The following is a 142,930-nucleotide window of genomic DNA, read 5'->3' on the forward strand; positions in this document are numbered from 1 at the left end:
TGTGTATGAGAGTATGTGCACGTGTTTGTGTCCATGTGTGTGGAGGCCTGAGGCTGTACTGAGAATCTTCCCCTGTCACTCTCCACCTTATTCATTGAGGCAGGGTCTCTCACTTGACCCCAGAACTTGCCCATAAGGCTAGTCTTACTCTGAGTACCCTCTGTCTCCACCTTCTGAGCCGTCATACCCATCTGATATTCACATGGGTTCTGGGGATCTGAACTCTGGTTCTCAAGCTTGAATAGCAGATGCTTTATCCACTGAGCCAGCACCCAAGGAACTGCCTGTTAGCAGAAATGGCAAGATCATTGCAACAGAGAAAAGCCCCTGTTGCTCCTGTTCCAGACCAGCTGCCAAAGAGCAAGAACCTCACCACAGGCAGCCAAGAGGCCAGCCATGTGCCCCACTGCCAGACTGGCATGGACAGAGGCCACTTACAAAGGAGGTCTGCCATCTGGTATTGTGGGGTTCACCATGCACAATAACAAGACACTGAAGGGAGGAGACGGAGGGAGTGAGGGCCCCTGGGGAGGAAGGGACCTCCCTCAAGAGCAAGGCACTACAGGAGTGGGGGCAAAGAGACCTGAGAACTTAGGGGAAGGCTGAAGTGGTGCACATCCACCTTGTTGTTTTAATGTCACTAGTCAGCATAGTGGCCGCGTCTTAACCTACTGCTATTTCAGTGCAACTCTGCATTTACAGACCTGGCCGCTCAGACTGCAGCCTGATGGGAATCCTGTTCCTGAAAGTACCAACTCTGTTGCACCACTAAAGATATCTTTAACTAAATCTCTATCATTCTATTTACAAATAAGACTCAAGATTCAAAGGCTGGGGTGAAAACCTGCTAGCTCAGAGATGATGAGTAGCAACTAGCTGACCTTCCCTCCTTGCTGGTGTCTCCAAAAGACCTATGCTTCTGCTTTGCCGAACCAGAAAAGGCCATGCTGCTCCAAACCCCACCCTACTACTTCCCATGATGTCTCTCTATCTCTCCCGGATGCCCTCTGATGCTCTTTCTATCAACTAGTTGCTAACACAGCCTCCAAGGTTAATTTTATGTAATTAACACAAATGCAAACTCGGGTTCACAGTATGATTGAATATCCCCCAACACCATCTACAACACATGAAGAATGAGTCTGAGGAACTAAGAGGCGTCCTTGCTCCCAAGAACTGCAGCGACCAGAGGCTGAGAGAAGTGTGGTGTATCTAAGAAACAGCCTTGCGTGGAGTTTCAGGCCTTCCAAAATGTGCAGGGTCACATCCCTGCCACTATCAAATGAATGACAGCAGGACTAGCTAGAAGACTCCTCCAGTGCCAGGTTATGAGGCGGCTGTTCTCTGGTGGGAACAGGTGACCTCCCAACAATCATAAAAACCTACGGCAACTCAGCCTTACAGGAGGGAGGCACCTCCTGCCATTCCTAATACACATGCCGGCTTCCCCTGTGCTCAGGTCCCGTCCTGCTGCAGGATGAGTCCAGCTCCTTCCTCCGAGCATTTGAAGCCAGAGGCAACTGAGGCTTCACAGAGGCTGAGGCCTGGCTCAGCTGGGGTCAGTGAAGACCGAGCTCCCCCTTCTGAAGGGAAATGGGGTGAACACCTTTCTCTGCTGACCCTTCACACAGAATATCCACAGTTTTGTGTGTGAAAATTAACAAACACAATGTGACTGTGGGGCTGGAGAGCTAGCTCTGTTAGTAATAGTGCACACTGCTCTTGCAGAGGATCAGAGTTCAGTCCTCAGCACACATGCCAGGCAGCTCATGACCAAACTACTTGTAACTTCCGTTCCAGGGAATTCTGATGCCCTCTCCTGGCCTCTATGGACACTCCTGTGGCAGACACTCGCATAGACACAGAAATAAAAGTAAATATTTTAAAAATGTGACCATCAACAGACAGGGTTTCTTTGTGTAGCTTTGGTGCCTTTCCTGGAACTCACTCTGTAGCCCAGGCTGGCGTCAAACTCACAGGGATCCGCCTGCCTCTGCCACCCAAGTGCTGGGGTTAAAGGTGTATGCCAACAGCGCCCAGCTGGATTTTCTTTTTAAGAACAACATTCATAAATGAAGTGGACAATCCCTTGAGGCAAACTGATGAGGCCGAAGATGCTAGGGTCAAATGCATGATCCTGCGTGCAAGGACTGAGCCCCGCAGCAAATGATACAGTAAAGGACAAGCCAGGAAAACCGATGACCCGACATTTAGGGTCCCCAGGCTAGAGCACACAGAGGGGAAAGGCAGAAAAGTGGGGAAGAAACTGAAATTCATACACTAACACCAGGCACTCTGAAGGGTTGGAAGGACAGGAGAAAGTGTGGGGAGAATGGCTGAGTCCATGTCACAGCTGGAAGGGAGCATTTGGGGGAGAATGGCTGAGTCCATGGCTAAGGCCATGACACCGAGAGATCTTCCTAAACAGCCAGAGTTAAGATGGACACCATCAGTAGGGAATCGTGATTTAAAAGTAGCGAATTTGTTACTGGAATCATGGGAGACATAAGCACAAAGGCCCTCCTCCTTTCTGTTTCTCTTTCTTGTGTGTGTTTTATTTTATTGAGAGAGAGAGAAAGAGAGAGAGACAGAGAGGGAGAGAGGTGTCACCATTTGTGTGTGGAGATCAGAGGACACTGCTCTCCTACTCTGTGAGTCCCAGGGATCAAGCTCATGTCCTCAGGCTTGGAGTTGCCTTTATCTGCTGAGCCATCTTACATACTTTATCTTTTCTCTTTTTCTTCTTTTTTCTTTTCTTTTCTTTCTTTCTTTCTTTCTTTCTTTCTTTCTTTCTTTCTTTGTGTGTGTGTGTGTGTGTGTGTGTGTGTGTGTGTGTGTGTGTGTTTTGGTTTTTCAAGACAGGGTTTCTCTGTGTAGTTTTGGTGCCTGTCCTGGATCTCGCTCTGTAGAGCAGGCTGGCCTCGAACTCACCAAGATTTGCTTGGCTCTGCCTCCCGAGTGCTGAGATTAAAGGCCACCACCACCCAGCTCATCTTATGTATTTTTAATCATTGCGTATGTGCACAGGTGTGTGTGTGTGCATGTGAGAATGTGTGCATGTAAGAATGTGGGCACAAGTCAACCACAGCACATGTGTGGTCAGAAGTCAGCATCGGTGTTCTTTGTCACTTTCTCCCTTAATGTATGCAGAATAGCGGCAACATTAGAAACAGATGAGGAAAAGGAGCACATGGATGAATAAGGTTTCCATATTTTACAAGAACTGGTAAAATGATGGTGCCTATAGACTAAGCTGTGTATATTCAATGTTGTTCTGGACCAAAAAAACCAAAACCACAAAAATGATAAAAAGCAAGAAAATTCCCAACGGGGCTCTTTCTGAAGTCACTCAGAACCCAGAAGCCCGGACAAGGTGCTCAGCGATAGTAACCACTGGGGAAGCATGCCACACTCCCAAGGAGGGTGGAGGACCCGCTCAGTGCTCAGTGTAGAGGGCATAGTCAGGCCTCCTGCCTCCTGCCTCTTGCTTTGCATGTGCAAAGCCTCGGGTCCCTTCCCAGCACCTTCGGGGAGGGGGGGGAACAGAAGAGTCCCAAGACCTGACTCTGCACTCACAGTGGTCCCCAGATGGTGTATGAGCTGCTGGCGGGAACGTACAAAGTGCAAAGTCGGAGGAAAGATTCCCCGGTTCTTAAAATAGTAGAGGTTGGATCATAAGCTGACCCAGCAGCTGCCCTTCTGGGGCTCCAACAGAGATACCCACCCTCCATATGTAACCCGGAGTGCTGGCACACTTCCATAATGCCAACACTCAGAAAGTGGAGGCAGGAGGATGGGAGTTAAAGGTTATCCTCAACTGCATAGGGAGATAGAGGCCATCCTGGGCTAAATAAGAGCCTGTCTCAAAAACACACAACCAAGCAGGCCCCGGCAGCTGTCACTGCAAAGGGAAGACCCACCCACAGGTGACGGAGCGCTATCTCATTTCAACTCCCACCACCCTCCAATTCTGGAAGAGGCTGCAAACCACGGTCACTCGAGTCCATTTGTGGGTCGCGGCAGCGTGGTCTGTCCCAAAGCGTCTGAACTGGGGTGACAGTGCTGAGGCCTTCAGCCCCACCCGGCCTTTGCCCCGTTTCCCACGTTGAGTCCAGAGTGCCTAGCATGGTGCAGGTCTGCGGGGGTGGGGGTGAGGGGACAGGCTCTGGGGCCCCTTCCCTGCTCCTTGTCCCGGACTCTGCGGCCCAGGAGGCGCGGCCGGGGCGGTTCCGCGTGGCTCCTCCCAGCCCCTCGGGGCTTTAGGTCCCTTGCCCGCCGCTGAGGGGCAGTCGGGCCGCCCGGTCTCCCGGCGATCGCGCGGATGGCGGCGCTGGCGGCGCTGGCCAAGAAGGTGTGGAGCGCGCGGCGCCTGCTGGTGCTGCTGCTGGTGCCGCTGGCTCTGCTGCCCCTGCTCTTCGCCCTGCCGCCCAAGGTACGGTGGCCCCGGGCCGAGACCCTCCCCGCTTGAGCCTGCCTCCCACTAGGAGCTCCTCTTCTCCCTTCCTTGCCTCTCCAACTCTTCCCACTTCTAAAGGAATTCTAGATTTTGAGCTCTCACCGCTTGCTTGGTGCTACTGGGGCATCTCCCTCCACAGTCTTTCTGAAGGACAACTGTGCGACCTGCCGCCAGTCACTTAACCTCTCTGAACTTTGGCTTGCTTACACCTGCCTAAAAAGTGGGGATGTGATAACGCAACACCGGCTCACGGTGAATATGAAGGAGTCAGTGTATGTCGGTGTCTTAGAACTAGTCTGGTATGTAGTAAGCACCTAATGCGTGCCAGCTGCTTTTGCTCTGTCCCAAGTTACTCAATGATTGGAGACTGACACCTTCCTGAGCTCTTCCTAGAGGAGGCGCCACCCGACCTGCGACCTGCGACCTGCAGACCTGGGTCACCTCTGAAAAATCCCTTTAGAAGTCCGGCTCAAGCTGGAACAACTAAGGCTTGGAGACAGCAAGGGGCACTCTTAGGGTGACTCCAAGTGAGCACCCGAATGCTGAGCACCCAGGGCCTTTGCTGTTTCCAGAGTTCAGTGTGATCTCAGAGGGAAGACTGGGGTGAGCTCAGGGCTCACAGCAGTTCCTAGGGGTTCAGGCACCGATACCCAGAGGGTACTAGGCGGTCATACTAAGTCACCTGTTCCAGAAGGTACTTGGCTACCTAAGTAGCAAATGAACTAGTCAATGTTCATAAAATAAAGGAAAGCTGAAGGTGTCATTTAATATGTGACACCCAAGAGCAAGCAGCTGAGCCCCAGGAGCTGCCTGAAGAAGGCCTCCTGCATGCCCGACAAGGAACCGTGACCCCAGGCTGGCTGTGTACAGGGAGTTCTTTAGTGCTCGCTTCTTCAGCCCATCAGACCCTGTTGACATTGAAGAGAGTAAATAAATGACCTCAGAAGGAGTGGGTCACCGTACATCCTACGGGGCCCTGGGTTAACCGCTGGCCTGTGGGTTCCCGAGCCTCCTTCTTTCTCTGGCTCTCATTTTCTTTGGCTTTAAAATGGGGTGATCTTCTCTTTGCCTTTGGGGACCAATGTGAGGCTGGTTAAAGCTGGCACAACTGGTGTGGGAAAGGTGGAAGGTCAAGCCGGGATGCTGGTCTCAGCGCCAGCAGAGGTCTGGACAGAGGCGGCGGACATATAGGGGCTGTATCCCTGAAGGGTTCCAGGGTTGCTGTCCGCTCTGCTCCAGAAGCGAAACTGTAAACGCAGGGGCAGATCCACCAGCATGAGTCTTGGAGGAGGTCTCACCAAGAGAAAGGACATTCCCTCCCTGGCTGTAATTGAGTGCATCAGCCACAGCCGCCTGAGCTTGTGTTGGATGAGTGGACAGCAGAGAGTATGGCGGCGGACCGGCCAGCTTGATGAGGAAGTGTCTCAGGCCAGGCTCCGCATCAGTCTCCTATATTGTCCACTCATCCAGGGAGGTGCCTGGGATTGCCTTCACACTGGACCAGTGAGGAAGTAAAGGCTCACCAAGGCTGGGTAACCTGCCCAATGTGGCCCAACACAAATTTCAAACTTACTTGAAGCGTCATGAGATTTATTTTATTTTATTTTTTGGATAACTCAATGGTGGGTTCTCAAGTGTTTGTAGATGACATCGTGTGGCAGTTTCAGAAGGTCACACATACCTAGTGGGACTATGCACATTGGATCGGTGCCTTAGTTATCCAGGAAGGACCTTGGTGGTGGTGGCTCCCTGGTGAGAACTCTTTATGTGGCCCTACCTAGATGCCACTGCCTCTAAGTGACTGACAGGCCAGGGCCTCCTCTTGGGAGGCAGATGGGTCAGCTTGGGCGAGGAGGGTTGGCTCCTGTGCATTCAGGGTGATTTACATAGTTCTCCTCAAGCCCCTGGCTGGTAAGAGCTGGCCTGTTCTCCTCTTCATTGGAGGTGAACCGTAATTCCACAGAGGCCCTCTCTTTTTATTGTTAATGCTGGGTTTGTTGCTTGCAGGCAGTGTAGACCCGGCCTCGCCAAGGCTGGTGGGCCAATCTGAAAATGCTAACTGCAGCTCAGAGCATCTGTAGTGTCTGCCCCCTTTCCCTTGTCACATGCAGGTGGCATTGGACAAACATGGCCTGGAGTGCTTGAGAGTGACAGGTATTAGACAAGGGAGGAAAGTCAGGGGCCCGGGCCTCTGCCATTTGATGTGTTGTGGAATAATGGAGGCTGCCTCAGCTCAGCCCTGCGATTCAACCTCTATGATTCCTCTGGGTCACATGTCTCTGATGTGCTAGGAGTCACTGGTCCAGATGGAGCTGGTCCACTGTGGGAAGCTGGGGTCGGGAACGGAGAGCCTCCTGGCATTATGTCTTATACTGGGGTGTGAGGTCTGAGCCAAGGGGAATGGAGCAAGCCTAGAATCCCCAGTACCTGGGGCAGGGTGGGGTGGGGTGGCTATCAACTCTGGAAGTCGAGAGCCTGCCATGTTTTCCACTGATCGCCATCTCAGAAGAGGGAAGTGTCCAGGTAGCCCTGGATAACTAGCGAGTGTGGCTGGGATGCTTTCGGATCAAGGTCAGCCTGTCGGCTAGCAGGGTAGCTTCCTTCCCTCTGGTCCTCACAAGGAACAAGCAGCTGCTCTGGCCCTCTGGCCACTGTGAGCTCTGCACCAGTGGATGACCTGAGGATCGTCAGAATACTCAGGAAGGATGGCTGGGGACTTTCCAGGCAAGGCAGCTACAGAACGCTGCATATCGGGTGCACTGAGCAAGCTGCAATCCAGGCTAAACTGAGCCTTGAGGCACAGCTGGATGCCCCTGGGACCCCACCCTTTAGCCCCTTTCCCCCCAACCCACTGCACCACTACAGTTTTTAATTTGCCCATAGGTATGTCTCTGGAGAGGCTTGACCTGGGGTGGTGGCCTTCTTAGGGGGTGGTAGTTCATCTACCAGTTCAGAAGTATTTCTTTCCTTTGGCTCCTTCTTAATACCAGCGGGTGGCCACAGAAGGCTTTTCCTTCCCTGTTTGTGGGATTTAAAATCAGGCCTGGATTCTCATGCCACAGGCCCTCTCAGGTCACTGGCTCCTCTGCACCTCCCTTTCAACATGGTTGCTTATCCTTCGGGCCCCATGACATAACAACTGTGGAAGCATGGGACTTCGTGACTTTTCAATTCAAGAATGTTAGCACTCCCATTTTCAGATAAGGAAAACTGAGGCTCTGAGAAGATCAAGGGATAAAAGAATAGAGACTCTGGGGGTTGGGGCTTTAGCTTAGTGGTAGAGTGCTTGCCTAGCAAGCACAAGGCCCTGAGTTCGGTCCTCAACTTTGGCAAAAAAAAAAAAAAAAAAAAAAAAAAAAAAGGAATAAAAAAAAAATAGAGACTCTGAAATGAAGGCATAGAGGGAGATGCCTCCTGGCTCCAAGCCTGAGTTCCTGAGCCCTGGTTTCCTCCTTGATGGTCAAAGGGCTCCCCATCTCAATGGGCTGTGAGCAGAATTCAGGCAAGGCACAGAGGCAATACAGGCTACGCACAAATGTGGCGTCCATTGTCATAACCATGCCAGCACATTGCCCCTTCCCACCTGAGCTTTATTAGCACAGTGCAGTTCATTCCCTCCCACGGGGGTCTTAAGAAGGGAGTATGATGATCATCGTCATCTTCACAGACAAGGAGATGACAGGGAAGTTGAGTCACATTCCTGACTTTACACAGCGACTGAGCACCATCCCAGTGCCTGTCCCTTGTCTCTAGGCCCTGGGCATTTGAAGACAAGGTGACCAGACTGTGCAAGGCCCTGGTGGGGATTCCTGGGACAACCATAGGAGTCCAGTCCTGCAGGTCAACACCTTCTTTGTCCGGCCCCTGCTACACTTAGAGCATTTCACTGAAGCCCAGAGAGGGCTGGGCGTAGCGGGTGGGCCAGACAGCTCAGATTGTAAAGCTTTCACCTTGGAATCATGGGGACCTAAGTTCAATCCCTAGAACGCATGAGAAAATGTGGACATGACTGTGTGCACTTGTGGTCCCTCACTGTGGGAGGCAGAGATGGGTGATTCCCTGGGACTCACTGGCCAGCCCGGCAAGCCTAATTGGTGAGCTCCAGGCCACTGAGAGATTATCTCAAGGAGGTGGCCAGCCTTCCTAAGGATAACACCTAAGGTTGTCCTCTAGCCTCCAGATGAGCAGACATAGACACGTGTGCACCTGCTTATACATGAACACACACACACACAGAAAGCTAGGAACAGGGTTTGACTTTACCTCCTGCTGTAAATAACACCACAGTGGTCAGTGGTCCCTCATGACTCTGATATTTATTCGATCACATTCCTCCTGTTTATTTTTTAGAACACAGTCCCAGACTGCCCCTCGACCCTGTCACTCCTTTCTAGAAGACTTAACACCCCTACTTACAGGGGAGCCTTTATGAGGGTCCGTGTATGAAAGCCCAGGATCTCGATGACTGTACAAACAGAGATAATGCACACGCAGACTCCGGGGCCTGGAGATCTAGGCCATGTGGTGCCTCCCTGAAACCCAGGGCCTGAGAGGGGTCTCTCCAGCTGCCAAGTCATTAGGAGAGGTGGCAGCGTGCACCAGCACTAGGCCCAGGCTTGGTTTCAGAAGACAGGAGGGAAGAAAGGGGTGGTGTGGGGATAGCCTGTCAGCCTTCAAGCCTCTGTGTCCCATCCAGTCTCTGTGCTGACCTTTTGTACCTCATCTTCCCTGCTGGGTGGCTTGTGAGAGTGCTGGGGGCCCCAGCTGCTCCCTGCCCTCCCATGAGAATGCAGGGACCACTCACGTGATGGTTGGTGGCTCTAAAGTTCAGGAAGTCTCTGAATAGTGGTCACCAAAGATGGTGGGGCCCAAAGTCCTTGTGTGTCATGTGGGAAAGGGACTTCATGGAGATGATCCGCTGAAGGGAAGACCCTTGCCCATTATCTAGGTGAGTCATCTATATGTGAGTCGGATAGGATGGACCAGGTGGGATTGGAGCTGGAAGGTGGCATGATGGCAGACACTAAGGAGAAGAAGGAGACCTCAGAACTGGCTCTCATCCCCAGGGACTTTGCAGCGTGTTTCCCTCTGTCTGAACCACTGCTTCCTGAGGAGTCTTCGAGGTTGACTTCCTCAGTTCACCCATGTGCCTTCATCCAAGGCCTTCATCGCCCCTGCCTTCAGGTCCTGTCTGAAAGAGAAAATGGAAGATCTGAGCACCTTGCTCTGTTCTCTGCCCCCTCCCCTCGCAACGTTTATCATCAGATGTATCTGCCGGCATGCCATCTACAATCCCCCGAGGGAGGCCAACCCCACGAGGGCAGGGTTCCCTGTCCCTGTCCACGGTGTCTTCAGCCCAGCATAGGGCCCGGCATGTAGTAGACACTCAGCAAACACAAGTTGCATAAGAGAACAAAGGAATGCTGGTCACCAGCCAAGCGCACTTCTCACAAATCCTCCGGTGACCCTAGAGAGGAGCTCCTGAGCTCCCGTGGTCCTCTCTGCTCCCCCCCCCCCCCCGCCCCGTGCAGATCCTGGGGCCTGGCTCTGTGAGTGCCCGCTGGCTGGTGACTGCTGTAGGGTGCCTCCCAGGCTGAGCCAAAGTCTTGTTTGTCCCCCAGGCCTTTTGCCTTATGTACCAAGGTGCTGGGGTGACAGGGACAAACTGGGAAGCTTTTACCTTGGGTCAGGCTGGCAAGCTGGAAAACGTCTGTCCTGTTGATTGTTCCTGGCCTGGATGGAGTAGGGGCAGGGAGGAGGAGGAGGGCAGGACAATGATGGGAAAGGCAGGGAAGAGGGCCTCTGTCTGTCCCACACTAGGCTTCAGGGTACCTTGACCCCAGAGAGTAGGAACTGGCAGAAGCCACACTGGCCGATCACCTACTCTGAGTCTGGCTGAGAGCCCACTATGTGCGTGGCACATTGTATTCCACGGAACCAATCCTATGACATCAGAAAAGGCGGCCCCCAGGGCTCAAGGCAGTAGAGCAACATGAACATTAGCAGAAGTCTTGAGTCACTTTCCGGTCCTGCCCTGCACCAGGCTGTCGCCTACCTGTCACCTCTCCCCATGGTGTCAGGATTTATCAGGGAGCTCCCAGACACAGGGTGACTGTCATGGGAGAAGAAGTTTGTCACACTCATGGGTGCCTAGAAACAGGAGCAGGTCACCATGCTGCCAAGGGTATCCAGGAAGCCCAGGGCCTGCAGAAGGCAGAGGGGGCAGGGAGGAAGGGCGTGGGGAGACTCTTTCATGGGAATAAAAGCCGAGGCAGGGCTGCAGGTCTAGCTTGGCCGCTGTGAGGACCTCACTGGGCTCTGGGACACAGGGCTGTCCCCAGGTGGTGTTTGGCCCTGGAGAGATTTGTGGGGGTGAACAGCAGCCTGGTGTGTGAGTCCCTTTGAGCAGGCGAGTGGATTGTGGGCTCTGCAGGGGTTACTTTGTAGTGTGAGCAATGCTGTGTGCTTCTTTTCTCTGGGAACCCATGCATCTTGGGTGGTACAGTCCCTCCAGGTGTCAGACCACCAGGGGCAGAAACTAGAAAACATGATCAGAACTCTCTCCTGCCCTTGCTGCTTTTCTTACTATCTGCTGGCCACTTATAAGCCTGCCCAGCTGTGCCACACACCTGCCCAGCTGTGTCTGCCTCAGGACTTTGGTACTCACTCTGCCCTGGAACTCTCTTGCCCCAATCTGCTGCAGCTGGATGCCTGTGGTTATAAGGTCTTAGGCACAAGGGCACCACCTCCAGGGAGTCCTCCTGCATGGCCACTTTGAAAGATCTTGGCCCACTCACCCCGCAGAAGCTCTCCAGAGCTACTCCACTTCATTGTCTGCACAGAGTCCCATATGGGACTGTTGCTTTGTCCGGTGTCCTCTCACCCTGCGTTGTGGGCAGCGTCCAAGCAAAACCTCATCTGTTACAGTTCCCTCTGTGTCTCTAAGGCCTAGAACTTTACCTGACACATGGAGGACACTTGTCAACAGTAGAGTGGGCAAGCTTGGATTTAAACACATGACCTGGTTTCAGAGTGTATATGCCTCTTAAAACCCCTGCCCACATCTGGATTGTGGCACATTTGAACTGAAAACCACAGTTTTCTGCTTCTTCAGCTGGGAGACTGGGGTCAGGGGACAGAAGGAAGCATTCCTGGGCTCCCCAGTGGGGAACCCCAGAGCCTCCTAGGAGTCCTCCCAGCTAGGTGGCCAGCCCCCTCCCCTTGTGGGCACCCCTAGCTCTGGGCCTCAGCCGTAGTCCTCTGAGGCCTGGCCAGCTTTCCGCTTCTCCATACTTCTGCCAGGTGTGTAAACAGGCCTGCATGGTTCTTGATGGCACGGCAGGGGGCTAGATCAAGTGTCCTGACCCAGCCCCACAGGATGGTGCTCTCTGTACTGATGGGCCAAGAGCTCTGTTACCCCCCAGACCCTGAAGACACAGTCAGCATGCCTGTGCCATGCGGCTGCCCCCCAGTGCAGGTACACCAGGGGCTTGGAAAGAGACACACGTGGCTGTGCAGCCTCCCGATTAGATGTTTCCCTCCCCAGATCCCAGCCTCAACTTCCTCCCCTTCAGAGTGGCTCAGTGAAACCCACTTGCCAGGAAAAGGGAAATGTCTGGTGACAACAGGTGCCTAGGAAAGGCTGGCTGTCACTGCCTGCAAGACAAGGGAGCCAGCATCTGTTTGTGTCTCTGAAACCCACGCCAGGTGTGGCAGCAGCCCAAAGGATGCAGACACTGGAGAAGGCCTCCAGGCTAGCATGCCTCTGCCACCCAGCCCAGTGGGGACCCACAGTTTCCCGAGGATTCCTTAAGTTGTAGGCTGGACTGAGAGGGGACTTGGGGTTCAATGTGCCATGCTCTTCTGCAGGGAAATGCTGGAACCCAGGAGGCTGCAGGGAGGGACCTCTCCCCTTTCCCCAGAAGCCCTTTAAGAACCACAGCTCAAGATTCACATGCCAGCTCAGGGATGTTCAGCTTCACATGTGAGAGTGTGAAGCAATTGGTATAGAACAGTTCAGGCATTTCATTGAGCTGCACTGCAGTTGTTTCATAGCAAATTATAACTGCTTTGAGATGGTCCCTCACCCCAGTCACAATGATTTTCAACAAGAAATGTGACAACATGGGAGCTGAAGAGATGCCTCAATGGTTAAGAGCACTTACTACTATTACAGAAATAAATAAGTGTTACAAATAGTAAAGAAATCTGACAAAATATTGGAGAGGATAGGGAGAAAGAGGAACATTTATTTACTGCTGGTGGGTGTACAAGTTCATAGGACCATCATGGAAACATGTTTGGAGGTTCCTCAAAACACTTTAAATAGAACTAACATGAGCTAGCTAGTCTGCTCCTGGGATATACCCACAAAACCCCATGTCCTATCATTTGCTTTTGCTGATTTAGGGAGATTGAAGACTTTTAAAATTAGGGATTGGCTATTTGTGTTTCTTTCTTTTTGAAAACTGCCTATTCATTTCATTTGCCCACTTGCTGATTGGCAATTTCATTGCCTTGATAGTTAACTTCTGCAATTCTCTGTAAATTCTGCCATTAGCCCCTGTCTGAAGTGGAGCTGGTAAAGATTGCCTGCCGCCCATTCCGCGAACCTCTCATGCTGATCGTTAACTCTACCAGCTGTTCCCTTCTCCATATGCTGACTTTTTATTTCCAGAGTTCCAGCTGTTGGTACTTGGGGCTGGCTCCCAGGCTCTAGGTGCTCTGGTCAGGAAGTCCTTGCTTCCTTGAGGAGTATTCCTTTGGCTATTGTCTAGAACTCCACATCTTGAATTTTAAAAGTGAGGTCTTCAATCCATATCAAACTGATTTTTGGGCAAGGTGAAAGCTGGGAACCAGATTTCCATCTTCCGTAGGTGGACATCAAGTTTTATCAGCACTGGCCGAACAAGCTGTCCTTTCTCCAATGTGCGTTTCTGCCTCCTTTGTCGAAACCTAGGCGGCCATTGCTTTGTCAGTTTATTTCCAGGTTCCCATTCTGTTCGGGTCTCCCTGTCTGTTCTTATGCATCACCAGGCTGTCTTTGTCACTATAGCTCTGTAGTATAATTTGAGGTCAGGTGTGATGATCCGTCCAACTGTTTCTACCCCTTAGGGTTTCTTGGCTATGTGTGCCTCCATGTGAATTTTTGTGTTTTTTTTCCCCTAGATCAGTGAGGTGTGGCATCAGAATTTTGATAGGTATTGCATTAAACCCACACATTCATTAATAGCCATCTCCTCAATATTAATCCTGCCAATCCAGGAGCATGGTGGTCTTCCCATCCTTTAGTGTCATCTGTGGTTTCTTTTACTTGACGTTTCATTGTGGAGGCCTTTCTCTTCTTTGGTTTAGTGTATTCGCAGGTACTTAATTTTGGGGAATCTATTTTGAATGGGATATTTTTCCTAGTTTCTTTCTTGGAAAGCACAGAAGAAAATAAGGTACGGGGGTATGGCCCCACCGTGACTGCATGTAACACAGGCGGCACTTCTCCCTCAGCCTTGTCACCTCAGTGCCACACGACCTGTACCAGGCACTGGTCTATGGACTCCTTCATTAAAGCTCCCCCTACAGTTTCCATTCACAGAAGCTCAGCATGAATGAGTCACTGTCTCCCTGGAGAAAGGTGGATGGAACGACGAGGTCACTGTCTTTCGAGGACCACCACATGCCAGCCCCCAAGCTACACTTTAGCTGTGCATTGGCTCCCTCACTCATCACAGCAACTCTGTTTAGAAATGGGTGAACGGAGGCATGGGGCAAGTTCAGCAACTCCTCTGTCCACAGGTACAGTTAACACAAGGTAAAGCCGTGTTCCGTACCCTCGAGCCTCAAACCTCTGCAGTGGGTTCAGGTGCCCTGTGTGTAGTACCGGGTTAAGCTATTCACGGTCTTTGACTCCTCACACCAGAAGGTTCTGGCAGGAGAAATGAACAGATGACCCACAGCAGAATGGCTTCTATGCATGCTTCCACTTCCTCCCTGGGTGGTTTAGCTTGGAGGGTCAGCAGAGCTGAATGCAGGTTCCTTCTTGCTGAAAGGAGAGACTGAGGCAGAGAGGGCTAGGCTAGAAGCACACTCAGGGTTCATGGTTGAGAAGTGTGTCTGAGTCATCCTGTTATACAACAGATGGTGGGTCTCTACTATTCTCCCTGGACCCAACCACTCCGTGGTTCAAACCCCAGAAGTCATTGACAGTGGGTAGTGGCTCAGGAGCCCACCAGGCCTCTGTGTCTCTCTTGAGTGCCCTGCTCAGTGCATGAGAGATTTTCCTGGCTGATTCTGGCTCCACATGGGGCAAAAAGGCATTAAAGGGGGCAGAGAAAGATTCCCTCCCACTTCCCCTTACCCCAATTCCCCTGAACCAACAGTTTTCAGTGAAGATAGAGAGACGGAAACAGACAGAGACACAGAGACAGACAGAGACACAGAGACAGACAGAGACACAGAGACAGACACAAACACTTAGGGCACAGCTGGGTGGTGGAAGGTGGAACAAGGCTTTCTTTTGTTATCTCCTCTGCTTCAAGGAAGGCGCCATCTAGCTCCCAGGAGCCCAGAAGACAGAGGGGGCTTGAGCCTGGAGATGACCAGTGCAAGGAGAGCCAGGATGACCCCACTTCCCAGCCCTTACCTTCCTATGACCCTCTGAGACCAGGCAATACTCAAGGCTTGCTGGCCCCACTGTGGCCCAGCTTTGCTAAGGACAAAGCCAGACTTGTAGGGAGACCAAAGAACTGACATGTGTGAGACAGGACTGCTTCCCCAGGGCACCTGGCAGGCACTGGGGCCACCTTGTACTCATCAGATGATAGGACTGACTGAAGCACAGACAGGCTCAACGTTACGCAGCTGGCTGAAAAAACAGGACTTCAAGCCAACAGCCAAGCCTACACTCTCTTCCCCACCTTTGGCTCAACTGCCTATGTCCATTCCAATCTCCATAAAATCTGTCCTCTGGAGAGCCCCAGACGCTTCCAGAGTCCCAGTTTAGCATGTAATTGACCCATCCATCATCCAGCCAGGTAGCCTTCTTCAACATCCCACCCTGTCTAGCACAAATTCCCCTTTCACTGTACCTCTCAGTACAGCTGAGCAGTGGAGCAGCCATCAAGAGCTGGCCTGAAGCCACACCTCCAGGTGATAGATAAGCAACACTGATGGGTTGCTGCCTGCTCTGAGCCTCAGCTTGCCCTTCCACACAATGGGCCCATCTTTCCAGGAATCACACAGCGGAACTGAGGACAAACTCCAGAGCCACAGGCTGGGGTTGAAACCAGCTCATCTACTTGACTGAGCTGCCGAGGCTGAGACAATCACCCTGAGTGTGCTTCTGGCCTAGCTCTCCCTGCCTCAGTCTCCTCTTCCAGCAAGAGGGAACCTATAGATAGCTCTGCCCACCCTCCACGCTGAGCCGCCCAGGGAGGAAGTGAAGCGCACATAGAACCTTTCTGCTGAGGGTCTTGCATTGTGGACTGAGCAGGGGCCTGCCTCCCCCGAGCTGGTGCATCCTGCAGAATCACTTCCGGGTGGGGTTTGGACTCTAGCAGCAGGTGGGATAGTGGCTCGACCAGTCTTGTTCTTCCACTTCCTGGCTGTTTGAACTTGGGAAAGTTACTCAGCTTCTCTACACTGCAGTTTCCACCTCTATAAAAACAAGACACTGATAAGCAGTGGGCAGGGATGTGGGGGAGACTGGCTTGTGTATCTAAGAAACAGAAGGAGCGAGGCCCGTGAGAGGTGCTTGGGCAGCCCTCTGCAATATGAGGACTAGAGTGGACTTTTGCATTACAGTGAGCCTGTGGCTGGTGGCTTTGATGGGACATGGGGCTCATCCCTGCACCCTTCTGGCCTTCCCCATTCTTGGAGCCCCCCCCCTTTTCCCCCTCTAAGCTGAACAGCCTGATCTGCCCTGGTGGGTTGCTTGGAAGGTCAAAGGAGATAGTGTCCATGTGGAGAAAAGCCTCAGTGGCCACTCTCTTGTCCTTCTATCTTTGGCTCAAAGCCCAGAGCCCTGGATGGGGGGGGGGGCTGTGAGTAGTAGAGGCTTCCTGTCAAAGGGGGGTTGGAGAGTCAGTCCCAGGGCCAGGCCTGGGAGCACATGACCAGGTTCCTGGGTAGGTCACTAAGTGGGGAAAGTGGCACCATGCCAGGAAGCCATGGACACAAGACCCACAAAGCATCTGGGCTGGGCTAAGAGTGCCCCACTTGGAGCAGAAGCCAGGCACCACCCCACCAACCTCACTCTCCTCGCCACACTTGTCTTTGCACAGACACAAGGCACAATGGACCCATCCATTATGCTCAGCCGTGCACCCAGCACCAGCACACAGGTGCCTCAAATACACGTTCTGAATACAAAGTCAACATTCTTTTGTTTTGTTTTTGAAACAGGGTCTCATATAGCCCAGGATAGCCTCGAACTCTCCATGAAGCTGAGGATGACTTTGAATGTCTAGCCTCTCTGCCTCCAATTCTTTGGGATCCTGGTCACAGAATGGAACAGCCTAGATGGGCTTTGAAGTTCATCCCTCCAGGGATGGGTTCCAACCAAGCCAGAGAAGGTGGACCTCCTGACTCAACCAGGCCACTAAGGGTAGAATGAGTCTCCTGGTTGATGAGATTGTGGGACAGTTGGGGAAACGGAGGCACAGACAGGGGAGGAGCTGCTCAAGGTCATACAGTGAGTCAGCTTCTTTTCCCAGAGGGACACGGTTGAGTGTTGAGTCAGGCTGCTGAGGCTCCTGATCTGGGGCCATTCCTGACTGGTGCCGGCCTGCCTGCTGGTTTGTGAATGATTAGTGAGGCCTGGGCTGTCAGAGTGTGAGCTGCCCCCTGAGGAACACTTTTAATGAATGGCTCCAGAAGCTTGAACTTGTCAGGACATCTGCTAATGAGTCCAGGGGTCAGCACTGCGCTGGGTGGGGGCAGGGGCAGCATTCCCCTAACCCTCCAATCCCTCCTAACTCCCCTGTTGAGAGCCCAGTGGGGCTTAGCTGCTTTCTCGGGTGTTTTCTAAGACAGACAGACAGGAAACCTAAGAGGCAGACTTACAGATTCCTGGTACTCCAAGAGCAGCCTCCCATATACCTCACTTACAGGGAGGCAACACTTGTCCCAAAGCTCTTGACATCTGGAGCTGTGGCAGAGTCTGCCCTGAGGACTGAATAGACGCCTCCTGGCCTGTCTCTGGGTGTCTGAGGTCTTCACAGGTCCCTTGTTTCCTACTGGGAGCCTCTGCCTAGGATACTTCTCAGCTTTGTGGACCAGCCGTGTTTCTCTTTGGTCTTGTTTGTATTGTCAGGCCAGGGTCTGTCCCCAGACCAGTGGTCTGTGCTCCAGTCACCCTTCCCTTTAGCGTCTGTGTCTAAATGGTACCACGGCCATCACCTTCACCCTGCAGAAAAGACATCAAGTCCCCTGCAGATGTCGGAAGGAAAGTCTGAGGCCTGCCTCCTTTTGTTTGGTTTGGGTTGAGACAGGAATCTTGCTATGTAGCCTAGGCTGGCCTCAAATTTTCAATCTCCCTGCTTCAGCTTTCAGAGTGTTAGCCCACCAGGTAGGACAAACCTAAAAGGCAAGTCATGTTCACAAAGTGACAGCCGTCTGCAGGAGGTGGCCCCATATTGGTGGCTGACTCTGCGCCATGCTTGGCTGCCGGTTGTAGAGGACCCTCAGAACAGCAGTGCTAGGACATTGAAATTCTTTTGAAAAGAGTTAAGAGATAGAATCAGGATTCCAACCCAGGCACCATGGCACTGGACACCACCTCTTAAGTCACAGGTTCCTATGGGTTCAGGTTTTTACCTCCTTTTCAGTTCCCTATCTACTGCTGTCCCGTGGGTCCTAAACCTGCTTTGTTGGGGACTACATGTCTTCCAGATGCCAGACATATCTATGGTGGTAATAGGATGCCATTGTTCCCACACTATCTGAGAAGGGGGTGGCTTGATCAAGCTCACACACCACAGTCTGAACCCGTAAGCCTGATAGTTCCAGGCCTGCTTGGCCTCTTCCATGCTGGAGCCCCAGGTTCAGACCCTCACAGTAGCTGTGCATTCCTGAGGTCTTCACAAGCCTCAAGGAGGCAGCAGGTCCCAACCACTACGGGCATCTGGTCCCCTTCCTGATCCCCCAAGGGTTTCCTGGCTCTCTACCATCATCCTGGTTGCTGCCCCCACACACCCTGACAAAGGTCCCAGGAAAGCCGGTGAGAGAGAGAGAGAGATGGTAGTGTGGATTTGGTGTCTGGTGAGCCCCTGCCCTTGGCCATTTCCTTCTCTTCCCCTCATGGGCAAAGGGGCCAGCCTGGAGCAAGGGGGAAAAGTCACCTGGGCTGCCTGGAAATCATTTCTCAGCTCAAAAATTAACTTTCTGACAGGGCATTTTCTCTCCCTCCCCCTGCATGCTCTGTGTAAAGACTTTAATCCCTGTGGCGAGGTTCGCCCTAAGCACCGCATCTGGGTCTTCTTTGGTGGAGGGATTACAATGCTTCCTGTGAGAAGGCCAGGCTCTAGCCAGTGTGTCGGGGTAGCCTTGGCATGACTTTGGCTGAATCCAGGATGGTAACCAGCTGCCAACTCTGCCCTTGCTCCTAACCAGGTTAGGACAAGAGCGAGGCCAGGGCACCCCACAGAACAGGTCGGAAAAGGGGCTCCTTGTCAGGGGAAGGTACAAATTCTGTGCTCTAGGACACAGTGGTGCATGCCTAGAATCCCAGCACCCAGGAAGTAGAAGAAGGGGGATTCAAGGCCAACAATGGCTACATAGTAAATTTGGGGCCAGCTGGGCTACCTAAGACCCTTGACTAAAAATCTCAACTGATCTACCAACAGAACCAGAGCAAAGGTCTGTCCCAGGGCTTAGGTCAGGAAGAGAGTGGAGGCTGACTGAGAAGGGGCAGCTCTGACAGGCCTGCTCCGTCCTGAGTGAGCCCCTCCTCGGGTCCTCGTCACTCAGTCTCACTTCACAGTCCTCTCTCTAGAGAGATTACCTTCACTCATGTATTGTGGGCTCTTGGTGGGATTCTCTCAGGCTAGGCCTCTTCTCACTAGCTGGAGTTGACTGCTGGTCTATGGTCCATAATCTCTCCTCCCTCTTGCCCCAGGCTCCATGCAGACAGGGCTTTGCTCATCCCCATGCTCAGATCACTGGATACCAGCTACAGAGAGGAAGAAATGGTACAAACCAGGCCATGTGGGCTTGAAGGCAGGGCACAGCAGAGTAAGCAGGGGGAAAAGGCACAGCCCTTGCATGGATCAGACATGCTTTTCTGACAGTATTGTAGGTGAAGAAAGAAAGTTCTTTACAGGGGGCAATGGCCCACCAGAGGGTAACTTAGAACCAGGGCTGGACTTCAGTGTCTCAAGGGCCACAGGGAGGGGTGGGGTGGTAAAGTGGGGTGCAGGCTCCTAGGTCAGAGAGTACTGCTCTCAGCTCTGTGCTGTTCAGTGTGGATGTGTGCTCCACTGTGCCCAAGTGCACCTGAATTCCCGAGAGATGCTTCAAACTGCTTTTTGGTGGAATTTCATAGTATTAAAAAAATCTGCTCATCAAAAAGACCCTGTGGACCAGAAAACAAACAAGAGAGAACCTGCCTCTTCCAGATTTTTTGTTTGTTTGTTTGCTTGCTTGTTTGAGACAGTGTCTCATTATGTATCTCAGGCTGGTCCTCTGTCTTCCTGCTTCAGCCATCCTGAGTACTGGGATAACAGACATGTATCACTATGCCCAGTCTGAAATGGTTTAAATTGGTGGTCAGAGATACCTCTGGTAATGATTGGACATGCTGAGGGAGTGCTCACACCTTCAGTACTGAAGGTAATATCAATATACAGATGGACTGTAAGGGATCCCAGGACCCTGTGCTAAAAAGGCCTGCTCTGTCTTAAAATCCCCAACTTACAGATGTAAAAGCTGAGGCCCAAAAAGGCTGGGGGGGGGGGATTTCAGGACCATGGAGAGCACCCACAACCATCCTGGCCACCAAAGGAATAGTGGGCAGAGATAGAGTCACATGGGGTCACAATTTCACTGCACCTCACAGCAGATCAATTGCACTTGTCTCTGGGCCCCTTGTTTCCTGAGCCCAGGCCAACTGCATGACCACACCACCATCTGCCAGCCACATCTGTGAAGTACTGGCTTCCCTTCACCCCTCAAGGCAGGTTGTGGGAGCAGCTGTAGGTCACATGGTCCCTAGTATAGTTCCTTTGACTTTGCTCAGAGGTCATTGAGGAGGCACCTGATCTTCCTAGCTTCCTTCCTAGGTTGCTCTGGTAACTCCTTTGCCTTCTTGCACTGGTTCTGCCCAGAGATTCTGCCTCTGGAGGGGGAGTTTGCTGAAGGACCAGAGGACTCAAACAAAACAAAACAAAACACTGATGGCAGAGGACCCAGAGAATCAGGCCTGGAGAAGATGGCAGTCTGAGAGTCTAGTGCCACAGCAAGAAAGATGTCCCAGGCCAAAGCTAGGAAGAAGTTGATACAGATGAGACCCGGGAAGCAGCCAAAGTAGGAAGCGGTCTCCAGCACAGGAAGAAAAGAGGCTTCTACTGCATCCCATCCAAACACCACAGTCCCATGTCACAAGCTTAAATTAAAGAAGTGAAATTCCAGTTTCTCAGTGGCACTCGCCACACTTCAAGTGTTCACTTGGAAGACAACGAAAGTTGTAGTGAGTACAGTTACTGTCAAGGGTCTGGAGGCCTGGAATGAGGATGGGGTGCTGCAGAATCCCCTGGACAAGCCACCAAATACCCTGTGCCTCGATTTGTCCCTCTGCAAATTGAGATGTCTACTTCCCATTGGAGCCTGAGGGGATAAAAGCCTGAAAATGGGGTCTTTAGAGGTGGCTCAGAGGTTAAGATAAACTCATATAAAAAAAACTTTACTTATTCATTGCTTTATAATCTCCATAGCTAGAGTGTGTGTGTGTGTGTGTGTGTGTGTGTGTGTGTGTGTGTGTGTGTGTGTGTAGATACATGGTATATGTACTTGTTAGTGTGGAGTGTGTACACAAGCATTTATTTGAGATGGGTTCTAACTATGTGGTCCAGGCTGGACTTGAACTCACTGTGATTCTCCTGCCTCTGCCTCTCAGGTGCTCAGGTTGCAGGTGTGCACCATTCATCATGTCTGACTCTCACTTTGTGGGGTCCTCTTGCCTTTGGTATCTTTTTTTGTTTGTTTGTTTTTGTTTTTGTTTTTGTTTTTGTTTTTTGAAACAGGGTTTCTCTGTAGCTTTGGAGGCTGTCCTAGACTAGCTCTGTAGACCAGGCTGGTCTCGAACTCACAGAGATCTGCCTGCCTCTGCCTCCCGAGTGCTGGGATTACAGGTGTGCGCCACCCCCGCCCGGCTGCTTTGGTATCTTTTGACTCCTCCCCTTACTCCTTGTCTCTCACAGGCTGGCTTTATGTCGCCACTTCCTGCTGAGCCCTGGTTTTCACCACCCTCTATTGAATGTTTATTTTTAGTCCCACTTACCTCTTTATTTTCATGGTGTCTTTATTTCTTTTTGAGACAGGGTCCCACCAGGCTGTCCTGAAGCTTGTAGCATAGCCCAGACTGACTAATTCTAATCCTCCTGCCTCAGCCTGCTCAGCACTGGGATGACAAGCCTGTGGCACCCTGTCTGGGCCTCCCGTTTATTTAGAGACTGATTTTTGGGAGACCATCGCTTCTGCTTTGGCCTTTCACAGAGGAGCATTTGCTCTCAGGCACCTGCTCTGGAGCACCCTTCTTCCTGTGTTTGGATCCTTTCCCACACCGTCCTCTGTCTCCTTATTTCTCACAGCAGCCTTGTGCAGGTGCCTCACTGGCTGCTCACCACAGACTTGGGGCTATTCTTTTAGAAACAAGCCTTGGAGGAAAGTGTGGGACCAGGGGCCATCTCAGGACCCTTTCTCATCAGTACTGTCCCTGGATTCCTCTCCTCTAGGCAGGCTGGAGCCCAGTGTGAAGAATACCACATGCCTGGGTGAGGTTCTAGCTTTTTTGTCTTCTAGAATGCACACACCACCAGGCAGGGCACAATAACATACTCCTATCATCCCAATATTCAAAAGACTGAGGCAACATGGGATGCAGAGTTAAAGATCAGCCTGGGATATGTAGTGGTTGTGAGCCCTGTTTTTCACTGCAAAACCTCAAAACAAGTAAAATCAGTGACTGCCAGAACATTGAGTGTAAGAGACCATCTCTGACCTGTCGAAGGGTTCTTGGCAGGAACAATGAGGAATGAACCAGTATTAGATAGAAATATGGATGGAGATGATGAGAAAAAGACACAGAATAGCTTTGGGAGGGCCCTGGGTCAGTACCCAGCCATCTCGACTTTATTCATGATGGGCTTTTTATATATCAGCAAGGAGAAAAGCAGAATATCTCCCCCTTTGAAGATCGAGGTATAAGGTATCAACAAGTGTAGACCCTCAAATCACCTGGTAAACAGGCCCCTAGCCAAATCATCCTATTATGCAGCTCTGCTGGATAAATGAAGCTCAGACTTTCTGAACTTGAGTAAGGCCTTACTAGGGAGCCTCTGTGGGCCCCCACAATGGAGCCATCAGTCACAATGCTGATAGGACCATCACTGCCCTACACCTGCCACTCAGACAACCTGTTTCTTGTCAAGGGTTCTGGAGTCTCTACAGTCAGCTAACATGGACTCTGTACTGTCAGGATGCTCCCTCCCCAGGTGCCTGAGTGGTAAAGAAAGAGGATGTATCTGCTGATACACAGTTCCACCTGATGCTAAATTCTAATCCTACTTTGCTGCCAGCTCTTCTTCATGCCTGGGGGAGGGGGGCTTTGCTCTTTTCTTTCATCATCAAAGGTGGCATCTCATTCCACTCTTTGGGGCTGATCCCTGATTGCTCCAGCAAGGTTACCACAGTAGAAAAGGCTTTACATTGTTAGCTCGTGTTCATGTACTAATTCTGCTATCTCTAAGTGTTCAAGAGCTTTGCTCTGAGTCAGTTCTGTCTTCCAGGCCCAGCTGGGTCAGGACGAGATAAGGGACAGTGGCCCTTATCAATTCCCTGGCAAATACGAACCCATTTGCACTTAGGATACTCAGCTGTGGAAGGGAAGATAATTGGGGTCACCCATGCCGTTCCAATTGCTAACCAGAAAAATAATGAAACCTGGTCTTGTACTGCCCAAGCCCTTCTTCGTTTCGAGCTTCCTGCCAGGATCTTTGCCTGGAGAGGAGATGGAGTCTGTAGGAGAGAAGAGATGGGAAATCAAGACTCCTGGCCAGACTCAGCAGCCCAGTAAATGTGGCCTTGGCTTTCTGGGCATGACTGAAATTGGTGACTTTCTCCTCTGAAAAGAGAGGGAGGTAATAGTGGCCTCACAGAAGTTTCTGGGGCATTCTCCTGGGGCATTCATGGAGTAGCCTGGGACTTAGGAAATATTCAGGAAATGTCGCTGGTTGTCATTACTACTGTCATGACACATTGACCTCCTGACATGAATCAGGTTAGAGAAGGAAACAGGGCTCAGCCACTCAGATTGACATTTCCAGGTAGTTTTGTGCACCCTGCTCTCTACTATTCGATTCTACTTTCTTTTCTATAACGCCCTCGTCAAGGCAGCACCAGGTTATACTGAGCCCATGGACTGAAACAGGAAGTGCTCCTCTTTGGTCTCAAAGAATTGTGTGCAAGACACAAACCCTGCCAATGCCATTTCTGTTCAGCAGTCATGCCTGAAACCGGCAGGGCAGGGGGAGGGGGGAGAAGGCTAGGGGGTGGTTTTAATGTCTGATTTGGTTTCCTAAGGAGATGTTAGAGCTACATTTTTCAAGATGTTTGTTTCTCTTAAGTTGTGGGCATGATGTTGTTCAGTTTCTCTTCATTGTCCCTTTGACACTCTCGTCCTATGGCACCTCTTCTTGGTTTCTGTCTGACGAGTCTCAACCTGAATGTCAACTAGCCAGGAAGCCACATTGTTGCCTGAAAGTTTTAGGTTGGGTGTTGTATGTGAGCTCCTCCAACACTCTCCACCCCCAAACTTCTGATGCATCAGAGGCTCCTATTTGCAAGAGTCCTCTACTGCCCCACAGGTCACGTCTGGGATCTGAGGGGACAGAGAGAAACAAATATTCAAAGGCTTGAGGACAGCAGAGGGCCTGACCTTCGGACTCTGTGGAAGTGTGCATCTTCTGAAACAGAGCTGAGAGCTCCTGAAAGGTCATCCTGATTTCCCTGTTTGGCTTGGAGCTAATTATTCCTCTGCAATCTCCTACAAGACCTAGGGCTACTCTTGCCACTAAGTAAGCTGCTTTGTGCTGCAGCCAGGAGCCTGCCACCATTGACTCTGTAGCCACATGTCCCACTGCAGCTTGGAGGGCAGATGTTCACTTGCCTACCTCTGTATTCTGAAGCTCCAACTTCTAGGGCCTAGCCTAGAGTACCCACCCACACATCCATCTTCCTACCCATCCATCCACTCATCCATTCATCAATACATATATTCTATCCATACATCTATCCAATACATCTATCTATCCATTCATCTCTCCACCTGCTCATTCATACATTTATTTCCCCATTCTCCTCTAACAGTACCAAGAATAAGTATGTAGGGGACTGTGCTAGGTTCTGGAACATAGAAAAGAATGAGACACAACAAACAGGGATTCCTCTTCTCGTGGAATTTTGATCCTAACTGGGGAGACAGCATAAGGCACTCTTGTTGAATGCTGGAATCTCCCCAGGTTACATATAGTCAGGTCGGTTTCCTAACTATTTCCATCGAGTACAAGATGGGCAGATTTAAGGAGTATTTTAATCTTTGGATGAATGCATCTTGAGAAACTGCATTAAACAGATGCAGATACGGTTCTGTAACTTGTCATCTTTCAATGCATCTGCCATGGAATTTAGTGGATGCCAAGGGGAACAGTAGTTTGAAACTTCTCTGGCCTCAGAACCCTCCTTGGGAATATCTTACATGGCCTGAGATGATGTGCCTGGGCTTCTGATAAGGGGATTACATGAGGTCTGATCGGCCCCTAGCAAATCCTCCTTTACAGTGCTTCTGCCCATGTGGAATGCACTACTCACTTTCTGAGTGAGGTGTGAAACTCCTTTCTTTCTGAACCACACTGGTGTCCCTACTCAAGAACAGTGACTGGGGCAGCCAATGGCTCAGCTGCTGAATTGCTTGCCTTGCAACTGTGAGGACCTGAGTTTAATTTCCAGAATGCACACAGAGAGCTGGGCATTGAGGCCTCTGCTCATAACCCAGGACTGGGGATGCAAGAGAGGAAGGCTCCAGAGTGCACTGCATTGGCCAACCAGTCTAGCCTAATGGATGAACTCCAGCCAATGCTGCAAAAGAGGTAGGCCACATCACTAATGAATCCTGAGGTTAGCCTCTAGCCTCTACACACACATCCATAAGCACATGCACACACTCATCCACATGCATGCATTTTAAAGAAGAAAACATATTTCCCACCAGATGTGGTGACTCAGGCCTGTAAATCCCAGACACTTGGGAAGCTGAGACAGAAGGAGTTGAAATTAAAGGCCAGCTTGAGCTCTGACATGTTCAAGGCCAACACGGACAACTAATGAAATCCTGTCTTAAAATCTACAGAGGTAAGAAGAGGGCTGGAGACAGAGCTCAGAGTTAGAAGTTTTTCCAACACGTGCAAGGCCCTAGGTTCAGTCCCTAGTACTTGACAAAATCAAAAGCCATATCACAACAGAACAACCCATGTTCCCATCTGCCTGCCTCAGAACATTACAGATGGATTCTGGGTAAACAATGCTAGCCCTTGTTAACTAGGTTTGGCTTAGACAGGCTCTGGGTCCAGCTGGAGAACATGACTCCTTTTGGATTCACACACAAAAGAAGTTTCCAACACAGGCAGAAGGTATCCCTTCTCCTTCCCCATGCCAAATACCTCTCTACCCCAGTTCAGAAAGCTGCTGCTGTCTCCTGGAAGGCTTTGTTCTTTAAATGGTTCTTCAAAGGACTTGGAGCCGGGATATGAAATTGAGGTGTGACAGTGACCCAAGATGAAGAGCTTAGGGAAAGGATGATGGCATCTCACTAGGAAGCTTGGGTGATGGTGTTTAATATGCCTCCGTCATCTTGCTTGAAAAGCCACCAAACATCCTAGTGGGAAATGGTCCCAGAATGTTGTTCCCCTGGAAGTCTTAGCCAAGTGTGCATCTAAAGCCAGAAGAAGCTCAAGGTATCTCGGCTGTGAACAGGAGTGACAATGCAAAACTGAGCAGAAGGATGTCTCAGTCCATTTGAGCTTCTGTAACAAAATGCCTTAGCTTGGGTACTTTATAAACAATGCAGGTTTATTGCTCATAGTCCTGAAGGCTGGAAACCTCCATGATTCTGGTTAGTAGCCCTGCAAATGTCCAAGATGGAGATGCTGGCTGATTGGGTGCCTAGTAAAGGCAGCACTCAGCCTCAGAGAGGTGCCTTGCTTTGGAGTCCTCCCAGAGCTGAAGAAAAAACCTGAGGCCTCTCACAAGGGTACGGGTCCCACTTCTAAGGGTCCCACCATAGTAGAGACTGGGTGTCAACAGAGGAAGAAGAGGGGCACTAGAGTTCAGATTCTAGCATCTGCCTTTTTCACACTCAGCTGCCACTCTCTCTATTCCCACGGCTCATCAGACCCAACCTTACCTCCCTGGAGGTGACTGCCATGCCTAGATGTTCTCTCCTGGAGAAGTGGATCTGGGGGTAGCAAGGCACCATGTCCAAGCAGCATGTTGGAGGGTCTGTGACTGTCTAGCAGTCTGAATGTCTTGCATCGGACCCAAGATAAGGGTGAAGGACCTTATACGTGTGTTTTTCTCCCAAATGCAAAGGTGTAAGGTGACTCAAGAGTCACTGACATTGCACCCAGGCATCCCAGGACCCACCTTTCCCAAACCTGAGACTCACATCAGGTGGTGTACAGAGCAGGGTAAATGGCACAGAACAGCTCAATGAGTGTAGGCTCTTTCATTCCATATCAAGAGTGTGCTTGCACTGGGCACTGCTGAGGGTCCTGTAGGGATGGCAGTTGCCATCACTGCTGGCCAATCCCACTCAACACCAGAGGCATCTGCCTGCCTCCATGGTGAGCTTCTCTGGCTGGAGGGGCATGCTCAGTCTGCCCCTGGGGGAGTCCATGCTCCTAGAAGCAGTCCTCAATCAGGGATGACAGGCAATCAGCTGTGAAATACCCCACTGTCCTATATCTCAGAGAACAGCTCAAGACATGTTCTATTGTGTAGAGCCGGCAAGGATAGCCATCAGTGCAGTCCTATGCAAATTTTCTCAACTTATTTAAAACACTGAGAGATGGTTTCTCCTCTTCCTCCTTCTCCTCTTCCTCCTCCTTCTCCTCCTTCTCTTCTTCCTCTTCCTTCTTCTTCTTCCTTTGTAACCGGACTATGTGGCTTTCAAGCACGACCTTTGTAGATAGCATCTTTTCCTAACATCAAAAGATTGGACACATCTGCTGCACCACTCTCTTAGTTAGGATTTCTATCATTGTGACCAAACACATGTGACCATAACCAAAAAGCAAGTTAGGGAGGAAAGGGTTATGTGACTTACTCTTCCATATCATCATAGTTCGTGATTGGATGAAGTCAGGACAGGAACTCAAGCATGGCTGGAACCTGGAGGCAGGCGCTGATGCAGAGGCCATTAAGGGGTGCTGCTTACTGGCTTGCTCAGCCTGCTTTCTTACAGAACCCAGGACCACCAGCCTAGGGATGGCACCACCCACAGTGGGCTGGGCCCTCCCTCATTGGTGACTAATTGAGAAAATGCCTTACAGCTGGATCTCATGGAGGCATTTCCTCAACTGAGGCTTTTTTCCTCTCTGATGACTCTATCTTGTGTCAAGTTGACACATAAAACCAGGATTCCCACCAGGATCATGCTCCAGGTGTCCCTGGGGGAACCTTTTAAGTACTCTCTATTGGTTTCCTTCTGTTTCACCTCCCACTTCCTGGGCTTCTGTAAAAGTAAATTGTGAACATTCTCTTCTTCAGGGTTTTCCACAGAGATAATGGCGGTGTTTTCATGTATCTCCAACAGTATCTGTGGTGCATAGAGACAGCTTCCCCATTCTGTAGTTGAGCAAGATGATGCTGTCCACTGCTTCCCTGAGCACAAGTCTTGGTGTGCCCCCCACTGCCCTGACACCTCTAGCCTGATGCAGGAGCCACTGACCAAGTCTTCATCTCCTGCCCCCCACAGGAAGGCCGCTGCCTGTATGTCATCCTGCTCATGGCCGTGTACTGGTGCACAGAGGCCCTGCCCCTGTCAGTGACAGCTCTTCTGCCCATCATCCTCTTCCCCTTCATGGGCATTCTGCCTTCCAGCAAGGTCTGCCCCCAGTACTTCCTTGACACCAACTTCCTCTTCCTCAGCGGCCTGATCATGGCCAGTGCCATCGAGGAATGGAACTTGCACCGTAGAATCGCCCTCAAGGTCCTCATGCTGGTTGGGGTCCAGCCTGCCAGGTAAGGCCTCAGGGCAGCCTGTGGTGTGTGTGGGGGGGGGGGCGGGCAAACAAGCTCTTCCTGTTGGGCCAAGAAGCTATCTTTTCCCACATGTTTTGGTTTATTAGTTCCTTGACAATTTGGTGGGTTCCTCGTATGTGCAATGTACAATTGATTTGGTGACAATGCCCCTTTATCTGCTTAAAAGTCATCTAAAGCCAGCCATGGTCATGCACACCTTTAATCCTAGCACTCAGGAGGTAGAAGCAGGCAGGTCTCCATGAGTCTGAGGTCAGCTTGGTCTACAGAGTGAGTTCCAGGACAGCCAGAGCTACATAGTGAGATCCTGTCTCAAAAAAGCAATAAAATAAAATACATTCTCACCGGAGATGGAGTTGGACTCCTGGTTCCTCAGTCTTGTGCACAGGATTTTAGAATAGTGTGATCAGGCACCTTGGACTGAGGCCAAGGTCCTCTGTCTCAAAAAGAAAAATGTTTTTTTTAAATATATGTAGATGGACATATTATTGTTTTCCCATGAACCCCTGTGACTCTCAGTCTCCCTAAAAGGTTGTAAATTGCATGATGCACAACTCATGGGATTTAAAATAACAATCCAGGCCTGTGAGATGGCCTATCCCGACAATATGGCTTAATCTATGGCAAAGCCTCCACTTACCTCCTGCTTAACACTGTGTATTACGTTAGCTCCAGGTGGAAAAGCCCATGACACAGATTCTGCTGGGGGGGGGGGGTGGACAAATCAGAGACTGGGAACAGAAGCAGCCAGGTGGGCTTTGTGCTGGCAAGAAGCCCAGCTACATGAGCAGCAGGTGCAGACAGGAGTGGATCCGAACAGGGAGAGACCAAAGGGCAGATTCTAGTGCTGGGTCACTATGTTCTGGAATGGGCATCATTAAGGACCTGGGGGCAAGGTAGGGAAACCCTAGGCTTGGACTGACTTTATGGCCAGGCCCCTTTAAGCACAAGAAACCCAGTTTTCCTTGGATCTAAAACAAGCTAAGAGCAGGCAAAATGGTTCAGTGGGTAAAGGCATTTGCTGCGCCAGCTTGGTGGCCTGAGTTAGATCTCTACAAGCCACCTAAAGTGGAAAGAGAGAACTGAGCATGCTCCATGACACACACACCCCAAATCAAATAAGGTAAGCCTGGCAGTTGCTCGCCTATTTGCTACCCCTCTGCCTTTCTGGACCCCAACTTCTCTACTGTAAAACCAGTCTCTTAGACACCCCAGGGTCAGGAAACTAGACCATATCCCCTCTTTGACCCCATGTTCTAGATCCAATCTTAACTCTTTCTGCCACCCAGGCTCATTCTGGGGATGATGGTGACCACTTCATTCCTGTCTATGTGGCTGAGCAACACGGCCTCCACCGCCATGATGCTGCCCATTGCCAATGCCATCCTCAAAAGCCTTTTTGGCCACCGGGAAGCTCGGAAGGACCTTCATCGGGAAGGTGACGAGAGCACAGGTGAGCTGGAGGGTTGCCAGGGCCATACCATTGCTGAGGAGATGAGCAAGGTCCACAGGCCACTGTGGGAGGCCAAGGGCACACACATGTGCTGACACATACTGTGGGCTAAGTGTTTTGATGGTGACAGTTAATTGAGAATCAGATATGCCAAACCATGGCACCCTGGAGTTTTAAGACTTGCATTTATTGTATACTAAGCAACGGTGAAGCACTCTTCCTGTACATTTGGAAGCAGGTGCTGCAGTTAACTTTGTCTGTAAGCATTTGAACAGGTGCCCATAGACCCCGAGACCCAGAGGAGCACCCAGGGGAACAAGGAGGCTGGTAAACATCAGATGGGCAACTGCCCATACCAGTGGGAACAAGGGCTGTGCAAATTCTCAGGCAGCCAATGCTGGACAAAGCATGGTCCAGGCTAGCCCTTCTTGAGGGCATTCTGTGAGAATTTAATGAAGCTACACAAATGTTTGCAGTTTCTTTCCCAGATGCAAATGCTCAAAGAATTCTCCAGCCAACTGTAAAGAGAGCAACACTATGCTGTTTCTGCAGGAGCTCCCATGATGGGAGGGGGAGGCAGGGAGTAAGGGTGACTCACTTCTAAAATCCCAACACTCAGGAGGCAGAGACAGGCTGATCCCCGTGAGTTTCAGGCCAGCTCAGCCCAGTCTACATAGTGAGCTCCAGGCCAGCCAGGGCTAAATAGTGAGACTCTATCTACTCAGAGTAGAGGCTGGCAGGAGGGGCAATATTGACGTAAGGACGCCTGTCACAGATCACACTGACCTGAGGGGTCTGGCCTCTCCACTCTCTGACACTGGGCTCTTAACATCTGTTGTGTTTTCAGATGTGTGTGTGTGGCAGGGTGTGTGTGTGTGTGTGTGTGTGTGTGTGTGTGTGTGTGTGTGTGCATGCGGAGGGTGGGGGCTGCTCAGGTGGAAGTGGCTACCACAGATCACACAGAGAAGGTGGCTGAGCCTGACTTTGTACCCAGGCAGTGTGGCCAGAAAAGGGCTACATCAGTGAGAATTCTTTTGGCAGCAATAGGAAGCACATCTGCTTTCCAGTGGTTTAAAACATAGGGAGTTATTTTGTTCAAACATGACAAAATCAGAGGAAGGCATTATGGGTCACTTTGGAGGCACAAGGATGCAGGACTTTTCATTGGCAACCCTGTGATCTGTGATCCTCTCTCTCTCTCTCTCTCTCTCTCTCTCTCTCTCTCTCTCTCTCTCTCTCTCTCTGTGTGTGTGTGTGTGTGTGTGTGTGTGTGTGTGTGTGTGTGTGTATCTCATGGTGAAAAAGTGACTGCCACATCACCTCTGCTTTAAAATGTCTTACTTTTTATTGATGTCTTTAAGAGGGGCCTAAAATCCATCCACACACCGGCTGAGATTGCCTGCTCATCTCCAGCATTGTCTCTTCCTTGATCACAGAGCCTTCACACCGCACACGCCATGCTGAGGAAGGCTTAATTTCCAACCTTCCTTTGCATCTTAGGTGGCCAGGTGTCTAAGTTTGGTCCATGAACATTCATGGAAATATGGGGTTCTTACAGTTCTGCCTTTCCAGTGTCTGCCTCCTGTTGAGTGGGTGTGACTGGATGGTGAGAGTGAGAGACACTGCGTGGGATGACGGATGGAAGCTCTACTTTGACAAAAATGCCTGATCATTCCCACACAGGTGCCATTTGTTGTTGGTTGTTCTTTTACTATTAGCTCTTTTGAGGAGTCCGCCTGCCCGGTCCCAAAATAAATCACACTTGGAGGCGTATTCTTAATTATAAATGCTTGGCCTTAGCTTGGCTTGTTGCTAGCCAGCTTTACTTAAATTATCCCATCTAGCTTTTGCCTTTGGGCTTTGGCTTTTCTCTATTTCTGTATGCCTTTTCTTTCCTTCTTACTCCATGTCTGGTTGGGTGGCTGGCCCCTGGAGTCCTCTTTCCTCTCTTTTTCTTTCTTCTCTCCTCCCAGATTTCTCCATCTATATATTCTGCCTGCCAGCCCCGCCTATCCTTTCTCCTGCCTTGCTATTGGCCATTCAGTCCTTTATTAGACAATCAGGTGTTTTAGACAGGCACAGTAACAGCTTCTAAGAGTTAAAAAATAGAAACAAAAGTAACACACCTAAAATAATATTCTACAATAGTCATTCATGCCAATAAATGCAGCAAGCTTTATCCATGAAACCATGCTAGCTGTGTTCTTTGCAAACATGAATTAATATGTTAACAAGCCCAGAATGGAATTGTCCCACAAGTGTGAAGACCTGAGTTCTATCCTCAGAGCCTGTGTTAAAAGTCAGGTGAGGCGGCACATGCTTATAATCCCAGCACTGAGGAGGTGAACACAGGTGGATCCCTGGGACTTGCTGACCAGTCAGCCTGGCCAAACCGGTGATTCCCAGGTCAGTGAGAGACCCTGTACCCCCAAAAACAAGATGCCATACGTGGTACATGCCTTTGACCTTAACACTCAGATGGCAGCTCATCTCTGTGAGTTCAAGGTCATCCTGGTCTACATAAGGAGTTCCAGTCCACTCAGCACTACATGTGAGACTATCTCAAAAAAAAAAAAAAAAAAAGGATGACTCCTGAAAAACAGTACCTGAGGTTTACTTCTTGCTTCCACATTCACAGACATTCATGGCACACGTGTACATATGCACATTATGTATACTGCATACATATACATGTACACATGCATACACGCATACCTGCAGGCACATGTATATTGCATTAACACACACATTCATATGCACACCTGCACATACATGTACTCTGCATACACATGTACACACATTTACACTGCATACATATGCACACTTGCACACCTGCACACACTGTACACATGCACACTGCACACACATGTGCACTGCATACAGACACACACACACATTCATACACAAATTGCATTGATCCATACGCCATCCACAGACTGCCCATGTCTGACAATGTGTGTTATTTACATCATGCACAGCCCTGAAAGCTGGAAGGACTTAGAAGCACTTTACAGATGGGCTTGGGAAGGCCGAGTGATGCACCCAGAATGTCACTGTTGATGAGACAGCAGAGACGGATTGTCACAAGGCCAGAGTCTTCCAGGTAACATGGGAGATTTGCCAGGTAGTGGGGTTGGCAGTGGCTCCCCGTAAATAACCAGACAGCAAACATTTTAGGCTCGTGGGCCACTCTGTTGCAATTTCCCAGCTCTGCCTTTGAAGAAGGTGGCAGAGTGCCAAGGGCTGACTATATGCCAAGAAAAAGTCACGTACAGGAGCCAAAATTAAGATTTCCTATAATGTTGTCATCCCCCAATGGTCTTTTTCTGTGGATCTTGTGTGTTTCTGTGTGTATTATACATGTTCACATGCATTTGAGGGGGTGCACATGAGGCATATATTTTGAGACAGGGTGTTCCAATGAACCTGGAACTCAACAATTCAGCTACACTGGCTGGTCAGCCCGCCCCAGGATTAATCCCATCTCCACCTCCCCAGCTCTGGGATTACAGACACGTGCCACACTTGGCTTTTATTGGGTACTTGGGATGAAACTCAGGTCCTCATGCTTGTACAGCAAGCATTTTGCTGACTGAGCCATCTCCCAAGCTCTGGATATTTTGAACTATTAAAAAATGTGGGGTTGGGGATTCAGCTCAGTGGTAGAGTACTTGCCTAGCAAGCACAAGGCCCTGGGTTCGATCCTCAGCTCCAAAATAAAATAAAATAAAATAAAATGTAAGATATGTTCTTACATGACAGGTCATACCAAGACAAGGGTGAGCCAGATTCAGGCTACAGAACTGGGGCTACTGACCCCCCTCTATGGTGCTGGCTTACTGGTCTTCAAACTGTTCCCTCCCAAGTTGTGGGGCTCAGAGAGGATGGCCTCACGGTCACCCTGGGGTGGCATCAGACAGTTGACACTACCCCTTCACTCATTTCAACCCCAGCTGAGCCTATCCCATTATACCTGTTGTATATGCAGAAGAACCATGCCCACTGAGTACTTACTGTATTGTGGGGCCAAGGGTCTGTGTCTGAATGGAGTGGGCTCCAGTGTCCTCATTTTGATAAATGGGATTTGAGGAAGAAATAAGGAGAGGGTGAGGAAGACCCCAGGGGTCACCATGGCAGGATGACCTGCGGCACTAAGTGTTTGAACTGGGCTGGCTGACTGTGGGCTGCATTCCTTTTATCCCATCCCCCTGCCTCCCACAGGATGGCCACACAAATGTTTGGATGTCTCAGTCCCTTATAACAAAACCAAAACCTCTAAGACCTTGAAAAGAGAGGGGACTCCCCCGAGGTCACATACAGTGATGATTATGAAAAGAAACCCATAGCCTCTCTTCCTACTCTGCAGGCCATGGGGAGGTCGAGGCCCTGGAGTCCGGGCCAGACATCTGCCTGCAGGTTTCTGGATCAGAGGCCTAGAAGTTAATGAACAGCCTTGGAGGCTCAGGGCGGTGCTGACTCCAGGGTAAAGAGAAAGGCCACTTCCACTCAGTCTCTGTGCTGTAGACAGGTGGGAGGACACTAGTGGACTCTTTGAACAGGGAGTTTCTCAGAGGCTCCAAGTTCGCGAGGGTCACCAGGTCAACCACAATGTCAACACAAACTGTCCTTTCCTGAAGATCCGAATGTCAACTTGGCTCAAGGTCTCATTATCTTGTGTGATGTTTATGGTCTGTACATGAAGAGGTGGAGACTCACAGAAGGGAGAAGATGCTGGTGTAGGGTGGAGGTCCTCCACCTTGCAGGGGGTCCCTGCCACCCCTCCTTCCCATTTTGCTGCTGCTAAATGTTCCGTGGCATTTTGTCATTGCCCTTTTCGCCTGTAGGGGGCGCTGTTCTAACCCCGGCTTCAGTCAAGGAGATTCCCCTCAGCCAGCAAGGGGTTTTTGAACCTCAACTCTTCTGCCTTTTCCCTGCCTGGAAGAGGCTACCCATATGTGTCACTCATATGGCTGTAGTTACAGCAACCATTCAGGTTGAGGTCATCGGCTCCCTCCCCCACTCTTCACTTACCAGTTGCCTCCTGGGTCTCTCTAATCTAGAAAGTCAGGACTTGTCTATCTTGTGTGTGGCCTGTGACATGCATGAAACAGGAGCCTGTGACAGAGGAAGGGGCTAATTTGGGGCCGCTGTGATGGCTCACACCTGTAATCCCAGCATTTAGAAGGCCGAGAAAGATGTCACATTCAAAGGCAGCCAGGGCTGTTTGCAAGATCCTCTCTCAAAACAAAACAACAAAACCAAACCAGGGTGGAGAGATGGTTCTGTTGGTGAAGTACTTGCTGTACAAGGTGGAGGACACACGTGTGGATCCACAGAACTCAGGTGAAAAGTAGACAGAGTGGTCCATACCTATAATCCCCTCACTGGGGAGGTGGAGACAGACAGCAAGTTCTCTGGAGTTTCGTGGCCAGGCTAGCCAGAGCTCTAGGTTCAGGGAGAGACTCTGTCTCAAAGAACCAAGGTGGAGAGCAGAAGAGAAAGACACCCAACATTGACTTCTAGTCTCTAAACCTGTGCACACATGCGAACATGTGTGCAGAACTCGAAGACATCAACAATAAAAGCACATTCTACAAGCTGGCAGGATAGGAGGTAAGGCCCTCTCTGCCTTTCAACATGTTTCCTTCCCATCCTGGGAGAAGGGCCATGTGATCATCTGCCTTCAGTCTGTGGCTATCTCCAAGCCCAGGAAAGTTTGAGTCAATCCTACTCATTTTGTGAATGACATTTATTGGTGCTGGGATATAGTAGGTGCTCAATAAATGCACATAGGTAATTAGTAAGCAAATGAACAGGCCAGTTAGCATCTATGCTATTCCTCAGTTTCTCTCTTCATCCTATGAAGTTAACAGTATTTACCTTTAGGCTACTGGGTGTGCTGAATGAATTGTGTACATTAAACTACCTAATGTGGGGTGTTTGACCCTCCATGGGGTCATTTTTACCTAACTCAACAGGCTAGCTCTTTCCTGAGGCAAATTTAAGAGACTGGACCGGGAAATTGGAATACTCTTTAGTTCTGTGTCAGACCTACTAGGTGCCGGGGCGAGTGCCCTAGACATGGGGTGAGAGTTATGGAGGTGTGTGAGAGAGAGGGGGTTGGCAGTTCTGGGTTAATCATCAGTCCTAGGTACAGTAAAGGCCTGGCTCTGCCACTAACCCACTGGGTCCCCATGTCCCCAACCTTGACCTGCCTCTCCAGGCCTCATTTCCAAATTCAGAGGACTGTAGCAGCCCAGCTCCATGGCTGCTGGGTGCTGTGCAATGGCAAGCATGCAGGTCCCAGCCCTCCCACACAGTGTACACTCAAGGTTTGTTACCTGTGCAGCCCTTACGTGAGCGCCAAGCTCTGGGCTGACCTGCATCTTTAGGACCCAGCAAAAGGCTCCCTAGAGACTTTGCCCCACAGAGCTGTTTCCATTCAGTCTCTAAGGCCACTTGGGTCACAGGAGTGCCGTGGGACAGCCAGAGTAAAAGGCAAGCAAGGAACACTTGCTTTGGCTTCCCTGCTTTTTCAACTTCTCCTTCATCTTCATCACCGTCATCAAAACTAGTGCCCAGTAGAGATCATTCTGACATCAGTGCGGACCCCACCCCCACCCACAGGTGCACACACCAAGCCTTTTATGTCTGGTGGAATCACACAAGTCTCATATGGAGCTCCCCAACTCTGATGTAGGCAGTCAGCAGCCAGGCTCCACATGGTACCCACTGGGGTGTACATGCCCACCACCAGGGCCTGGGCAGACATTGCAGGTCTGTTTCCCTTCTGTGGCTACAGAACTCTTGGTTTCAACCCCGGCTACACAAAAGAATCTCCTGCCATCATTGTCAAAACTGCCAAGGCCCTGCTCACTGCAGAGTCCCTCCAGACCCTCTGGGTGGGACCCACACCTGAGGGAGTCCCCAGGGCTGGGGGGCTCTGCCCCAGGTACCAGCAAGCTCTGCCAGTGTCTGACGCTTCCCGCAGATACGTGGAGCCCAGTGGGAAAGATACAAGGCAAACTAGAGATGGTGAGGGCCAGGGGTCACTGGGTCAGAGGCCATCCTCTGGGGATGGACACCTCCACTCCCCTACTCCACTCCACCCCCACATCTGTGTGTTATTAACAACCCTTTCCTTCTGCTTCAGTGCCTTGGGCCCTGGCCTCACGTACTGCATGTGGACATGTGTCCCCTTGCCCTACCTGTGAGCTGTTCAGCAGTCTAGCGGGAGTGGACCTGGCCTTTCACCTGAAACCCCTGCTGTGCTCAGCAGGGAGGGGGCACCCCAGGACACAGCAGAAATGATGCCATCAGCCACCACAGAGTCTTGTTCTCCTTTGGTGCCAGCAAGACTATGGAGCAAGAAAGGGTGTCCCCAGGCTGGTGGGTGACACAGAGAGGCCAAGGCAAGAGCCCAGACTTTTCCTCCCAGGGCACGGGGCTGACTGTGTGCCCTTCCTTCCAGTAAACAGGGCTGACTGTGTGCCCTTCCTTCCAGTAAACAGGGCTGACTGTGTGCCCTTCCTCCAAGGGCACAGGGCTGACTGTGTGCCCTTCCTCCCAGTAAACAGGGCTGACTGAGTAACCTATGTCTAGAAGGAAATTCCTATGTGGAAAAAAAAATCAAATGGTGAGTGTGTATGTGTATGTGTATGTGTGTGTGTACGCGTGCGCACATGAGAGAGTCAGAGCCTCCAGTCCCACTGTCCCTTTTTGACACGTTAGCACCTTCCTGCCTCAGGACCTTTGTGTTCCCTCTTCACCACCCTTGGAATTTGCACCACTTGTCCTGTCCCCACCTCCAGCACACCTCTGAGAGATGACAGATGTCCTTCCCATATGTCAGCCAGACTCCTGAAGATGATGTCTCATTCCCTCCCCTGTGGTATTTCCTGTGACACCCACCCACATTACATGTCCTGCCTATTTACCTTGTGCTGGAAGGCAATACCCCTGTGAAGAAGAAGTGGTACCCCTGTGAAGAAGAAGGCGGTACCCCTGTAAAGAAGAAGGCGGTACCCCTGTGAAGAAGAAGGCGGTACCCCTGTGACCAGCCTCTTCATGTCTCATCATTCACTGCTGGGCACACAAGAGACACAGGAGATTTTGTGCTCGGCCCATTTTGTAAAATTTGTGTACTTGAATCCCAGCCCTTGTACCTGCTAGCAGTGAGGTCTTGATTTCAAAAGAAGAGAAACACACACACACAGCTTGCACAACCTCAGTGTCTGTGACCACTGGTGTCGCGGCCACTATCCTCTGACTTACCCTGGACAGCCAGCTCCCTGCAGTCCATCCAAACCTAGAGAAACCTGGAAAATATAACTACACATCTTCCTTCTCAGGCCCCTCATCCTACGGGGCCTTCTGTCACCTTTGACTTTCCATCACTGTCCCAGGATGCCAGGTGCTGTGGAGCCATCTTTTTGTACACTGTGAATATGTGTTGCTGTCATTGGTTTAATAAAGAGCTTACTAGTCAATAGCTAGGCAAGAAGCTAAGCGGGAGAGCCAGACTGAGAGAATGCTGGGAAGAAGAAGGGCAGAGTCGCCAGCCAGCTGCAGAGGAAGCAGGACATGTAGAAGATGAGGTAACAAGCCATGAACTATATGGCAGCACATAAACTCATAAATATGGGTTAACTTAAGATGTAAGAGCTAGTTAGGAACAAGCCTAAGCTGTAGGTCAAATATTTATAGTTAAAAACAAGTCACCCTGTTGTTTATTGGGGAGCTGGTGGTCCTGATGAAAAACCCCACCTATAGCCAGGCTTGCCCAGCTCTGCCAGCTTTTCCCACCACAGGGCCTTTGCACTTGATATTCCTGTTTCCTGTAGCCTTTTCCCATGGAGCTTCACAGGACTGGCCACTGTCATCCTGTAGGCATCATCGAATGTCATCAGCTCATAGTGACGTGGCACTTGACTGTCACGTTCTCTTCCTACCCTGGTTTATTTCTTTGATAACATTCATCACTGCCTGAAATCATCATCATTATTTTCTCTATCTCTTCTTCCTTCCCTCCTTCTTCCCTCTCCACGGCTGTCTCTTGATCTGCCTCACTGTTTTCTTCAGTGAATAGCACACCGTCTTGGCAGTGAAATCTCGTTCCTGATTGGCTGCACAGGAGTTGGAAGCTTCCAGTTAGTCTCCTTGGGAGTCACTAACGTGTCTGCTCTTTTCTCCCAGCTGCTGTACGGGGAAATGGACTTCGAACAGTGCCCACGGAGATGCAGTTTCTCGCCAGCTCAGAAGGGTAAGCTCTGACCACACTCCTGGGAAATCCCAAGCCCAATTCAAGGGGCGATTGACAAGGCCTGGGTTCCACACCAGCCCCAAGTTCTCTCCAGTTAGTCCAGGGTCCAGGTTCTGCCCTTCACTGCTGTGGCTGAGGTAAGGCTCTGCTTTTTACAAAGCAACCAGTAGCCAGATGTAGAAACACACCACACACACACACACACACACACACACACACACACACACACACACCTGTAATTACAGCCCTTTGGAGACTGAGGAAGGATGAAGAGTTGAAGGCTAGCCTGAGCTACATAGCAAGACACTATCTCAAAACTTCTAATTATATCTAACTAGAAGGCAGCCATGAGGCTAGAGAGGTAGCTGTCAAACACAAAGATGAGTTTGAGCCCAGAATTCACATAGAAAAAAAGAAAGAGAGAGAGAGAGAGAGAGAGAGAGAGAGAGACAGAGAGAGAGAGACAGAGAGACAGAGAGACAGAGAGAGAGACAGAGAGAGACAGAGAGAGACAGAGAGAAAGGAAGGAAGGAAGGAAGGAAGGAAGGAAGGAAGGAAGGAAGGAAGGAAGGAAGGAAGGAAGAAAATGCCAACCAAGCACAGTGGCCACAAGGAGAATCCTAGGCTAGATTCCAGTGAGTCTAGCCTCCTTGGTGAGCTCAGACCAATGAGAGATGCCACTCAAAAATGCTAGACACCTGGAGATGATGCTCAAGGTTGACTTCTGACCTCCACAGGCATGCATGCATATATGGGTACACGTGCATGTACAGGAACAGAAAAGTGCACATACAGGCAAGCATGTACATACAGGCACACTCATGGTCTACCCTCCTGGGTCCTTCCTTTCCAGGGGCAAGCAACAAGCCCTGCAGCCTTGGAGTTAGCCTCCTGCCCATTGGTTGCCTCTGTATGTCTGTGTGTTCACAACCACAGCACACATGTGGAGGTCAGAGGTCAACTTGCAGGCCTCAGTTCTTTCCTACCACCATGTGGGTTCGAGTGATCAAACTCAGGTCCTCTTGCAATTGATCAATTTTACTTTTGAAAATAAAGTTTCAAATATATGTTTTAAAAATTGCTTGGGCAATTACCTTGCCTTCATTCTAGTGTTAGAGCTCACACCCAGGCCAGAGCACATTAGGCAAGCCTGTTGAACTCTACAATTTCTCTAAGTCTTTATTCCTTTTTCTTTTCCTGACTAATTGACAGACGGCATGATGTTTTGAGACACGTACATGTGGTGAATTGATTGCTTTAGTCAAGATGGCCAGCATACCCTGCCCCCCACCTCAGACCCTGTACATGCAATTCCTAATTCTAGCCATATATAAGCACTTTATAGCATCCCTAGAAAGAGAGCAGCCCCCTTCAGGGATGAGAGGTAGCTCAGTCTATAAAGGGCTTTTCATATAAGCCTGAGGATCTGAGTTCAAATAAAATAAATAAAAGCCAGGCATGGCAGTGCACACCTATCAACCCAGAACTGGAGAATGGAGGCAAGATAACCCTTGAGGCTAACTGGTGATCCAGTCCAGCTGTATCCAGGTCTCCAATTTTGTGACAGGGGGTTCTCACTGTGTAACCCAAGCTGACCTCAAACTCAGGATCCTCCAGCCTCAGCCTCTAGAGCACTGGAATCACAGGCCATTCCACCTCTGGCTTCCTAGTCTCTCAAAGAAACCATTAGTAACTTTGTTTCATTCTTTCCCAAAACTGTCTCAGGGAAACAATACAGAAAATTCAAAGAAGAAATAAAAGTGGGGGAACACCATAATTCCATTCCCTAGGAAGGAAACAAAAGAGGATTGTGTATACCATTGGAGACTAGAATACTTGCACATCCACAAGGCACAGTATTCCATGAATATTTGTACAGCAAAAGTCTGGGCAATGATGTGAGCTGCCACTCCTGTGATTCCTGATGCAGACACTTATCTTAACAGATACTTCAAGTCACCCATTTAATTTCATTTTTAAATTTTCATTTTGTCTGAGTTTGTGTGCATGTATGCATGAGTGTGCATGCCACACACAAGTGTGGAGGCCAGAGAACATCTTGTAGGAGTCAGTTCTGTGCTTTCACCATGTAAACCCCAGGGGCCTTTACCTGCTGAGCCATCTCACTGGCCCTGAAATGATACATTGTAACAGCTGTATCCCATCCAGAAAGAGACTCTGCAAGTAGCCAATTCCCCTTGGATGGATATTTAATGCTGTGGTGCACCTTGCTACCAACTGAGATGCTTATCTCATTGTTTCTTTGGGGTAAATTCTTTGAGCAGAATATATGAGCTCAAGGCTTTCAGGGTCCATGGCAGTTTTGACTTGAGGAAGAATCCTGAAGTAGCAAGCAGGGCATCAATGGTTGGCTCCCTCTGGGGCCAGAGCTCCTGACCGCTCCGAATGGCCTCTCTCTGCACTTCCCCACAGAGGCCACCCTGAGGAGGCAGAGGCCCCACTGGAGCTGCCCGTTGACTCCAAAGAAGAAGAACACCGCAAAAACATCTGGAAGGGCTTCCTCATCTCCATCCCCTACTCAGCCAGTATCGGGGGCACTGCCACCCTCACAGGCACAGCCCCCAACCTCATCCTGCTTGGCCAGCTCAAGAGGTAAGTGTGGGACTGAGATGGCTTAGTGGGCAAAGTGTTTGCTCTGCAACATGAGGACCTGAATTTGGATCCCCAGAACCCACTTAAAAGTGAGGCGTGGTGGTACATGCCTGTAATCCATCTCTGGGGAGGTAGAGACAGATCCCTGGGGATTCACTGGCCAGCCAGTATAGTTGAGTCAATGAGCTCCAGGTTCATTGAGAGGTCCTTGTAGCAGGAATCTTAAAAGTTCTTATTAATAAAGTCAAACCTGAGGCCAGTTATTGGGGTGAATGCTGGAAGATCAGAGAAGCAGAGCAAGCCACAGCCACCTCGCTTTGCCAATTCCTCAGCTGATCCTGTTTCCTCAGACTGATGCCTCTGAGTTCTCATCCAAATGGCTCTCAGCTGAACTGTGCTGCTCAAAGCCTAAAAGCTTAACCAGCCAAATGCTTCTAGTTTCTGGTCCTCACGCCTTATATACCTTTCTACTTTCTGCCGGCACTCCCTGGGATTAAAAGCTCACTTCTTGGGATTAAAGGCGTGTGTCACCGTGCTTGGCTGATTCCAATGTAGCCTTGAACTCACAGAGATCCAGAGGGATTTCTGCCTCTGGAATGCTGGAATTAAAGGCATGAGTGCCACCATTTTCTAGCCTCTGTATCTAGTGGCTGCTCTGTTTTCTGTTCTCTGACTCCAGGTAAGTGTATTAGGGTGCACAATATTTTGGGAACACAATACCACCACAGGTCCTACCTTAAAAAGTAAGGAGAAGAGTGATTGAGGAGGACACTCACCATTGACGTCAGACCTCCACATGCACACACACACACACACACACACACTCACTCACACAACACACATACACACATGCACACACACATGCACACACACACACAGAGAGAGAGAGAGAGAGAGAGAGAGAGAGAGAGAGAGAGAGAGAGAGTTCGTTCTCTGTGGGCTAAGGGTTTGCCCCTTTCTCCTTCTCCTTACTTACTTATTTCACAGCCAAGGATGGTGATCAAGTCCCCCTTGGCCTAGCTCTGGGGACACAGAAACACCTAGTATCATCAAATCTCTGTCTTTGGGGAACCTCCATTCTGGGAAAAAGACAGGCAATGGGCAAAGAGCAAAAGAATGCTGGATGGCATGGCTTGTCTTCTAATACTCAGGAATTAGAGACAGGGTGGTCAGAGGTTGAAGGTCACCCTAATAGGGTTTGAGGTCAGCCTGGGCTACTTGGGACCCTGTCTCAAAAACACAAAACAAAAAGCGAATTATTGTATGCTGCACATGGTGGGAAATCAAATGAACAGTTGGGAGTACAGAAGTGACAAGATCGGAGCCCTGTGGTGACAGGTCAGTCAGGAACATCTGTTTGCTGACATGACATCTGGAAAGAGCTCTAGAGAAAATGGCTCCTGCCTTGCCCTGGTGCTGGGACAGAGACGCATTAGGGACCATTGAGCTCAGGGAGGACTTGGCTGGGCATCTTCCCTGTCCTACCAAAGATACCTTTTTCCTTCTAGTACACAGGCTACCTCCCAAAGCTGTCTGCCTATCTAATGCATGTTTCCCATGTGATAAAAACATGCAGGCTTCAGTGAATTCAAATTCAAGGAGTGGTTTGGCCATTGCTTCCTATGTGCCTTAAGACTCCATTCTTCACTCTGAAATAAATACCCTGCTAGCTGCTGCTTCTAGACTCGGAGAGTCTGTCTTTCCACCTCTGTGCACCCCCTTTCCATGTCTGGCCATGCCTCTCTCTGTGTGTACCCCTCCTGGAGTACCTGTCACTTTCTGTGTGTGTTTGTCAGTCTGTTTATATGGCTGTTTCTCTGTGACTCTCCCATTGTTTTTACTTTTAGACGGGTCCTCTCTTTTATGTAGCGCTGTGCGATGGTCCTTCTGTATGCTGTGGATGTGTGTTGCTCTCATTGGTTGATAAGGCTGTTTTGGCCTATGGCAAGGCAGGGTAAGGTTAGATGGAAGAATCAAACTGAGGACTGGAAGGAAGAGGGGAGAGTCAAGACAGACATGAGCCAACTGCCCAAGGAACAAGATGCCAGAGGATTGGTAAGCCACGGGTCATGTGGTGTAGGGGACTATGGGGGTCCAGTCCCTCGATAGCCCCCTCCCAGGGTCCGGGAAGAATCTACAACCAGCTGATAATTAATCTTTGAAGAAAGGAAATGAATCCATGTACACGAAACTCCTTAGTTCATACACTTTATTATTCTGTGTCGGTTCTCTCTCTACAAGTTTATACTCTGCTCTCATTTTTAGCTCCTTTCTTGCCCAATTTCTCCTTACATTTATCTGTTGTCCCCTCCAGGTTCTATCTTAATTCCTTCATCTAATTCTGTCCCTTCTAGGTTCTCATCCATCTAGTTCTTTCCCATATCAGCTCCTCCTAAGAAAGCATTGCAGAAGTCACAGAGGCTCTGAGGTGTGACTGCTCTTGGGAGTCTTAGGGAACAGTAAGACCAGGGAGAGTGGGAGGGGACACCCCTGTAGGCGGAGGCTGGAGGATCATTGTAGCTCTCAAGTTAGACACTAGCAAGACATCATCTCAAAAACAAACAAGCAAACAATTTTTTTACAGAAAGGGAGGGGAGGGTTTCACAAGCAGAGCATGTGAACCCCAGTGTTCAGCTTCCTGAGAAGTAAAACAGTGAGACCCTGAGAGACCAGGGCAGGAGTGACAGACAGGATGTAAAACTCAGATCCTAGCTCAAGGCTTTGGCCCGAGGCGAATGAACCCGGAGAGGCTTCCAGCTCTGAGCCAGCTCCTGGTGGGGGGGGGGGGGGTCCTGCCAAGCAGATAGGGTATCTAGACACTGCCTGATGGCTCTTCCCAGACCTGAGAATGGGAGATAAGGGCTTCCCAGTGCTTGGCTTTACTCTGATAGCCCAGGCTGTGATTTGTAAATCTTATTTCAAGATTCTCTCTGCTGGGCGGTGGTGGCACACGCCTTTAATCCCAGCATGAGGGAAGCAGAGCCAGGCAGATCTCTGTGAGTCCGAGGCCAGCCTGGTCTACAAAGTGAGATCCAGGACAGGTACCAAAACTACACAGAGAAACCCTGTCTCGAAAAACCAAACCAAAAAAACCAAAAAACCAAAAAAAAAAAAAAAAAAAAAAAAAAAAACCACAAACACACACACACACACACACACACACACACACACACACACACACACACTTCTCTCTGATTTTCAGATCCCAGGATTCTGAGCACTTACCTTGACCCACTGACTTTGGCACAAACTCTAGACGTCTGTCCATCTCTCTGACTGGTCCTAGGCCTGGCTGTGCCTCATGCTTTCTGTCAGCAACCAGCATCCTGAAGCTAAGATGGTCCTGCTTCAGGTCTGGGGTGATCTGGACTTAGCCTTTCAGTTCTTACTTTCCCACTGGGTGTTTGGTACTGGGGACGGGTCTATGGGGACCCTTCTTAGAGACAGATGGGAGCCATGGACTCTGAGCTGCTGTCAGGGCCTGAGTTGGGCAGTGAGGAATAAGAAGGGATGGATGATATCTAGGGCTTTCAGCTGTGACTCCTGAGCAGGTCTGGGCTCCAGCCTGAAAAGAGAAAGCAGAGAGGAAGCAGTGGGGCTTCCTCACGATGACTGACTACCAGTCACACTGACTTTAGTAAAACACGTGGACCTTCAGGAAGGAGGAAGGACGGGGAGGATTTTGTAAAAGGTCATTGGGGTTGGCCCAGCATGAGGACCCGAGTTAGACCCTCAGCACTGGGTAAAAATCCAGATGTGGTGCACATCTGTCATCCCAGCACTGGGAGGCAGAGACGGGGACTTCCTCAGGCTCAATGATCCCACACCGGAACTGGGAGTCTGGCGTGGCTATGGTAAGACAGCTGCTCTTTGCACAAACACATTTACTGGTTTATTCTGGTGACAAAATGAAACCCGACACTGTAAACTCTTAGAAAATACAGAAAAATTCAAAATCTGAAATACCTTCAATGCTGCTGACAGAAAGCTTCCTTCCAGTGTTTTCTATGAGTGTGTCCTTATCATACATTCTATTTAATACTGTTTCTGTCATGCTGTTTGTGCACTTTTATAGCCTGATTTTATCATAAAATGTTACAGAAAATATACATTCTGAAGGCTAGAAATGATCCATCTTGGGTATTATACTTAATCAATTATGGACATTTTGATTACTTTCCTTGTAGTGTTATTTTGATATTAGGAATTTATACAACTTACCCCATATCCACTAATATGTTAATTTATTTTAATTATTATGCTCTTTCTTCAGACATATATTTCTTCAGATAAGACATATATTTTTATTATAGAAAATCAGATAAAGAAAACCAAGGATGAAATCCTCCCAGGATTTCACTCTTCAGATTATTGATATTTTTGTTTATTTGCTAGACAATAACTTCTCATTTTTTGTTCCATCTTGCTTATTTATTTATTGCACGCTGCTGGTAGTTATGAGTCCATATTCTTTTATTCAAAGCATTTTAAAACATTTTTTCCTTTCCAATATAATACCATATTTTTTGTTTGTCTGTTTTTCATTTTTATTTGTGACAGGGTCTCACTGTGTAGCTCTGGCTGGCCAGGAGCTCACTATATAGACCTTGCTGGCCTTGAACTCATAGATCTCCACCTGCCTCTGCCTCCCAGTCCTGCCCAAGATGTGGTGTGCTTGCTGTCAGGTTCACAGCAAACATTTGAAAGAGATGCCAGTGCTTAACCACAGCGTAAAAACAAGTGACGCTCGGATTTGGGCTGGGTGTGGGGTCTCATGAATGGTGACTTTGAGTTTGTCATGGTGCCACCTGCCCACTTCCCTGTCTGGCCCCCAGGGACACACAGGGCACTGTGGTTCCACTGAGTCGGATCTTGTTCTTCCCCATCTGGCTCTTCCTCATCTTCCATCTCATTCCTCTAGTCCTCTCTTCTAGCCCTTCAATCTAGTTCTTCCCCATCTCAGTTCGTTCCTCTCAAGTTCTTACCCACCTAGTTCTTCCATTCTCTTTTCTCTTCTCTGTCGTCCAGTGTCCTGGAAGTCCCGGTATATACACTTACAAGCAGTAATCCCTTGGCAGTGCAAAGCCAGGCTTCTAGGGTCAAAAGGAGGGGTGATAAGACTCACACAGAGGGGTAATAATCATTAATTATCATTTGCAACCCCAAAGGGAAGTGACTAATGGGGAAATGAATTAACTAAAGGCTAAATTTGGGTAATATCTAAGAAGAGGGATCTTATGTGCTCCACTATTGGTAGAAATGTTAAGAATCTATAAGTTGCTAGGTCAATGGGAGAAAATAAAACTGCCTTCTTTTTTCCTGTGGCTCCTATCTGTCCAAGCTATCTGCCGTTTTTTCTGCAGGGTGGGGGAAGGTGTGTTCAGTTGCTAGGCAACCTGTGTACAGCTAAATGCCTCTGGTGATAATTGAAGGGAGATCTGGAACTAGAGGTAAGATTTGGGAAAGGAGGAAGTTAAGCTTAATTGGCACATCCGTCAGGCCTTCTCAAACAGGTAGTCTGGATGCTTAAGTCTGTTCTTAGGGAGTACAGAGGTATCTCTGATAAGGTACTTTCCTCTATCTGGGGATGGACCTGGCTGGATGCTGCCAATGATGATAATTACAGGGAGGCTTGAACTGGGGTTCTGGCTAAGCATAGCTGTCAGCACAGAAAGTTATCTAACTATTCCTAGAAGTGGTTAGGTGAGGAGTTAGAGGTCTATAAAGTTAGCAAGGTTATAAGAAAGGAGGGTCCGAGCTAAATTGTGTAAAGCTATTACTTAACGTCCACCTGACCTAGGCGATGTCTTCTTGTGGAATTTATCTTAAATCAGGAGACTTGCATGTGGACTGTTATTACTGTTAGTCCTTAAAAGTGGCCAAGGGAGATATCTGATTCCAGAGGAAGCCTTTCCTGAGGCTGTTCTCCAAATACCTTAAATGTGTGTGTCCAGAGAGTGATCAGTCCACAGTTAGCCCTTCTTAGGGAAAAATCAATTGGGAAAACTATGAAGGCACACATGATTTTCATAACAGAATACAGTTGATATATAACAAACCAAATAACACCAAAAGCTCCTTGGAATTTGGCTTCCTCTGGAGGAATTTCTTTATCCCTCCAGATAGTGACTTTGCCATAACCAGCTGAGTTCTTATGATATATTCCTGTGGCCCACAGCAATGTGGCAATAAATAAATTAATAAAATGGGTTAATTTAAATGTAAGAGCTAGTTAGTAACAAGTTTGAACCATCAGCCAAGCATTTATAATTAATATAAGCTTCTGTATGTTTATTTGGGAACAGGCGGTCAGAACAGAAAGGCTCTGCCTCCATTTACAATGTAGTTCTGTCTATCCTGGAACTCTTTATGTAGATCAGACTGGTCTTGAACTCAAAGAGATCTGTCTGCCTCTGCCTCCTGAGTGCAAGGATTAAAAGTGTATTCCTGGCTTGTCCCTCTTTTCTGCTTTTTCTGTCTTTCTTTGGCTCTCTTTCTGTCTGTCTGGATTTTCTGTAGGACCTTGGCCAATTCTCCTTAACAATGGTAGAAGCCTTTGGGAACCCTGAGCAGACGGGAATCCCTTCCACCCTGGGGCACCGTCTCGCACTCTGGGCTTCGAGTGAATGGCCCCTCTCAGCTCCTGTCTGAGCCCAGGATGATGAGCATGCTTACATCTCTGCACCACAGGTTTGCTGAACAGGCCGTTTTCGTCTTGTTCTGTGCATTTGCCATCCTTCTCTTCTCCCGGGACCCGAAGTTCATCCCTGGCTGGGCCAGCCTCTTCGCCCCTGGGTGAGATTCTGCAGACCCTCAGGCAGGGCTTGGTGGGAGGATTCTGGAGTGGGCCATGTGGAGCTGGAGGTGCAGAAGTACCTTCCAACAGAGGTCAAGAGGGTAACTGTAACTGTGGGTACTCAGGCTACCAGCACTCAGACAAGACTGGGTAGAATCCTAGCTCAGCCTTTATGAGCGATGTGACTCAGTGTGCCACTGGTTCCATTAGTCACTCTCTGATGGAGAGTATGTCACATGCTACGCATGGGGCAGGTGCCATGGGCATAGCCAAGATCGGGTTCTAGACAGTCAAGTGATTGATTGCAGCTTGGACTGGGTGTGTTGAAAAAGGGAGTGGGCTGTACTATAAAACAATGGAGTGGGGCATTGTTATACTCATAAAACACTGAGTGGTTCTGGAAAGAACTCAAGACTGGGAAAGGGATGGCCTCTGAAACTGAAGCCTGAGAGACTCAACTGTTTGCGCTGCTGGGAAGGAAGGACAGACACTGTGGTGGGAAGGGTGGACAAGCACCTGTCTCCAGGCCCTTCTCAGATGTGCTAACCATACTCTTTCCCTGAGAGTGGTGGGCAGTTAGTGGAGGGTGCATATGCAAGTCTGATGATTTCTTGAGGATAAATGTCTAGAGATAGAATGCTGGGTAGAGGAGTGGTCATATGTAATAGTGGGAAACAGGCTACTGACCACCCTCCCCATTTAACCCCACACATCATCTCATTACTTATATGTCCCATCACCCTCACCAGGCTTGTCCCCTGTGAAGGTGGCAGAAAAGTGGTTCCACACAGGATGTGTGGTTAGCTCCGCCCCTCCATCTTCTTGGCAATTTCAAGTAGTCTTGTTTGGTGTGAGCCGCAGGAGTTAACAATGGGCACTGGGCTTCTTTGAACTAAGAGCTGGGAAAATCAGGGTTTAAGGCTTATTCCCTCCATAGGTCATGGCCTGGTCTTAAGCAGGTCATTTTTGCTTCCTGAACCCCCCAAAGCCTGCCCCGAAGGCCTCGTGTTTACCAAGACCCACAAAGATATAGCATGAGACCTTAAAAATGTGGACACTGTGTCTGGAGGAGCCATGAGGCTGGTGGGCCTGGGCTTGGCTGGTGTGGATGGCTGTCTCTCCAGTGGTGGGTTGCCTGTGCCAGGAGGAACCCAAGCAAAAGCTAGACACACACACATACAGGGTTCTCTTGGGGTTCAAGTTTAGGTGATTTATATGTGCTCTCTGGAAAGTCCCTGTTCTAGGTCCTTAGATCAGGAGGGCAAGACAAGAGCAAAATACCCTAGGGCATCCTGGGTAATGGCTTGGTGTTGTTGGGTTTTTATTTATTTTTTTAAATTCTTTACCCCTTAGTTCTTTTGGGGGAGGCACACCCAGATCCCAAATAATCACACACAGAGACTTTTTCTTACTTATAAATGCCCAGCCTTAGCTTGGCTTGTTTCTTGCCAGTTTTTCTTAAATTATCCTATCTTTTGCTTCTGGGCTTTTCCTTTCCTTCCTTCCTTCCTTCCTTCCTTTCTTTCTTTCTTTCTTTCTTTCTTTCTTTCTTTCTTTCTTTCTTTCTTACTCTATTGCTGGTTGTGTAGCTGGGAGGCTGGCCCCTGGAGTCCTCCTCTCCTTCTCCATTTGCTCCCTGATCTCCTCCTCCCAGATTTTGCCTCCTATTTATTCTCTCTGCCTGCCAGCCCCGCCTATCCTTTCTCCTGCCTTGCTATTGGCTGTTTAACTCCTTATTAGACCAATCAGGTGTTTTAGACAGGCACAGTAACACAGCTTCACAGAGTTTAACAAAATGCAACATAAAAGAATGCAACACATCTTTGTATCATTATGCATAAACAAATGTAACATCTTCAACTAATATTCCACAACAGCTTAGGCCTACCTGGGTAGTCACATCTGCCCTGGGCAGGATGCAGGATGGTGGTCCCACAGGCCTCAGTATCCCATCTGCAGATCCTTTGGCGAGTCTGCTAACCCATGGCCTGTCGGGAGCCAGAGTGACCTGCTGTGGCTGTCTCTCTGCAGGTTTGTTTCGGATGCCGTCACTGGTGTGGCTATTGTCATCATCCTGTTCTTCTTCCCGTCCCAGAAGCCTTCCCTCAAGTGGTGGTTTGACTTCAAAGGTAAGATGGTCACAGCCGGAGTCATGGACCTAATGAGGACTGCTGAGGGGCTTGGGGATCGGGGAGCAGCTCTACAGCCACCCACAAGGTCAGTGCACTACCTGCCTGAGGACTTAGGACTGCCCGGTGACCTGTCAGAACAGGTATTAACAGCTACAGTCCCTGGGCAAGATCCAGCAGCGACATGTTTTTGCTTTGTTGTGTCTTCACCACAACTCATGAGCTAAATGTAACTCATGTCACATTTTCAAATGGTTGGAAAAAGCCAGAAGAAAACTATGTCCTGACATATGACTGTTCCACACGCTTCAGCTTCCAGGGCCTGTTCAAAAGGCTTTGCATTTCCTCAGAAGATCTTGGAAGTTGTATGTGTTTAGCTACATGAGGATAAAGACAATGGCAATTTGATCTCTCAGCCCACAAAGCCAACTCTACTCCTTTCAAGTATTTTATAGAAAACTTCTCCTCAAGGTAGGAGCTGTAACTCAGATGCCTGAAGAACCAGACAAACCTGAGCTGGGCTAAAACTGAATGTCCACAGGGAGGCAAACTGCTTAAAGACATCCAGTGAGGTTTTTAAAAAGTTATGAAGTATTCCCTCAGTGTCTCCCTCCCATTAGGGTCTCCCTCCCCCTTGGTCTCCCTTCCCTCAAGTCCCCTCCCCTCAAGGTCTCCCTCCCCCCTGGTCTCCCTCCCCTCTGGTCTCCCTCCCCTCAGGGTCTCCCTCCCCTCAGGGTCTCCCTCCCCTCTGGTCTCCCTCCCCCCTGGTCTCCCTCCCCTCTGGTCTCCCTCCCCTCTGGTCTCCCTCCCCTCAAGGTCTCCCTCCCCCCTGGTCTCCCTCCCCTCAGGGTCTCCCTCCCCTCTGGTCTCCCTCCCCTCAGGGTCTCCCTCCCCTCTGGTCTCCCTCCCCTCTGGTCTCCCTCCCCTCTGGTCTCCCTCCCCTCTGGTCTCCCTCCCCTCTGGTCTCCCTCCCCTCTGGTCTCCCCCCCCCCTGGTCTCCCTCCCCTCTGGTCTCCCTCCCCTCTGGTCTCCCTCCCCCCTGGTCTCCCTCCCCTCTGGTCTCCCTCCCCTCAGGGTCTCCCTCCCCTCTGGTCTCCCTTCTCCCTGGTCCCTCCCTTGTCTCCCCCCCCTCAGGGTCGCCCTTCTCTCAGAATTTCTTTCCTCTGAGTCTATGTCTTGTGTCTCTGTTTTGAAGCCTCAGCCTCCTCCCTGTGTCTCCTTCCTGGACGCACCTGCTCTTCTCCAGCGGCCCACCTTTGCATTCCGTGCAAAAATCTTCCACATTGTGTCTTTGTGGATTCCAGCCTACTCCTTCCCCACCTGTAGCACACAGCCACTTGAGTTCCCGCAGTCTTGACTCCCCCACAGTGGCGGGCTGTGACCTGGAATCGTGAGCTGAGCAACCCCTTTCCCCTCAGATGTTTTCTGTCAGGGTGTTCCATCACAGCAACACAATGAAACTAGATTGTTTCGTCCCATTTGAGGGGAAACAGTTGGGCAAGGCATGGAACACGTGGTGGCAGAATCTGCAGGTGGCTGGTCACGTCAAATCCTCAGTCAGGAAGCCGAGATAAAGATGGTGCTCAGCTCGCTTCTCCTTCAGATTCAATCTGGAACCCCACCTCATGGGATGGTGCTGCCATACTCAGTGTGGGTCTTATGAGAATAGCACCACTCACATTCAGGGCGGGTCTTATATGGAATGGCATGCCCACATTCAGGGCGGGTCTTATATAGGATGGCACTGCCCACATTCAGTGTGGGTCTTATGTGAATGGCACTGCCCACATTCAGGGCAGATCTTATATGGAATGGCACGCCAACATTCAGTGTGGGTCTTATATAGGATGGCACTGCCCACATTCAGGGCAGGTCTTAGATGGGATGGCACCACCCACATTCAGGACAGGTCTTTCCTCTTCAGTTAAACCTCTCTGGAAACAACTCACAGACATACCCTAAGGTGTGTTGTCATGGTGATCCTGAAGCCAGTCAAGCTGGACCTCCGGCCCTGAGCACATCAAGGTCTGTTGACACTCACTCCTGACAATTCCATTTTCCGAGGAAGATGTCACTGTTTTTACTGCTTGTCACCATACCCAAAAAGTGAACTGGTTTCCATCTGATCTCCTGAGAATCAAGAACCTAGATTTCTGCATGAAATCTCCCTAGTTTTAGATATGGCCAAATAATTCAAACTGCAAAGCCAGCACATGGGGCCATAACAGTAGCATGAAGTCACTTAGTGTGATCGGTCAGGTAGATGAAGTTGCCATGTCCCCTCTGCAGAGGGCTGTCAGTCTGGAGTTTTGGGAATTAGTGTGTGGCAGGGATGGGAACTCCAAGCATAGCCATCCTTGGGCTACCAGTTGGTTCACACAGATGTGACTGAGACAACATTTTGTAGTGTTTCTCTATGGAGCAGGATCTCCATGGAGCCTTGGCAAGGGGTCACTGGGTTTCCATGGGAAGAAGTCACCTGATAAAGATCACAGACCTAGTTAAAAAGAGATAAGCTATAGAAACCGGGCCATGTGGGTATCCTTATCACACCAACTGCCTTCCCTTCATGGGTCTCAGTGGCACTTATGCATATCTCCTTAATGGTCAGTCAGTATTGGCCTTAGTCAATCAGTATTGGCCTAAGGCCTCAGTAGCTAGGTACTGTGCTGTGGTGGATAGGCAGATGATGATGGCAATGGTGATTATGATGATGGTGTTGATGATGTTGATGGCAGTGATGATGGTGGTGATGATGTTGATGATGGTATTGATGATGGTGATGATGGTGTTGATGATGGTGATAGTGATGAATGATGGTGATGATGGTGTTGATGATGATGTTGATGATGGTAACGGTGATAGCAATGATGATGGTGCTTATGGTGAGGACAATGGCGATGATGGCAATGATGATGACCAGCATATAGCTCTTGTTTCTTCCCTGCCCAACCAGCTCTTCCTCCAGATGTCTGCCTGGCTTACTCAACTACATCATTCAGAGCTCTGCCCAGATGCCACCTCTCCAGAGAAACACCTCCTTCCTGTCTCTCTGTTCTATTACTTATTTGATTATTCCTTACAACACATAATACTTTCCATCTTTGATATGTATTTATTTATTATCTGTCTTCCCTGGGGTATGTCTGTTCTCCAAGGAAAGAGTTGGTCTCCATACACTTTTTGTGTCAAGAAGAGCATTAAGTACATGGTGGGCATGTGGGATGCATTGATCAGATGAAGAACCAGGGCTTGTTGTGGGCTAAGCCCCTCACACTCCTGAGTTCTTGAAGGAAGTGTTGCCATCCCGTCTTGCAGATGAGGAAATCAAGGCTCAGAGAGGTGGAGTTACTGGCCCAAGGCACCCAGCTTTATGAAGGGGATGGTAACTTGGTGTCCCAAGGCTGGCTGTTACCTGCCTTTCCTTCAGCACTGCAGTTTCCTCCCAATCCCAGGTCGGGCCTACAGAGCACAGCCCAGCTCCCTCCAACCCCAGAGCCAGTTGTTTGCTGCCCACCTACCCCTCTGTAGCCTCTGCTGCCCAGTGCCACTTTCCAGGAAATAGTAGTCACCCCACAATGCCATTGGCTCGAGGACCCTGAGGTTTATTTTTCTCAATTTCCTTCCTCTTTTTGCCCTTTGTTTTTTAGAAAGGGCATTCTAAACCAAAAGACCAAAATCCAGCACTTCTGGGTCCACAGTCCCCACAGCCCTCCTGGGCTGCAGTCTGGACACAGAAGGCTGTCCAGAGACCTCCTCTCTTCTTAGAGAATGGGCATTCAGGACCAAGAGTCAAACCACCTCTCCTGGCCTCACAGTCCCCACATTCAAACACAGAGAAAAGCTTTTTCTCTTGTAAATGAGGACAAAAATAGCCCTTTGCCAGAAAGGCTGGTGAGACATTTAAACCAGGCATGTGGAGAGCCTGGGTCCAGAATATCCTTAACTATAGGAAGCTTGAAAATGATTTCCATTCTGATTGGAGTGAGGGCTGAGGTTTCTCCCTAAAGCCCCAAAGCAGATGTTAGAAGCAGGCTTAGCTTCCTGGGGTCCCTGAAAGTCCCCATGAAAATGAGGGTTCAGGGCTGCCATCCCTCCCCACAGCCAAGCAGCCCTGAGCCAGAGCCAGACTGGATCCCTCTCTCTTCCTAGCTCCCAACTCAGAGACTGAGCCCCTGCTGAGCTGGAAGAAAGCCCAGGAGACAGTGCCCTGGAATATCATCCTTCTCCTGGGAGGTGGCTTCGCCATGGCCAAAGGCTGTGAGGTAAGAGCTGGGGTGATGTGGGGGTACTGGACTAGAGGAGGGAGGGTTATGGACTGGGAGGAGCAGGGGACTGCAGGGAGGGAGGGGCTGCTGGCCAGGGAGGAGTAGGCACTATGAAGTGAAAGCCTGGAGGAGCTGCTGTAGACACCAGAGGAATAGAGGCTTCGCCAGGGAAGAGGGGCCACTGTGGCAAGGGAGGAGCCAGAGAAGAATGGAGGCTGTGGGCTTCAGAGGAATGGGACCGTGGAAGAGAAGGGTGAGGGCTGTAGCCCAGGAGGCATGCGTGCTGCAGGCCCAGGATCTGTGGGCAACTGTGGACCCAGGAGAAGTGGTGTTCTGTTGAGTAGGGCCTGGAGCTGTGGGGCTGGAAAGTGTGACCAGCCTCCAACTGTAGCTCCAGGGAACAAGTGAAGAGACAGCCGGGTCTGTCACCCAGATTAGGACAATTCTTGACTCTAGCCTGTGGGTCTACCCTCATGCCTGGTGGTGGAGAAAGGGGGTGAATAGGTCTGGTACAGCCCCTGGGATTTCTTAATAAACATGTACCCAGGCTAGTACTAGTATGCGTCACCTCACTTCTGACATATGGCCCTAGGGAGACCTCCCCACAAATCTCTGAGGCAGATGCTGCTGTTACCCCATGTAGTGCAACAAAGTCAGAACACAGAGAGGGAAAGTAAGTTGCCTAAAGTCACACAGCAGCTGTGGAGTTGGGATTGAAATCCAGGCAGTCTGACTCTAAAGTCTGCCCTTGATGCTAGTGACATGAAGCCTAGATATCGATGGAGACTAACACATGTCATTCTGAATGCCATTCTCTTAAATCTGAATATGTGAGGAGAAAGGCCAATTCCACAAGTGTCAGGATTTCAGAGAGCAGCCCCTCACTGCCTTTTTGAGGTCCTTATATGGGGAATGGGAGTCATACATCCGGGGATAGGTGGTCATGGGTATTGACCAAGGTATCTTGAAAACATACTTTCATAAGGCAAAGGACAGTCATACATTATGGGTTCATGCATTCAGTGCAGAATGAATGTTTTGCAGGGTTGCTCAGGTTTGGGAAACAGAAACATATTCCTGGAAGGTACAAAGACTTAACAATGTATATATAGCAATGTATAACAAGGCGACGCCTTAACAACAATGTGGCTCCTGATCTGGTTTCATGATTCCTGACACTCTGAGCTCAGAGGCAGGCTGGGACTGGGGGAGGCTAGTTGAGCTCACAGGTGCAGTTTCAAGCTTCAGCCTCGTGCTTGTTCACCTGTGAGGTCAGGTGAGCCAACCCTGACCCCAGCAGTGCAGCCAAGGCATCATCTCATTTAATCCTGACCTCTGGCCCTGAGATGGACATGAAGTCTCTATCCCCATTTTCTAGGTAGGGAAAGTGAGGCAGGAGATAATTAAGTCTCCAGGAGCTCTACATAGGAGCAGGGGCCAAAACAGAACTTGGTTCTGAAGTTGAGAAGCCTCACTGTACCCTTGAGAGAACTTGGATGCTGAGCTGGGGTGGTTCCCAAGTAGTGACTTATCTTCAGACCACCCTCCCCCCCACACAGACAGACTATTCACTGCTGCTGTCCCATCCCACCCCATCCCACCCCATCCCACCCCATCCCACCCCATCCCACCCCATCCTGCTGAGACAGGGTCTCATGTAGCCAAGTCTGTCATCAACATTGCTACATAGCCAAGGTTAACTTTGAACCTTCCACCTCCACCTCCCAAATTCTGGGACAGCGGGGGCATGTACCACCATGTCTGCCTTATGTAATCCTAGGGATCAAACCCAGGACGTTGTGCATCTGAGGTATGTCCTCAGCTGCTGTCCCCATTTTAAAGCCAGAAGACAAAGACAGAAAGAAGAGGCCAGTTGCTCCCCATTTGCTCAGCCAGGGGAGGGCAGCGTACAAGGGATTCCAGGCCAAGCCCTTAAGGATTCGATCCACCTCAGGCATTCAAAACCACTGGCAGCTAAGGCTGTCTCTGAAATAAGGACGGCTGAAATGCCTTCTTACATGGTGTGGCCTTGTTGGAGGAAGTGTGTCACTGTGGGGGCAAGCCTTGAGGTCTCTTTTCTCAAGCTTCCCTCAGTGTGACAGTCAGTCAACTTCCTGTGGCCTGCAAGATGTAACGCTCTCTGCTCCAACACCATGTCTGTCTGCATGCTGCCATGCTCCCCTTCATGATCATAATGGACTGAACTCCAAAACTGTAAGTGAGCCACCCTCAATTAAACTCTTTATAAGAGTTGCTGTGATGGGGTTGGGGATTTAGCTCAGTGGTAGAGCACTTGCCTAGTAAGCGCAAGGCCCTGGGTTCGATCCTCAGCTCCACAAAAAAAAAAAAAAAAAAAAAAAAAAAAGAAGAAGAAAAGAAAAAGAGTTGCTGTGATCATGGTGTCTCTTTACAGCAATAGAAACCCTAACTTAAGACACATGGTGTATCTGGGAAGGCTTCCTGGAGGAAGTAGCATATTGTTCAGATTTGGAGGGTCAGGCCACACAGTGGAACCAGACTGTCTCCATTAGAATCACAGATTTTTTGTGTGTGTGTGTGTGACCTTGGTTGAGTTGTTAAATCTTCTGGGTCTCAGTTTTCTTGTCTATAAAATGGGAATGACCAGGCAGCCACCTGCAAGAGTTGTCACATAGTGTTATAAAATGAGACAATACTTGGGACACAGCCTGACGTAGCTGGCTATTTGGAGTGGACATTACAGAAAGGGCCAGTGGAGGGTAATGGGGCAGCTCAGGCTGCACAATTCAGTGGTTAAAGCGCCTTTTGCTACAGGAACTGGGTGCAGCCTGGCCCTGGGGCTGGGGTTGCTGGAGAACCTGCACCCTAGAGGCTTCACCAAGCTGGGGGATTGGTCATGGGGCACTGCCTCTGGGGCTGGGATGCAGGGCCATGTGCATGCTGGGAGGCCAGTGCTGGGCAGTGGGCCAGGGCTTCCATTCAGTGGGGCCTTTGTCTACCAGCTGCCCCTCACCCCAGCCTCTGTCCTCAGGCGGCAAAATCTGGCCCAGGAGCCACCAAGATGCTTGTGATACCTCTTGCTTCTGGACCCTGTCCAGGGCCTTCACCAGGCTGCAGTTACCAGTCTGAGGCTTGAGGATCCCTGGCTGGAGCATAGGTGGGCCTGGACATGTGGATTACCCAGAAGCCATAGCAGCACTTCCTCAGGCCACCTGCTGCAGTGTGTACCCTAGATGCCCCGTATACTTCCACACTGGTCTAAAGGCTTCCCTTACCCTACACACCCAGGCCCTGCCTCCCTCCCCCCCCCCCACTGTTGTACCCACCTCCCTCTCCCTTCTCACGGCAGTCCACTGGCCCCATTGCTCTTCTCCAGCCCCGTCAGACTCATTTCCACCCCCGGCCTTTCTCTAATGAGCTATCCCTGCTCTCTGAGTTCTCAGTCCTCAGGTCTTGACTCCTCAGAGACTGGGGTCCTGGTCCCTAAAGTCTGCTCCCTGACCCTCTTGCTCTTAGCACCCGGTCACTCCCAAGTAACCCTGTTTGCCTTCTTGGTGCCCGCTCCCTCTGGAAACTGTGAAGCCACCTGTCCCCACCACTGGTCTGGACAACCGGGAGTGGCCTGACGCTTAATGGTGCTTGTCTCAGTCAGTGCCTCAGTACTGTGACAGATGACCCAGCAAAGGCCACTGCAGGAAGAATTTGCTTTGCCTCGTGGTTCGAGGTCGCAGTCCATGATGGCAGCTGGGAGGACACGGTGGCAGGAACCTGAGGCAGCTGGTCACATGGTGTCCATAGTCAGGAAGCAGAGAGGGAAAGGTATTCAGCTCACTTTCCTCCTGTTCAGTCAGGATCCCAGCCCATGGAATGGGTCTTTTCCGTGAAATTTTTCTAGAACTAGCCTCACAGACACTCCCAGAGGAGTGTTTCCATGGTGATTTCAAGTCCAGTTGAGTTGTCTTGAAGGTCAGCCATCCCAGTGTTCAGAAGGGCCATGTTGAGGCAGGGACTAGTTTGAGCATGCTAACACCCTGAAAGAGAGTGGATCCCTGCCATTGCCAGGAGCACACGCAACCTTGCAGCTGCCATAGCTGCTGGCAGGTGAGCGTCTTGTGTCTGGTCTTGCTCTGGTGACTTTGTGTGTGTGTAAATTGTGTAAGTCACATCCACCACCTAACCTCTGGGAGCTTGAGGTTAAGTCAGAGGCAGTGAATCCCAGGGGCACACAGAGACATGTGCTCCTCTATCAGCCACTCTTCCCTGGAAATCCGAGTTGGTTCTTACGTGTGACTGTTAGCCCTGGCAATGGTGGTACAAGCCTAAGAGCATGGCTGAGGTTCCACATCTGGGCTCAGAACATGTCTTTTAGCTTCGTCCAAGTCAGGGTCACTATTGCTGTGATGAAACACCATGACCCAAGCAACTTGGGGAGGAAGGGTTTATTTCAGCTTACACTTCCAGGAAATAATCCACCACCAAGGGAACTCAGGACAGGAGCCCTCACAGAGCAGGATCCTGGAGGCAACTGACACAGAGGCCATGGAGGGGTGTTGTTTGCTGGCTTGCTCCCCCTGCCTTCCTCAACCTGCTTTCTTACAAAACCCAGGACTACCTGCCCAGGGATGGCACCATCCACCATGAACTAGACCCTCATCACTAATTAAGAAAATGCCTTTCAGCATGGAGGCATTTTCTCAATTGCGGTTCCCTCCTTTCAGATAATTCTAGCATGTATTAAGATGACATAAAACCAGCCAGCACAAGCTCCTTGTGCCTCAGTTTCTTCAACAATGAAATGGGAATGGTTGCACCACCTTCTTCATGCATGGCCATGGAAATTAAATTAACAAAGCACTTGGGAACATGTCCAGCATCAAGGAAAACACTCCATTGCTTATCAGATTACTTAACAAATAAATCCTTTTTGGTGCTTACAGACAGGGGTGGCCATTTTCCCATGCATCCATTTAATCCTCATAGTCATTTAAAGAAATGGAGGAGCAGAGACGTTAAGTAACTTATCTAAGGTCACAGAGCTCTTAAGTGCTGCAACGGTTAAATGCTCACACATACACAGCAGCTTTCTCTTTACTCTAACTTGCTTTGTCTCTTCTAAGAATTAGTGTGCAGAGCTGGGTCTACTGTGTTTTATGAGAGATTTCCCAGGGCCCCAGTGTTACATTCTTGGGGCCTTGATTGGGTTCATTTTCTTTGCCACTTAAAGAATTAAAAGGCAAGGAAAGAATTGAGCACAAGAAGCAGCAGGGAAAATCTCAGACACTGATGAGGGCGGCAGAAAGAAACAGCCAGTAAAAGAAGGCTTTTATTAGGGGCAAGGGAACACGCACCATGAGCGCATGCATGCCCACACGTGCAGAGAGAGAGATAGAGGCAGAGACAGAGACACAGAGAGAGAGGGAAACCCCTGCAGAGCAAGAGCATAGCTCTGGGACTTGGGAGGCTAAACTCCAGTCTCTCCTGAGGACTAGGGTTTTAAAGGTCTTTAAGGAGTCCCCCCTCCCCCACTGAGGGTTGGTCTGTTTGAACAAAGACAGAGAGGCTGGCGGGCCCACCATTTGGGGGTAAACATATCCTGGTCTAGCCTTGAATTTGTCAGACTGGTCCATGGGCAAGGTAGGGCGACTCTCAGGAGGAAAAGCCCACCAGACCTTTGTTTTAAGCCATGGGCTTTTGTCTCAGGTCAGGAGGGTGAGTAAGAGGTGGAAGCTTGTCCTTCTTGTTATCTGTGGCCCCTCTTTCTGCCTGCCTGTCTGTCCAGCTCCTAGTCCCTCACTGGGAGACGTTGGATTTTGAACCCTGGACTTCAGCCTTCCTTAAGAAACATGTCTGCATTGTGTAGTGAGGGGAGCGAAGAGAGGGGATCTAGCTGAAGAAAAAACGGGGGAGAGAGGCTGGCCTGGTAGCTCAGTCTCCCTCCAGCTACATCTGCAAAGTGGCCTTGGGTCTGCTGGTCACCTTTGGGTCTCTACTAATCAGTCAGTTCCGAGATCCCCCATAGGCACCTCGTGACGGCTAATGGCAGCCGGTCACATAGCACTCACAGTGTCCAGACACTTTACTACGTACTTTAGATCAGCTGCTTTTCTCCCTGTGACCTCTGACTTACAGACAAGGAAACTGAGGCACAGGGAAGGGAGTTAACCCAGAAGGACACAGCAGGAGGGGGTCAGTTGGGAAGCACACTTGACCCAGCTAAGCACCTCTCCTTAGCTCTACCCATGCTGCCTCTGGCTGCTGCTGGTCTCTGGCCTCCCTGGGAATTCTGGGGGCTGTGTTTCCAAGGAAACCAAACCTGCTGTTCCTCAGGGAATTGAAAGGGGCTGGGGGAAATCCCTTTAGTGTCCCCAGCAGAACCGTAGGGAACTTAGAGGAAAAAGAGTCTCTTCATTGAGGAGCCCAAGTCCAGGCACTGGGTGCCGGCAAGAGACCTCTCACTCAGAGGCCGGCCACAGGAAGCTCTTGATTGGCCACTCGCCTGGTCATTAACAGTCTCTGTCAGCAGTGCCTCTCTGGTTAATTGTGCCGTCTCTTTGTGTGTGTTGTGCCAGGCCATGGCTTGAGGGAACACCAGCTGCCCTGCATTCCCTGGAGCAGGGGGGGGGCTGGCCCAGCCTCTCACAGAACGCTGCAGGTTGCAGAAAGTGCCTGAGCTCTACAAGGACTTTCCTGGAGTGAAAAAATGCCTAAGCTGTCATTTGTTTTTGTTTTGATTTTGCTTCTTTGGTTTTAAGTTTGTTTAGACAGGGACTCTTGCAGCCCAGGCTGGCCTTGAATTCCCAATCATCCTCTTTCCTACTCCCCAAGTGCTGGGATTAAAAGTATGAGCCACCACACATAGCTTCTTAAGCTCTTATTGCTCAGGCCCTGAAAATAATTTCTAAGGTAAATCGGAGAAGCTAATGTGTTGCTCTGTCTAGATAGCTGCTGTGACCCAGAATCAATGGAGAAATGTCAGGTTCTGAAGCCAGATATGGTGACCCAGGCATGCAATCCCAGCTTTTCAGGAGACTGAGGTAGGAAGATCAAAAGTTGAAGTCTAGCCTGGCTGCAGAGTGAGTTCAAGGCTAGCCTGGGCAACTTAGTCTCAAAGTAAAAAGGAAAGTCTGACCTTCAGGTAGAGCTCAGTGGTGGAGCACCTGCCTCACCTGCATGAAGTCTGGGTTCTGTGTCCAGCATTGCAAAAGTAAATAAATCAATAATAAATATAACTTCAGAATGAGCAGGGAATGTTCACTCAACACAGAGCAGGCACCAATCAACTCTCATGGATGATGTGCCCAGGACCTGAGGGTGCCAGGTGTTACCAGGCAATGGTAGGAAGGCATTTAATTCTCAGTGTTTGGGCCTCATTCAGCTCTGCCTTGGATTGGCTCCTGAACCTACAGCTCTGTTAACTTTCTCAGAAAAAGCCCTAAGGTAGGGCTGGGGGTCCCTGCTGGCAGCACTGTTGTCCAGACCTTGCTGAGTGCCACCAGCAGGGGGCAGCAAGGAGCTTGAGGGGCAGGCAGCTTTGAGGTCTTAAGGAAGCTGGCCTGGATATATCTAATGGTGGAAGAGTGTGCGTGATACATTGTTAACCAAGATAGTTCCTAGAGAGGTCAGTAGAGAGTAGCCTGACATTTGTGTAGCATTGGTTAGAGAGAGAAGGGGCGGGGCTTCTTGACCTTCCATGCCCAGAAACCACAGTCCACTTTGGACATTGTGCTTCCTTTGTTTCATTTTGCTTTGATTTACTTGTTTGTTCAGCTTGAAGATAGTACCAAGCTGGCCTGGTACTCTCTATGTTGCCAAGGGATCCTCCTGCCTCCACCTCCCAAGTACTGACATTATAGGTGTGCGCTATCACACCCAGGAGGGCATTGCTCCTAATTAAGAGTCAAGTGACAGACCAGCTCCTCCAGAGGAAGATGGAAATGGTAGGGACTTTCTAGAAGCTTATACAGGTATCTCAGTCACTGCTACTGGGCCATGGGCAAGTCACAAGGACTTTTCCTCTTCAGTAAAATAAGGACAGGATGGTAGGGAGGAGCCAGCAGGTGCCAGCAGGTACCAGCAGGTGCCAGTAGGTGCCTAGCCTAGATAACGGTGATTCTTAGGATGGTGACTAACGATACCATGTTAATGTTGGTTTCTATGTTATTGTCATTGTGATAAAAATCCTTCGGGCTGCTCAGAAGTCTATCGTTAATCACATTGTATCATATTTGATATATTAGACACATGCTGTCTTTGTTCCCTTTCCTGTTGATGTGATTTAAAAAAAAAATACCTTGACAAAAGCAACTTAAGGGAGAATGGGTTTATTTCTATTCACAATTACATTGTAGCCCACCATAGTAGAGAAGTCAAACAGGAGCTTAAGGGAGCTGGCCCCATTTTGCCATCGTCAGAAGAACGCAATAAATGTATGCGTACTTGTGCTCAGCTTGCTCTTCCTACTCTTGCATAGCCCAGGACCCAAGCCCAGGGAATAGCACTGCCCAAAATGGGCTGTTTCTTCCCACATCAATTGACATAATTAAAACAATCCCCTACACACTTGCCTACAGGCCAGCCTGATCTAGACAATCCTTAGTAAGACCCTTCTCAGGTGGTTCCAGAGTAGTGGTTCTCAACCTGGGGGATGAGACCCCTTTGGGGTTGAACAACCCTTTCACAAGGTCGCCTAAGACCATCAGAAAGCACAGATATTTACAATATGATTCATAACAGTAGCAAGATTACAGCTATGAAATGGCAATGAAAACAATTTTATGGTTGGGGCCAGCACAACATGAGGAACTATATTAAAGTATCACAGCATTAGGAAGGTTGAGAACCACTGTTCTGGAGTGCATCAAGTTGACAATTAAAACTAACCATTATATATGTTTTTATTATGAATAGTATATGGGATATAATATTTTATATATATATTTATATATATGTATACATATATATATATATGTGTGTGTGTGTGTGTGTGTGCCACTATGTACTAACAATAGTTAATCTTTTATGGAAGGAATAGCAATCATTTTAAGTGGTGACTGTCACTGGAGAAATGAGAATTAGCCGTAAAGATCTATCTGGTTCCCTCCCCCATTCAAGCTGTAACTTTAGGCACTGAACCCAACTGGAACTTGCTTTCTAGCCGAATGGATCATGGGATTGCAGGGGTCTGGGCTATGGCCCGTGGAGCATGTGGCAGAGGAGTTTGCACTAGTGGCTGTCGTCTGTGAAGGGTGGTACTGGGTGGACCGAGACTGAAGGCATGTCTGCCCACAGGAGTCCGGGCTGTCAGCGTGGATCGGTGGGCAGCTACACCCGCTGGAACATGTGCCCCCGGTGCTGGCCGTTCTGCTCATCACTGTGGTCATCGCCTTCTTCACAGAGTTTGCCAGTAACACGGCCACCATTATCATCTTCCTGCCTGTCCTAGCAGAGCTGGTGAGGATCCCCGTGGGGCAGGGTGAAGGGACACCTCTGGCCCAACTCCCCACTTAGAGTCCCCTGCAATGGAGCCTCCCCATGCAGCTCTAAATAAGTTTGTTTGTTTGTTTGTTTTGTTTTTGGGTTTGGGTTGTTTGTTTGTTTGTTTGTTTTTTGCCTGCACCCTGGTAAAACACAGTGTGGCCCTGTCGTCACTGGCCTTAAGAAGGTTCTTCTGTTTCTCTAAGAGTGCGTGTCCTGCGTTTGTGTCTGGCTACATTTCTCTGTGTCTGGCCCTCTCCTCATGTGCCTCTACTGTTCTCTGTCACTCTGACCATCTCTACGCCTTTGACACTCTCTCCAACAGTCTCAGTTTCTAACTGTGACTTCTTTGGGCCAGGCTATCCGGCTGCATGTGCACCCCTTGTACCTGATGATCCCTGGCACAGTCGGCTGCTCCTATGCCTTCATGCTGCCGGTCTCCACACCCCCCAACTCCATTGCCTTCGCCAGTGGACACTTGCTGGTCAAAGACATGGTAAGTGTGGGCCTTCCCGGCAGTGGCCTGGCAAGAGGAGGGCTGAGTGGAGGGCCAGTCTATTCCAGGCCTCTGTTGGATGCTGAAACATCTGAAACCGAAACCTTATTCTTCCTCCTCCTCACCTCCGCCTCTCCATTCTCTTCTTCCTCTATTCTCCTTTTTCTCTGAATTTTTCTTCCTCCTCTTCCTCTGTCCTCAGCCACCACCACCCCATGCATCCTCAGTTCACACAGCTGAGGTCAGCCTACCGAATGAACCAGATATGAGACCCCAACAGGATAAATGGGGAGAGAGGAAGGGCGGGAAGAAGCAGAGGAAAGAAGTAGCTCCAGGCCTCTTTCATAGTTGGGTTTACTCAGTGTAATCTGAATTCCAGCCACTGGGGGGCAGCAGTGCAGGAAGGGTGCTTTCTGTGACTAGAGGCCAACTAACTAGAAGACTACTCCTCATGTGTTAAAAACATGTGAATTTCATAATTGTTAAGTGAAAAAATGATACAAGGTACTGGGAATCGAAAGAGAGTGATGGGATGGGCAAAATGGCCCTTCTGAGAAAATGACTCGCCAGCCTTGCGAGGAGCCACAGTGGGGGTGGAGGGAGATTGTCCAGGCAGAGAGCCCAGCTCCTGCAAATGTCTAAAGTGGGGAAATGGCTTCACTCCATGTCACCAGATCCACAGAGCCAGGGCTTCTGGGTTTGGGTAGATTTTGAGAGGAATGACATTATTAGATGTAGGGTCTGGGTTTCCAGGAAGCAGGCCTGAAACAATTGAGATGTCTTCACTTTGTGACCCTGGCTGGCCTTGAACTTGCAGCTGTCAAAGCAAAAACAGCTCTTACCTCAGTGAGGAGAAGAGATGGTTTCTTCTGGAGCCAAATGTAAGTGAACATGGCCCAGGAACACAGATTTCGGGTACCTCAAATGCATGTTGCAATGTGCAACTTGATGAAGTTTCATAGTGACAGAGCAGAGAAAGCCATAGACCAAGGTGCTGTCTAAATACATTGGTGGAGGCGGCTGGAGAGATGGCTCAGAGGTTAAGAGCACTGGCTGTTCTTCCAGAGGTCCTGAGTTCAGTTCCCAGCAACCACATGGTGGCTAACAACCATCTGTAATGATATCTGGTGCCCTAAGCATGCATGTGGACAGAACACTGTATACATAATAAATAAATAAACCTTAATAAATAAATAAATAAATACGTTGGTGGAAACATTAGCTAGGCAGGATTATAGAAAATCAACTGTAATAGCAGCTCTTGGGAGACAAAGGCAAGTTGTTGGCCATCAGGAGTTGAAGGCCAGCCTCAGCTACATGGTGAATTTGAGGCCAGTCTAGGCTACATGAGACCCTGTCTCATCTCAAGTCTTCTCTTTGAGAAGAATTTCCTTAACTGGACCTCCAGTATGTGTACCTGCATCATGTGTGTCTACATGAGCATGCTGAATATGGGGAGGGGCATAAGCTCAAATGGGACCATTGGGCAAGCTTGCCTTTCTCTGTCTTAAAGTGGAATTGATAACCTTGTTAAAGTGACCTTTGTGGTTAATGGGCATAACCCAAGACCACTCTGTAGCCAGATGCCAGGCAGCTAGAGACCCTCCACGGAGGAGATCACTTGGCCTGGGGGCCAGCCTGGGTCCTGGGAAGTATCTATGTCCTACACTTGTAGCTGGCTCCGGCACTGCCAGCTGTGGGCTGCCATCTGTGGGCTGCCAGCTGTGGACTGAGCCACCGTCTGCTGTCCCCTCTGAGGGCCCGTGCTGCTCTCACACGGTCTTCACTGCAGGTGCGGACCGGCCTCCTGATGAACCTGATGGGCGTCCTGCTGCTTAGCCTGGCCATGAACACCTGGGCACAGAGCATCTTCCAGCTGGGCACCTTCCCAGACTGGGCCAACACCCACTCTGCCAACGTCACCGCCCTGCCACCCGCCTCGACCAACAGCACGCTTCAAATCCTCTGAGTCCTGCTGGGGACTTCCCTTTGGGCTGGGCCTTCCCCCACTGGCTGTTGCCTTCACTTGCTGCTAGGACCCTACAAGCTGATGGAGCAAATCTTTTCTGTAATCTGATAGGAGGCAGCAAGCAAGCAAGGGTGGCCTCCAGGGGTCCACTTGGGCCTCCAGCTCACTGTCTGCAGCACCTTCTCTTTCTTTCTCATGCATTTCAAAGCCTGTCTCCTGGATCTGCTGCCTGAGGAACAGGCTTTTCTCACTGAGCTGGTCTGTGGCCAGGGTGCAGGGAAGGCCACTGGAGCCACAAGGGACTGAAATGGCATTTGTCTTGCACACCTGGGGTTGAGAGCTATCCATGCATGTGGTGGCCACTGGCTTTAGGTCCTTGAAGACAGCACCACTCAGCTGGGGGTGGCATTGTGGCTGCAATGTGGCTGCAAATCTCTAGGCCAGATGTTACAGCTGTTCACTGCAGGCTGGATTCTGCCCATTGCTGTTTAATCATCTCCCCTGTAGACACCCAGAAGCCAGAGGTTGTCCTCCAGGGAATGGAGGACACAGGCCTCTGGAGTCTCTTTGCTGCTTCTCCAGCACCCCCCACCCCACCCCGCCATATACACACCATGGGGGTTTGAGAAACCCCAGCTCACATGTCTACCCAAGATGCTTAGGGCTCTCTTTTCTCATCTTATTCCCTGGGGCCATAACTCCAGGTCAAACCCTGCTGGGCCCCCATTATCCATCAAGGACCCTCCCATGTGTGGCCCTTGTGATGGGCTCTGTGGCTGCAGACCACCAGCTGTTTCTTACCCCCACCACTGGGTTTGGCCTCTCCACTCCCACCTCATGTGGTCACTATGTCTAAATTGCAAAGGCCACAGTCTTCAGGGGTGAGAGAAAAATCTGGAGGTCAGTGGAGGCCTTGAAGAAAACCATGGCAAAAAAGGAAGCATACTGTAATACGTTCTGCAGATGGAGACCCCGAGCTAGCCTGCCAGCAGAGGCTGGAGCCGGGAAGCAGACAATTGCTGTCCTTATTCCTAGCATAAGCTTCTGGCATCCTGTGAATGGAGCAGGGTGGGGACAGCGGGCAACTTGGAACTCCGCTGACACCCAGGGGTGGAGCCCTCACTGCCTTGCCAGGGTGGACTTCCCAGAGATGGACACTTTCTGATAAGGCACAAGTGAGTCAGAGTGCTTTCCCAGAGCTGGAGTGTTGGGGGTGCTGAGCTGGCAGTGGCACTACAAGACTGATCAGCTCAGCCCTCTGGGAACGGATGGTGGTGTCCCTCAGGGGTCAGGGACAGCCCACGCACTGAGAAGCCCATGGCTTTGTGACCACAGGATTCATGATTTCTGATACTGCTGATCAAAAATGCACTCAAATAAAGAATGTTGGTCAATACTGGATATGATGGTTCTTGGCTTTTCAGAATGAAACCCCAGATTGCTGGTCTAGAACTTCTGCAAAACTGACCTCTGACTTCCCTTCCTTCACAGTCTCACCTCTATGCACACTCACACTTCCTCAGCTCTCAGGATGCTGTGCTGTTTGTTTTTGTTTTTTTGGATTTTTGGAGATAGGGTTTCTCTGTGTAATAGTCCTGACTGTCCTGGAACTCCCTCTGTAGACCAGGCTGGCCTCAAACTCAGAGATCCACCTGCCTCTGCCTCCTGGAGTTCTGGAATTTCAGGCATGAGCTACCACTACCTGGAAGATTTATTTTCTTATTTATTCCATGTCTCACCTTGTACAGTATAAACAACAAAAGCCATTCTCTGGCTCCCTAATGTAACTCAGATGTCTGGACCAGGTTCCAGCACGTAGCCAGTGCTCAGTAAGTACTCGATCCATGGACATGCCCTCCATCCGTTCTTCACTCCTCACCGTGGTCCATTCAGCAGGCACTCAGGCTGTGATGTGCTGGTTCAAATGTAGAAGGAGGAACAGGCAGCAGGACAGTAAACATAGGTACAATGACAGTCATCATTTAAATGGCCACATGATGAGCTGACTCAGGTCATGGGTTTCGGGTGGGCTTCTCTGAGGAGGTGGCATTGGGCTGAAGCTGGACACAATGGCTAGATACTCATAGCTCCCTGGAAAGGAGAATGTGGAAGTGGTGGGGACTCTGGAGGAGGATGAACAGCATGGGACAATGACCTCAGGTCCTGGACTATCAACCGGGTCTTGAATGTCCAACTTCTGCCCCTTCTAGGGGCAGCTATCCTCATCTCTGCCAGGACAGGACCCCAGGGTGTCGCTGGTCCCCTTCACTGACTGGCTGTGCATTCTCAGCAGAAGACCCGAGGCAAGAGGACAGGGCACTGACAGAGGCACTGTGGTGTGGGAACAGGGGAGGCTGAGTCACAGGAAATCCACTAGGGCTCACCTGGAGCCTGCCAGGGGTGCCAGAAGTCAGAAAGGACAAACAAGCCAATGCCAGCCCAGTTTGTCATCTACAGCTGCTCAGTAACTCACCCAGCACTGCGCCCCTGGGACTGATTTGCTGGTTCTCTGCCTCTGGGCAGAGCTCTGTGGAGGACCTAGCACCCCATCACCCCCAAGAACATGAGCAAAGGCCCCGTGGCATTGCCGGGGGTGGGTAGCTAAACTGGGATAGCAGGTCACAGAACTTGGCTGCTGCTGGAATGTTCCCGGTGGTCACTAACCCTGTGGGGTCCCTCTTTAGGTGGCTTCCCAGCTCCCAGTCTGGATCTCGGTAAGCAACTGCATTCAGAACAGGAGTTGAGGCTGTCGGCTCTGATGAATGGTCTGGGCCTGTGGTTTGGGCCTGACGAAACTGCAGAGAGGGGAATCTTGGTGGCAGGGCTGTTGCATCTCACTGGAGGGAAGAGAGAAGAAGATGTGTGTTAGGGGTGGGCTCACAGCTGTGGAGACTTGGGGAAATCCCACACCTGAGGAGATGGAGAATGGGGGACCAGAAGGCTGAGAGCAGAAAAATGACAGTTGGGACTGGAAGACCGCGGTCTGCGGCAGACCTCTCACCCAGCCCTTCTTTCCAAACCCTCCTTTCCCTGACTGGACCAGGCCCACTCCTGTTCTGAGGAGCATCTTCTTTGCTCCAAGTCTATTGACCTAAAAGTTAATCTAATCAAAAACACCCCCACAGAAACATCCAGAATAATGTTGAACCGTCATTGGTACCGTGGCTTGGCCAAATTGGCACATACAATCCCATATGCCCCACCAACAGAAACCAGAACACACAGAACCTTCCGTGTGGCCTTTCCAGGTCACTCCTGGGCACAGGGTGGGGAGGAGGAGTGGGGTGAGGAAGGAACAGACCCCGCAGTCATGGCGTGTGGCTCACACTGTCAGAGTGCCCCCCAGCCCACAGCAGTGCCTGCCAAGACTTCCTTCTCCTTCCTTGGCCTCTTCGGGGAGACACTTCTCACCAAACTTCAATGTCAGGACGCCGCCGCCTGTGAATCTGGGCTTCTATCTTTCCTGGGAAACAAAATGCCAAGCTGGGTGTGGTACTGCACACCTGTCACCCTAGGGCTTGGGAAACTGAGGCAGGATGATTAGGAGTTAGGCTTGTCAGGACAGCCTGGGCTACGTAGTGAGCTCCTGAGTCCAGATATAAACAAGCGAAATGGCAGTGACAGCAGCTGGTGTGGGGGTAGACGTAGCAGGCTTTCGTGGATTGCCAGCGTTATTAATTATGAACGCTCAGCCTTAGCTTAGGCCTGTCCCACTAGCTCTCATAACTTATTTTAATGTGTTTCTCTTCATCTATGTTTTGCCTGGGGCTTTTGACTTTTCTTTCATTCTGTATGTCCTACTTTCCTGCTTCCTCCATGTCTGGCTGCCCCCTGGTGTCTCCCTCTCTCTTTCTCACTCATTATTTCTCAAGCCTAGATTCCTCTTCCTACTTATTCTTTCTGCCCGCCAACCCCACCTATCCCTCTACTGCCTAGCTATTGGCCATCCAGGTTTTTATTAGACCAATCAGGTGCCTCAGGCAGGCAAGGTAAAAACAAATGCCACACGTCTTTACATAGTTAAGCAAATGTTCTATCCCACAACAGGTCATACCATAAACACCCCTCTCACCCCAGGCCCCAACTCTGCATACTGTCCTACACTGGCTCTCTGCTTTCCACTCAGCCACCTTCCTGGCCTGTGATGGAATATGACCTCAGGGCCCCACAGTGTGAGCTGGAAGGTCTGTTTCAGTCCCAGTGGTCACTGGCTCTGGCTGTCCTGAGGAGCACTGGCCACAGCACTTTCTGAGGTGATGGAGGTGGTCGACATTTGGCTACCTAACATTTAGGCCATGGCATAAGTGACTCCCCTCAGTACTTAGTTATGAAAAAATAAATATAAATTATCCTGTCATGCTCTTGTATATTTCTTACATGCTAATCAGGTTCATATCTGGGATATATTCAGTGGAACAAATATTTTATTAAAATGGATTTCAGGGCAGGCCCAATGGCCTAGCAGGTAAAGGAGCTTGCTGCCAAGCTTTCTGACCTAAGGACCCACATGGTGGGAGGAGAGAACTAACTCTTCAGATTGTCCTTGGACACATACACACACACACACACACACACACACACACACACACACACACACACACACACAGAAACATTGATAAAATGGTTTTCAGTTTTTATGTCTTTACTAGAAACTTCTATGGCTCCTGCTGGCAACTCCCGTTCTGTTTCTGTTAAGTTGTCTGTGGTAAGACATGTTGTGTGTCCACATTTGTGTGTATATGGGTGCACTAATGTGAACACCTGTAGAGGCCAGAGACAACCCCCAGCAGCTGTCCCCCTGACCGCACTGAGCTTCAAGACACAGTTCATCCAGGGTAGCCAGCCAGCAAGCTCCAGGAAGCCCCTGTTTCCACCTCCCCAGGTTGGACTGTGAGTGCCCACGACCCCGCTGCCCCACCCCTGCCCTGGATTCTGGGGCTAGGACTCAGTCCTCCTGCTTGCACTGAAAATACCATCTCCACAGCCTGCTGGGAAGATTTTAGCCACCTGTGTGTTCTCAGCCATATGCACTACAGCCGCCTTCTCACCGCTATGCTGACAAGCACAGGGACACAGGGGCTGGGAGGTGAGTGGCCCTGGGAACAGCTGAAGACGCCCTACTTCCTCTTTGTCTCGTGGCTCTGATTCCTACAGATTCAATTCCCACCCCCAGCCCAGCCCTGTTGACTGTGGTGACTCAAGGCCCTCCGGATGCCGTGGGCCTTGAGGCCAGGCCAGACTTGCCTGAGTAGAGGTGACTATGCACACATACCAAAAGAACCCCCAAATATCTCCTGCCCCTTGCTCCCCAGACCATGTGATCCACTCTCCTTCGGCCACCTGAGGCTTCCCCCAAATGGCCTCACTACAGAGCTGGGCAAAGGCTGGCCGTGGTTTATGGGATGCAGTCCCAAACTCTGATGAGACCCAAGCTGAGGGATGGGGATGGGGACATGGAGGACATTTGGCCTGAGCAGTCAAGTCTGAGCAGCCTGGACCCCACTCAGGCAAGGCTAGAATCCAGAGGGAAGGGTTTATGCCATGAACATTTATGTACTACCTGCTGAATAATTTGTGTGCATTTCCCAATATGCTGTCTCAAGGCTATGGTCAGGTTTTTGTGTGCATTTCCAAGCCCATGGAGCAGGTGCTTTGTTTTTATGTAGCAGAGGATGCCGAGACTTCAGAGAGGAACAGCGTCTAGCTCAAGGTCACACAGCACACTGCACTTGATTTTGATCTGTTGCCTCTACAAAGAGGCCAGCTGATTAGCTCCTGCAGCCCACTAGACAGCAGAGGACCCAAGTCTCCTATAAGACTGACCAGAAAAATAAAATAGTATTAATGTCTTTCTGACCCCGCTCTCGTGTGTGTGTGTGTGTGTGTGTGTGTGTGTGTGTGTGTGTGTGTGTGTTCCCTCTCTCCCCCCCCCCTCCTGCCTTCCCTGTTTCCTACTATTTCCTTCTTTCCTTGATTTAAAAGCTTGTTCATTTTGGCATCAAAGTGTGAGTGTCCCATTGCGATACCCGGTACCTAGGCAACAGGATGTGAACTCTGAGAGAGTAGTAGCCCCATAAGGCCTGAGGATTGGCTGCTTCTGGGCTCTACTGTGTGTCAAGACTTGTCTCAGGGCTGGATGGGGAGCTGGTGCCTGTGAAGGCTCCTGGCTTCCTGGAAGGGCTCATGGCTGGCCCTCTGAGGGTCTGGTTGCAGGGATCTCCTTCAATTATGTACTATGTGAAGTCACTTCCCTATCAGGCCTTAGCCTGTGGCCCAGCAGGATATCCTTATAAGGGAAGATGGCTGGTAGTGTCCCTTGCAGGGTGCGGGGAGTGACATCCCATGACGGAAGAGGCCTCTTGGGGACAGAGGTGTAGACAGTGATGGGAACTATGCTGGGGAGAGTTCTCTGCATGCCAGCTGGGAATGAGCTTCTTGAAGGGCCTGGAGTTACACTTTCTGGGCGATCACCACAGGGACATGTGCAGCTATGGACATCTACTATTTTCAATTCAGTCTGCTTTTATTATTCCCTTTCCATGGCTGTACATGGTGGCTAAGAACAGCATAGTGTGGCCTTAGCAAAGGTCCTTGTGGACTTTTGTCCCCAGAGTCAGGGATTGGATTCTCCTGGTGGGGGGTGGGGGATGGGGGGGGGGGCTTAACCATGGGAGAAGAGACAGGGAAGTCGAGTGGAGTTCTTAGTCTAGTGTCACTGTTAATGAGCTGCATGGTTTCTCTGAACCTCAGTTTCTTCCTCTGTGAAATGGGCTAATTCTACCTTCCTCAAGATCACAGGCAATGCTTGGAAAATATGTTTCCTCCCACCCCTGGTTGTTCCTGACTGCCTTTCAGGAGAGGATGAGGCAGCTGGCCCAGCCCCCAGGAGGTGGGCCTCTGAAGGGCAGGATGAGGCAGCCAGGAGGGTTTATTGAAAGGAAGAAGCAGAAACGACAGGACTCTCTGGTCCCCGCACTTCCTCTCAACCTGCCGTGACTGCCGCAGCAGCTGCCTGAACACAGCTCTCAAAGACCATGAGGGACAACAGAGGAGCCATGGAACACCTCCTCAGGTTGGGGTACGTTTGGGGAGTGGGACACAAGAAAAGTCAGCAGTCCCCTGCAATGGGCGTGAGCTCCAGTCTCAAGCCTTCCCCTTGCCTGCCGGCCTCACCTTTCTGGACTCGGGTTCCTCCTGGTAGAATGGAAATAATAGCAATGGCTGTAAGGCTGTGTGGGAACAGAATGAGGGAGTGTGCAGAGGATGCGGCTCAGAGAGAATGTGTGTCACCCCTGCTGTTGGGAATATCCTGCTGAGTGCCTTGAGACATGGCTTCCAGTTCTTAAAAGCATTTGTGTTCCTCGATATTATTTCAGTTCCCCGTTTCCAAACTAACCATGCTGTGTGTAGAGTAGTGTGCAGTCCCTCAGTGTCCTCAGGGACCAGGAAGGGGGTACAGGTGTTGAAGACTCCCGGGTGTGCAGCAATGACAAGCACCTGTAGGGGGCGCCCTCTGACGCGCAGCCCTGGAGGCCTTGGATGTCTAGCTCCATCCAGCAAAGACGGCAGTGAGAAGCCAGATGTCCATGTTTCATTTTGACCCCTGAGTCCAGCTGTGGTGTGTCCTCCCTCCTGCTGTCATTAGTGTGAGCACCAAGGAGGTCAGAGTTGGTGTGCTTCCCTTACGTGTCTCCAACGCTGAGCTCATGGTAATTGCTGAAAACTATTCACTGAGAGCCGGAGAGACAGCCCACTCAATGAAGTGGCCACTGCAAAAGCTCAAGGACCTGATTTCAATGCCCAGAACTCATGTGAGAAAGCGTGAGTGTGAGAGAAGACACCTGCAATCCCAGCACTGGGAGGTGGAGACAGCTCCCAGGGGCTTGCTGGCCAGCCAGTTTAGGTAACTTGGTGAGCACCGGGCCATTGAGAGACCCTGTCTCAGGAAAATGTGATGGGCCTGTGAGAAATCTCAGTCAGTGAAAGTGCCTGACACTAAGCTGGGAGACCCAAGTTCAGTCCTTAAAACCCATGCAATGGAAGGGGAGAAGAGATCCTGGAAGTAAGTCATTCTGTGACTCACACACACACACACACACACACACACAGGCATGCAATCACCCATACACACACACAAGCACGTGTGTACACACACATGTGCACACCCACACATTCACAGAGGCATGCAAGCACCTACACACAAAATTAAAATGTAATTAAAAAATCGAGATGCAGAATGAATGATGTTGACACGCATGTTGACATGCAGGCGCAAATTTACACAATAAATAAAAAAAATAAGGAAATGTCATTTTGATGACTAATATAAGTCTGGTTGAAAAGAAAAGGTCCCTAAGAGGTCGACTGGGCCACCTCCTTGCCTGTAAATGACGAGGGGACACTGAGATCTGTAAAGAAGAGTATGATTGGGACCACCAGTGAGCCACACCGACTGTGGGGGGCGAGGGAGAGTGGAATTGCCGCCCCTCGTTCTCTCCTTTTACTACATTCTCTCTTTCAACCACGCTTCTTCTCCCTCCACTACTTACCCGCGGCTCTGAGAACCCGAGACCCGAGGCCTCAGTCCAGACACCTAGTCCACATCCTCAAGTATTGCTGGGACTTTAGGCTGTTGACTGACAGCCCTGTAGACTTCCTGGGGAGGGCTTCTGATTGGTTCCGCTTGTGTTACCCCCACCCCCATAGACAGAAAGCCTCTGATTGGTCTCTCTGGATAGAGTCAGTGCCTGTCCCTGTGCTTCTAAGAGTGGAGTCTATTAGCAGCCTGGCTGGCGGGACAGACGACCCCACACCCTCCTGACACGGGGCTCCTCTATTTCCTTGTGTGCAGGTGGAAGTTCTGGCGCTTGGGAATCCGCAAGGCACTTGTCCCACTGCAGAGGGCCTGGAAAGCCTTCTCCCAGCCTGTCCCAGCCAGCTGCGGTGAACTGCTGATTCAGCTGCTCCTGTGTGTTTCCCTGGCCAGTGTCACCGCAGGCTTGGTTCATCACTGGCTGATCTCTTCGCAGCTTTATCCTCGGGGACCCCCTGTCCTGGTGACCATTGTCTGCGGTCTCCTGGTCTTCCTAAGCCTGGGCCTGGTGCCCCCGATACGCTGCCTATTTGCACTCAGTGTGCCGACCCTGGGCTCTGAGCAGGGCCGCCGGCTGCTCCAGTCCTACAGTGTAGCCAACCTGGCTGTCGCTGTGGTGCCAAATGTCTTAGCCAATGTGGGTGCCGCTGGGCGAGTGCTGAGCTGTGTTACTGAGGGCTCCTTGGAGAGTCTGCTTAACACCACTTCCCAGCTGCACCTGGCATCCCAGGCACTGGGCCCAGTCAGCCAAGCCGGTGGCCGGAGCCTGGCATTTGAGACACGGGGCAACGGTTCAGTCTTCCGCCTTCACATGCATACGGTCACTCAGCAGATCCTGGAGGACTTCTCTGGCCTGGAGTTCCTGGCTCGGGCAGCACTGGGGGTTCAGCGAGCAGTCACCGGGCTGTTTATGCTGGGCCTCCTGGGCGAGTCTGCCCGGTACCTTCACCGCTACCTCACTGACCTGCGCTTCGACAACATCTATGCCACTCGGCAGCTGGTTCAGCAGCTGACCCAGGCTGGTGCCACACATCTGCTGGCCTCTCCACCTCCCTGGCTGCTGCAATCGGCCCAGGCAAAGCTGTCGCATGGGGAGCTGCTGGGCTGTCTCCTAAGGCTGGGGCTCCTGGTGCTGCTCCTAGGGGTTACAGCTGTGACAGTGGCCACGGACTATGGGGCCTTCCTCCTGGCACAGGCAGCTGTGGCCTGGGCTCAGAAGTTGCCCACTGTCCCCATGACACTCACAGTGAAGTATGACGTAAGTGCACGGAGGGGATCGTTCTCAAAAATTCAGGCGGGAGGGGGTCTGTTTGTTTCTCTGAGTCATCATCCTTGGATACTCCTAGGTGTCATAGCCATGATAAGGAGACGTGGAAAGAGGAAAGCAGAGAATAAATCACAGGGAAGGCTGGGCAGGGTACAGCCCCCAGGTACCCCCAGTGTCTGTTCCCACTCCAGCTGGGCCCGCCTCCCTTCTCACCTCCTTCCAACAAGGCCTTTGTGTTGTAGACCCATCAATGAATCGAATTATTGATTGGTACAGAGCCCCATGATCTGGTCCTCCCTGAAAACACCTTCATAGACACACCCACTCTGTACCTTGCTGGCAATCCCATCAAACTGACTAGACCATCACAACACCCAAAGCATTGATGGGTGGGGCTGTTCCTGCTTCTTTTTTTTTTTAAAAGACAGAGTTTTGCTGGGTGGTGGTGGCGCACACCTTTAATCCCAGCACTCAGGAGGCAGAGGTAGGTGGATCTCTGTGAGTTTGAGGCCAGCCTGGTCTGCAAAGTGAGTTTCAGGATAGGCTCCAAAGATACACAGAGTAACCTTGTCTCCTCTCAGAAAAACAAAACGAGAGAGAGAGAGAGAGAGAGAGAGAGAGAGAGAGAGAGAGAGATTCACTATTTAGTCTCGGGTGACCTGGAACTCAGTAATGCAGAACAGGCTGGTCTTGAATTCATAGAGAGCCACCTGCCTCTACCTCCTGAGTGCTGAGATTAAAAGCGGGCACCCCCACTCCTGGTACACCCAGTGATTGGGTGGAACCCAGGGCTTCCTACATGCTAGTAATTGATACACCCCAGCTTTAGTTTTCTCTAAAATACTTTGCTCAAAGATAGTAAGAATAACAGAGGTAACATTGGTGTGGTGCCGGTTTGCTGGCTACCCAGTCACAGCTGCCCCTCCCTCAGCCCATTCTGTAGGTGGCAGGGATAGGGAACGGCCTGGTGGCACCTCTAACTCCATCCTTTTCTGTTTTGAAGGCCTCCTATAAACTCCTAGACTTCGTCCACTTCATCCTCAACCAGCCTCCGGTGGAGAACGTGTTTGCCTCGGCAGAGCGCTCCTTCCAGTGGGAGCTGTTCTCCCTGCCCCACGACTGCCACCTGCCTCAGGCTCAGCCGCCCCGAGTCACTGCCGCGCTGGCCGCCGGCGCCCTGCAGCTGCTGGCCGGTGCCACCTTAGTGCTGCAGACCTACGCTTGGCGCCTGCGGCATGCCATCGCCGCCTCCTTCTTCCCGGCCCAGGAAGCCAGGAGGGTTAGCCACTTGAAGGGCCGGCTTCAGAGAAGACACAACCGGAGTGACCTCCTGGACAGACATGCCTGCACCATGGGCACCTGGGAACCCAGGGAGCTAGTGCAAGGGACGAGAGCTCCGGAGTCACAGGGACCTCCCTCTTTGGCCTCCGTGTGACCTTGGGTAGGTCACTGCACAACTCGGAGCCTCGCGCATGGCAACAGTGATCTGCTTTTCATGTGGGATGTGCGAAAATCACGTCGAGTGGAAGGCCTGGAAGAGGGAAGGCGTCTGCGCAGTAAAGAGGCTTGGAAGGAAGTCTGGGAGGACCAGGACAGCTCAGTTCCTTCCCGCTAGATGCAGAAATGGCCTGGTAGCATCCATGTGGAGATTCTGTCTGTGGATTTACCTCAGCACTCCTCTGACTTAGAAGCCTCTGAATCCTCAGAATTTACAGTAATCAAAAGTTTGAGTTGATAAATGAGTATATTTATTAAATATAAGAGTAAATAGTTTTGCTGTTTCCTGTTCCTTCGTGGCCTTTCTGTCTAGTCTTACCAAGTTTAGTAAATAAAAATACAAGATGCTTTGTGGTGATATAGTCTGTACCCTAGTAAAATCTGCCTGAAGAGCAGAGATCAGAACAAGCCACTAGATTAAACACAGAGCCAGGCAGTGGTGGCACACACCTTTAATCCTAGCACTCGGGAGGCAGAGATCCATCTAGATCAAAGCCACCCTGGACTACATGAGATTGACTCTGTCTAGGAGAGAAAACAGAGCCAGGCAGTGGTGGCACACACCTTTAATCCTAGCACTCAGGAGGCAGAGATCCATCTAGATCAAAGCCACCCTGGACTACATGAGATTGACTCTGTCTAGGAGAGAAAACAGAGCCAGGCAGTGGTGGCACACACCTTTAATCCCAGTACTAGGAAGGAAGTGATGGCTGAGTGAAGAAAGGTATATAAGGCGTAAGGAGACAGGAACTAAAGGCTTTTCAGCTGGACCCTTTTGACTGAGGACTTAGAGACATTCATTCAGAGAAGCTGGAGAGGTGAGACATGGCAGTGACTTGTTCCTTTGTCTCTCTGATCTCTCAGCATTTGCCCCAATATCTAGCTCTGGGTTTTTTATTTTAAGGCCTATTAGAAATTCGTTCAACAATGCTTTGCTCAATTTTGAATTTCAGAGAAGGGACACATTTGTTTAGTATCTGGTGACACTTGGCAATGAACCTGGCCTCTGGTTAGCCATGTGTGGCCTTGAGTTCCCCATAGTAAAACAGCAACAATAATAATAAATTGACACATTTCAAGTGAGAATCAAGTGTTCTGAGTTGGCTCTGTGGAGAGGGAGAGTGTGAGAAAAGCAGGATGGGAAACATAAGGAGAAGTAGCCTTGAAGCCTGTATATTGTGAAAACACAAGGCTCACATTTATCTTCACAGCATCAGTATCATAATATATACACAGGTGATGAACCACATCACTATGACTGTGCCTACAACAGATTCTTTAGCATCCAGTGGTCTAAGAGAGAATGGCCCCATAGGCTCATATATTTGAATGTTTGGTCCCTAGTTGGTGGAACTGTTTGGGAAGGATTAGGAGGTGTGGCCTTTGTCGAAGGAGGTGTGTTACTGGGAGTAGACTTTTAGGTATCAAAAGACTCAGATCATTCCCAGTTAGCTCTCTCTGCTTCATGCTTGTAGATGAAGCTGTGAGCTCTCAGCTCCGGCTCCAGCACCATGCCTGCTGCCTGCTGCCGTGCTCCCCACCATGATGGTCATGGACCCTAACCCTTATTAAATGGCCTTGGTCAAGGTGTTTTATCACAGCAATAGGAAAGTAAGTATGATGGCATCATTTCTTTTCTTTCCTTTTTCTTTGTTTATTTTGTCTTGGAATAGGGTCTCATGTAGTCCAGGCTGCCCTCAAACTCACCATGTAGGCAAAGATAACCTTGAACTTCCTGATCCTCCTGCTTCCACCTTCCACATGCAAGAATTACAGCTAGCCCAGAACACACAGCAGAGAAAGGGAGAGCCAGCCTCAATCAAGGGGAAGGGGAAGACCAAGGCCACACGCGTACTGTGCCCTGCATCTTCCCAGAGGTGCACATAGGATCATGTGTGTGCATGTGTGTGTGCGCACACACATATATACACAAACCTCACACACAGGAAAAAGAAAAGAGAAGGAAGGAAGGAGGTAAGGAAGAAAGGGGGAAGTTTAGATATTTTCCTTTCAGGTATAGACTCAGATTATTATATTTAATATAATTTCTGTGAATTAAGTACATCCAACAGTATTAAAAATGAAAAGGAGAATAAGTTCAGACTAAATAAATAGACTTGTGGTTGCCAGCCTGAGTTCCACAGGACAACTAAGCTGGGAAAGAGCAATTGAGGGTGTCTTTCACTGGCCACTAACCTATCCATGGAGGCCTAGCTACAGGAATCCCTGAAGACCCGCCTCCTGACACCATTACTTGAGGAGCTAGGATAGCTGAATTTGGGTCACACCGACTTACAATGTCTAGACAGTTCTGTGGGAAGCAGAGGGACACTTTGGGACAACATGAGCTCTATTTCAAACTCCCTCATGGTGGAAGAATTGAACCAACTCTCCTGTGGTGATACTGTGTTCCCGAAAATATTGTGCACCCTAATAAACTTATCTGGGGTCAGAGAACAGAACAGCCACTAGATATAGAGGCCAGAAAATGGTGGCACACACCTTTAATCCTAGCCTTCTGGAGGCCGAAGCAGCCAGGCATGGTGACTCACGCCTTTAATCCCAGGAAGTGATGGCAGAAAGCACAAAGGTATATAAGGCGTGAGGACCAGGAACTAGCTGGTTAAGCTTTTAGGCTTTTGAACAGCACAGTTCAACTGAGAGGCATCCAGTCTGAGGAAATAGTCTCAGCTGAGGAATTGGCAAGGAGAGGAAGCTGTGGCTTGTTCTGCTTCTCTGATCTTCTAGCATTGACCCCAATACCTGGCTCCGGGTTTGTTTTTATTAATAAGACCTTTTAAGATTCATGCTACACTCCCCTGAGGTTGACCCCTGCCCTCCACATGTTTACTATGGCACATGCGTGCACGCACACGCACACACATGCACACACACACACACACACACACACACACACACACACACACGGTAAATAAATGCATTGCATTCCTGAACTCACAGCAGTTATGGTTGCCTATACAAAATAAGCCTATCAACTTTCTGGAATGGACTGGGGAGGGGCACACAAGGCATCACTCCTAGTGGAGGAGCTATTAGCAGCCAATGGCTACTGGGGTGGGCGGGTCCTTTTTTTTCAGGTGTTTGGCTCCTGGGGGTTTGCCTACACTCCAGTGGATGGCCCCACACTGTGCACTTACTGGCAGCACTAATTGGATTTGTAATACATTGCATATATCCATGAAATTCCCAAAGAATAAATCAGAATATTATAACAAATAAATAAATGGACTACAGCAGGACTGGGCACAGACATCCCGAATGTCGATCGAATGACTAAGTGGGTATGGTGAATGGAGACTTGCCTTCCTCCTAACACAGAACCTCTCACACAGATCTGGCTCCTGTCTTAGCAAATCTGAAGTGTAGACTGGCTCACAGGAGCTCCTTGTTTGCCGGTAACAGGAAAGTATCTCTGGGTGACTGAAAGGGCAAGCTGTAGATGTTGGGAAGGTCCAGAATCAGCAGAGCCCTGGAGATCCAAGAGCAGGGATCATGGGCAGGCTTTACAGCACCCATGCCAGAATGAATCAGTCTCCCATTCTTCTCAGGGTTCAAGTTCAGATTCACGACATAGACCTTGGCTAGGAAAAAGACGGGCATCACTTTATAGATGGTCTTGACAGATTTACAGGTTGGGCAAAGCTCTCTCTAGTGGGTTCTTCTCATACAATGGAAATCGGCATTCTTGAGTAAAGGTTGGGGTAGTCCTCAATGGACAAGTATTATCAGAACAAGGTGCGAGTTTCATGTGGCTAGGAAAAGAAAAAATCCCCACAAATTACTTGACCCACATTAACAGCAGCTGGATAAATTGTCTGAAGTATCAGGAAGAGTTAGAGCCTTCCTCGGGCTTGGGCTCGGGCTCAGGCTCGTGCTGGCTGTCATCAGGCCTTCTTGACTAAGCCCTCTCAGCTACTGAGACTTCACACAGAGGCCTTCCTAGCCAATGAAGTTCATGAGCAGCCTCCCCGGAAAGTTGGCAGGGAAGTCTGCCATCTAGTGGTCAGTGTGGGAAACTGCATCACTCCGTCACTGTTCAGTTCCTAATCCCCGGGGAGGCAGAGACAGGCGATCCTAAATTGAAGGTGAGCCCTGGCTGCAGTGAAACTCTGCCTCAAAATTAAAACACAACATTTTGAGAATGTTGCTACATACCTTTATACACAGGTTCAATTATTTCTTTAAGATTCTCCTGAATTGTTAGATAAAAGGAATGTGACCTCCAATTTGGGTGCAGAATGTGTTCCAGAAATGTGACAGGAACCACCACCCTACTCAGCCTGACAAGGAACATTTTCCCAATTCTGTGACCAAATTGATTTATTTTTATCCTTACCGAGCTAGTTTGCCAAAAATGTATGTAATTTAAAAATATTTTTTCACTTCCTTGACCCATAGTGTGATCAGCCATTTTATATATACATGTGTGTGTGTGTGTGTGTGTGTGTGTGTGTGTGTGTATTCACACACGTATATGGCTAATTTCTAATTCATTTCCAAATCTTCTCATTTTCTTGTTCATAACTTACTCCGCCTTTTAAAAATAATTAAGATACTAATTTTAAATGGTTTCTAAAAGCATTTTTAATAAATTGACACATTTTTACATTTACTACATATAGACACAAACAGTATTTCCCCCATGCATTTGCTTTTGAAATTCATCTTTCCCCAAAAACATTCTGGTTTTCTTTTTCTAAAAAAAATCTTTATTTATTTGCTTGGTATGTATATGTGTACACATGCCACTGTGAGAAGGTCAGGGCACACCTGTGGAGCTCAGAAGACAACTTTCAGGAGCCAGTTCTCTCCTTCCACCATGTGGGTCCCTAGGATCTAAGATCATCAGGCTTGTTGGCAGTGCCTTTACCCACTGAACCATCTCCAAGGCCCACCATGTTCTTTATTGCTCCATAACAAACTATCCTCAAAACTTGGTGGCTTAAAATGATGACATTGGTTGTTTCATTTTTGCCATACGTTTACTGGCATTGCCTGTACAGCTCTGCTTCACACAATTCTCCATGCAGCTGAGACTGCACACAGTGCTCAAGATGGCTCACTCCGTGAGTCTGAAGTCATGACAAGGATGCCTGGAAGGTGAGGCATGGCTCGGTTGCTGGGAAGGATTCGCCTGTTTCTCCACGTTGCCTCTCTGCTTCTTTTGATTTCCGGTTGGTCTCTGGTAGCTAGGTCATTAAAGTCTTGCACAGGCTCTAGGAACATTGAAGACAAACCTGACTGCCAGCATGTCACAGGTTGGTTTTTAAAACTGGTGGTGTCCCTTCTGATGCCCCCTTTGTTTAAAATCACAACACAGCCGCATTCAATGTAGGAGCCAATATTCAAGCATTGAATCCCTAGAAGGCTGGCTCACTCCCAGCCTCCGAACCTTGGTGTTCCCTTTAGTATTAATGATAACAGATAACTGTGTCAGAAACCTCCAGGCCCTCCAGTGAGCAAAACATATTACATAGCTTTACTCTTTTAATATGTATCCGTATATATAATTTGTCCCCATGGACGAAGGTCTAGTTTCTATATTTCTTGCATTATATATAATTGGTGCTGTTAAACTATATTGTTAAGGGACAGGAGAGAAGGCTAATGGCTCTTCCAGAGGACCAGAGTTTAATTCTTGCACCCACAAGATACCCTCTTCTGGCCTCCTCAAGCACCAGTCACGACACACAAGTGATGGAGAGACATACATGCAGGCAATATACCCATACATATAAAATGAAACAGTTGAAAAAAAGCATACTGGTAAGATATTTTGTCGTTAATTATTGTGATTTCCCCTTCTGTAAAATTGGCAGAAACGTATGCACCTGTTGAGAAACTCAAACAGCTAGAAGTGAGCAGTACGGCTATTGCTTTAAGACATTTAGAGATGGTGTGATTCATCTTTAATTATTAGGTGTTTTCTGTAATTTTGGGAAGCTCGCCATTATTTTTTCATTCTGAGAGAATCCTTTAATCGTTATTGTTTTCTTAATACACTGTTGAAATTTCTTTCCAGGTCTGTAATTTTTCTTACTCACAGTTCCCAACCCATTGATTAAACCCAAGCGCCTGAGGGGAAATCGGCTGGGCGGAGGCCGCAGCACCTTGTGGGAAATGTAGTCCCCGACAGTCTGCAGGAGTCTTTCTCCAAACCGTGGGAATGGCGGCACCGAGGCTCTGCGCATGCGCCATCTCCTACCCTCGATGGACGCGCTTCCTGTTCTCCGAGCTCTTCTAGGCGAGACTCCCACTGCTCCTAGGATTCCTCGTGGCCTCCTGGGAACTGTAAGAGGAGCGAGGATTCCCGGGAGCCAGAGAAAGACCGGGTAGCGAGCTCGGGGCAGGATCGGAGGGACCGGAGCCCGCCCGGGGCCCGAGGAGGCTCGCAGGTGTCCAGCGGACGGGCGAGGCCGCCGGGCGTCACCGGGCTGCAGGCCCCGGGGCGGGCATCCTGGGAAGGAGAGGTGTGTGTGTGCGTGCAAAAGCAGGATCTCAGTAAGTCCTGCGGATGCCCTTGGACCAGTAAATCATCGAGGGAATGAGCAGGTCCATATTATGCAGAATGGCGTTTCATTGGAGGGTCTGTCGTTTGGAGAGAAGGGATGCCAGCCATGGCTGAGGACACGGTCTCCATCACTTCGAACAAACGCATGTCGTTTCTTAAAGAGTCTCCATTCTGTTTAGCCTGAGTTGCTCAAACCATGTCCATCCCCACCCCAGGGTTTATTGACTCCCTTCATATAGAATGACACACTGTGCCTACAGAGAAGGTTTGGGAGATACCTAACCTTCTTTTCAAACGAGCAAGGCAGCTATTTTAACCATTTAGGTAGTTTGCTGGTGACAGTCAAGAATTAAATTCTGGTCTGTTGATTGCCAGGTCAGGCCTTTGTCCTCTACTACATCTAAGCTGAGGCCTCTCATGAAACTGCAGTTAAGGTCGGGATAGGGGAGCTGGTCATCTTAAAACCCTCACTCCTATCTGGGTTTTCTGATCTCATCTGCTGAATGCATCGGTAGGAAAGTAGGTAAGTGACGCCAAAAATTAACTAATGTCTTAATCTTAGAATTGCTTTCTTGCTGGACTGCTCGTAAGTGTTGCTTTTTAAGGAGGCTTAAGTAAGACAATAATTCAGTTTAACACCTTTATTTCCATTCACACAGTAAGAAAAGTTCTGACTGGTCCATTCAGAGCTACTTCCCTCAAGCAATTTCCTCCTGTACAATACTGGTCAGAGGGTCCGTTCCTTCCATGGTGTGTCTGTGAGTCACTAAGAGCTGTCAGTCTGCTGATATATTCCCCATTCTTCCTCACCCAGCCCTTCAATCACCATCTCTGGCCCCTGAGAGTACCTGAAAATGGACAGTTCCCAGGTAAGTCACTGAGAGAGTCTCTTCCCATCTGGGGCAGCGGCTTGTCATAGATTTGCAGTGTATACACTCAGATAAAACAGTAGAAATATATAAAATTCAGCATCAAGGAAAATAAGGGAATCAGATCAATACCAGAAAAATGAACCTCAATAAACAGAAATTATTTCAGGGCATGGTGGTGCAGAACTTTAATCCTAGCACTTGGGAGGCAGAGGCAGGTGTATCTCTAAGTTCCAGACCACCCTGGTCTATAGAATAGGGATACATAGAGAAAACATTTCTTGAAAAAATAAAGAGAAGTTATACATCCCTGTAGGTTTATTCGGGTAAGACCTAAGTGATAGGAAATAGGCTGTTACCATGGTTTTTCATCATTTATTTATAAACATGTTCTTAGAGAATCTGAGCAGAGGATGCCAAGTCAGTTTTACCAACAACAGCTGTGGGTTTCCTGTGATTTACTCTTTGGCAAGGCCTCGTAATTACAGATGTCTCGAGTCTGTTGTCAGGGTCATAGACAGCCTTCTGCTCACTCTCCTTGTGTAGTAATAAAACCTAGAACAAATGGGTTGCACGTGCCTCAAATGATGCCCTGTTACTATTTCTTTTAGTAGTTTGTTGTTTTCTTTTTGGGGGGCGGGGAGGGAGAGAGAGAAAGATACTTACCATAAAGCCCAGATAGGCCTCAAACTGATAATTCTCTTGTGGCCTCTTGAGTGTTTCAGCTCTACTTTTAAAACAGGTATCCAGGGCTCAATTTGATTTTCGATCCTGTGGTAAAACTGTTTCACTTACTTGTCTAGTGTCAGCTCACTCCATGCCTGCTACCCCTGTAGTGATCAAAATTAGTGATCAATCTCACATTTTCAAACCCAAAGGCATTTCCAGTCTGTGCACTGGACAGTGTGACCATCCCACCCCTTCCTCAGATGCGCTTCTGACTGTTTCTCACCTTCACACGACTCTCTTCTCCTTCATTTGGAGTTTTCACGTGCAGCCCTTTGAGCTCTGAAATCTTCCTCCTCTAAGAATCTCAGTGTGGGTTTTTTGCTGTCCTTCTCTGCAAGGGTCCTCGAAAGGCATCTGGAGTCCTGCTGTGCAGCAAAGAGATGTTGACATCTGTCTGTTCAGTGTGCTTCCTCATCTTCCCTGCCAGTGTCACTAAGCCTTCAGTTACACAGGCTCCAAAGACATTGAGGCACAAAGCCAGATTTGGCAGCTTATATGTGTGATTCCAGCACTCAGGAAGCTAACGCAGGAGAGTTGCTATGGATTGAGGCCAGCCTGGGCTACAGTGTGAAACTGTCTCAAATGGGGAGGAGGAAAATGAGTATGTGTTGTCTCCTGTTCCTTACTTCTAGTCACAGGCAATTGTCAAGCCTTGCTAAGGTCTCATGAGTATCAGTTCTCTGGCCTTACTTCCTCTGCCTCAATTCCTGTCTTCAGAGTTACCATGATAGATTTTCAGTCGTCTGCCCACCTCTTTCTCAAGTGTGTTGTTTGCACTTCCCATCCAATGTCTCAGTGCCAGAGCTGCCCCAGCAGGTCCACACTACTTACAGGATGAAGTTCCACATCCTGCGTTTGACTTAACAAGGCCACTTTTCTACTTTTCTTTAGTCCCTGCCACTCCAGACTTTTCGTTCAACAGCTGTGTGTCAGTCTTGTTATGTACCAAGCACTGTGTATCGACCATATTGTTATGTGTCAAACACTGCACCAGATGTGTACCTGTAGTTTGGCAAAAGCTAACCCCTCTACCCTTGTGGGGCTCAAGCTGGCGGAGGAGTGGCTTCCCTGTGATTGACATCTGGACAAGGTTCAGATCGTAATAAACAGACTTGCCATTGGTGTGACCAGGACATGAGAAAGTTACATGAGACCTGGGGCGCCTCTTCTCTGTAAGGATGTTCCACACACTGTGGGACACACCACACACCCACCATCCCTTGCCCTGTGTCCCTTTACCAGAAGCCAGTTACATCCCACTGAACTGCAACAGCCAGACATTTGTGCCGAGCTGTGTACTATGCCCCGAGAAGCAGGTTTCGGCCATGTTGAGCTGAAACATGCCCATGCAGAAGCGTAGTATTGTGCCTCCAGTTTCCAGATCATGCACAGATTTTACTTTGAACCAGTCCCCTCCTATTTACATGATCTTCATGTTGTTCGAGACCAGGGACAGCTGTTGTAGAAGCCATTCCTGTCCCTTCTGTCTGTCCTCCAGGCATTGCGCTCATGGAGCGGAGCTTCCGTCTCCATTTCTGTGTCTGTGTAGGGTCTGCACATCACCTGTGGGGCTCCCTCCATGTGAAAGTGGGGGCCATGGCCACGCCTCTCTCTCTGCCTTTCCACCCTGTGCTCCTTGCAGCGAGGTTTCTCGTTTTCTTTTTGGCTTTCCTTTGTTTTCTTCCCAGAGTGTGTAGGGTTGACCTGAGTCACCAGAATATGTTTTCTGTCTTTTGTTAGACACCATTCAGTCTCGCCCACAGGGAACGTCTCTCTTTTCTGCGGTGGGCTGTATGCTGCTAAGGGCAGCTGAGCCTGTCTGTGTGGCAGAGGACTCACGAGTCAGCTCTCCTCATCCGACTCTCACTGGCCTTTTTCTTCTGCCATTCTTTGCACTCACCCTTTCTGGTTATCAAGAGCTATATTCACCATCTTGCCTAGGCTCTAATGGAAATTATAAAGTACTGTTTAATACAAGGGAGCTTATTTTACAGGGAGTGATTCATAGAGAATCTTTAATATGGGTAGTAAACTTATCTCTAGGAGAGAGGTTCGCCATCCTGAAGGAAAGGTGCCATGCTGTGTATGTGCAGATGTGTGGCAAGATGAGGAAAAGGCTCAGTGACCCGAAACTATGTATGCGTGAGGTGGAGCGTACGGCAGGCCTCATGCTCAGGGAGAATGTGGGCTTCTGCAGAGCTGGGGGATGCTCAAGTCTTGCCATTGCACTTCAAAATGAATTCAGACAATCGTAAGTACCAACAAGTCACAGCCAGTTTTTCTGCACACGTCCCCAGCTTCCCTTGGCCTGTCAGTACTGAAGTGCAGTGATCAGGACCAGGAAAAACTGTCAATCCAGTCCTGGTACTGTACAGACAGCCGCACAGACGGGACTGTCTCCAGGGTTACATTTGGTTGTCATGTCTTTTATCATTCACACCCACTTCTTGGAATCCTGGCCAATAAGCAGATAATACCCTGGCCTGCCCAGTGTCCTGACATCATCCTTTGTTCCTGTTCCCTTTAAGAAGGGACTGCCCCCCTTGGCTCTCTCTCTCTTCCCCCTTTCTCTGTGAGGTAGTGCCCCCCGCCCCCCCCCTTCTCACTCTTTCCCTCTACCCTCTTTCTTTCCCTCACCAAACACAACTCTCCACTGAGCACTGTCTGCGTGGCCTCTCCGTCTCTCTGGGTCACCTTGGCTCTACCCGCCAAGGCCTCTTGAGTACAGTATCATAACAGTGTCTCCATGGCCTCTTGCAGTCTGGGATGGTCCTTGTCTCTCATGACCTTTAAGTGGCCGGTTACCCTGTGGAGCACAGTCATCACCCTGTGGAGCACAGTCATCACCCTTTGGAGCACACCCTAAATGTTCCTTGTCCTTACTTGGGACTCCTCTATTTTGTCACTGCACCCTTGACTTCCTGTCCAGCCAGAAGTGGCTGCTGTCTGTCTTATTTGTAGCTCCCCCTCCATATCCTGTTTATTTCACTTACTCAGGTTGGGGGAGGGGGCACGTTGCTGCAGAGCTGAGTCAGACCTGTCTACTCAAATCCGTGTAGTGAAATGCCTTTGCCCTCTCTCTCCTGCCCTCCCCCATCCGTTCTTTTCTCCCTCAGACCTCCTCCTGAAGGAGACAGATAACTCATTCCTGGTTGGCCCTTTCTGTGTGTGTCTTCTCACATCTCCTCCTTTCTGACATGGCCTTACCCTGTAGAGGTCATTGCGCCTTTCCCCTGCTTCACAGTGCGCCCTGGAACCCATTCCAGGTCAGTCTAGAGACTTCCTCATTTGATCTTCCAAGCCAAATGTCCATGCCAGGATAGTTGCCCTTACCCCTTTCCTCCACAAAGTCACTGAGCTCAGCATTGCAGGTTGTTGCGTTTATTGCTGACTTCCTAACATTGGCATGTGCCCAGCTCTGGTGGTGCCATACAACCTGCTCATGTCTCCAGCCCACATGTGGTCAGTCCCTCTTGGCCCTCGGGGTAGTGGAGTACTTTGATCTCACACCTCTGATGCTCCCTGAAGAAGGGCATCCAGATTTTCTTCCCCTCTGATTGGACCTTTTAGCTACTTCCCCTGTTTTCAGTTATGGAACAGTAAGCTTCTTCCAGGGGACCAGATAATACTGTTCACACCTTTGCTTGGGTACAGTGTCTTTTAGCTCTAAGTGCAGCACTTGCTGCGTGAAAATGTCATGGGCAAAGTGTGAACCGGGCACTGGCTAGATTCAGCTACTGTGGCTAGATTTGGCCCATAGGCAATGGCTTGCCATCACCCATGTGCTGCAGTGTTGCTTCTAGAATGTACATTGGGCCCTGCTGCTCTGGTGTTTACAAACACCTCTGTGGATTTGCATGTTTCACACTACTGGTCTCCAGAGTCAGGACAAGGAGCACCCCAGCAGCCCCTGTACTTCTGTTCATATTGATATCTTGGCCAGAAGCACAGGAAAACAACAGATTGTTAATGGTATTGACATGGTTATCAGTACTAACATATTGCTTTACCTAGAATTACATTATGATTTCCACATAAACGCATGGGTCATTTGTACTTGAAAGCATGCTTTACTGATGTGCTGCAGTAGCAACAGCTGTGACGGATTATAGGGTAGGTGCCTGTGTGCTCTGCCCCCTGTAGGTCTCTTCCCTACAGCAGTAGCTCTCTGACTGTCATGTCTGTGGTTTGCCTCAGTGTATTTCTCAAGAACACACTGTGGCAAGACACACTTCATGTGAGGACTACAACGATCATCTCCCAGAAGTCTGATGGCACAAAACAGGACCGTTTGTGGTCCCTTTGTCTAGCAATGTACTCCTGCCTGAAGTGTGGTGTCTGCTTGTATCACTTGTCATGCTGGGCGCTCCTTGAGAGCAAGAGCCATATTGCACATGAGCCAGTATTCTGGGAATTCCAGGGCACAATATAAACTCCACACATTTAAAAATTTCATTCATAAATAGTGAGTGATTTCTGTTCTTTCATCTCCCATGAAGTATCTCTCCATAGCCTAACATTGGCCATGGCAGTGTCCTCCTTATCTTTGATAGTCCCACAGATTTGCTGTTGCTCAGTTCTAATTATCTCAGATGAAACATGTTCTTTCAGAGGTCAGTTTCCTTCAAGGATTTGACCGTGGACTTTACCCAAGAGGAGTGGCAGTGTCTGGGCCCTGCACAGCGCCTCCTGTACAGGGACGTGATGCTGGAGAACTACAGGAGCCTCCTTTCAGTGGGTGAGTACGATCTCCACATGGTACCCCAGGGCTAGCCTTTCTTGTATGTCACAAGAACATGGGCAAATATTAGAATTGGATTCTCTCTCCTTGAATAACAAGGGAGAAAAATGATGATGTGCATGCATGTACTTGCCCTTCACTAATTTGTACTGGCCTCATTGAGCTGTTGTTGGGCATCTCTGTTGCTCAGTTTCCCCATCCGTAAGTCCTTGAAGTCCACAGAGCTTGGTCCAAGTTCCATACTATTTCTCATTAACAGGGTTTTGTGTTAGCAAACCAGATGTGATCTTAAAATTGGAGCAAGGAAAAGAGCCTTGGATAGTGGAAGAATTGCCAAGTCAGAACCATGCAGGCAAGTGTGATGACCGAGCAGGTAAAAACAAAAGAATTCGAGTCCTGGGCTGATCACAGCTGGCCCCTATATGATCCTTTGTCTAGAATCTTCTAGGACCTATGTTGTATATACTTAAATGTTCTTCCCAAATAAATGTATTCATATAAAAACGTTTGGCTTTATGCGCTCTGTCCACAGAACCCACCCCTTCGACACACACTGACGTCTTCATCCTCCCCCCATGCCCACCAGAGTGCCCTGCCTCCTCCTGGCAGTCCACCTCCACTCACCTCCACTCATGCCTCCCATTCTCCATTGCATGTGTACAAACTCCAAGGTTCTCAAGTCACTGGAAACATTCCCAGGTCACCCTTCCTCCGGTGTCTTTGAACACTGGCTTCCTGAGGTCTGCTTCACCTGGTCTCTGCCTGGTGCCCATCAGATCCTTGTTCATGTCACCCTGTCAGCCATACTTCCAGGGGATGTTGAGGACTGTTCCGTGTTGGAATGTTTCTGTCAGTGTCCCAAGCTCTTGTATTCTTTGCCAGTTTCTTCTTTCTTTGACACAGTTAAATAAGCTGAATCTGCTTTCCCCGCTTCATGCTTTGTGTTATTATTTATTTGTTTTCCTTATAAATGCATCAAGTAGGAGATATTTACACTTGAATCTCTTTAACAATGGAAAGCCAGCCCTGAAGACTTGGCCCCCATAAGGCCTTTGTACAGATTGTCATTTCAGAGGTGCACAGAACTCACATATTAATGTCAGTTCTGTTCCTTCCTTCCTTCCTTCCAGAAGATGTTGATGCCTTAGAGAAGGACAAGGGAATACAAGACAAACATTTGCAATTTTTAGTCTTCAGCAACAAAAAGATGCCAGAAAAAGCCATTCTGTTTGAGAAAACAGTTGCTCTTGACATGAATACTGTTTCTTCAGAAAAAATGTTCCATAAATATGATCCAGGGGGAAATGGCTTGAAAACTAATTCAGAAGAAACCATTGCAAAGCCAAGCCAAGCAAATGCAAAGGTAATTGCTGAGCCCAAAGGGTGTGAGAAGCCACCACTCCACACAAGGCCTGACAAAAGCCATTCTGGGACAAAACGGAACAAACGTGATGAAGTTAGGGATGTTAGGAGTCAAGGTGAAGATCTTAATCCAGACCAGACTATCCCATTTTTAAGTCAACCCTCTGAACTTAATAAGGGTGGGAAACCCTTCCTCCAGAAGTCAGCCCCCTCTGCAGGAACAGAGGAACGTGCTGAAAGAAAACGAAATGAATGTGCTGAGTGTAGGAAAACCTTCTCTAAGAGGTCCACCCTCATTGTCCATCAGAGAATCCATACAGGGGAGAGACCCTATGCTTGTAATTACTGTAGGAAAACTTTCCGTATAAAGGCAAGCCTCACTCGACACCAGCGAATTCACACTGGAGAGAGACCTTATAAATGCAAAGAGTGTGGGAAAGCCTTCATTGACAAATCTGCCCTCATTGTGCATCAGAGAATTCATGGAGGGGAGAAATTGTACGAATGCAATGAATGTGGGAAGACCTTCTTCCGGAAGTCAGCCCTGGCTGAGCATTTCAGGTCACACACAGGGGAGAAGCCTTATAAATGCAAGGAGTGTGGGAATGCCTTTGGCAAGAAGTCTTACCTCATTGTACACCAAAGAACTCACAGAGGAGAGAAGCCGAATGAATGTAAGGAGTGTGGGAAAACCTTCTTCTGTCTGTCAGCCCTGACGGCACATCAGAGAATTCACACCGGGGAGAAGCCCTATGAGTGCAGTGAGTGTGAGAAAACTTTCTTCTGTCAGTCGGCCCTCACTGTGCATCTGAGAAGTCATACCGGAGAGAAACCCTATAAATGCCGCCAGTGTGGCAGGTTCTTGTGCACTAAGTCTGCTCTCGTGGCCCATCAGGCAATCCATAGAGGAAAGAAGTCTTTCGAATGTAATGAATGCGGGAAGCTTTTCTACCTTAAGACAACACTCACAATACATCAGAGAACTCACACAGGAGAGAAGCGTGGTGTGCTTAGTAAGTGGGGTCACACATCCACTGTGAAGTCAAACTGCAGTGAACAGAGAAGAATGGACACACAGGAGAATCGTGAGTGTCACGACCACAAGCGTACAGTCCACAAAAGCTCACACCGCTTTGCACATAAGAGAACCATATGGGAGAGACCTTACGAATGTCCCGAGTGTGGGAGGACCTACTGCCGGAAGTCAGCTCTCAGGCACCATCAGAAGACACACACAGGAGAGAGGCCCTATGAGTGTAAAGAGTGTGGGAAAACCTTCTGCCAGAAAGTCTCCTTTACCGAGCACCAGCGAACTCACACTGGGGAAAAACCACATAAATGCAAAGAATGTGGGAAATCCTTCCGCCACAAGTCAGCATTCACAGTGCATAAGAGAATTCACACCGGAGAGAAACCATACGGATGTAATGAGTGTGGGAAGAGCTACCGTCGGCTCTGGACGCTGACGGAACATCAGAAAATACACACAGGGGAGAAGCCCTATGAATGTAACACATGTAAGAAAACATTTCGCCATAAATCAAACTTCCTTTTACACCAGAAAACTCACAAGAACTAAATTCCAACAAGGTAACAGCTAATTTACATAATGCTTAAATCCTGAATTATGCCTAAAGGAGTGAGACCTTGTCAGCATGGGGACTATTGGAAGATTTTCTGCTGACATCAGACCTAGAGAGCTCACATAGGCAACATACACAGTTTATTTTATGAATGTCAAACTTTGTGTTACTATGAAAACATTCAGCATTTCAGACATACACCAGGTGTGCCTGCTTCCTTTCAGATCATGAAACAAATATTAATCCCTACTTGATTACCCTCCATACTCAATTTATGTAGTGTGTGTTGCCAGATGTGAGGATCCAGTCTTGACTCCAGGTCACTACCAGTTGTTACTGTGATAAATGAATTTACAGTATTTACAGCTCAGACTATCCAGGCTGCTCGTCTCCTGTCCCCATTGTTGTCTAGTGATAGACCCCGTTCCCTTTATCTGCAAACGTGAGGACTTCCTTTGCCTACCTGCAGTGACTCCTCATGTGAATGAGCATTTGCTGCAGCCGAGTCACTGGGTTTTTCCAATGAGGGGCGCAATGTAGCGTGTAAGTGCCTCCTGGAGCTCTCGGGTAAGCTAAGAAAATCAGCAGTTGCAAGTCCTGTAACACGAACAACAAAAATGTAACAAGCAGGTTGGAATAGTGAAGAGGGTTTGGGGAGGGTTGGAATCAAAGTCTCCCTCCTTTTAGTGTTCTCAAATACTTCTGTTCCCTTAGTGGTTGGAGTGTGTCAGTGTTTGGTTTTGTTGTTGTTAATGTCCATAGAGGTGTTATTTAGAATTTACCTATCAGCTTCTGAGAAAATGTGTCAATGGTGCCAAATAGAATCCCATAGTATGCATCCAGCCGAATGCCATTCATATGGACTAATGTCTAGTCTTGGTAGCCAGCCACAAGAGGAATTTTCTACTAACCCAGCCCTGCTCTCTGATGTATTGTCATATCCTAGGACAATAAAGTGAGTTTATTTCTTTTCTTTTCTCTTTTCTTTCTTTTTTTCTTTTTTTGTTTTTGTTTTTTGAGACAGGATTTCTCTGTGTAGTTTTGCACCTTCTTAGAACTCAATTTTGTAGACCAGGCTGGCCTCAAACTCACAGAGATCCGCCTGCCTCTGCCTCCTGAGTGCTGGGATTAAAGGCGTGCGCCACCACCGCCCAGCAGAGTGAGTTTATTTCATTGACAAAGAAGAACCCCTGGGTATGCTGTCCTGGGTTTGCCTGTGACGAGGCTGGCAAAGTGACATGATGCTGCCACTCAGCTACTCAGCCGCTGGAGTGGCCAGACTAAGTTGTATCATCCAACTCAGTCTTGGAAATGAGAGTCTCTCTGGCTTGTCTGCTGTCTAGTTGTGATATTCGGTTCTCGGGTGGGGAAAGCTGCCCTTTGAGATTCATCAGAAATCCCAGTGTGAACAAGAGTGGTCTATTTATTCAGTTTGTATTTGATATCCTTCAGTAAGGTTAACGGATTTGTGAATGCACGTGTATTCTGAAAGGCCCCAGACCCCTGGGATACTCTCGTCTGCGGGAGGGCACCCCAGAAACCAAGATTCCAAACCAGCAGATTCAACACGCAAGAGGAATTTATTCAGCACTGGCGCAAGTGGGCTCTCTGTCCTGGTCAGTCAGAGAGCCCTGAGCAGCAGTTACAAGCATTTTTAAAGGCAGAAACTACAAAATTAGCATAAGATACCAGGTGCCCCGGGTTTGGCCCAATTTAAAAATCATCATATATTTCAACAATCATTTTGTTATGCGGGAAATTTTGTAACACTCATTGTAAACTGGTTGGCTCAGGGGAGATCTAGGGGGAGCAGTTACTCTGGAGGGGAGTTCGCATAGTTACATGCTTGAGATTGGCTGACATTTGACCTAGTTTGCTGGGCTCACCAGATGGTCCTTATCTTGGGTCCCATTTGGGGAATTTTTAAACAGAGATTATTATTTTTTTAATCTATAATTACAGACCTTGTCCTAAGGCCGACGGCTGGACTCTGAAACTTTTTACTTATTTCCAGGGAGAGGATGGGTCAGTGTCTAATGCAAGCAAGTTTATAGAAGCAAAGTCAGCAATTTGCAATTGTAAAATGTATCTCTAATTTTTTTCCTCATATTTGATGTATATAATATATACTGAAACATGAATATATGTACATCAATAGTAATATTTTCCTGAGATTTTTAATAATTACTTAAAAGATTTGGTTGCTGTTGCAAATGGAATTTTATCATCTGTTTTTAAAATTACTCATAGAGGCCCCAACAGAACTAGCAAGCAAAGGTGCTTGCTGGCAGCCTGACAACCTGAGTTCAGTCTTTGGGCCCCACACGATAGGAGAGTTACCCTGGCTTCCACAGGTGTGATATAGCATGCACACACAAAAATAATAAAGGTTAAAATGTTTAAAAACTCACTGATAGAATTCTTAAGCATTTTTATCGAGTTGGTCAGAATGTGTCCCATATACTTACTTTTCTTTGCTTGGTCTTCTGACACTCGGAGCTCCTTATGCAGGAGGTCTGTGGACTGTTTGGTGCAGAGGTTTGTGCCCTCTGAAGATCTGTGCCCTGGTTGTCTACTTGTGCCTTCTGCTTACCATTGGGTGATGCAGCAAATCACAATTCTGTGGTGACCGAATTGTTGGCCTTTATTAGTGTGACTTAGTATATAGGGGTGCTGTATGCTTGGGGGGGGACGTTTTTTCAAGTCTGATGAAAAAAAAAATGTATGTATGCAAATAGAGGATCAGTGAGCCCCAAACACAAAATAACCAGACACATCCAAGTAAAACTTGAAGTCCTGTAGAAGGTTCAGCTGGTAAAGGTGCTTGTTCTGCAAGCCAGCAAGCCAGGACACTTGTAAATGTGGGCAGAAAGATCCAACTCCATAAGGTTGTCCTCTGACCGTACATGGACTGTGGTGCACACATACAACAACAATAGAGTTTTTAAAGTTGTTTTTGAAAAAACCTTTAAGATACAAAAAAATCAAAACTAATTAAATGGAAAAAATCTTTAAAAGCAGCTGAAGAGAATAGTCACATGTAGGGTCTGCAAGAGTCATACAGCTACTGGAAGAAACTGCCACACTGACCAGAAGAATGGATCTCATCTCACAGGACCCAGGGCAGCAAGTCAGGTCCAGTCCTGCAAGCCTGCTCTCTTGTGACTGCTGGAGACTGTCTGAGTTTCTGCCGCATCGTCTGCCTGCAGCTTGTGCCAATGTGTTCTCACCGTGGATGTCTGTCTACATTTTATCATGACACCTCTGATCAGGTTCCCATCTTACTCCAGCATGACCTCACCTTAATGACTGACATCTGTTACAGCCTTATTACCCTAAGGTCACATTTGGAGGTAATAGAGGCTGTGAGGTATCTTTTGGTATCCTAAAAATTATCCCTATGTTAACCAGATTAAAATAACAACAGATGTTTGTTGTATGAGACTTTTACTGGGGAGATGCAGCACACCTACTCACCCTTGAAAGGAAACCTATTCCAAACCAAAGTAACGATTACACCAAAGTCCAACTTGGTGAGCCATTGAGTCTGTTGAGGTTGCTAACACAAGTGTGGGGGAGGGGTTGCTAGCAGGAGTGTGGGGGAGGGCTGCTAACAGGAGCAGGGATGACCCAGAAGCGTGGCTGATGAATCCCACCCCAGCAGGGGCCTGAAAGCTGCAGCCCTGGCGCCCCCCAGCACAGCTCCCAGGCAGCTCAGCAGTCGAATCTGCAGCATGCCTGGTCAGTCTCCTTAGCACTTATTTCTAAAGTGCATCTAAGAATCTGAGACTCTTCCAAGTTTCAGCTTTCCTATACAATGTGGTATAAAATTGGGGTAAGATCACTCGCCACCAAGCCAGACAACCTGCGTTTTGTTCCCAGGCCCCACCTGGTAGAGGAAGAGAACCAACTCCTGCCCAGCTGTCCTCTTGCCATCCACTCCTCCTGCCCCCAGCTCTGGTACACAAATCCACCAATACCCACCCACCATGTACACAAGTAAATTCGATTTTTGAAATGAAGGTTTCTTTGTAAAGATTGGGTTAGTTGCATGTTTATGTGCTGACAGGACATTCCAGGAAGAGTGGGTCATAGTTTTCGTTCTGTCGCTCTGATAAAGACACCGTGACAGTAAGCAACTTGGGGAGGAGAGGGCTCATTTCATCTTAGAGCTTGTAGGGAGGTCATGCCCATGGGAGATCAGGACAGGAGCTGCAGCAGAGGCCATGGAGGAGCAGTGCTTTCTGGCTGGCTGAGCCTGCTTTTTTATGCCACCCAGGACCACCTGCTGCCCAGGGATGACACCACTCCTAGTGGGCTAGGCCCCTCCACATCAATCAGAATTCCCCACTGGTCAGTCTGGTGATGGCATCCTCTAACAGAGGTTCCCTCCTCCCAGATGTCCCTAGTCTGTGTCAAGCTGACCAGCACAAGGGTGGAAGGTTGTCCTGCATGGAGTGGTGAGTAGCTGGAGTCCGGTGCCGGTAGCATGAATCTTAAAAGGTCTTATTAATAAAAACAAACCCGAAGTCAGGTATTGGGGTGAATGCTGGAAGGTCAGAGAAGCAGAACAAGCCGCAGCTAACCTCACCTTGCCAATTCCTCAGCTGATCCTGGTTTCTCAAACTGGAAGCCTCTGTGTCCTCATCCGAATGGATCTCGGCTGAACTGCTGCTCAAAAACCTAAAAGCTTAACCAGGCTCTAGTTCTTCATCCTCATGCCTTATATACCTTCTGCTTTCTGCCATCACTTCCTGGGGTTAAAGGCATGTGTCACTATGCCTGGCTGTTTCCAGTGTGGCCTTGAACTCACAGAGATCCAGACGGATCTCTGCCTCTGGAAAGCTAGGATTGAAGGCGTGTTTTCTGGCCATTTTCTGGCCTCTATATCTAGTGGCTGTTCTGTTCTGTGACCCCAGATAAGTTTATTAGGGTGCACAGTATTTTGGGGAACACAATATCACCACAGGGGATAGGAGTCTTTTAATGATAGAAATGGTGTTGCCCTGCCAGTTCATCTACATTATGCACACTGGCAGTGAGTGGGTGGACAGGGAGGAAGCTTGTGGACTCCCATTATAACCACTCCTGTCAGTGGAGAGCAAATTGAGTCTCTGAAAGCAGGAGGCTGGTTTTAGAAATTGTTCATTATTGATGCAGCTGACAGCCTTCAATTCTGCCCTATTGCTTTGCATTTATAAATCCACCTGTCCTTTATAGCATGCTACTGTGGAGAGTGGTTAGGGAAGTCTCCATTTTCTCAGCTAATGTTTTCATGGGATGCCTTAGAGTGTCTTGTTGATTGCAGGAATGCAGGGAGAACACTGTCCACTAACTACAAACAGACCATGTTGAAACCACTTAATGATCTCAGCTTTCCTTGTGGTTCACCTGGAAGCTAGCTAGCTTAATGGACCATTCTCTTGTCTAAGATGAGCACAGCGCCCCCTAACGGACTGTTTGCTCACAAGATGTGTCTGGACTGGGTATGAAGTCAGTGGGACTGCTTAGGAAAGTCTTAAGTTCCTCCTGCACAGCAGATCTAGTGTGAAGTGTTCAAAAGTTGCATCTGATGCCCTCTGTCCACATACACAGGAGCTGCATGAGAATGGATCACTGGCCACCAGATGTCTGGTCGGGTGTCCGAGTCAGAACCTTGCTATAGTTTGAGCTCTCTCTAGGTCCCCAAGTTGTGCCTCTCCTGTTCCATTCCAGATTTAGTCAAAAGCAGAGACTACAGCTGTTTGCAGGATCTAGTGCTGACCCTAACTCCAGAGGTATGGCTGCCTCTCTACTCATCCCAGAAGCTGCTAAGATGTGTAGCTTTTTTCTTTTGAAAAATACACACACACACACACACACACACACACACACACACAGGTTTGGCAGTAGGCAACTGTGGGGGAGCTGTGACATGAGTGAGCCCACGTCTAATGCTTGGCTTGAAATCTACAGGCTGAACAGTCAGGAAGAGAAAGTGAGTGTCAGATGACCAAGTCAAGCTGGCCCCCACAAAGACAGATGAACTGGTGTCTCCAAACTGCATGGTGTGGGTGTTCTAGAGCAGTGACACCACCTGTGGTGTCCCTAAACAATATATATGTTGAGACACTGGACAGCTTGACCTAAGCAGTGACCAGAAGGGGACAGTTGCCTTGAGTCCCCTCAAGGTTCGCTCAGAGCTGTTCCTGTCATTACTTCCTCAGCCTAGAAAGCACCAGAGAGACAGAACTGAGGACTGGAATACCATGGCTGGCATTCTAGAAAATTCCAGAAACCCAGATAATGTCACCTGCCACACACCTGATCTATCTATTACAGGCTACAAACCTGTACAGTATGCTGTAGCAGACAGAGACACGATGCTGAGCACAGGATGCAGTTTAACAACTGTGTGTAGCCAAACACAAAAGACCCAGGAAAGGAGCTGCCTGACTTGGTTACTTTCTCATTGCTATAACAGAGCATCCTTTAAAAGCCAGTTAAGGGAGAAAAGGTTTGTTTTGGCTTAGGTTCCGGAGGGACATAGTCCACCATGGTAAGGAAGATGTGGCAGCTGGTGTGGTGGCAGGAGCTGGAGGCTATGAAACTGCATGGCCTGTGCCCAATGACCCACTTCCTCCAGTCGGGTCCCACCTCCTGGGAGTTCCAGAAGCTTCCCAAACAGCACCGCCAGGCGGGAACCAAGTGTTCAGCCACATTGGCCAATAGGGGATGTTTCACATGTCAAACCACAATAGGAGTTTCCAGCTCCATTACGATCTTGTGGGCCCACTGTTGTATCGGGGACTACGGGGGTCCAGTCCCTCGATAGCCCCCTCCCAGGGTCCGGGAAGAATCTACAACCAGCTGATAATTTAATCTTTGAAGAAAAGAAATGAATCTACATACACGAAACTCCTTAGTCTGTACACTTTATTATTCTGTGTCAGTTCTCTCTCTACAAGCTTATACTCTGCTCTCATTTTTAGCTCCTTTCTTGCCAATTTCTCCTTACATTTATCTGTTGTCCCCTCCAGGTTCTATCTTAATTCCTTCATCCAGTTCTGTCCCTTCTAGGTTCTCATCCATCTAGTTCTTTCCCATATCAGCTCCTCTCCCATCTCCTTCTCTCTCATCTTGTTCTTCCCCATCTGGCTCTTCCTCATCTTCCATCTCGTTCCTCTAGTCCTCTCTTCTAGCCCTTCAATCTAGTTCTTCCCCATCTCAGTTTGTTCCTCTCAAGTTCTTACCCATCTAGTTCTTCCATTCTCTTTTCTCTTCTCCACCCCTCATGCCCTGGAAGTCCCAGTATATAAAGCCAGGCTTGCAGGGGCAAACGGAGGGGTGATAAGAATCACATAGAGAGGCAATAACTGTTAATTATCATTTGCAACCCCAAAGGGAAGTGACCAATGGGGAAATGAATTAACTAAAGGCTAAATTTGGGTAATATCTAAGAAGAGGGATCTTATGTGCTCCACTATAGTCTTAAACGCGATTAGTAGAAAATGTTGAGAATCTATAAGTTGAGCTGGAGAGAAGGCTCAGCAGTTAAGAGCACTGACTGCTCTTCCAGAGGTCCTGAGTTCAATTCCCAGCAACCACGTGGTGGCTCACAACCACCTCTTCTGGCATGCAGGAATATATGCAGACAGAACAATGTATGCAAAATAAATAAATAAATAAATAAATAAATAAATAAATAAATGAAAATAAATAAATCTTTTAAAAAATCTATAAGTTACTAGGTCAATGGGAGAAAATAAAACTGCCTTCTTTTTTTTCCTGTGGCTCCTATCTGTCCAAGCTATCTGCCGTTTTTCTGCAGGGTGGGGGAAACTGTGCTCAGTCGCTAGGCAACCTGTGTACAGCTAGATGTCTCTGGTGATAGTTAAAGGGATATCTGGAACTGGAGGTAAGATTTGGGAAAGGAGGAAGTTAAGCTTAATTGGCACATCCGCCAGGCCTTCTCAAACAGGTAGTCTGGACACTTAAGTCTGTTCTTAGAGAGTACAGAGATATCTCTGATAAGGTACTTTCCTCCATCTGGGGATGGACCTGGCCGGATGCTGCCAATGATGATAATTACAGGGAGGCTTGAACCAGGGTTCAGGCTGAGCATAGCTGTCAGTGCAGAAGGTTATCCAAATATTCCTAGAAGTGGTTAGGTGAGGAGTTAGAGGTCTATAAAGTTAGCAAGGCTGTAAGAAAGGAGGGTCCGAGCTAAATTGTGTAAAGCTATTACTTAATGTCCACTGGACCTAGGTGGTGTCCCCTTGTGGAATTTATCTTAAATCAGGAGACTTGCATGTGGACTGTTATTATTGTTAGTCCTTGAAAGTGGCTAAGGGAGATATCTGATTCCAGAGGAAGCCTTTCCTGAGGCTGCTCTCCAAATACCTTAAATGTGTATGTCCAGAGAGTGATCAGTCCACAGTTAGCCCTTCTTAGGGAAAAATCAATTGGGAAAACTGTGAAGGCACACATGATTTTCATAACAGAATACAGTTGATATATAACAAACCAAATAACACCAAAAGCTCCTTGGAATTTGGCTTCCTCTGGAGGAAATCCTTGATCCCTTCAGGTAGTGACTTTGTCATAACCAGCTGAGTTCTTATGATATATTCCTGCAGCCCACAGCACTGTTGTCTACATGGCCTTTGTCAATCGAGGCATCATTATGTGGCACATACCTGTATACACCAAATATATGCACTTTTGCCAATAAAAAGTAAAACATCTGTCATCAGTCTCTGTCTTGGTTTCTCTTCCCATCTCTGTGATAAAAAATATCTGAACAAAAGCAGCTTAAAGGGAAAAGGTTTTATTTCGGCTCACGGTTCAAGGTGCAGCCTATCATGGTGCAGTCTGGGTACAGGAGTTGAGGCGACTGGCCAAATTACACCCACAGTATGGAAGTAGAAATCAAGGGTTACTGCAGGGTCACCATTCAGCACCTTCTTTCCTTTTCATTCAGTCCAGGGCCCAGCCCAGGAAACAGTACCACACACACCCAGGATGGGTCCCCACCCCAGCCAGGAAAATCCTTACAGGGCCATCACCCCACGGTGTGTGTGTGTGTGTGTGTGTGTGTGTGTGTGTGTGTGTGTGTGTCTAGGTTTTGTCAAGTTGACAGTATTAACTATCACAGTCCCCTTGACCATCAACAGTCATTTACAAAGAGATAAGGACTATCACAAAAACAAGGTCAGCACCCATTCTCCTTTACTTCCAAGTATTTGCTTCCACATACTGAAATGGCACCACAGAATAGATGGAGGGTGGTGCCACTTAGCGCCCAGGAATTCCAGGTGTACAGACTGGAAATGGTACTAAGGTATGGCCATGTCTGGTCCTGGGGTACAAATTCCAACTCAGCACAAGTCTTCCCAGGCTCCTGGAAGTTCCCACGCTCCTGCAGAACCATAATATAAAAATAACAATGAGTGATAATTGTGAGCTTAGTGTGTGCTGGGACACGTGGCTGCCTCTCTTTAATATAAACCAAAATGCACCCATTCAGCACTGGGGGCATGAGTGCTACTGCCATCCAGGAACCCACTGTGCCAGCGTCTTAGAATATTTTGAGTTATTTAGGAACTTGGTTAATCATTTTAGCATTCACTTTTACTAAAGCTGTAAATCACTTAATCACTATACCAGCCTCATTCAAAGTCATTAAGAGATAGTGCTTTTAGGGGCCTGAGACAAAAAGACTCACGGAGGCCAATTACTTTGAAGTGGAAATTAGGTGCCATAATGCAAAACAAAGACGCTTAAACAAGCAATATAATGCACTGTGCAGTTAATTTAGCAGCAAACACTAAATACATCCTACTAACACTGGGAGAATTAAAGAGGCAACATTAGAGTGATGCCTTCCACAGAGAATGCCAACTCCCACTCCTGAGGGTGGCCCACCCATCCTGAGTCCTCCTGGAGGTTAGCGCTAAATAACGTAGATCAGGAATTTCTGCAGACTGCTATAAACAAAATCTGTTCAGAGATTTCTCTTTTGTCTATAAACAAAATCTGTTCAGAGATTTCTCTTTTGTTGTGGGTGAGGTTTTTAAATTTTTGGGTTCAATTTTGTGCCTATATTTGGTACTTACATTTACTTTCAAACCCTTAGGAGGGGCAGATGGTTTAAAAAACAAATCATTGCTTATATTCTTTGTTTTTAAATGGTGGTGGATTCTTTATCCCTTTTGGAGTCAAAAGCCCAAATAAATTCTTTCTACTATAAGTTGCCTTGGTCATGGTGTTTTATTATAGCAACAAAAAAAGTGATGAATACAATCACACACAATTAATTTAAAAATAAAGTGTATTTTACTTAAAAATGCATTGCAAGGAGCTGGAGAATGTCTCAGTGGTTAAGAACTCATACTGTTCTTGCGGAGAGCCTGAGTTCAGGTCCCAGCACCCACATCAGAAGACTCACAAACCTGTAACTCCAGCTCCGGGGAATATGCCTCTGCAGGCACCTGTATATATCCCCTATACACACACACACACACACACACACACACACACACACACACACACACACACACTATGATGGCTATTCATGGCTGTCAATTAGATGACATCTGGAACCTAAGTGTCTGGGTACATCTGTGAAGGGTTTTTCTTTATTAAATTATTTGAAGTAGGAAGGTTCTCTTTACTCTGGATCTTTAAGCTGAACCGAACCTTCTGGCGGCCTTTATGAGACTTGGAAGAAGGAAACTTGCTGCCTTTGCCTGCTTGCAAGTCTGTCTATTCCTTCACTGGCATGAAAGCCTGCTTCCTTAGGATTCCAGCATGCATTGAAGACCAACTGTGACATCCAGCACCATGGATTGAGCAGCTACTAGAGTCTTGGAACTTCTGCTGGTAGATAGCCATGTTGGCCTAGCTGGACATTGTTGGACTTAGCCTATAAGCCATTCTAATAAATCCCATATACATATTATATGCATATACACATTCTATCAGTTCTATACCTCTAGAGAACTTTGAATAATATACACATACTCACACACACACAATTACAAATAATAAAGTAAATTTTAAAAGTACATTATAAGCTCTACCTACTTCCATGTATTATACGGTAACATGTTATAATCTACATTGCAGTGTTTAATGACTGTCCTATATCCCACTTTGTGGCTTCTCATAGTTTTTGTAACTTAATTTCCCCCTCCTATACGACTGTCAGCAAACACTGAGGAAGGTGGCTGTCCATGCATCTTTGGACTCCCTTAGGTCATAACCCTGGAGATAGAATGGCTGCATCCACAGAACACTGGAACCCTGAGGCAGAGAGGCCTCCAATTATCCTACAAATTACATTCCAGGAAGATATTTACGAGAATGAGCATTTCTCCAAATTTCAACCACCCTGGATATCATATTTCTTTATAATCTTTGCCTACTGTGAAGGCAAAGAAGTATTTAAACACTTGCAGTTTTATCTGTAGTTTATGGCCAGCTTCTGCATATTTATTCCTCATTTGCATTTCCCTTTTATTACTAGTCTTTTGTAGCCATAGATCATTTATATGGGACTGTGATCCCCTAACAAATGTGTAAAAGATAATTAAAGGGAGCCAGTAAACCATTTCTTTCATATACTTACAAAATATATTTTCCAATCTTTTTTTTTTTTTTAAGATGAGGTTTGACATTTTTCTAGAGTAAAAGCTTTGAGTCATGTATTTGGTAGGTGCTATTGTTGATCCCTGCCCATATATTAGATGAGATAATCTTTTTCTATTTCTTATAGAGTGCCTGGTGACTTACAGTCAAAACATCAGGTCCCATCCACATGAGGTACATGCTACAGCATGTACACTGCTCCTCTCCCACCCCACCCCCTGCCCCCTAATTTCCTAAGATAATTTTTTTTATGATTTCTTCATTCCTCCTCTCTCACTCAGCCTCCTACGTGGACATTTCACCTTTATCATATTACTAGGAATTCTTAAGAACTTTTGGGTTTAAGACTGTCCTTGCCAGAAACAAGGGCAATTTTCATGTCTAATTAAGAATACTCTAAATTATCAATTAGAAATGCATGATGCTATTTAGGGACTTGGTTCTTCAGATGAAATTTAGATACGTTCAGTAAAACAATACGGTGAAGTGCAATGGGAATAGAACCACTCACTCCACTCACTGAGCTGCCGTTAAAGAATATACTCCTTCCTTTGGCCTGACAGTCTCAGGGGTTTGTGTTGTTTGTTTTGTTTGCTTGCTTGCTTACTTGATTGTTTGATGGTGGTGTAGACAGAGTTGCTCTTGACAGTTCTGGAACCAATTCTCTATGTAGACCAGGCTGGATTTGAACTCATAGAGATTCTCCAGCCTCTGCCTCCTGAGCATAGGGATTAAAAGCATTTACCACCATACCCAGCCTCAACCTCCAGGTTTAATGGCACCCAGCAGCGAGCAATGACTACTTTCCTGAGAGTTCTGCCCAGCACTGGGAAACAGATCTAGGTGCCACAATGAACGCCACCTATTATAGGCCATTATCACTCTCAGAAGAAACAAAAGGTCATGAATTTGTGCATCATCTTAAAGTATGCTGACCTGCACTTCTTCAGTTAATTCCAGGGGCTGGAGGATGGTTCTAGGTTAGACCAGGGGCTACTCTTTCAGTACCTAGCACCCATGTCAGACAACTCAAAACCACCCGTACCTCCAGCTCCAGTGTATCCGGTGCCTGTTTCTGGACTTAAAAGGTATCTGCACTCACACCCACACTCAGTTAGAAAATGACTAATGTGCTTAATGAAATATCTAAAATTAAACTCCTAGGGTCCTATTTCAATAACAGTATTGCCCAGGGACTGTAAAGATGGCTCAGTGGTTAAAAGTATTTTTAATGATTGCAGAGGACCAGAATTCTATTCCCAGTTAGGGTGGCTCACAGCTGCCTGTAACTCCAACTCCAGGGGATCTGATGCTTCTGGCCTCCATGGACATCTACAGTCACATGCCCATGAACACACACACACACACACACACACACACACACACACACACACACACACCTTTTTAATCTTTTGTTTTTGTTTTTGTTTGTTTCTCTGTGTATCCTTGGCTGTCATGGAACTCACTCTGTAAACCAAGCTGGCCTCAAACTCACAGAGGTCCACTTGCCTCTGCCTCCCCAGTGCTGGCTGGGATTAAAGGCATGCATCATTACCACCCAGCTTTTTAAAAAAATCTTAACATATCGCCCAATATTAACCATGGTCATCTCTGGGAAAGGAAATTATTCACTGGCTCCTTTGCTCATATGCCCCCCTTGAATTGTGTATTTGGGGGCATTACTTTTTTTTCCCCCGAGGCAGGGTTTCTCTGTGTAGCTTTGGAGCCTGTCCTGGATCTCACTCTGTAGACTAGGCTGGCCTCGAACTCACAGAGATCCTCCTGGCTTTGCCTCCTGAGCGCTGGGATTAAATGCCGCCCAGCTTGGGGCATTACTTTTGATAGTGAGTTTTGTGTGCAGATGTCATGTGCATTAGGAGAGAAAACTTGAGGGTTATATTGATCTTTGATAGGAATGCGTGGTTTTGCTTCCTATAAACACTTCACCTCCTTGCTTTTTTCTCACGTGGTGTGGACACGACTCTTCTCCAAGTAGCTTTGCATATGAGTGGATGGTGCCTGCAGGTGGCTTGGCACAGCTCTCCAACTAAGCAGGAGCTCCGCTTCTCCTTGGGAGGGGCGCGGGTGCCTTGGGAACGGAGTCTGGAATGTGCTGGAGGCCAAGAGGGTCGCGGGAATGGGTCCCTAGCTGCCGTGCTGCGCATGTGCAGTTCATCTTCATTGTTCGCTCCCGCGTCCTGCTGCGCTAGGAGGAAACACTCAGATCCTCAGGGTCCAAGCGTCGCTCAGAGACCCGGTACCCAAGTCAGGCGCGCCCATCGGTGAGAGCCAATTTGGAGGGTTGCATTGCCAGGCTCGGGGGCTTTGCGTGCCAACACCTGCGCGGGTCGTGGGGGGACCCTGACACCGACCCTGAGTGTGATTCGCGCTGGTGGCGGTGGGCTTCTCCAAGGGGAAGAGACTGGGCACGAGCTCGGGGGTCAGGATAAAGTGAGCTGGGGAAGGCATTCAGATGTCAGAGCCACCTGCTGGGGTTCCGAGCCCCAGAGCAACTAGCGAGTGACTTCCACCCCTTCATGGGATGAATACCAAGTCGGATGACACCTGTTCGGGGCTGGTAGTGAGGGTTCTGTAGCTGAAAAGGCGGCTCTCAGAGTCTTAACTCAAGTTCTAGCATTACTACTGAGTCCCCACGGGCAAGAAGAGGAATCTGAGACTCAGTTTCCCCATCTGTACATGGGAGTTCTTTCCTGAACCTGCCTCTAGGGTGTTCTGGGCAGTGCCTGAGATAGACTTTAGCAGGAATGGTGGCATTTGCTCAGGACCTGAAAGTGGCCTTCATGCCTTGTTCATTAAGCCCTATGTACCATTTGGCTCTGAAAGTCACTGTTACAGCCCAACAGCCCTCTTCTAAGCCTTCTGTCTAAGACAGACTCGGGGATGGGGTGAAGGGAGAGAGCTAGGATGCAAACCCCCCAATCGTTTATTTCCAAATTGCAAGCTCCGAACGGCAAGCTCCGTTCAATCTAGCTGTTCTCTCTCTGTGTCTGTCTGTCTCTCTGTGTGTGTCTCTGTCTCTGTCTCTCTCTCTCTCCATGCCTCTCTGTCTCTCTCTCTGTCTCTCTCTCTCTGTCTCTCTCTCTGTCTCTGTCTCTCTCTCTCTCTGTCTCTCTCTCTCTCTCTCTCTCTCTCTCTCTCTCTCTCTCTCTCTCTCTCCACACATGGCTCCTCCTCAAGGGCCACTGGACCTGCCTGCACTGAGTCTTCCTAAGGGTTCCTGGGATGACTAGCCCTTCTGCCTGGGCCACCTGTCTGTGCCCACTGCAGTTTACAGACTGCTAAGCTAGGCTTACAGTGATTTTCAGAGTCTGTACCAGAATCAGCCATGCACTCAGGCCCAACAGATGCTGGGTACAGAGCTCCCGCTGTCTGCCGAGAGGTCTTTAAGTTCATCTTCTGAATGGTTTGGATGGTGTCGACACTGGCCAGGACTTTCACTCTGAGAACCACTACTGTAGAGAGCAGTGATTGGGCCTTTTCTCTTTCCACTCTTCCCTCCGTGCGGTCTCTCTGTCTTTCTGTCTCTCTCTCTCTCTCTTCTCTCTCTCTCTTCTCTCTCTCTCTCTCTCTCTCTCTCTCTCTCTCTCTCTCCCCTCCCCCACTCTCCCTCTCTCTCCCCTTTCTCCCCCTCTCTCTCAATAAAGCTCTAGAAAGGTAGAGAGAGAGAGAGAGACAGAGAGAGACAGAGAGACAGAGAAGTGATTGGGGTAGGGGAGAGAGGGGAAGGAGAATTGATTGGTTCAGCCAAAGGCTCCAGTTCCTTGAATTTACTCCCTCTAGTCAGGTTCAAAGTTCTCTGGATCACAGATCATGTGAAGAAAAGGAAGAGCACACAGAAGCAGGACTCTCCCCACCGGAGACCTCTCCTCTCTTGGGTGCAGCTGCAGGGCGGAGGCCCAAGAAAGAGGCAGAGTCCACATTCAGCTGGAGAGACACTTGCTGAGCCCTGTGCTGGGTAACATCGCCTCACTAGACACCTGTCCAGCGGCAGCGGCGTGGGCTGGCTTCCAAGAGAAGGAGGTGAGCTAGGCCAGCCTCGGGAGGCGAGCAAGAGGCGGGCTGCTTGGAATAGAGACCTCCGTGGGAGGAGGGTGAGGGAACAAGAGGAGGGGGAGGAGGTGCAAGTGCAGGCAGATGCGCTCTCCTCCTCCTGGAAGCTCCTCCCACAACCTTCTTCTCACACTCACAGGCACAGCTAGGCTTCAGGGCCACACCGCCCACTCCCATTTTAGGGGCATGTCATCCTGCTTCATAATTAGCAATCCTTAACTACATGGTTTCTAGGGACAGTCTGCCAGGGTTTGAAACTTAGCCCTCCCTAGGAATGGCTCTATCATTCCTCACCTCCGTCTCCAGCACTGAGCAAGTGTTATAGGCCCTGCATCCTAACTTGGCTGTTACTATCTGCCTGCAAGAGACTTTCCAGTAACCAAATCAGTGAGACCCCACGATCCCAGGCCACTGTCCACATGGCTCAGCCAAGCCAGGTCTCTTCAAACAAAGTAAACTCCCTTGGAGACACTGACACCAAAGAACTGGCGTAAGCACACTGTCCCTGTTGTCAGCAGTTCCTACACATCCCTCGAGCTGGGATTTGAGAGGTGGCTCCGCAGTTGCTCTGGAAGAAGACCTGGGTTCTTCCTGCTCCCAGAACCCATGTCAAGCAGCTCTACAGGGCTAAGGAGTTAAAATATATGTAGAAAAGTAAATCAACAGATACTTACAACATCTTCATTGTTAAACTGTTTTACACACACTAGGTTCAGTGTTGCACATCTTTAATCTCAGCAACTTGGGAAGAAGAGGCAAGTGGATCTCTGAGTTTGAAACCAGCCTGGTCTATGTTGAGTGTTCTAGGCCAGTGGAGCTGCATAGTGAGATCCTGTCTTAAAGCAAAACAAAACTTCTAAGTTGATTTACACCTTTTATTACAGAAATATTCAAAACATACAAAAGTAGAAAACAGCATAGTAAGTCCTGAGTGCATGTTGCAGCTTGAGCTAGAGAGGGACTGTTTTATTGGCCGTCCACCCCCAGCATGCACACGCACATACATAAACACACATGCACTTAAACACACATCCATACTTTTCTCCTTCCCACCTTCCTTTATAAGATTATCGTATTGTTTTGCAGTGTTTGTTTGAAGTAGGGGCCTTCTGTGTAGCTCAGGCTAGTCTCAAATGCTCCATCCTCCTGCCTCTGTCTCCTTAGTACTGGGATTATAGTGCTGGATACACCGCTACACTCTGTTCGTAAGATTAAACCCCACACATCAAAACACGCGACTGGACTGAAGGCCTGAGTTACCTGCTCTAACCCTGGCCTTGCCGCCTCTTCCTCAGCTTGACTTCATGCCCTGCGTGTTTGCTTGCTTTCAGACCCAAAGAGGCCAAGGTCATTGTGAAAGGCCAGCAGGAAGCCGGTGCTGGCTGTCCTGATGAAAAGCTGCTTTCTCTGAGCTCCAGGTAGTGATAAAACTTCCTGAGCATTCACCTACCTGCCCGTCTGAGGGGTCAGGGTGACGTCGGACCCCCAGGTGGTCATTGATCAGCACATGTAAATGGGTTTCTAGCAAGGCTCTGACGGCTTCTGCCCCTTTCCCTGTCCACAGCCTCTGCAGCTCTCCAGGAACATGACGGACATGACCACAGCCCAGGTGAATCACCTCTTGCTCCTCCTGAGTTTTGCACTTTTGGTAACCAGGCTTCCTTGTCAGTCCTTCTTATTCATCTGGTCATGTCCTCACTTTCCTCACGTCGTGGTTTTACTGACAGTGATGTCACGTGGTCAGGCACAGGGTTGGTTTGATAGACAGCCATCCACGTGCTCTCCCTTTTCCACTCTGTGTGTTCCCTATGTGTCACATTTTAATCATTTGTAGCACACCCTCTACCTACTTAAACAACAGTCGTTTGAATTTGAATATGCATTTCCGGTCATTTCTGCATTCCCTTTTAAGGCATAGAATGACAAAATGGTAATAGTTGAGCAACTGTAATAATATTTTTTTTAATTAACTAACTTATTTGTGTGTGTGGTGGGAAGAGTGTATGCAAGTTCATGTGGAGGTCAGAGGACAATTTGTGGAGGTTAGCTCTCTTTTCGCCCTCTGGGTCATGGGGATCAAATTCAGGTGGTCCGGCTTGGTGGCAAGCTTCCTTACCCACTGAGCCAGCTCGCTGGCCCCATCTATAGTGTTACGTACAATGTACAACGCGCTAGTCACTGTTAATTTCCCACCCTGGATTAGTTTATATGAGCTTGACAGCACTATTGAGTACACACTTTTATTACACCCTATTCACTGAGGGCTAGAGACAGTTAGATCAGCTCTTTATATGAAGTAATCCCAAGACTGCATCTTAGATGTTTGGTCATATGGAGACCACCTCAAGTACAAGTGTTGAGAGCCAATTTCGTCTTTTTATGTTCTACCTTGCCCACACGCTAAGCCTTTAAAATCGGAGTCTTTGCTCCCCTGATGCCGCCGCCGGGAGCCATGCATCTTTATCATCAACTCCAGCCCCACTTAGGTGGAAAGGAGTTTGAGGCGCCCTTTGTAGGCCGCTGGAGCTGATGGTGTGGCTCCTCCTGAGGAGCAAGTGTTCTGTCTTCAGTGGTTGATTTTATGACTTCATCCCAGAAGTGTGTGTGTGTGTGTGTGTGTGTGTGTGTGTGTGTGTGTGTGTGTGTGTGTGGCCTGCTTCAGGCTCAGCACCACTCCCTGCAGCAGCTGTCCTTCCGGTTTGGGGGCTTGGTAGCCACAGTTCTGGCTCTGTGCCTGCACTCCCATGGGGCAGAACAGCGCTCGCTTGCAGGCCGGCCTGTCTGCCTCTATTGCCTGTGGGTTTTCTCTTTGGGATTCTGCTGAGTTTGGATGGAGGCTGTGGCGCACAGCGTGACTGCAGGTCTGCCCTCTGAACCTGGGTGTCTGAAATGCCCGTGTTCTGCCCAGTCCTATGAATGAGGGAGTGGCTCACAGAGTCTAGCTCCAAGCCCTCCCAGTACTGGGGGAAAGACGGTATGCAGTATCACCAGGCCCAGGGGGAGGACAAGTGGGTGGCTCTTGTGAGTTCATAATTGCTGTCACCTCTTCTTTCTCATTTGTCCTCTGGTGTCAGACACTTAACCAGGCCATCATGCCTGCTCTTTTATTCTTCCTCCAGTCTGCCCACTTGGCTCACATCGGTCCTCACAGAGAGAAGCCCCGCCCCCGTCCTGAAGACTTCCCCAGTCTTCCTGCTTTTGCATTCTCTTACCTTCTCCTCTCTCCTGGCCACCCGGAAGTCCTCCCCAAGCCTCTCCTCCACCCACCATCTGGTCCCTTCACTTCCATCTCCTCATACCCAGCTTCCAGAAGGGGCTTGTTCATTGAGCATTCCGTTCTCATGCTTTCCTGAGGATGTTGTTTTTCCCCAAATCAACAACAAAATATTTAGATTTCCCATGCCTTTTCCTTTCTCACAGAAAACACCCATCCTTACATCAACTTGGAGACACTGTCTTGAATGTGTAAATATTTTCTTTAAAAATCCTTTTTAAAAAGGGGGCTGGAGAGATGCTCAATGGTTAAGAGCTCTGACTGCTTTTCCAGAGGACCAGGGTTCAATTCCCAGCACCCACGTGGCAGCTCACAACTGTCTATGATTCCAGGGGACCCAACATCCATGGCAAAAACACCAATGCACATAAAATAAATGAATTAAAAAAAAAAACTTTTTAAAAATTTAATTTGGGGGAGTGTGCACCATTGTGCACAAGTGGGGAGGGTCAGGGGGCCCATCAGTTCTTTCTTCTATCACATGGTTCTGAGGACCCAACTCAGGTCCTCAGGTTTGGTGGCAAGCGTCTTTACCCACTGAGATATCCTGCCATCTAATTTTGTTCCAGTGTTGGGAACTGAACCCAGGGCCTTGTATACTATAGGCAGGCACCCTGCCACTGAGCTATGCTATACCCTCAGCTCTCTCTTCAGTATTTTTTTTAAAAGATTTATTTATTATGTATACAATCTTCTACCTGCATGCCAAAAAAGAGCACCAGATCTCATTAGAGGTGGTTGTGATCTACCATGTGGTTGCTGGGAATTGAACTCAGGACCTCTGGAAGAGCAGCCAGTGCTCTGAACCACTGAGCCATCTCTCCAGCACCCCCTCTTCAGTATTTTAAACTCATTTTCATCTTTACTGTCTTCCCATCTCAGGGCTCTTAGGCTACAATTTCTTACTCATGCTGCATTTATTCTGAAGTCTGAGAGATCCTTCTCCAGCTTAATTTCTAGACTATGGTTCTTTCTCAGGTCACAGGCCTTTTCTGTGCCGAGGATTGCAGAAGCCTCTCTGGAGCTTCCAGATGACTGCCCTGCATTGCTCTACGACATGAGCTGAGCCAGATGCCTGGCCTGGGGCTTTTCATGTGAGGCGCTAGGAGATGTCTTAGAATGTTGCCTTCACCCTGTATGAATTGAGACAGGGAGGCAAGACCCCTCCTCTGACAAAGAGAGTAGAATCTACTTAATGGAATATCCCCCCACCACATAATGGCCCTGAAGAAAAGTAATACCATGTCAGGGTACTATGCACAGTCCTCAGCTCCTGACTGGCTTCAAAGTTCTCTCAGACTTCAGGGGATGGTCCCCTGCTTGTCCTAGGGAATGATCTCCTTAATATCAACCCTCAGGGGTATCTGCCCAGGGTCTGGCAGTCCATCTGATGATTATGGTTCAAGGCACTTGCTAGGCCTTGCAGGGAGACCTGAGGCACTGCCCAGCCTGTGCCTGTGGTATGAGGCAAACAGGTACCTGAGGTGCCTGCCACCCAGAAACTAATAGAAAGTTCTGGCCTGCCCACAGCCCTTCCCTGCACTCTTCTGTGGGGATAAGCCTAGGGTTTACATGCTTCTCTCTCAAGATACCACAGGACAGAAGGGAGCATGTGACACAAACCAGAGAGTCACTCACTCTTGAACCTGTCATTTCTGAGCACCACTGTGGACCAAAAGCCCTACTTCCAGTCCTTTCTTGGGCTTCAGGGCCTGTTCATTGTCTCCACTGGTTATCTGCCTCTGCTCCAACCTCCCTGTTGTTTGTGAACAAGTTCCCTCCTGGCAGTTTTGGATGCTGCTGAAATAGGCATGATTTCTGAAAGTGTGGGTTTGTCCCTTATCTCTCTCCATAGTCCAAACTTACCTTATGTCCACCTGTCACCTGGACATCTCTACCCAAATGTGTCTCCCATCCCTAGAGTATAACACACCCAGAAACACCCCCTCTCCCTCACTCCCTCTCACCTTCTCTCTCTCCTCCCCTGCCCACCTCTCTCTCTCTGTCTCTTCCTCATACCCTCCCTCTTTCCTTGATGTGTGTTCAGTCCCATGTTAGGACAATATGAGGCCCCAGCATCAAGCCCACTCACTACCTTCAAAGCTCCTTTCTTTCTCTTCCCTGGTCAACTCTATGCAGCATCCTCTTCCCTACTGCCCAGGCATGTTACCAATCTGTTACCATAGTTACCAGTCTGTTACCATAGTTACCAGTCCATTACCACAGTCTTTCAGTTCTCATTGAAACCATTTCCTAACCTGGCCACTCAGGGTGGGGTAGTGCTTTGTTGTAGGGTGTTTAGCTGTGTATCTGGATGGATCCACTAGGTGGCAGCAAGCACCCTCTCAGTTTAGCGAGTGCACGGTCCAAAGATGTTGCCAGATGCCCCCAGGGAGGGCAAAATCAGCAGTGATGGAGAGCCACTTCTTTCTTTCTTTCTTTCTTTCTAAACTAAAATGTATGTGGGTGTTTTGTCTGCATGCCTGGGCCCAAGGAGGCCCGAAGAGAGCAGTGGACCCCTGGAAATGAAATTAGGGACATGTGAGCCACCATGTGGGCACTGGACTCAAAGCCAGGTCATCTACAAGATTAGCCAGTGCTCTTAACCACCGGGCCATCTCTCCAGCCCGAGAATCAGTTCTTCAAGTCACTCTCCAATATGCTCCTGGAGTGTTACTTTCAAAATATAAATCTAGTTGTGTTTGTTGAATTGACTGTGTGTCTCCACTATCCAGAGAGATGATCCCCAAGAAGGGCTATGCATCCCAAGAAGTAAACAGGCCAAGGCAGGGGTGTGTTGGGAAAAATACTGGAATAGCTATTTGGGTTTTTGGAGGTTGTGTGTGTGTGTGTGTGTGTGTGTGTGTGTGTATGTATGTATGTGTGTATGTGTGTGTGTGTGTATGTATGTGTGTGTATTTGTGTGTGTGTATGTATGTGTGTCTGTATGTGTGTGTGTGTGTGTGTGTGTGTGTGTGTGTGTGTGTGTATGTATGTGTGGTTCAGATCTCCAGCACCCGTGTTAAAAAGTCAGGCATGATGACATAGTAATACCAGCACAGGGAAGCAGAGGCAGGAGGATATGGGCGGAGGATGCCCACTGGCCAGTTAGTACTCGGGAGAGGACTCAGTGGGTGAAAGTGCTTACCCTACAAACCTGACAGCTTGAGTTTACATCCTGAAAACCAGTGTAAAAGTCAGATGATGTGGTGCAAGCATCAGAAATCCTAGCATGCTCTCTACCAGGGGACGGGAGAGTGCAGAAGCTCACAGCCAGCTGGCCTGGGGTGCACAGGCTGAAGAGAGCCCGTCTCCAAGTAGGTGGAGAGGTAGGACGGACATCCAAAGGCTCTGACCACCATACGCACTTCATGGCGTGTGTGAGTCTGCACCTTCACACAGGAATGAGTATACATGCACACAGACTCACACAATAAACATTCTCATACACACATACGTATACACACATACACATATATAAACACATACGTACACAGACACACAACACACACACATTTGGTGACATGTGAGCTAAAGAAAAGTACATTTCCCAGAGTTCTTTGCTCCCAGTGTCTGAATGCATAGGAAATCTCAAGTCTGTAAGATCCTTAAAAATGAGCTCCCAGACTTATTTGCCTAAGTGTCCTCCATAGCCAGACCAGACCCAGGCAGACACTGTTGCTCTATGAATTAAGCTATGTATTTGGCTTGCCTAGTGTTTCTGTGGTGATTTTATTTCTCTTCAAAGTACAGCACACAAAATGTGCTATGAGGGAACCTTGAGGTGTTTTCTGGAATGCTGTGGTATCTCATCCCTTAGATGTCTCTCCTGTTACTTTGTGCTGAGCCTTCCCAACTGAGCCCCACTGCTCCATTGCAGGGGCCCGTGTTGTTCAGAGATGTGTCTGTGACCTTCACTCAGAAGGAGTGGCAGTTGCTGGATGCTGCCCAGAGGCGCCTGTACAGGGAGGTGATGCTCGAGACCTACATGCACCTGCAAGCCGTGGGTAAGCCCCACCTCCCATGCGGCTCCCATCAGCTTGAAAGCCAAGTCAGTGTCGGGAGTAAAGTTTTAAGCTTGGGACTACAAAGATGGCTCAGCACTTAAGAGTGCTTACTGCTCCCCAAAAGAACTTGAGTTCCAGCGCCCACATGGGGCAGTTCACAGCTGCCTGAAGCTGCAGCTCCTGGTGGGGTGGGGTGGGGGGTCTGATGCCCTCTTCTGTCTGCACTCTTGTGTACAGCTCCTCACCAGATGCCTGCTCCTCTAGCTAAGGACTTAGCCACTGGTCTGAGCAGTGGTAAGATAAACACATGTGACCCCTCTCCTTCTCTCCCTTCTCCTTCCCCCAGGACTTAGCCAGGGGCTTTGGTGAAACACACCACAGCCTCATCATTGTATACCCTTCCCTCTGTCCCCAGCAGCTTTGCCAAATCCTGTCATCTTCCCATCACAGGGTGCCATGTAACCAAGCCTGAGCTGATCTGCAAGTTGGAGCAAGGAGAAGTTCCTTGGGACCCTCCAGGTGGCAGCCTCTCAGGTGAGTAGAAGGAAGAGAGCAGAGTGCTGGGTGGCCAGAGCAAGGCTTGATTCCTCTGAATGTATCTGTGGCTCGTCCGTAGAGTGCTTGCTTAGCAGGAGCAGAGCCCTGGCTTTGATCTCTAGCACAGCATAAATGGGGCATCTGGCACAGGCCTGTCATCCCAGCACAAATGCAGGCAGGTCAGAAGTTCAAGGTCAGCTTGGGCTACTAGAGTCCCTGTCTCAAACAAAAACAAACAAACAGATAAACAAGGCTCTAGAACTTTCAAAGAGATAAAGAGAATCGCTCACAGCCTGATATCACCCTCCCCCACCCCAAAGTACAAGTGTTCTCTGTAGGCTATGTGTGGTGGCTCACACCTTTGAAAGAAGCACTTGGGAGATAGAGGAAGGTGGACCAGCCTGGCTTACACAGAGAGTGCCAGGCCAACCAGGGCTATGCATTAAGGCCCAGTCTCAATCCATCGATCAATCATAGCAAAACCCCTTTGCCTCTGTTTGACTCTGACTCTGTAGTTGTAATTTGTATCACCTCTGGCAGCAAATGCTCTGACAGTACACACGTTCATTCATGTATCCTTCTATTTGACAAGTGTTTGTCGAGTGTCTCCCGGGGTCCAGTCCCAGTCTAGTACGGAGGACACAGAGCAAAATCTCTCCACTTCCATCCGGAGGTTCAGGTAGCTAATCTGTACAGGTGAGGGCCAGTAGCTGTCAGGACTGCTAGAATTCAAGTCAGATGGTGGAGAGGGAGATGGCCAGGGTGCTTCTGGGAGGTCCTGAAGCCCCCTTGAGGAAATGAACCTCTGCACAGGAGTGGTGAGTGGAGTGAGGACTCAGGGGTCTCCATCCATGCCAGGCCTCAGAGACAGGAGGTGTGCTTAGTGTGAGAAGCAGTAACTCCTCCTAGCACTTAGCTCCTTCCCTCATTTCCTACAGTCCAGAATCAGCTACAGCACCTACAGTTCATGTCTCCCCGTGACAACAGGCCCAGCCTACCACTGACCTTGAGGCCTGAGGAGATGAGTGAGTTCACAAGTTCACTTGGGTGTTGGGGTGCAGGATGGAACAGAGAAGATGGGAAGCGTGGGGAGTGGCTTAGTAAGCCTCCTACAGCAATCCAGTCCGACCCTCCCGCTGGGCTGCATGTCTTTGGGTGTCTTTACGTCCTCCTGGGCTCACTGCTAGTCTTTCCCGCCTTTGCCTCACTTTATTTTTTATACCCTCCTTCCGTGGATGAGGCCTTTGTCTGACATTCCTCGTTCCCAGTTATGTTTTATCTCAAGCTCTCTACCCATTTGGTGGTCATGTTTGTAACAAACCGAAGCTGCTGCTGATATTTTCCTCTTCCTCTTCCCCTTTCTACTCCACTGTGCATCTTTATCTTTGTTTTCGAATTACCCAGTGAAAATAGGTAGATGAAATGCCTGCTTAGAACTGCTGCCTTTCCAAGAGAGTGTCAAGAACCCAAGAGTCAAGTCAGTGTACACCCCCTTTCCTTTACCATCATATTTAGATGTATAATATATGGTTAACTTCTCATGTTTCTAGAAGTCCGGAGGACCGACTACATGACAACAAGCAAGGAAAATGAAGACAAATATTTGAGTCCAGTTTTATTTGTCAACAACAAAACACTAACTAAGAAAAGAAGCAAGGCTCTAAAGGAAATAGTTTATCAGGCCACAGACTCAGTGGCCTCAAGAGAAATACACTGTAAGTGTCACTCAACAGAAAGAAGCTTGGAAAATGTTGCAGGATTAATTACTGATAACAGAAACTATGCAACAAAAAAGTTTGATAGTTTAGGTGGGTCTCAGTCCCTTGGTACTAAGTGTGAAAAAGCTCCTGTAGGATGCAAAACCCATGAAAGTGACCAAAGGGAGAAATCCCACAGTCCTACGGAGGACCTTACTCAACATCATTTGGAAAAACCTCCTGAATATAAAAATTGTGGGACGAACTCACACAGAAAGACAGCCTCTGTTATACACGAGGCAGTTCACACAGGACAGGAGCCCTCTCAGGACAGTAAAAGCATGCAAGCCACTGCTCACAAGATCAGGTTCCAGTCTTTTCTAAGAACCCTTAGAGAAAGAAAGGCACAAGAGGCCAGCAAATGTGGGAAATCCTCATGCGTGAAGTCAAAACATGGACATCCAAGAGCTCATATAAGAGAAAAACACTGTGGATGTGATATGCTTGAGAAATCCTTTAGTGAGAAATCAGGTCTTACCAGACAGGGGAGGATGCAACCAGGAGAAAAGCCTGATGGATGTAATGGAAGTGAGAGAGCCTTAAGAAACTCACCCCACATCCAAAATGAGAAAATTCATGTGGGAGAAAAGACCCATGGCTGTGGGAAATGTGGGGAAACCCTTCACAGAAAGCCATGCCTTACTCAGAATCAGAGAACTTGCACAAAAGAAAAACGTAAGTGTGCCGACAGCCAAACAGCCTTAAAGAAGTCGTGTCTGACCCTGAATCAGAGAACGAGCTCAAGAGGGCAAAGCTGCAAAGGCAATGAGTGTGAGAAGTCCCCAGCCCCCTCCCTCAAGGGGTCGAAAAGCGCTCAGCATCAGAGACCGTCTGTGGAGGAGAAACCTGGTGAGTGTGAGGAAGGTGAGAAGTCACCCCTTGGTGGAAATCAGAGTGCTCGCAAAGAACAGAAAGCCTGTGAGTGTCGCAAATCTGAGGAAGGCTGTCCCATGAAAGCGAGTCTTAATCAACATCCGAGCTCAAACCCGGAGAAAAAACCCTATGCGTGCAAGGAATGTGACAAATCCTTCATGGTGAAGTCAAACCTCACTGAACACCAGAGAACTCACACTGGAGAAAAACCATATGAATGCAAAGAGTGTGGGAAATCATTCTGCCAAAAGTCTGCTCTCAAAGTACACCAGAGAACTCACACAGGAGAGAAACCATATAAATGTAATGAGTGTGGGAAAACCTTCTGTGTGAAATCGAACCTTACGCAGCACCAAAGGACCCACACAGGAGAGAAGCCGTACAAATGCAGTGAGTGCTGGAGATCCTTCTGTGTCAAGTCCAACCTTGTTGTGCATCAGAGAACTCACACAGGAGAAAAACCCTACAAATGTCCCGAGTGTGAGAAAACCTTCTACGAGAAATCTGCCCTCACAAAACATCAGCGGATTCACACAGGGGAAAAACCCTATGAATGTAATGAATGCAAGAAAAACTTCAGTCAGAGGTCAGCCCTCACCAAGCATCAGAGAAAAACACACAAGAAGAAAGCATCCACCAGTAGCCTTCATGGGCAGACACCAGAATCAACAAGCAAAGCTCATTGAACATCAACAAAATCCAAGAGTGGGGATGTTACCATGACAACCAGTGTAGGAAAGTATTCACTAACAGGTTATTGGGGAAAGAAACTAGAGAGTTAATGTAGGATTGAAAACATAAGAATATTTCAAACATGTGAATACTTCCAACAGGTATTCGATGTTGTTGATAGAAAAATATATAATTTTAATGAATATGGAGAAAAATGTCCTTGTGGAAAAATTGTCTAACTAGAAGCTATATTTCAGATATGATGTGAAACTCATTACATGACAGATAACAGAACGCCATCTGTTCTTAACAGAAAATGAAATATGGATCTTTCATAACAAGGATAATTTAGGTTGCTGATTCAGTTGTAATAAACAGCCATCTTTTGCCTACCCATCTTGATTTTCTTCACTGTTTCTCTCCTTTGCTTCTTAGAAGTTTATTTAATTTTTTTCCATAGTAAAGAGGACACTGACAAAGAAAAAAGAACCACAGTGGAAAAGACCAAAACAAAACAAACAAACGTCTAGGAATCTAAGCATTGGAAGTGAACCGGTGCCAGGAACAACTAACAGAAGCAGCAGGAACAGGAAATCTCTATGTTAAAGATGGGGTCATTGGATGCTGAGTTAAAAACTATGACCAGGGGCCAGCAAGGTGGCTCAGCAGTAAAGGCTCTTGCTACACAAGCCTGATGTCCCCAGTCTGACTCCTGGAAGCCATGTAAGAGTGGAATGAGAGAACTGACTCCACACAGTTGTCCTCTGACCCCAAACATGCACTGTGCCACACACATGTTCACATACACACACATAATACATACAATAAAATTTCAACAAAACAACAACAACTGAAAGACTAAATCTAGCAACAGGTGGTTTATAAAAGAGAAGAAGGGCAAGAGGAGGAAGGAGAAAGAAGTTTAAAGTCAGTTGAAAAGAGAATTTGAAAGTTAAAAGATAACAAATATATGTATTTTTAAATCTATCCAATAAAATGTGACTTTGTAATGGTGAGTTGTGTGATTATGTTATTGAATTCAACTTCTTTGGAATTTTGTCTAGGGGGAAGGTGAACTTTTAAACATCCGATTTATGACCTGGGTGCAGACCTTTAATCCCAGCACTTCAGAGGCAGAGGTAGGTGGATCTTATGAACCTGAGGCTAGCCTGGTCTACAGAGTGAGTTCCAGACCCGTCAAGGCCATGTAGAGAGACGTTGTCACAAAACAAAATAAAACAGCAACAATAACAACAAAAACTGGTTTTAAGATTTAAGGGATGATGAACAGGGTACCAAAAGTGGTAGCACCTCTGACCATTTATCTGTTCATTTCATCTGCAGAGACTAAAGACGGTAGCTATGGGATGTGGAGTCATCCCAGCTGGAGAGAGAGAGCACACATCTTCAGAGAAAGTTGAGACTGGGGTTTCCTCAACCTCCTACCTCCACTCTGCCCACAGGCACCTGACATGATAGCTGTTTCATTTATTTATTTCTCCTTTTTTCATATGTATGTAGGAATACTTTGCATGTGTGTGAGTACATGTATGTGGGAGTGAGGATGCACATATATGCCCTGTGCATGTGGAGGCTGGGGTTAATGTCAGACATCATCCTGGATTGCTCTTCCATCTTACTCACTGAGACAAGGCCACTCAGTCAAGCACAGAGCTCACTGATGTGGTTAGTCTCGCCTGTCATCTTGCTCTGGGAAACCATTGTCTCCTTTGAAGGTTGGAAGAGTGAAAGCGGGGGGTGGGGGGGGGGTGGGGGGGGGTGGGGGGTGGGGGCCTGGAGACAAAACAAAACCCCAGGCTTTTGTTACTTGTTAATCTAGCCCTTATTTCCCCTTGCATTAGATTAACTTTCCAACACAAGGTTTTGGGGAACACAGTCAAACCCTAGCAATGTTGGGTCTGGGAAATATCGAGGATGAGCCCACCAAAACTAGATGAGCAGAAGCAATTTTATTCCATCATCATGGGGTACCAAAACTTCTAACTAGTTAATGACCATAGACCGGTTGGGATCTGGCACTGTGACCCTGAACAGAAGGAGCAGGTCCTTTGTAAAGCAAAAGCCACAAGTGGGGGTGGGCTGTCAGGGGTGATATAAGAAAAAGAATTTTTACAATTTGAGGTTAAGTCCTGAGTGAAGGTGCATTCTGGGAATTTACAGCTGGTGATAACATTTTACAATTAGTAGCACAATTTGTGATAACAAGGTGTTTGTACAAGCTAACAGGGGTTTGTAGAAGCTTGTTTACACATCCGCGGTTATCATGGCTCAGCTCTTGACACAGCTGGGGTCTTGTCTTAATTTTAAACCAACTGTTCTCCCTATGATTGAGAATATAGGGCAAGGGTCAAGTAATGGAAAAAGCTAGGTAGGTGGGCTAACATCCAGACTTACTCTGGGCCCTTCAGCAACCCTCTAGGCTGATGACACAGCGACATCATCCATGATTTTTATCATCCCTTATCAACTATCAAGACTGTCCCTGCTACATCCCCACCACACACAACTCATAAAACAATATAAATCAGCCAGTTTCCCTATTCTTTTCCATGTTCCCTTTAAATATTTACTGCTATGCTCATTCTCCTCCTGGGCCCAGGATGAAACCTCAGGAGCCATTGGGCCTAGGCAATAAATAACCAGCAATAAATGGCGGGTAAGTAAAAAGTCAGCAAACTGCTGAGGAGTGCTGCTCGGGGTGTGGGTGATGGCTTCTTTAGTCCTTGGTGCATATCTCTGAGTCCTTCACCTTGTGATCCCTAGTTTTATGGTACTGAAATAACTGAGAAGAGCTGCCTGAGTTCAGGGGACCGGAAGGACCATGAATCATATCCTGCTTGCTGAGGCGCGGAATGATAGACCGTCTCTCTCAGCCGTTATCCATTTGGAGCTCTAATAGAGCTCTGGCTCATTGCTGGCCACCCTCTGAAGCTGGGTGCCTCCCCAACATAGTGTTGGTCCCAAAATAGAAGGTGCGCTTCTTCAGAAAAATCAACCCTTCTGAGATCTGTGAGGTCTCCTGGGTCCTCACATCTAGTTTAACCTTCCCTGGGTGTGTCACCCTCCTGAGAAGTCACAGGGAGATTCCTGCTACCCCACCCCACCCAAGTATTTCTCCATCTCTGAGGAACAGTCTCCCGCAGCAAGCCTGTGTAGACAGGGCTTGATCCAAGTCATTCTCATCCCCCTCTCTGGCTTGTAGAATAGGGACATTGAAAGGTAGCAATCCCCTAAATGTCCCCAACTTCTTCCATGAAGCCACGCCTGCCTGCCTCTGGTCTTCCATTCTGCCTCGGAGCCTAAGAAGGTGGCTTCCTCTAAAGCCCATAAAAACAGACTGGAGGGGGAGGGGTGGAGGTAGAATTTGGGGCTGAGAGAGAACTGACCCTCAATCCCAAGGTTGCCACTGACCATGATGTGGTTCTGAACGTCATAAGGCCTCAGGGGACATCAGACCCAAACCTAACTCCCAACACTTGGCTGGTGAGGCTAAAGCGATATGTAAAGGAAGGGCTAAACTTGACCTCCTGGAGGACGTTCCCACAGCGCACAGCAGAGGGCTCTGGTCACAAATGTAAAGACGGCAGCTTCCCTGGACTGAAAGCTCTCTGCCCACTCCTGTCATTTCAGCGCCCCTCCCCCCTTTTCGTGAATCTATTATACAACAGTGCAACAGTGCGCAGTGCTGAGGAGACAATCCAGAGACTTACTTGTACCACTACACGGGTAATTAAATGTGTAGATTTACATTTTAATTACATACTGCTTTGTTCCTGCTTCTTTTTTTCTGAGGGATAACACATGTATCCCCAGGAGTCAATGACACCCTCAATGGGGTGAAACTTCGGTGAAACCCCTCCACACAAAACCTTAGCTAGCATATCAGTTTGATATGTAAAAAACAATGCGTATACAACACAAGTAAATAAATGTACAACATATCTGTGATGTTATAATTCCACCGAAAAGGGATCAATTAAGAGAAAAATACCTAAAAAGGCTCTCTCGGGGAGCCACAATTCTAAAAATAGAAGTTGAGAAACAGCGAATGAAGGAGGGAGAGTAGATTAAGGAATGATGACGTCACTGCGGCATGCCGAAAGTTATCGGTTTTTAATAAATTCTCCTAGAATCTGGGGTGTACCATGCTGCTGCCCAGCCTCAGCAATGCGTGACTGGAGACGCTGTCGTTGCTCGATATGTTCCTCTGGCTCCACACCTACCTTCCTATTCCCTAGCAACCTCGGACCCGCCAGCGGCCCTAGACCAGTTTTCACGTTTGATTGAGTACATCGATATGGAATTCATTGCTTCTTACTCTTTCTTTTCTGACCTCCTTAGGCAGTGGCTTGGCAGCCAACCTTGGCATTGTTCACAGGATATTTGCGAGGCAGGTGTGTAGAGTGCATGAGCTGTGGGGCCCCAGAGACTTTCACATAGATTTCAAAGGAAAGTTAGGTAGTGTGGCCAGGTCAGAATCCAGGAGGCAGCCCTGAGAGTGCAATGTAGGAGGCTGCCCGGAGGGGGCGTTAAGCCACACTGCACTGGAGATCCCAGGGAGTTAGAGATGCCAGGAGCGCGAACATCTGCCAAGGAAAGCTACAGGCCCAAGCTGTAGATACCGCGAGAACTACAGCCAGAAAGCTCTATGGCAGACTTTTCGAGAGGTTGGAGGCTCCACCCCACCAACATGTGACTCTTCAGAGGCCTGCATCCAACCGACATGACCCAGAAGCCAAACACTGAGCAACGGGATTGAATGTTTGCCCACCCCTGAGTTCCAGTCCTGCTTTGATTCCATCTCTCTTCCATGCCTGCAATCCTCCCTTTTGCAACGGCAGTGAACAGCCCACGCCTCTCCCACCAGTGTGTGTAACTTCCGTTTGGAACTTCACAGGGCCTCACAGTTAAGAGTCAAGCAATCTGAGACCATTGAGATGCTGTGGTGGTTTAACTGAGCATGCCCCCCCCCCCCCCCCCGCGGGCTCACATGTCTGAATGCTTGGTCCCCAGTGGGCAGAACTGTTTGGGAAGGATTAGGAGGTGTGGCCTTGCTGGAGGAGGTGGGTGACAGGGCGGGCGCTGAGGCTTCAAAAGCCTCCCACCATACCCGCTGTGCTCTCGGCTTCCTGTTTGTTTGAGCTCTCAGCTATTCATGTGGCCATGCCTTTATTCCGCAGTCAGGAACTCCCATCCTGTGAAACTGAAAGCCCCAGTGAATGCCTTCGTTCATGAGTTGTCTTGGTCTTGGTGTTTTCATCACAGCGACAGAACAGTAAGTAGTCTAGGTGGACCTTGGGTAAGGACCAGATGCGCTTTCACTGTGAGAAGGGAATGAGCCTTTGGGTCAGGTGCCGATTGTCATAGTTTGGATGTCTCTCAAAGGAGAGCTGAGTTGTAGGCGGCTTTCTTGTCCTGCCGCCTTGTGCTTAAGAGTTCTGGAGACAACAGCTTCCATAGCTCAGAGCACTGGAAAGAAGAGGCTGCTGTACTTAAGAGGGACCAGAGAACAAGAGTTATGAGCAGGTCCAGACTGCAACCAAAGGGCTTCAAAGCCAGGGCCCTGTGGCCGTGGAGAGTAAGTTTATGGCAGGTCTCATTGGGAAAATGATAACTTGGATTGCAGGTGTACTAGATGCCTTTCTTATTGCCATGACGGCAAAAGTGATTTAAAGGAAGGATCGGCTTATTATAGGTGGCAGTCCATCATGGTAGTGAAGTCAGGGTTAAGATGAGTCTCCCCTCCTTGGTTAGATGTTTTTTTCTGGGAGCATCCTCATGGATACTCTGGGAGGTGTTTCCATAGTGACATTCCATCTAGTCAGGTTGACAATGAAAGTTAAGTGTCACACTAGAGATCTTGGATAAAGGCCATGTTGTTCACAGCAGAAAAGCACAGACTGTTCAGTGGAAGCTCCTGGGTGCTACTGGGCCCTGGTGGGGACAGAGCATCTGATCACGGGACAAGAAACTGCCATGCAGGCAGAACTGCTCCACAGTGAGGCAGATCCCGTCACATTAGCTAAGTCACATGGTCAGACGGGCCCAGAAGCTTGCCAGGATAGAAGTGGGACATTGAGATTAAGCAGAGGAGGACCAGGGGGACAAACAAACTATATGAATGATCCCCACACCCCATTTCCTCCACCAGGGCCTCTTCCCCAGCCACACTCACAGTGGCCCAGAAGCCAGGATCCCTGGCCAAGGAAGAAGCCTGGGTTGGGGTATATGGATCATCTGCCTTTTTTTTTTTTTTTAAACAGGAAATGGCACCATCAGTCGTCATGAGATGGACACAGCAGCCAGCGCAGGTGGGTCACACCACCAGGCAGACCACCAAGTCCGGGACAACCGGACAGAAGGAGAATGAAGCTTGGACAGACAGTGGGAGACTCGAGGCTTTCCAGGAAGCCCCTCCCCTCGGCAGGGCCTCTCTAGAGTCTTGTTAGACAGGGAAACTGAATCTCTTACCGCTGTGAGCTGGGTTTCTGTCACACAGGATTCTGCAGGATGGGAAATTCCTAACCTCAGTGTGCCACTGAGCTCTGTTTTCCAGTCCTATTCGGTAGACTTGGGGTTTGATGGAATGCAGCCTGTTTGAGGATAGTGTCAAGATGGATTCGGCCTGTTTTATGCCTCTGTCTTAACTTACGCTCTTTACTGTTTCACTGTTCTTGCCTTTTTTTTTTTTTTAATTTTTGCTATGACGGGGCCTCACTCTGTAGACCAGGCTGTCCTCGAACTCACAGAGATCCACCTGCCTCTGCCTCCTGAGTACTGAGATCAAAGGTGTGCACCACCACACCCGGCTCCCATCTTCTTATAGGTGCTGATGGTCTAGGCTTTTCCACTCCACTCGTAGGTATTTTCCCTCTTTTCTTCTTCTGTCTTCTGGCTTTGTGAAATACATCGTCCATTATCATGGTCAGTAAGCCATCCTGTGGGAAGGAACCCATCAGAATGTCCATTTCCCTGCCTTAAGATGGCTCATTTATAATTCATTTACACCCCATTTCCCCAAAGCCCAAAGAGATTTTGGAACTGTCACTTTCCATCTCCACCCACCCCTCTCCCCAGTACTAGGCTGGCATCCACCATCACCCCCACTTCTCCGAGCTTCTCCACACGTTTCTCTCTCGGGAGGCTATAGATATTTCTTATACAATTTTAAACATTTATTTATGTATTGGGGGAGCGAGGTGAGTGTACAATGGCAGTTGTGTGGAGGTCAGGGGACAGCTCACATGAATCAGTTCTCACTTTGTGGGTCTTGGGGGCCAAGCTCGGATTGTCAGGCTTGGTAGCAAGCGCTGTTGTCCACTGAGCCTACTCGATGGCCCAAAGTCTACACATTTTGCTACACCACCAGGTGCTTTCACATTGATGCACAGGAAGCCCAGTGTCCACCTCACTATTACTCTCTGTACTCCACTTATTCCCTCCCTGCAAACTGGTGGGTTTTCCTACATACATGTAATGGTAGTCATTTGGAGCAGACCAGCCTAAAAATGGGCATTATTCTTTCTAAGCTCTGCTTGGAGTTTAGTTGGCTTTTCAGATCTGCAGGTCAAGTCTTTACTGAAAAGAATTCAGGGAAAACATCTTCTGGTATTCGTTTAATCATTGCAGATCTTCTGTTTTCTTCATTAATTGTAATATATACACTATCGTGTGACTCCTCCATAATTATTCCGTTGCCTGTATCACTCATTCAAGCCCCTTTCATCTTCTCTCAGTCTCCATCCGTTTGATGTTTTCATCTGCGTTTGGTTATTTTCTACATTTGGTTCCAGGTCAGATTTCAACATCCACCACCATGCCCTTTGATGCATTACTTGCTTCTTAATCTACAAATGAGGTCCAGATTGTGTGTGTGTGTGTGTGTGTGTGTGTGTGTGTGTGTGTGTGTGTGCAAGTACCAGCATGAGCTTGCACTGTCTAGAGCACCTTCATACTGTGATGTCATTGTCTTCAATCAGGTTCTTTTATCTGTCTTCCATAGGTGGGAAGCTGCTGCTCTCTGCGATGGCCTGGCTCTTCTCTTCTATTTCCAGTCCTCTCTTGAGATACCTGTATTTTCCTTGCTGGCTCTTTGGGGCCCACAGTCAGCTGCTGAGATCGACAGTGGGCATCTTGAGTAATAGATGATCCAGCCGTCTTGGCTCCACCCTTCTGATCTCCCAGCGCTTTCCCAGCGACAGAAGGATTACACACTGATTCACTTCTCCAACTTTTTGAAGGCTGTAGCAGTGATCTCAAAGAAAGCCCACCTGGGCAGATGCAGCATCTCCCTTGCTGGGGTGGGGTGGGGGTGGGGCTGTGAATTCTGTAAGCCAAGTGTCCCCAGATTCATTGTTTTTCTTCTCACCATCACCCCTGCACCCACACTTCTGGTCTGTGAACTCTCACCGGGGCTCAGAGACAGAACGTGGGTACCCAAGGGATAGACAGACTGGGTCTTACATCCACTCTCTGCTCCTGAAACAGCTCAGCTCATAGAAGGCTCAACAGCTGGTTTTTTCCTTAAGATTTTTTAAAATTATATTTATGTTTATTAAGGATTTAAATCTACTTCCTTAAGATTTACTAAGGAAGGGGACTTGAGAAATGTCTCAGTGGTTAAGAGTACTGATTGCTCTTCCATAGGACCTGAGTTTGATTTCCAGCACCCACATGGCAGCTCACAGCCATCTGTAACTCCAGTTTTAGATCTGATGCCCTCTTCTGGCCAGCCTCCTTGGTGACTAGGCACACATGTGGTGCACAGACACACATACAGGCAAAATACCATATATATAAAATAAATAAAATAATTTAACAAAACTGTATTTATTTATTTTATGTGCATCAGTGTTTGCCTGCCTACTTGCATGAACTCACACATCATATGCATGTAGTGCCCAAGGAGGCCAGAAGAGGACGCTGGATTACCTGGAACAAAAGTATGGACCTGGTGGATGCTAGGGATTATTGAATCCAGGGTTCTCTGAAGTCAGTGCTCTTAACTGGTAAGTCATTTCTGCAGTTCTTGGTTTTAAGTGGAAGGGTACAGTAAGGGTCCATTCTAACAGTCATCCCCTGGAATCCTAGGACAGGATTCCACTGTATTCCCAAAAGCAGAAACATTCCAGAATCCTCCAGGCCGTTCCCTAGACCCTAGTGCAGTAAGACTCAAGTTGGCCAAGCAGACAATAGTCAAACAGCAAACAAAAACCTCGCCACTAGCAGAGCCCCTGTAGACACGGATATCCAAAGCTCACTGGTGTAATTATCCATGCAGTTAAAGGAAGTCAAAGTCAAAATTAGAAATTACTTCTAATGAATAACAATGAGAGTATAATATTTTAAAAAATCTGCGAGCTGTGACCAAGCCTGAATTCTAACATTTAAAAACTGAATTAAAAAACAAAAATGATTAAAAATAACAAAGAGGACTCAGGTAAGGTAGCCTGAATGGACAAGTCTAATTTGTTCCCACTGAAACACTTATTAAAAACAAAGAAAGCTTTAGTTTTCGATTTCAAATTTTGTGAAATGTCAAACCCCCAGAGAATACAGGATAGGGGCAATAATCACCTTCGTGTGAACCATTCACATGGGCCATGTTAAGCTCTTACATGCTTGTCTCTGGGTCTCTTCTTCGCATACACAAGCAGACATATTGTCTCCTGAGATATTTGGAAATAAGTTATCCATGTTCCGGCATTTCCCACTCAAGCATGCATGCCCCCAAGACTAAAAACAACCTCTTATCATTCCTGGCTCCTCTGGAAGAGAGACCTGGAAACAGAGATACATTTGCAGGAAACTCATGAGGGAAGTTTCAGGATCAAAATCCATGAAAATGGAAAAGGGGGTCAGGAAGAGGAAGAAGTGGCTGTGACAGAGAGTAGGGGTAAGTGGAGCTGCCTCCATTAGCATCTTCCAAGTTGTCTCAAGTCCAAGTAAAGGGAGATGAGACTGTCCATCTTTGTGACAACCAGGAACCGGCATGGTTTAACCCCAGGACTGCAATAACCAAAGTTAAAAAGGAAAGGATGGAGGAACGGAAGAGAGTAAAAGAGAGAGGGGATGGGACAAGAAAGAAATGGAGGAGAGAGAGAAAGTGTGTGTGTGTGTGTGTGTGTGTGTGTGTGTGTGTGTGTGTGTGTGAATATAAAATACATCTTTAGTTGGGCCCCAGTGGTTTTTTTTTAATCAATGGCCCTGCTAGAGAAGATAGGTTCATATAATTAAAAGACAATCTACACATTCAAATAATTAAAAAAATTCTTTAAACACAGAATGTATAGACATGCATTAAACATTTACCAAAATTTATTATCTACTTGGGCATGAGGAAAATCTTCCAAAAGCCAATAAACTGAATCTTTGACAAACTATCTTTTCTGCTACAATCTAATATTAAAAGAAAGAACTCAAAAGGTCACCAACCATATGCTCACCGGTTGGAAATTATGATGTGGAAATTACTTTAACCATATAAAGGTGTGTTACATTTGTTTATGCTGTGGAATATTGCTTTAACTGTGTAAAGATGCATTACATTTGTTTATGCTGCACTTGTTTAACAAAGTAAGGATGTGTGTTTAATTATGTAAGGTGTGTTGTGTTTGTTTCACCTTGCCTGCCTAAGACACCTAATTGGTCTACTAAAAAGCTGAAGAGCCAATGGCCAGGCAGGATAGGGATAGGCGGGGCTGGCAGGCAGGCAGAGAGAATAAGTAGGAAAAGAGAAGAGAGTAAGAGAGAAAAAGAAATCAGAGAACAAGGAAGAAAGAGGCACACCCAGGCCAGAGCCAGACAGACAGCTGCCAGACAGACAGACAGACAGACAGACACTGGAGGAAGCAGGAAAGTAAAACGTACAAAATGGAAGAAAGGTAAAAAGCCTTGAGGCAAAAGGTAGATAAAGAGAAACAGGTTAATTTGAGTTAAAGAGAGCTAGCCAGAAATGAGCCTAAGCTAGGCCGAATATTCATAACTAATAACAAGCCTCAGTGTCATGATCTGGGAGCTGGTTAGTGCCCCAAAAGAAAAAGCCTGCTACAAAATCAAGAGTGATCATCCTTGTATCTGAGGAAATAAAACTTAAATTTAAAATGACCTGGGAAATAACACAAAGGGGCCATTCTCATACAGTGACCACAGGAGACAGAGGGCATCCTGATCGTAAATGAAATGTCACAGGTTTGAGAAACTTCAGGGGGCACAGTGGCACACACCTGTAGTTCCAGCATTCAGGAGGCAGAAGCAGGCAGAGCTCTGTGGGTTCAGCCTGGTCTACACAGCAGCTCCAGTCCAGCCAAGGCTGCACAATGAGACCCATCTCAGACAAAACAAAACAAACCTCCATCAGAGAGTGAAAAGCACTTCATTCTTGAAAATACCAGTTTACACATTGCTCCAGCAGCAGGTACTCTGAGCCCTGCTTTCTCCTATGAGCCCCTCCTCACACCACTCTGCCCCTATGGGCATCACCTCAGCTGAACCAGGCATTCCAGTTCCTCTCACTCAGACCATCTAGAGAGCTTATTAGACTGCAGATTCTGCCTGTCTAACAGGCTTCTAGACTAGTGCTGCTGTGGCCCTGTACACACACATACACACTTATACACATGCACACATATGTACCTGAACACACACACACACACACACACACACACACACACACACACACACACACACCTTATAGGGAGCCCACCAGAGATAACTACTCAGACACAGTTTATAGTCAATTGAAAATCTTTATTCCAGCTGGCTGGGACTACACCAGGTATTTGGGACCCAAGTGTAACGCTGAGTGTTTAGAATGGGGAGTTTTATTTTATTTTATTTTATTTTTAGATTCTATACAGGGAGCCTCATTTCTTTCATTAATTGTGATAAGAGTTATTTTTGTTATCTTTTTAAATTTCTTTTAAATTCATCTATTTATTTTACATCTGAGCTGCAGCCTCTCCCACATCCTTCCCTCCCAGTCCCTCCCCCGTATACCCCCTCCCATCCTCAAACCCCTCCTCTTCCATCTCCATCCAGGAAAGGGCAGGTCTCCCATGAGTATCAACAAAACATGGCATATCAAGTTGCAGTAAGACTAAGCATCTCCCCTATATATTAAGGCTGGGCAAGGTGACCCAGTATGAGTAGGGTCCCAAAAGCCAGTCAAAGAGTGGAGACAGCCCCTGTTCCCACTGTTAGGAGTCCCACAAGAAGACCAAGCTACACAACTGTAACATACATGCAGAGGGCCTGGGTCAGTCCCATGCAGGCTCCCTGGTTGTCTGTTCAGTCTCTGTGAGCCCCTACGAGCCCAGGTTAGTTGATTATGGGAGCTGTCCCATGGTGTCCTTGACCCCTCTGGCTCCTACAATCCTTTCTCCTCCTCTGCGGGATTCTCAAACTCTGCCTAATGTTTGGCTGTGGGTCTCTGCATCTGTCTCCATCATTGCTGGATGACACCTCTAATGACAATTGGGCCAGGCACCAATCTGGTCACAGGAGACAGCCAGTTCAGCTACTTACCCACCATTGCTAGGAATCTAAGCTGGGGTCCTCCCCATAGATCCCTGGGTGATTCCCCTGCTCCAGGCTTCCACTGGACCGTGAAATGACCCCCACCACCTGCAGTCCCTCTGAGCATTCTCACCTTCTGTGTCCTCCCAACCTGATCACTCATGTTCCCATCCCCACCCGTCCTCAGTCCACCCTCAAAATCTCTTCTATTTCCCCTTCCCAGAGAGATCTGGGTGTCCCTCCCATGAGCCCTCCTTGTTAATTAGTCTCTCCGGGTCTGTGGCTTGTAACATAGTTATCCTTTATTTTACAGCTAATATCCACTTATGAGGGAGTACATACCATGTTTGTCTTTCTTGGTCTGGGCTACCTCACTCGGGATGATTTTTTTCTGGTTCCATTCATTTGCCCTCAAATTTCCTGGTGTCCTTGTTTTTAACAGCTGAGTAATACTCCATTGTGTAAATGTACCACATTTTCTTTATCCATTCCTCAGTTGAGGGGCATCTAGGTTGTTTCCAGGTTCTGGCTATTACAAGTAAAGCTGCTATGAACATAGTTGAGCATGTGTTCTTGTGGTGTGATTGAGCATCTTTTGGGTATTGCTGGGTCTTGTGATAGGTTGATTCTCAGTTTTCTGAGAAACCAGCACACTGATTTCAAAAGCAGCTGTACAAGTTTGCTCTCCCACCAACAGTGGAAGAGCGTTCCCCTTGCTCTGCATCCTCTCCAACATAAGCTGTCATCAGTGTTTTTGATCTTAGCCATTCTGATAGGTTTAAGATAGTATCTCAAAGCCATTTTGATTTTTGCATTTCCCTGATGACTAAGGATGTTGAACAATTCTTTAAATGTATTCCGACCATTTGAGACTCTTCTGTTGAGAATTCTCTCTTTAGATCTGTATCCCATTTTTAATTGGATTATTTGGTTTGTTGATATCTAGTTTCTTGAGTTCTTTATAAATTTTGGAAATCAGCCCTCTGTCTGACGTGGGGTTGGTGAAGATTTTTTCCCCATTCTATAGGCTGTCGCTTTGTCCTATTAACAATGTCCCTTGCCTTACAGAAACTTTCCAATTTCATGAGGTCCCATTTATTAATTGTTAATCTTAGTGCCTGTGCACTAAGATTGGTGTTCTGTTCAGGAAATTGTCTCCTGTGCCAATGCATTCCAGATTACTTCCCACTTTCTCTTCTGTCAGCTTCAGTGTATCTGGATTTATGTGGAGCTCTTTGATCCACTGGGACTTGAGTTTTGTGCAGGGTGATAAATATGGATCTATTTGCATTCTTCTACATGCCAACATCCAGTTAGACCAGCATCACGTGTTGAAGATACTTTCTTTTTTACATTGTATAATTTTGGCTTCCTTTTCAAAAATCAGGTATGCATAGGTGTGTGGATTTATATCTGGGTCTTCAATTCTGTTGCATTGATCCACTTATCTGTTTTTATGCCAATAACATGTAGTTTTTATTACTATAGTTCTGTAGTAGAGCTAAAGTCAGGGATGGTGATACCTCCAGAGGTTCCTTTATTATACAGTATTGTTTTAACTATCCTGATTTTTTTGTTTTTCCATATGAAGTTGAGTATTGTTCTTTTAAGGTTTGTAAAGAATTGTGCTGGGGGGCTGGAGAGATGGCTCAACGGTTAAGAGCACTGGCTGCTCTTTCAGAGGTCCTGAGTTCAATTCCCAGCAACCACATGGTGGCTCACAACTACCTGTAATAAGATCTGGTGCCCTCTTCTGGCCTGCAGGCATACATGCAGGCAGAATACTATTTGTAATAAATAAATAAAATCTAAAAAAAAAAAAATTGTGCTGGGATTTTTAAGGGCAAAATCTACATCCTGGTATCTTGCTCGGTAGATGCAGAGGGAGGCTTTGGGAAAACAAGCAGTTTGACAGAAGCTAAGAAAAGTGGTTAGATGGAGGGGAGGTTTGCATGAGCAGGCACTGTGACAGAGGCCGAGATAAATTAGCTGGGCATCTTGGTCTTGAGTTCCTAGACTAGAGCTAGGTAATTCCCCCCCAAGATCCTCCATCAAGGAAGTCAGATTCCAGTCAAACCTAAAACGGCCTTAGCAACAATACAAGATGGAGGAACCTCTGCACTGTCTTGCCCTGACACACATACATAAATGAACACTCACATATACAGACATAAACATATGTGCACACAGATCTATACATGTGTGTGTGTGTATATATATATATATATGAATAGATGTACACACACATGCATACAAATATACATATGTACAAACGTGCATGCAAACTTATACAAATATGCATACAAATATGCACATCCACACATCTATGTGCAGGCATATATACACATACACACTTTGAGTAGTAAGAATGTACATCATCTCTGAACACAATCTCCCTGCAGGATGGCAATGGCCTCTCTAAGGTTCAGTTGAGGTGCCAAGACAACATCTTTGGGAGTAGGGGTGTCTTCTCCAGCACAGGGCAAAGCTGTGTATCTTAGAAACAAGGACCAGAAGGATTAGTCATGTGGCCACATGGAGGTTCATGCTACAGGTTTAGTGGGCTGAGGAAGGAATGGTCTCGGCAGCTGGGGTAAGCCACCCTGCAATGTGAGGAGCTCAGGAAGCTGCTGAACAATGGGGACCCAGAACACCACTGGGACACTTTTAGCTGGGTTAGGAGATGACAGTTAGCCAAAGGACAGAGTAAGGGCTCATACCCCATGAGTAAGGTCTGAGCCGCTCATGTGAAAATGGCGGCCAGGAGGGAGAGGATGCAGACAGGGTGGCGGAGGAGAAAGGATGGATGTGAACTGCCATCCTGGAACCAGCTACAGCAGCCAACACCATCGGTTCTGTTCACTGGCCTTCAGAAAGTTGAGGAGCTGGACTGGGGTTACAGTTTAGTGGGGAGAAGGGCTGGCTGTACAGCTACGAGGAGCTGAGCTGGAATTTTCTGGCTAAAGCTGCCTGCCTGTGTGTACCTGTAACTCGGTGCTGAGAGGGTACAGATAGAAGGTTCCTGGTTGAGGAAGCCATGATCGCTGGTAGCAGCCTAGCTCTGAGTTCAGTGAGAAACCCTCTCTCAAGGGTATGGTGATACTTTATTTGTACTGAAATGTGATTTTATTTGTATGTTAATAAATAAAGTTGCCTGGGGGTCAGAGCTAATAGCAAGCCATAGCAGAAGCCAGGCAGTGGTGGCATACGTCTTTAATCCCAGCACTTGAGAGGCAGATCTCTGTGTGTTCAAGGATACAGCCAGCATGGCGACACACGCCTTTAATCTCAATACCAACCATAGAAGACCTGGAGGTCTTTATAGACAGGCAGTGATGAGGAGGTCATGTGGGGTTTACACCCAATGAGAAGGCAGAACAGAAAGTCAATAAAAGGACAGACAGACAGGAAGTAGACCTCTTGCTGAGGGAAGGACAGCAGTGGCAATGAAGGGTAAGAAAAGGTTTTTAGTTCTTAGCTACTGCTCTGACCTCTTGGGCTTTTAACTCTGCAATTGGCTCTGTGTTTCTTATTTAATGAGACTGCTCATCTACACAAGGGAACCAGATGGAGAATGGTGGGACAGGGCTCTGGATGTCCTCCCCTGGCTCAGCACGCACGCGCGCGCGCACACACACACTCACATACATGGTCATGCACACCTATACAACCACATGCACAAACACCACACACATATCCACATACACACTTGTACACCCACACACTAACACATATACAACCCCACACTCACAAATACACATTCGTAAACACATGCACACACATGTATTCACATATACGCGCACACACATACACAGAGAGAGTTTACATTTCTTTGCTTACACTCTTTGGCTGTGAATGTGAGGATGGAAGTGTGTTTGGCTCACTTTTAGGTGGCCCAGGTCGCACATAGGGAACATTCAACAGAAACTTGTTGAAGGGAGGGCTTCTATATGTAATGCATCAGAGCTGCAGGGCCTCATCCCCAGGACACACCTCCTAGTAAAAGTGACCCTTAGTTCCTTCTATGATGGCTGCCTCCATTTTCCAATAAATGGGTAATTAGTTATTCTGCAAACTCTGAATCAATGCAACAAAACTTTCTCAGGTGTCTGCTGGGGCAAAGGAAAGACAGACCAGGCCCCTCAGGTACTGCTTTCCAGGGTGAAGACAGGGATTGTAAGATAGAGGGTCTCTGAGGCATCGAGTCCTATTTATTTGTTTTGTGCTGGGAAGAGAGCCTCGGACCTTGGGCATGCTGGGCGAAAGCACCGCCACATTACTGTATCTTCAGTCCACTTTTCTTTTTTTGTTTCGAGACAGGCTCTCACTAAGTTGCCTAAGCTAGCCTTGAATTTGTGATCCTCCACTCTCAGTCTTGAACTGACTTTATATGTAGCCCAGGCTGGCCTTACATTTGCCATCCTCCTGCCTCAGTTTCCTGAGTAGCTGGGATTCTAGGCCTGCACTACTTACGTCTTCTAAGCCTGTTCCAGGGCTGTGTTGATCTGCTGGAACTCACGCCTCACACTTAGCTAAATATGTCACGTTATGAATTAAGATGTTCTGTTGCTGGCACCTGAGGTCTTACTGCTGGCAAAGCAGTATCTGGGGCCAACCCTGGTGCTGCTGGGGGCATAACTCCTGTTCAGACAAGTGCACCACCCACGACAGTCCACAGCCTTCCTCAGTCCCTTGTACACCAGAGTAGCCCACCCACGGAGTACCAGCACAGCTGGTACGTAAATCTCTGGAGGCTGGAGAGATGGCTCAGCAGTTAAGAGCACTGGCTGTTCTTTCAGAGGACATGAGTTCAGTTCCTAGCACCCTGGTCAGGCTGCTCAAAAGCCCCTGTAACTCCATCTCCAAGCAATCCAACTCCCTCTCCTGGCCTGCCACATGCTCATACCCGTATGCTGACACATACACATAATTAAAAATTAAATATTCCTTTAAAAAAGCTCTGAGAAACTGGGTGTGGTGGCATACATCTTTGACCCCAGCTCTCAGAGGCAAAGGCAGATGGATCTCTGAGTCTGAGGCCAGCCTGATCTACAGAGCAAGTTCTGGGACAGCCAGGACTACACAGAGATACCCTGTCTCCAACAAAGACAACAACAAAACCAAACAAAATCTCTGAGACCTGAGTTTGGGAGATGGAGGCAGAAGGATGGAGGTTTCAAGATCATCTTTCGCTACATAACAAGCTCAGGGCTAACGTGGGCTACATGAAGCCCTGTTTCAAAAAAATCAAGAGAGAAAGGATGGGAGAGGGAGGGGAGGAGGGAGGAAGGAAGGGCAGGAAGAAGAAAGCAATCTCAGAGCCTCACATTGTCCCTCAGTGTAGCTGTTCCTATGAGACACGCCAGGGGGCATGCCAGACCCAAGGGAAATGGAGTGGCTTCCAGCACTCTGACCCTCAAGGTCAGAATCCACTTGTTCAAGCCCCAGATCTGCTACTAAATAGCAGCAGAGCAAATGGCTTAATTCTGTAAGCACCAGCTTAAGCCTGTGAAAAATGAGCGCAATAAGAATAATTCCTGATCCAAAGAGGCGGGGTTAAGGTTCAACACGATGCAGTGCAGAAGTTCCCAGGAGTAAATAAATTAATGTACAATCCTTAAACTGGTGCCTGCCCTCCACCTCTAGTTACACTGGTAAGTGGTGGCTATTATTTCTACGACTATGTATGCTGGAAATTTTGCAAATCTCATTGACTAGCCTCCTCCCTTTGCACACACATGCGCGTTGTGTACACATGCACACACATACACACATTCACACACATGCACACACACGCACATGCGTGTAAGCTCGTGCGCGAGCGCGCGCGCACACACACACACACACACACACACACACACACACACACACACACCTTGGGTGTTGAAAAGGAACTTCCTGTTCCTGCAGTTCGGTCTCTCCAGGCCATCTGAGCTTGTCCCCCTGGGGCAGACAGCTCCCTGTTCTCCATAGTCTCCAAGTGCCCACCCTTGCTTCCATGCACACAAATGCACCAGAAACCCCAGTTCCCAGAAGAACGATTTTTCCCAAATTAAGTTATCATGAGTTATGTGAACCCCAGCCTCTGAGAGCCACAGTGAGACTGGCTGGCTGCCTCGTGCCCTTTGCTTCCTGCTTAAAGAACCAAGTCTCCATAAATTTCTTCCCCGTGCTGCATTTGTCCATTTTAAGCCATTTTGCTTCTCTTTCTGTCTGAAGCAGAGAGCTGTTCTGAGGGAGACAAGATAATGTTGAGAAGACTCAGGCCTGGAACTCAAACGAGGTCTGAATACCAGCTTCCTCTTAACCAAATAACAATGGCTGTCTCAGGTTTTTCATTTGTAAAATGAGAGTAATACCAAACTATGCATCGGAGGATCAAATTGAGCCGGTCACTGTGATGGTTTGAATAAAATAGACCCCCATAGGCCCATAGGGAGTGGCACTATTAGGAGGTGTGACCTTGTTGGAGCCGGTGTGGTTTTGTTGAAGGAGGTGTGTCACTGGGGGTGGGCTTTGAAGTCTCAGAAGCTCAAACCAGACCCAGTGACTCACTGACTCTTCCTGCGGATCCAGATGTAGAACTCACTGCTACCTCTCCAGCACCATGTGTGCCTCCCTGCTTCCTACCATGATGACAATGGACTAAACTTCTGAACTGTAAGACAATCCCAATTAAATTAAACGTTTTTCTTTATAAGAGTTGCCATGTCATGGTGTCTCTTCACAGCACTAGAAACCCTAAGAAGACAGCGATAGAGGGAGCTTGGCAATAGACTCTCATCTGTGGCCTGTCTCTAAAGGTATGGAAAGGAGCCAGCAAGATGGCTCAGTAGGTGAAACTGCTTGTTTCACAAGCATGTTGACCTGAGTTCAATCCCAGAACTCAAAATGGAAGTAGACTCCTGAAAGTTGTCCTCTGGTCTCCAAATGTACACTGTCGCATATACACGTACATATCACACACACACACACACACACACACACACACACACACGACCAGAAGGAAGCAAATTTAAAAATGAAAGATGTGAAAAACAAAAGTCAGGAATAGCAGAGGTGCATGCCTGGAACTCCATCATTTAGATTAAGGGGGAAGATCAGGGATTCAAGTCATCCTTGGCTACACAGAGTTGCAAGGCCAGTCTGGGCTACACGAGACCCTGTCACAATAACACCAAAAAATGATTGTGTTATGTGATGTTCCCATCACCCTGAAGACAGCCCGTCATGAGAATTCCCTTTGGGGGAATGGAAACAGTGTCTACCCCCTCCTTATTCACCCAAGGACAAACCAAATAATATATATCTTGCATAATGCCACAGTATAATGCATCAGTGAGTTTGTTAGTCGGCAGAGGGCGGTTTACAGACGTATGCGGGACTTCAAAGCAGCCTCACCAGAAGAATCCTTTCCCAGAAGGATGATGGCTTTCCCAGAGCCACAGAGATGGAGCCCTTCCCCTTCAGTTAACATTTCCCAGTCTGGCACCTGCTGAGAACCCGCCAAGGCCATGTACAACTCGGGCAGAATTTCATGCACACAGTCAGCTGGGAATTACAGGAGGAACCCACCAGACTCCCAGGAAAGGGTCCAGTGACCCCCGTGACCCGCTCCTTCTCTGGGAAACAGCAGCGGCCCACAGGCCCACTTACGGCTGTCTCTTACAGTGAACACAGCTGACCTGTGAAGATGGCAGCTCTTTTGCTCAGAGGACCGCATTCTGTACTGTGGTTTATCTGACAGAATCCCTGTACGCCGATGGAATGACCAGAGCGTTGCTATGGCAGGAAGCAGTCAGTTTGTCAGTCGGTTCTTTGCCCGTGAAAAACACTGGAAGCCATTGGCTTAGAAAGAGAAAAGGTTTCTTTTGGCTCACAGTCTGGAAGGTTCTGGTCCATGGTGGGTAGGCACTACAGAGCTCTGCACCTGTGGTGGTGTGGTCCATCATGGCCTGAGGTTGTGGTGGAGGGGGACGTCTCAAGTCATGGCTAAGCCTAAGGAAGAGGAAGAAACTGACGTCCACTGTCCCCTTTGAGGATATACCCCAGTGACCCAAAACCTCCCCCAGGCCACACCTCTTTCAGGTATCCACCACTTTCTAATAGTCCCAGGCTGAGGACATTTAAGATCTGTAATAGTTGGGCTGGAGAGATGGCTCAGAGGTTAAGAGCACCAACTGCTCTTCCAGAGGTCCTGAGTTCAATTCCCAGCAACCACATGGTGGCTCACAACCATCTGTAATGAGATGGTGCCCTCTTCTGTATACATAATAAATAAATAAATCTAAAAAAAATCTGTAATAGTTAATTATTGGTTGTCAATTTGACAGGCTCTAGAATCACCTAGGAGACAAGTCCCTGGGCATATCTATGAGGAAGTTTCTAGATTGTGTTAACTGAAGTGGGAAGACCCGCCCTGAATGTGGGCAGTGCCATCCCATGAAAGATCCACCCTGAATGTGGGTGGTGCCATCTCATATTATATCTGCCCTGAATGTGGGTGGCACCATCCCATGGGCTGGGATCCTGGACTGAACAAAAAGGAGAAAGGTAGCTGAGTACCAGCCAGCATTCATCTCCCTCTGGTTCCTGTCTGTGGATGTGATATGACCAGCCATGTCACAGCCCTGCCACTACGCCTTCCCCAACACAATGGACTGTTCCCTTGAACTGTGAGCCAAATCAAGCACTTCCTTCCTTAAATTGCTTTCCCTGGGTATTTTTGGCAGCAAGGATTGGGAGTAGGTAAGACAGTGGGCATGCCTGCATAGTTGCACAGATCAGGGAGGAGGGGAGAGACATTTCTGGTAAGGAGAGTGGAGCCAGGGAACAGGGATGCTGTCAGGCGGGGTACAGAATGGAGAGGGAGAGTTGTTTTTTCTTTATGGTTTCTTTCCTCCACCCCATGAAAACAAGAAGTCACCAGCTAAGGGTGAGGAGTCACAAGCCGAGGTAAGAAGATGCCCAGGAGCCTCCTG

The 142,930-nt window shown here is 48.5% G+C and overlaps 3 protein-coding genes across 11 annotated transcripts; all 3 read left to right on the forward strand.

The window, feature by feature from the left end:
- The first annotated feature begins 4,279 nt into the window (after positions 1–4,279).
- On the forward strand, positions 4,280–68,813 carry Slc13a3 (solute carrier family 13 member 3). Its single transcript, XM_036184309.1, has 11 exons — positions 4,280–4,432; positions 28,695–28,960; positions 30,268–30,431; positions 39,627–39,693; positions 42,127–42,306; positions 48,880–49,101; positions 51,134–51,231; positions 55,384–55,496; positions 64,767–64,928; positions 65,311–65,448; positions 67,241–68,813. Exons 1-11 carry the CDS (start codon positions 4,322–4,324, stop codon positions 67,415–67,417), a joined length of 1,698 nt encoding a protein of 565 aa, XP_036040202.1. The 5' UTR covers positions 4,280–4,321; the 3' UTR covers positions 67,418–68,813.
- A 1,914-nt stretch (positions 68,814–70,727) lies between these two features.
- On the forward strand, positions 70,728–78,732 carry LOC118581911 (osteoclast stimulatory transmembrane protein). The gene is made up of 4 exons (XM_036184310.1): positions 70,728–70,839; positions 72,300–72,503; positions 76,184–77,268; positions 78,281–78,732. The coding sequence occupies exons 1-4, from the start codon at positions 70,728–70,730 to the stop codon at positions 78,710–78,712; spliced, it is 1,833 nt and encodes a 610-aa protein (XP_036040203.1). The 3' UTR covers positions 78,713–78,732.
- A 6,229-nt stretch (positions 78,733–84,961) lies between these two features.
- Znf334 (zinc finger protein 334) lies at positions 84,962–95,562 on the forward strand. Of its 9 annotated transcripts, none has more exons than XM_036185319.1 (5): positions 84,962–85,829; positions 85,966–86,175; positions 91,516–91,642; positions 91,905–91,997; positions 92,776–95,562. In XM_036185319.1, exons 2-5 carry the CDS (start codon positions 86,161–86,163, stop codon positions 94,584–94,586), a joined length of 2,046 nt encoding a protein of 681 aa, XP_036041212.1. In that variant the 5' UTR covers positions 84,962–85,829; positions 85,966–86,160; the 3' UTR covers positions 94,587–95,562. The 9 variants fall into 9 exon arrangements, with proteins under 9 accessions (XP_036041212.1, XP_036041214.1, XP_036041213.1 ...); XM_036185321.1 differs by having other exon boundaries at positions 86,121–86,175; XM_036185320.1 differs by having other exon boundaries at positions 84,962–85,296; positions 85,682–86,175.
- The last annotated feature ends 47,368 nt before the right edge of the window (positions 95,563–142,930 follow it).

Source organism: Onychomys torridus, chromosome 4 (assembly GCF_903995425.1).
Source record: "Onychomys torridus chromosome 4, mOncTor1.1, whole genome shotgun sequence".
In the NCBI taxonomy this organism is placed as follows: domain Eukaryota; kingdom Metazoa; phylum Chordata; class Mammalia; order Rodentia; family Cricetidae; genus Onychomys; species Onychomys torridus.

Bases quoted from the DNA above. Each gene is read 5' to 3' on its own strand.
- LOC118581911 (XM_036184310.1), top strand. From the start codon at position 70,728: ATGGCGTGTGGCTCACACTGTCAGAGTGCCCCCCAGCCCACAGCAGTG. The intron at 70,840-72,299 runs GTCAGGACGCCG...CCACCTCCCCAG, and splicing joins ACTTCTCACCAAACTTCAAT to GTTGGACTGTGAGTGCCCAC. The intron at 77,269-78,280 runs GTAAGTGCACGG...TCTGTTTTGAAG, and splicing joins CACTCACAGTGAAGTATGAC to GCCTCCTATAAACTCCTAGA.
- Znf334 (XM_036185319.1), top strand. The intron at 91,643-91,904 runs GTGAGTACGATC...TCTCATTAACAG, and splicing joins CAGGAGCCTCCTTTCAGTGG to GGTTTTGTGTTAGCAAACCA. The intron at 91,998-92,775 runs GCAAGTGTGATG...CCTTCCTTCCAG, and splicing joins GCCAAGTCAGAACCATGCAG to AAGATGTTGATGCCTTAGAG.
- Slc13a3 (XM_036184309.1), top strand. From the start codon at position 4,322: ATGGCGGCGCTGGCGGCGCTGGCCAAGAAGGTGTGGAGCGCGCGGCGC. The intron at 42,307-48,879 runs GTAAGTGTGGGA...AACCCTGAGCAG, and splicing joins CTGCTTGGCCAGCTCAAGAG to ACGGGAATCCCTTCCACCCT. The intron at 64,929-65,310 runs GTGAGGATCCCC...TCTTTGGGCCAG, and splicing joins TGCCTGTCCTAGCAGAGCTG to GCTATCCGGCTGCATGTGCA.